Here is a 115,356-nt window from a genome sequence, read left to right on the forward strand (position 1 = left end):
AAACCGGTGGTTATTATTTTACTTGGTTTGGTTATGATTTTAGACATTTAAAAACCGACTAAATTGGTTTGGTTATGGTTTTAACCAATAACCGACCTAAACCGAACCATGAACACCCCTAACAAGAATGTTCTTCTCTCCTTTCCATTTCCCTCTCTTTTCTCATATTTTTCTTTATCAATTAAGTTGTACTCCCTCCGTTCACTTTTACTTGTCTACTTTTAACTTTTCACGCTGTTTAAGAAATAATAAATAAAGTGTATATTTTACCATGATGCCCATATTAATTGGTATATAATGGTATTGGTTTTGAAAGATGATTTGGAATGAGTAGTTAATGTTAAGGGTAAAATAGAAAAAAATAATTTGTCTTATCTTGATATGTGAAAAATGATAAGTAAAAATGAAAATCTATTTTAGGAATAGTGGACAAGTAAAAGTGAACAGAGGGAGTATTTGTTCCGGCCAGTAATGCTTGTATTAGGATAGACTTTTTACATCACACACCTCTTGCCCTCTTAGGGTGCGGTCCTTCTTCGGATCTTGCTAACGTGAGATGTTTTGTGCATCGGATTGTCCTTTAGATTTGTCATTTTAGTAATTAAAGACAAATTTAATTATGCTTTTTCTATTTTGCCCTTATTAGTAATTGTTCTTGAGGACTACAAATAACTCAATTATGAAGAGGTAACACATAAATAGAGTAAATATTAAATAATATATCTTTAAGACATAAATAAGGTTAAAATTGTCAAAACTCCCTCCTAATTGATGTTTTCTTAAAGGCTGTGCGGAATCAGGATTTTCACTAAAGGGGTTCGGAATATGAAGAAGTAAATACACAAAGAAACCAAAGAAATTCAATATCTACTATATATACATACGTAAAAGACAAATTTAACTTTGAATATATAATGTAATTTTTTGTCGATCAAAGATGGAACCCGTTGCTTTCACCTAGCTCCGCCCCTGCGTGAGAGGCCTATAAAAGAAAAACACGACATATAATTTGAGACGGAGGAGGTGTATTTGACATGACGATAGTTATTTTATCAAAAGATAATTTGGAATAGAAAGTAGCACAGGCATCAGCGCACAGGAGTACTTGTGTACAAGACTACAAGGCAAAATTATTGTAATAGGTCGATATCTGAACAAAACAGGGCCTGTTTCCTGAATACAAAACAATGCTAAACACTGTAATATTTAGAGACAAGACCACATGCTAAACTTGACGCGTTTTCTCTTTTAGCTATATTCATTTTACAAAAATCTAAAGTCCAGGTTTTACTTGCATTTTGCACTGTCTTTCGTTTTTCCACCTTATGTTCAGATCTGGTCTATTGAGCATTAATTGAGATCTGACTCACCACTACTCTTTTTTCTAATTATTTTGGCGATGGCATGGCATTTCTTTAATCTACTCTACCTTTTTATCCATATGGCAATGTTCATGGCATTTCTTTAATTTATTCTCCTCTGATACTTTAAAATACGTACAAAGCTGTTACCCAAAAAGGTCTACATTAAAAGGTTACATTAACTTGCTTCCTTTAGACTTTGAATAGCATGCTACACAGTAAAGAATATATATGGTCAAGACAGCAGTCATTCCATGTAGAATAGTAGTCTTTTCATGGGAAAAGTCATGCAAACTGTTTAATGTATCAATTCAATTTGTCAACACGTAGTTTTCATAGACTACAGAAACAAACCACAGTGTTACACTTGGGAGAAATTACTTTGTCAAAGAGGAGTCAATTCTGCTCCCTTATCTATAACCATACCCCACCCAAGTAGGTGTTTGGACATGAATTTGAAATTATAATTTGAAAACATTTGGGTAGAGGTTAATTTGAATTTGAGAGTTTGTTTGGACATAGGTTTTCTTAAGTTATATTTTTTTTTTCCGTAAATATGAGAACCCCATAATTTGTGAAAATTATTAAAACTTGCTCAACTCTTATACAATCTTACTAAAGCAAATCATAGTTCATAAACAAGGTATCGGAAAATATTCTAAGGCCACATTAATAAATCGCATATCTCCATGTTTTTATTATAAATAAATACTTACGATTACATTCTATTACAAATTAACTTTCAAATACACATAATTTTACAAAGATTCGCTAGTCTAATAAATCAACAATAGTAGTAACTAAATATTCTTTAATATAATCATCGCACATGGTACACACAATCTTCCACGTTCAAAGATAGATCTGTTTTCTCAAAATTTAAAATTATGTATCTCTTTTGTAAATATAAACTTATGAGCCAAGTTTTAAAATTAAAAAAAAAAATGAAAATCACAAACTTGAAATTGAAATTCTACCTTTCAGGTGAATTTGTGAATTGAAATCATAATTCAAATTGAAGTTAAAATTTTGTTCAATTGTCATAAGCAACCACAAATTTCAAATCAAAAATTCAAATTTGAAGTTCAAATTATATGACCAATCGGGCCCTAAGAAAGCTTTTGTCTAGTGGCAACCAGGGTTTTAAAATGTTCTAGGTCATGAGCCTAACTTCCCATTTTAGCTTCTTCATTTTTTATTTTTTTTTTCAAATTCACTGGTCTTCAATCCTATCTCTAGGGGTGGATCTACAATATAATTTATGGGTTCCGCAGAATCCAATAGCTTTGAACTCAATTATAATTAATCTATCCGGAACCTAATAAGTTGTTATGTCCTAGAATCCAGAACGCATAAACTTAAAATCCAAATTCGCCTCTACCCATGTGCGCCCTGATTCCCTTCTCCAGCCCCAATGGCAGAAGACGCGTTTCTGATCATTCAGTAAAGCCATGCTTTAATTAGAAATGTGTGAATGAAGCAGATCTTATTGACTATTGACCAAATGTGTGAACTCAAATTAGTACATACGGCTACTACATCTTCGTACATTTGAAAACAACATAACAACATGATAACAGGTCAGCGACTCTTGTCTCTTTGCTTACAAATGACCAACAGCATTAATAGAAAATTGTTACACGTACTGCAAAATAAGTAGGCTGGAATAATCACTTTCCACAAACAGTAGTGCAGTTATCTTCATACAGAAAAACAAGAGACCTTGGACATTGAGTAAAAAAAAATGATAAATAGGAACCTATACTTCTAACTGAATGACTCCACACGTAGAACATTCCACCAGCAACATTATCTAAAATTACCCGATGAGCACGTTTTGTATAGTTGAAATGTCGTCAATGGTGGCCATTTGTGGCTAAGAATTATCTATACTATTTTTGTCATGGCTTCTTTACTTTCTGCAATTCTTGTCTAACTTTTTTGTCATGTTTTCTCTTGAGCTAAAGGTCTTTCGAAAACAACCTCCCTACCTCACAAGATAGGGGTAAGGTCCGCATACACTCTTACCCCCCCCCCCACCCCAAGACCCCACTTGTGGAATTACACTGAGTATGTTGTTGTAGACTAAATGTACACTTGAGTAAATTTACAAGCTATGAAATCTAGCCATGTATGAACCGTAGAGGAGTCGAGTAGTGTAATTCAATAGTTGTGGAGCCATCGCTCTCGTTCATAGCTTTATGGTGAAGCACTCTAAAGAAAAGGTTTGGCTTGAATTACGGAGCTGCACAGGGTTGGTACGTTAGCCAAAAATGCATAGTTATCCCATGATTCAATAATGTTCCCCAAAAGTGGTCCCATTACATTCTAAATCGTGTCGCAAAAGCACAATAAACTCAGCCAACTCATAATTTGTTTCTTTGGCCAAATCACATTTTTGTTTCTTACACGTAGAAACAAGGATAGTTCAAAAATCAACCTACAAAGATGAACCAAAAAGATCTGAATCGTATTCTGTGAAGCAACATTTACCACCACCTCTTTCAAAAGAAAGGTGTTTCTCATGATTCTGATTCTTTGGGAGTAGTAGCCAGTCGAAGTCGACGTTGATGTACATCCCAGTTGTATACGCGAGCAGTTGTGACCTGAGCCGTAGCAGCTAAAAGAATCAGCACAATCTAACTAATAGCAATAAGTAGCACACCAATGTTTCTTTAGTAGAAATAATTAACAGCAATTAGCTAAGAAATTTTCTCCAGGTTCCATCATTAGGTACATTCAACAAATATATTGTAACAAATTAGTGGCGTATTCCCTAGCAAAGGCAACATCAGTAAGAAGTAACTAAAAAGAACTTGTACTCCCTCAGTTTCATTTATGTCTTAGTTTCACTAGATACGAAGTTTAAGAAGTAAAGAAGACTTTTGAATCTTGTGATCTTAAACTAAATTTGTATATTGTACCAAAATACCCATTGAATCTTCTAGTCCTAAACATGCCATGTAGGATGTTGGAATTGAAAAATTACTAAATATAGAAAGTGACGTTCTTTTTTAAATAGACTAAAAAGGAAAGTAAGACAGAAAAATTGAAACAGAGGAATTAAGATTTTACGGACAACAGATTACGAGCCAGCAGGCTTCAGTACAAGCTAAGTTCTTAGTCCTATATGAGAGTTAAGCAGAACCAACCTGAGTAATTGTCACTTGATCCCTCAGAAATTGTAAATCAGCCACAAGAACCTCTAAACTTGCTTTTGCATTTTCCAAGTTTGTTTGAAGAAGGGCAGTAGCCTGTACATTGAACAAAATGTGAAGACCATACTTCAAATATCCAAGAATGCATGCTTCAGAAATCTTCCAATAGTACATACCTCTTCACATGAATACTGCAGCATGACATTTGCCCCTAGCCATAAGCACACAGATTCAGCATCTTCAATCTTAGCCCGGGAATAAATACCTTCTGACACTTCAAAATCAGCAATTAATGCCTGCAAAAAACGAGTCAAACCAGGAACAAGTTTACATGGCAGGTTAATATCAAAAGATACAACACATTAAAGGAAACAAAAACTGGGGCTGACCAGTGGCTGGAAGTTATCAGCGAAGTAAACCAGGGAGAAATGATTGAAACCTTGTCTGACTTCTGTTTAGGCCATTAACCATTTAAAAGTCACCAATTCAACTCTTAAAGTAACGAAGCGTAAGCAATTGGGCGTCCAATTTTTACCCATCAATTTTAACTTTAACCAACAATAGAACTGCTTTGAGTAAAGTAATCTATGGAATAAAATACATCTTCAGAAAGGTTATGGGGTGACGAAAAGATATTAATCAAGGTTACATGTGAGAGAAAAAGATTCATCCTCCAATTCTCCATTCCCATTCTCTTTTTACCTCTTCCCCTTTTGTTGTCATCAACTTAGATAGCCAAGCACAACTTTAAGGGAAGAAACAATTAGTAGTGATCTGGCGTAAATCACAACTTTAGTATTAAAATTAAAGGGGATTGGAGAACATTTTGCGTGTAGGCATGAAACAGAAACTTGGTCTTGAATTCTACAATGACAAGTGTAGAAGCAGAATGGGGAGTTGTAGGGGAATCAAAAGAAAACTTAGCAGGTTAAATTCTAGAAAGGACCCGCATGGATGGGACCTTCAACACTTCCTACTGTTTCAAAAAATAGCTCCATCCAGCAGTCTGATTGGTATTTCGATGCAAACATGTCAACTGCAACGAACTGGTGAGTGGATCAAAGAGTGGGAGAGAAATGGCGGAAGAATGGACCAAAAACATTCTTCAGAGACGTAAGTTTCTTTCTGTTTTTTTTTTTCTCTCTCTTTTTGATACGGCGGTTTCCAGTATCCGCACATCGACTATCTACCGGGTACTTGAGAAAAATAACTCTTCAAACAGAAAGGCAAGGCAAATGGTAGAACAGAGGAAATGCAGTAATTGAAGGAGCAATAGAATGATGGCACTGTGGTAGTTGGAGTGAACAAACAAGAGAAGGAGAGTTGAAACAAAAGTGCAGAGGAGTTGGTACAGTGTTAGTGCAGTGACTTTCCAAGAAAACAGTAGTGAGAGGCTTTTCATTCTTTCACCTTTTCCTTCTACTATTGATTTCCTGGTGATTTCTTGCCGCATCACTGGGAATGTAAAGCCACTATAGATTGGAAATTGAATTTTGGACCTTTATAACAAGTCTCTAGGTATCTCTAGCTGTCTGCTACGCATGTCCAGCAAGACATTTCAAATCGAGAAAGTCTTCATGCGAAGGAATTCATGCACTGAAGCAGAACATTCATGCTATTGCAATTTGCTAATGAAAAAATAATCTCACAAAAAAATTTAGCACATTGATGAAGAAGAATTTATGCTATTGCAATTGCTAACTGAAAAATAAAGGGGACTGGTATTGGCCCTCAATTATTGCATGCTTAATTTTTGTATTGACTTACACTGTACTTTTAAAGCAATTATCAAACTTTCTACGATTCTTATTATACATTCACACTTCTTTTTGCAATTTATGATATATTGATTAATTTATTAAATATTAAAGCTAAAACTTCACACCTCACTATGGTTCGATACTTACGCCCCACCAAGTACAAGTAAAACGCCTCTTCTTGTACCCTCGCCTTTTAACAATCCGAACAGTAGGTAGCTCCTTCAAAATCCTGGACCTTTCAGCCGTGTTCAAATATTATTATCTTATTTCTAATCCATGGGGGGCAAGGAGGCCCAAGTTAAGCTAATGAAGGATAAAGGATTATAGGGGTCCAAACAATTGTTAGCTAACAGCAGTTAGCGCGGTACTTGGCCAATACTGGAGAACTGTTTCCAGCGTTAAATCTCAGTTTAAGAGGGTATTCAACTTTCTGAACTTCTTCACCACTATATATATAAATACGATTTTTGAAATGAAAATTTCATGCTTTCTCACATTCAAATTACAAGTCTAAAAAAATAAAACAGAAAGGTGTACTAAGTACTAACTCAAGAATTAGCTAATATGCAAATGTCTAAGAGTGCATCAAGAAAGTTTTCATCCATAGGAAAAAAAATATAGAACTGGGACAAACCTCACTGCTGTCCTTCTTAGCTTGCAAAGTAGCAACTATATCCAAGCATTTCTCTATGTCAGGAATCTTTGCCTGTGTAGAGTGAATGAGGAGAAGTCAATTGTCCACTTGTGAGCAAGACAATAATATAAAAGCATCAAGCCAACCAAAAGAAATTCTCAGAATGACTTGGACTGATGGTAGAAGAGATGTCAAACATATAAAATTCAACGTATTTGAGCAATACAGCATCCTAACAGCAACTTATAAATGGCGGAAACGAAATCTGGCAAAAATGTATGAGGCAGTCTATAATATATTTAGCAGGCTTGATAAAGAAGACACTGCCAGAGTTTACATTATCTTATGCATAAGACGTATTGGTTCCTTTACACCATTATAGTTGGAAACTGTTCCAATATGCATGTTTACATTCGGACAAAAAGAAAGAGACAGCACTTTCAGAGGGAATGCAACTTCCAGCTTTCAAATCTGGTTTTTGTTTGGAAGATTAATAATGCTTCTTAAGTGGGCAAAATGATTTTTAAATTTTTGGATTGAATTTCTTCTGTATACACTATGCTAACGAGTCCATATTTCAATAGTAGCTTTGTATTGGACAGGTATTCCCCCTTCTGTGGCAATCTTATGCTATGAATTCAATCTCTACATGTCAACAAACAAATTCCCTTCTGTTATTGAATTCTACAAATGAATCATGAGTTGCATAAAAGAGTCCATACTGACAGCTTTCAAATGTGGAGAAACCTAACCCTATATGTAATAAAAGAAATTGTAAAAAGTCATTAGTCTTCTGTAGGGTAAGGATTCATATAGTCGACCCCAAATAGCTCGGGAATGAGGTACTGTTGCTGTAAAAAGTTATTAGTCTGAAGAGTGGCGAAACTGTTACAACTAAGTCTGGGCATGTGCTTAAGATTTGTATTCGATATATAGCTTCTGCATGGAAAAATATATTCCAAAAGCACATTCTTTGTGTAACTTCTTATTTTGATCTTTCTTTCAATGCCATGAAAGAACTATCTCAGCTTTTAGTCTTTAAGTTAATCTCCAGAATCGGCAGCACTCGATGCAAAGATTAAAGTACAATTCTCTAACTTCTGTCCACCTTCCGGAAGAATCAATTGAAGGCCAGAGTGACACATGAACGTTTCTCCATTTGAATTGCATTATGGCCCTCTCTATTCAAGTATGGGTCAAACCTGAGAACTAATATTAAGAGTTACTTAAATTGAAATGAATGCTATGAAATTAGACAAAAAAAGTTTACCTGAAGATCCCTCTGTTGGGCCAGAAGTTTCATTTCAACCACTCGGTACTGTTGAAGTCTGCAAACGAATTACATATATTCAGAAAACCGAAGGAGACTATAAGTAAAGTAACCACTGACTAAAATTTCTGAAGCAGGAAAAATTAGTCTGTTCTCGCATAAAATGGATTCTGATCTCGTACTTATGATTTATTAGTAACAGAAATACTTCACAGCCTGCATGAGATAGGTATTCATAAAAGTTCTGTTACATGACTTCTACACTTCGACTGTATTATATGCCAAAAATCATAGGGATTGAAACAAAAAAACAGTTTCATTTCCATTTTTTGGGTAAAAAGATGAAATATTCTTTGACTTGTGTTTTGAAAGACAAGTGCAACACAACATGATGCCAAATATGTACTTTTTAATCAACCGAATTCAGAGGTCTTTAGTCAAACTTCTGTCATCTGCTTTTAGTGAACCTTTAGGCAATTAAGGGCATGCACTCCGTGCTACTTTTGTTTTTTTCGACGCTTTATAGATGATACAAGAAACTGTAAGCAAATTCCGAAGCCAAGAAGAAATCAAGTTAAGACTACCAACATTTTGGAAGGGCTTCAAGAGTCTCAGTAGAACGATAAAAGGACATAAAGATTATGGGACTTTAATAATGAGAACATCATAGATGTTGAAGAACCACAACTTCAAGTAATTGGAAACAGAAATACACACACTTCCGTGATTGTAGTTATAATAGTTTTATTTAGTCACAACTGGATTTAAGAATCTGATTGCACAAGATTCTGTTTACACTTTATAAGGTTGTGATGGCCTATTGCCCCTCTCTTGCTCTCTCATCTTTTTCTTCTCTACCTCTTGTCCTCTTTATTCCATTGCACGTAAATGAGACCTCACCATTTCTTATTAGTGAGTTAGTATTTCCAATGCCTTTTCAGTTTTTTTAATCATTATCCTTATTACACAACCACATAGTCAGCTATTCAACACGATTTCACCTGCTCATTCAAGTTTACAAGAACAACAACATACCCAGTGCAATGCTCATTCAAGTTTGATCTCCAAAAATTCACATTGCCCTTGACTTCTCAGCAGGCCTAAGTACAAGGACTTCTTCATAATTTAGTAAAATACTAACAAGGATCAAGGAGCAGAAAGACCTTATAGGTAAAGGTCCTACAAACCATTTGCTATAAATTTAAAAGGAGTTAATATAACATGTAATCTCCCCTTTTATTAAAGGTTCGATCTTTCCCTTTTATTTCATATCCAGATTAAGAAGATAAAATTAAATATCAGAAAGGTTCAACATTTATAGGAAAATAGAACTCCCCAACAAGGATGGATCTAGAGTGTCATGGATTCACATAAACCGAATAGCTTATGACCAGTCCCTATATATGTATTAAAATTCCTCTAAATATCTATAAATATTTGGCTGTGAACCCATTATTTTTTTATATTAACTTGAGTTTATTGTAGGAGCCCATAAACTTCAAATCAGGATCCGCCTTTGCTCTCCAGCACTTACAATATCCCTGAAGACTGAAACTTTACATGGCAATGAACAACCGATTTCTAATAAAACTAAAGACTTGCTCGGTATATGACGGAAAATGTGTTTCAACAATTTATCACCTTGAATTGAATAGAACATTTTCTACCAAAAGGTGGAAAAATATCCCCTTTTTTTCGTCTTCTATATCTCACTTCAATTTAATACCAGAAAATATCACTAAAGCACTATCATTATACTCTATAAAACTCCTTGTACGAGTATTAAATATCAGCTAAGTATTTTATCCACAAATACCAAAAACAGACCTTTTCCTGTCATTAAAGGTTGAATCTTTGCCTTTTATCTCATATACAGATAAAAAGGAAAAAAGTTAAGTATCTAAAAGGTTCAACATTCATAAAATAACAGTACTCCCCAGCATTTACAATATCCTTGAAGACTGAAACTTTACATGCAATAAACAACCAATTTATAATTAATTAAAAGCTTGCTTGGTATATAACTGAAAAATGTGTTTCAATATCTGCTGACCTTGAATTGGGTAAAACATTTCCTAACAAAGGTGGAAAAGTATCCCAATCTATTGTTATATATTTCACTTCAATCTATTCCCTCCGTTTCAATTTGTTTGTATTACTTTACTTTGTAGTCTGTTTAAACAAGAATGCTCCTTTCCTTTTTTGACAACTCTTTACTTACAACTTTCCACATGACATGTTTAAGATCACAACAAGATTAAAGAACATTTCGGTACATTCTTACATGACTTTAATTTAAGACCACAAGATTCAAAAGGCTTTCTTTGCTTTCTCAAACTCCGTGCCGAGTCACAACCACAAACAAATTGAAACATAGGGAATACTCCCTCTATCCCAATTTATGTGTGATGCAAGTGCAGGAGTTAGGGTCTATGTGTTGATTGGATAGTTAAAGTTGTTAGAATTCTGTTAGGGATATTTGACTCTATTCATTCTATAAAGCCAATCTTAAACTAATTAGATTCATTCATTTAGATAATAAGAAGTCTCTTATCTCTCTTTCTCAATATTTCTCTCTGGCTTCTCTTTTGAAACCACAAGCATTACAAAAATCTTCACAACTTCTAGATCTGTTCGTTAATTGCTCCGTGCCATCAATCAAACTATCCTCGGCATTGCGATTAGGACCAGAAGAAAGAACCAAGATAAACCAGTAGAAAAAAAAAACATGGAAGAAAAGCTTTCACAGATTCAAGAGCAGTTACAGAAATTGATGGAGTGCATGACCAGTATGATTGAAAGAAAAACACTTGTTGGAAATCAAGGAAGCCATTGGAGTTATGACTCAAGAAGGAAAAGATAAAGAACAAGTAAGAGCTGAATCATCAACCAGCAGAGTCTGCCCAATGGACAGTCATTTTAAAGGTCAAAACAAAGAATCTCAGAATAGTTCTGCGCATAATGGAAATGATTCTTCAGTAAGGGAGCCTGAAATTCTTGAAGACATGCTTCTTGCCACACTTTTTACAGAAGATGAAGGTGATGTATCTTCTAAATGTGGAAGAAATATAGCCGCTCCTTACGTGTATCAAATAGAGAAATTGGATGTCCAGGAATAGCATACTATCTCATTATGTACCTTTGGCTTCTTGGTACTCTATTCAGGTTGGTTATTTTAATGTGAATTCTTGTAATGCTTTCACGATGGAATATGAGAATATTATTTTGGTTAATGGAAAGGAGAAGCATAATAGAGTTGGTGCAAAGCAATGGGGATTGGATAAGTCCAGCAGCAGTTCTTTCACCTCAAATCTGGTCGAATAAATTTTTGGGGTGAAAATTGTTTAATAGCAGAACTTGTGATGTGTATTCAAGAGCTGCTTGGAAGGAATTTATACATTCCTTCACTTGGAAAGAGGGGTTAAATCTATAAAATAAAAAAGTTCATACTTAAAAGATATTCCGTTGATGCTAAGTCCCTATCGTGATCTACCATGAAGCTTGGGAGGAGATTAGAAAAAGGGTAACAAGGCCGTTTGTATGTTGATCAAATGGACTAAATGTTGAACACACTACTTGGGATTAAAGCTGAAACATATGTTTCCATCATTTAATCTGATGCTAAGTATCGTCATCTGCCTAAAGCTTTTTGGAAATTTAATCTGATGCTAAGTATCGTCATCTACCTGAAGCTGTTTTGAAAAAAAGATTGGTGAACAGAGGCAACAAAACTATATGTCATGTGTTACATCAAGATTAGGCTACAGATTGGTTAACATAGGTTTCCATCCTGAGGTCATCTTGTACGAAGGATTGAGCAAGTGCAGGAGTTAGGGTCTATGTGTTGATCCGATAGTTAAAGTTGTTAGAATTCTTTAGATATTTGACTTCATTCTATAAAGCCATCTACTTTTTCCTTCTGAAACAATTCTCTTATCTCTCTTTTTGCTCAATATTTCTCTCTCTAGTAAATCTCTCGAAGAAAGCATTACGTCTTCAAGTTTCACAACGTAATCTGGAAAACATCAATGTGCTAATTTGACAACAATTTAACTTTAAACTTTAACTTTTACGCCGTAATTTATAACCACACAAATATCTTTAGTTTTTTAAACCACAAGATTCAAAAGTTCTTTTTTTTTAAACCCATTTGTTTATCACATAAATTAGGTAAAATTTAGACATTGTTTTCAACCTTTACTACTGAAAAAACAACACTAGACACTATCATTATACAACTCCTTTTTCGAGTATTAATACTCCCTCCGTCCCATAATAAATTAAAAAAAAAATTATACCATAATAAGTTTTGACATAAATTATATTTTTTTCCAAATTAAGATCATTTTTGTATTCAAGATTTATTTTATTATTGTTGAATTATAAATTCAAAAAGAAACATAGTAAAAAGAAAACATTTATTTTTATTATATAAGGGTAATTTAGTAAACTTTATATTGCATCATTTAATTAGTTATTAATTGATATTTTTTATCAGTAGTACCTTTCTTGGAGAAAAGAAAGACCAGAGTTGACATCAAGACCAGATTGGTTAAGATATGACTGAACATCTTGTACGAATGAAGCTGCTGGTATTCCTCTTCTCTCTGTTACTTCACTTGAACACTCTGCCGCCATCTCCGTTCAAGCTATTTTTTCTCTGAAACAATTTCTCACTTCTTTTTGCTTCACTAGTAAAGAAGAAAGAAGCGGAATTGGAAAAAGGGCTAATTGACAGGACGCCGTCGTATGTGTTTTTTGAACAAATTGGTTCTTATTGACCTCATTTGTTTTTATCGATATTATATAACAATATTGATTTCATTTTAAATTATTTACCCATTTATATATATGATAGCATAACTATAATATATATTTTATATTATTAATAAATATACTCCATGTATTTTATATTAAATATCATGTATTTGTGTGAGTAAAAATTATTTAGTGGTAATGTATTTGAAGTTTATTAATATTTTTAAAAGATTGTCAAAAGGAAACTTTTTTCTCTTTGAGATAAAATAATACCAAATACTTTAAATTTTAATTCGTTTTTAAAGAAAATACTTATTATTTTTTATCAAATTTTGATTTGGATAATTCTAATTCTAATTATTAAATTAATTTTACATATTTAATATTAAAATTTGATATATTTAACCGAAGAAATAACATTTTTTTTATTTTTGGTAAATATTCCCTTAGCTCATTTTACTTTTCATGTTGTCTTTTGCATGATTTTTTACAAAATCAATATAAATATATATATATATATATATATATATATATATATATATATATATATATATATTTATATGTAATAACAAATTACAACAGTATTTAATATCTATATTAGATGTATTTAAAAAAAAATGATGATTTGGCTAATTAATTTGAAAAAAATAATACAAATATATAGAAAAACTTACAAAAATACACCATCATTATTGACACAACAAAATTACACGATATGTTTTGATTTTTTATCATGAACATTTTTTTTTTTTTTACATTATTACAAATACGCGCGCACACACATATATATTTAATATATATCAAAATACTTTTTAAAAATTTCTCTCTCCCTTCTCTTTAGATAAATATATAATATAACCATATATACTTTCAATTGTAATTCGATTAATTTAAAGGTGTAAAATACTTATTATTTTTTATCAATTTTGATTTGGATAATTCTAATTCAAATTGTTAAATTAATTTTACATGTTTAAAACGAAACAAAGTAAAAATTTGATAAATACGATTAATATAACAATAAGTTTGTGCTCAAATCCAAAAATTATATTATGTCATGAAACAAAGGAGATGGGAAAATATTAATATGAAAGACTTTTTTAAAAGGAAACTATTTTCCTCTCTTTCGGACTTTGACCGCATACTTTCAGTTGAATCGATTAATAAAGGTGTAAAATACTTATTATTATTTTTCATTTTGACTTGGATGATTTGATTCAAATGATTAAATTAATTTTACCCAAAATGGAAAAATCGAAATATTCTCCATTTAGCTTATTTTACTTGTCATGTTGTATTTTGCAATTTTTTAAGGAGGGTCAATTAGAATTATAATTTGACTAATTTACGTTATTCATTATTTGATCTCCATTTGATATTATTTTTTCTTTTTTACGACATTCTTCCACATTTATTAAAAATGGTAAGAATTTATGAAAATATAAATAGAGAGAATGGTAATGTATATTAAGTGATTAATATTGTTACCATTAAAAGGAAAGAAAATTATGGGATTAGGGGGATGCTAATTTTTAGGTGTATTTGTGAAATGGTAATTGAAACTTACCGTGTAGCTATAATAGTTAAATTAGAAAAGTATTTAGTTTTTTTATTATTAGTAATTAAAATAAATGGTTTTTTTTTACATTATTGCCACTAATTATGTATTAGAAGTAGCTATTAGGTGTAAAAATTCCTTGTTTTTATTGATATTATATAATATAATATAAAGACAATTAATGTGTATTTAGGTTAAAACGTTTGAATCTGAATACATATTTTTATATGTGTTAAGATCTGAATATTACTAGTAATTAAGATTGTTTATTTTCTTAATATTTTAATATACAAAACTTGTTTTTATTTAAGTATATAAATATAAAACTTAGAATTAAAATACATTACTAATTGATCTAATACTATATCAATAAAGTATTTTTAAGTAATGGCTTGAGTTAGTTGTTGTAGGTGTCGACTTATGGTGATGTTAGCTTATGGTGGTAATTGTCGTAATAGCTAGTGATAATAGTAGCTAAAAGAAGAGGTACTTTCTCTCTACTTTCCTCGCAGAAATACAAAAGTAAAAGGAAAACTGAGTATTTACGAGACCGCACACATAATATTTCACCAATTATTGACTTGTATATTTATATTGTGGAAAATACTTGCTACAACTTCTTTTAGTCAGTTTAACTTGGTTGATATGAGGAATGAATTGATTCATATAATCGGTTCTTACATGGAGAAAGAAAGAGAATTGTGACAAATTAATAGTTATCGTAAGACTAATCAATTTACAATGAGCATATACAAAATACATTGGAACGCGTTTACTTAGGCACGCATTATATCGATTGTGAACTGGGGTGGTATTAAACAAAGTTACATAGATAGTAAGGATTATATAGTCGACTTTAAGTTACTTGGAAGTGAGACGTGATTACTAATTGTATCTTATTTTAAGTCGTTTATAGATGAAATGATTCTAAATGATTATTCTTCAAAGTTATGTTTTAACATTCATTTGGTACCACTAAGGTCTTTAATCTAGTGAGATCAGTGACAGTCTACACATACTAGGTGTCATCTAATATTTTCCAGGACAAGCCATGAGTAGCATAAGTTGTAACATTTCAGCGGTAAGTTCAAATAATTCCAGCAATGCTGTTTCTGCGGGGAGTAACTATACCTTGCTAGAGTTATAGTATCAAGTAAATTAACACCTACAATGAACAAGTAATTAAATTAACTATTCATAACAAATAATTTGATAGTACAATAATTTGAAATTAACTAGTAGATGAAGCGCCAGAAAGCAAGTCAGCTAAAGCACTCATGGCTCTAATTTGCATCTCCAAAGCCGCTATATAATCAGTGGCTTCTTCAAGAACTACAGGCAACGGCTGTTTTTGGCAACCGGGAACAATTCGGCTTAAAACCCGAGCCTTTTTCTGAAAAGCCGGTAAACTCTTCGTCCTCAGCTTCAACATTATACCAGCTCTCGGCTTCTTAGTAAGCCGGCTAGGTTTGGACCGAGCCACACTCTGCCTCTTGGATTGCTTTTTCATGAACTTGAGCTTGAGCCGGTTAGTCAGTATAGCGCGGCTCCACCTGGACCGTCCTTTAGCAGTTACGGCTAGGACTCTGTCCGCGACTTCGTGGACAGCTCGGCCCCCTTTGGGAGTTGGTGCGCTAGTTTGCACGTGGCGTAGCGCTTTGAATAGCTTGGATGAATAAACTTCTTGTTGAGCTTGGGATTTCCACTCATTGGTAGAATCGCGACTGTTATTATTATTGTTGTTGTTGTTGCTGCTACAGTTGTTGTGGTTGATAATAGTGTTTTGATTTTGATCTTTTGAGCTTAAACTTCTTTTCTTCTTTTTCCTCCCTGCTATAATTGATCTGTCAGAGGATGTCACTGGATTCTTCATCAGCATTGAAGCCATACCCTGTCACTACTAAAAAATAAAATTAGCTAGGGATAAATTTTGTAGTTAACAGCAAAAGTCATCGCTTGTCCTAGTTAGCGATGGTTTAGAGATAAATTATTAAAAGATTGTAAGATACGAGCTATTGCCTATTTAGCGACAGATTAATGATAAAATTCTTGGCTATTTCCAATTTTTCCTTAATAGTGTGTAACACTGTGTAGATTGAGTCACATGAACAGACTGGTAATAGAAGGTACTCAACCAAGCAGATTTCAAGAACAGATTTTTACAATGAAATGAGAATGGAACAATAAATTGAACTAGATTAGGTGATTAGCTAGTTAATAACATACATAAATTAGGATTGATTTAGAAAATGCTATGATTAAACAAATGATCAGTTGTAAAAATGCATTCGTACCTGATAACAGAGGAGTAATTATGTGACACTTTTTTTCACAACTTTTGTGATTGATTGATCAATTGGAAAACAAAAAAGAGAGGAAACTTATGGTTCTTAATTTGGCAATGGCCTCCTTCTATCTTCTGTATTATTTGTTTGTGTATATATAACTGTTGGGTTTTTGGATTTCTTATGCTTTTTGTGGGTGGTGGACAATTGTGCTCCATAATTTCTGTAAAAGCAAGCTGTCCCTCCATGATCTAGGACGTATCTTCTTACATCTAATCATGAATGCCTATTTTTTTTTTTTTTAAAAAAAAAAGAATCAAGTTAAATATATATATTTATAACTGATAATGCATATATACATTATATATATATATATATTATTAGCATAATTTAATCGTAATTAATAAATTAAGTACTCCTATTTCAATGTGTTTGTCTTATGTTCCATTTTAGTCTACTTAAAAAAAAAAAATTTTTCTAATTTGGCAACTCTTTCAACACACATGACATGTTTAACAACACAAGATTAAAGAGCATATTGGTACATTATATATATTTAGTTAAAGACTACAAAATTCATGAATCAAACTCAGACAGATAAATTAAACGGAGGAGTATCAAATTTGATTGAACTCATAACTTACCTTCTACATCCCCTCGCTTGTCAACTTTAGCACATTGCCAAATAATTATGGGCTTGCATAAAAGTCCAGAAACCAATTAATTAAGTCAAAGTAAATGATGAATTGAAGGAACAAAAAGAGTGGTGACAAAAATAATATGTTGAATGGCGGCATGATTAGTACCATGGTGTAAAATAAAATAAATACATAAAACATTTGCTGTAATCATGAACATAATCCACAATCTCAACCAAATCATTGGTACCCATGTGCATTTCCGTAATTTTGTCAACTTCACAAAATGGAAAGAGGAAAAAAAAAAAAAAAAACATTGCCAGGAAGTATGTATGTATGTGCCAGAAAAGTTACCCCTCCCATGAGACACTATTAAAGGACTTGTAATAGTGCATGAATCTGCCATAAGCTTACGGCTGTCTATTTTCTTGAGCTCCCCATATCAATATAATTTTCTTTGGATCTAGTGTGATTCGTTTATCATATTGCCTCTTAGGCTGATTTATGGGTCGTTTATGTAATAGAGTATATAAAAAGAATTTGAAATATATACTTATAATAAAATCACATTTAGATTATGAATCTATATCTTGAATTCGTCTCTTAATGTATGTCGTTGTTAAGGCGAATTTACAATGTAAGTTATGAATTCGACTGAACTTTGTAGCTTGATGTAAATCTTCTCAGACTTTCTTAGTCCCAATAGACATGATGCATTTTGACTTGACAGAGAATTTAAGAAATAAAGAAAAAAATTGAAATTTATAGCCTAAACCCAACCATTGTTATTTGTGTGATAATAAATAATTTCATTAAGGATAAGATGGAAAGTTTAAAGTTCAATTGTTTCTAAATATATAAATGTAACACTCTTTTTTGGGACAGTCTAAAAAGATAAGTGTATCGCATAAATTGGGCCGTAGAGAATATATGTTAAGAAATATAATCCATTAAATATGTTCAAATATTTAGTGTCGTGGAAACAATCACTAATGCTAGCATTAGGTTAGGCTGTCTAAATCATATCCCTGGGGTGATGCGAGATGTTTTGTGCATCAGGCTGCAATTAAATATAATATAATTCAAATATTATATTTAAAACTCAATTATTAATACTTAAGATCGTTGTTCTAATTTTTTTTTAAAATATACAAAGTTCAAATCCCGAATCCAATTCTATCTTCGATCCCTTCCCTTTCCCCAAAAGTTGCAGCTTGTGGGAGTATAGTAGGGGTGGGCGTTCGGTATTTTCAAAGTTTGGGTTCGGTAATTCGGTAATCGGTAATTGAAAGTAGATACCAAATACCGAACTTTCAAACTTCGGTTCGGTAATTCGGTAATTCGGTAATCGGTAAATCAAACTTCGGTTCGGTACGGTATTCGGTAATACCATATTAAGTCGAGTTCACTGTATTACATCAATGGTTAGATAACAAGCACATATATATGCTATAAGAAAAATGACACAACAAATCCCTTCAAGAATTGGTGAACTTCAGTCAAGGAAAAAACTAAGAAATGATCAATGATCAAAAATCCAAAATCAATGAAGCCCATGAAATCACATTAACTAAACGTTACAAAGAAAAAGAGCAAAGAAGTGAATAATACCCTTTAGGATATGTGTACTTAAATTGCATTAAACCAATTCGGTAGACACTCCACAATGTCTTTTCCAGAATTTCTGCTCGGCTCCATTCATACCATATACAGCAGAACTATATTCATTATACTAATATACTCACAAATATTGGACAAGCCAAGGGAACTAAAATCATTTAAAAGCAACTGAAATAAAAATATCTACTTAAGGAATACAAAAACGGTGACAAGTTACGTACCTTGAAAATTGATTGCTTGATTTTAGAGGAATATATATTTCAACAATAAAGCTAGATGATAAGGGAGAGAGGCGGTGGGGTGGCCGGTGGGTGGTCACTGGTGTTGGTGTGACTTGTGAGAGAGGTGGGTGTGAGAGATTTGTTTAATTATTTTGTATACTGAGGCGGTGGTGTTTCGTTCTTGAAAAATTGGGTCAAATTTCCACAATATGGTCTAAACTGATGAGTATTGTTACTAACTTACAATTGACGCATGGGCAGATGGGCCGGACTATTAATTTAATGGCCCTCTATTTAATAACTATTTTGGTATTCGGTAAATACCGAATTACCGAACCGAATACCGATTTTTTTTTAATTTTTTTACCGAAAACCGAAATACCGAAATCTCCGGTTCGGTTCAGTAATTCAGTTTTCGGTGTTTTATGCCCAGCCCTTGAGTATAGTATTAGAAGTAATTCTAGCAACCTGTAGCTTGTGGACAAATAAAAAAAATGCGATCAATTATGGCCCAACAACGATCGACCACATATGTACAAGGCAATAATGTATGAACAAAATGGATATGTAATCTTGTAGATTTGACATTTGAACAGTGCGCACAGCTAGCAGAAACCAAGGCTACTTCTTCCTTATAATGTACATAATAGTACTTCAATTTTACCAGACAGCTTGAACCAATATTATGAATTCGCATCTAACTTTTTCGATTATATCTGTTACTTCGTAAGAGTCACTTTAAACTAAATATTTTTATGCCTAAACAATCTCCAAATTATGTCAACCACCTTAACTATGAAATGATATAAATGATCCTTTTAAGCTTAGGTATCTCCAACTCCCCTAAGTCGCTCCTTCAAATGTCAAATTGAAGAATACGAAAATGTTTTAGGTCAATGGATGAACCATTGTGAGTTAATCTTTTTCATGCGGTTCCTAGTATGCACTTTGTAGAATCAAGAAATTATGTTAGGGTTAAATTTTAATCTTGTAGAATTTCCTTGAATATATCCCACTATTGATGTTGGTAATTAAAGTATATTCTATTTGTGCTCTGATATCAGGGAATTGCAAATAATTTGAAAGAAAATTGAGTAATAGAGAAGACCTAGAGAAATTGAAATAGATCAGAGAGAGGGAGGAGCGTTGAAAATACCAAGATCCACGGATCTCATGAGTGCACCGAAAGTTGAATATACATTGGATATCACCCCAATCACCCCACCTATCCTCCTGAGAAAGAGTTCGGTTTCAAACTACGGTTTGAACAGTGAGTATGCCATATCCTGCATTAGATGATCCACATTTCAGGGTCAGGCGCTGATGAGCAAATTGAACTATCCATGTAGCTGAGAGCCTCATACCCAGTCATAACAACACAGTTATCTTGACCGTACTCTACCACTAAGTTAATAGCCCGTCGTGCGAGCCTCCCACTGTGGCCCCTTATGCCAAAAGTTAGAGAAAATTCGCCAATCCAAAATACTCCTCAACGTGGGCTTGTGTGGACTCGTCTTGACCAGACTCTATGATGGGCCAATTGGGCCATAATTAAATTTCCAACAGGCCTAAGATGATATAATCTTGAACTCTTTTCAAAAGCTGAAAAATTGTCTGGTCCGGCCCATAATATACCCAAATATTTTACTTAATTTTGCACGGATTGTCCTTCAAATGCACCGGTCATTAATTTTGTCCCTCATATACGTCTTTAATTTTTTTTTTTTTTTACCGTTGTTGTTTATTTAGTCGTCCTATTATCTTGTGCTATTAATGCTTATTATTAATGCCTACTATTACTAATCTTTTTCTATCTCCTTGGTAGAAGTGCTATCGGAAACTTGACCTCCCTACCTATCAAAGGTAGGGGTAAGGTCTTGTCTCTATCCTCCCTAGACCCCACCTTGGATTATCTTGGGTGTTGTTGTTGTTGTTGTTCCGTTTGTTGTTTATTTAGTGAAAATATCTGATACGCTTTTGCTCGACATACGTTCGATAATATTTTTATCTTCGGAAACTGAACTTTTGCCTCACTATGCACAAGTTATATAGGAATTAAGTTATGCGGCATGCGTTTTATAGTATTTTTCAGATTATGTTTGAAAGTTTTGCCTTTTCCGACATAACTTGTGGGAATGTTATGATATACATACCGAAGCTAAATGTAAATTATGCCGAGTAAAATCTAAACTTATGCCTTTTTTCATATTATGTTAACTGTTGAAAGTTTTGCCTTGTCCAGCATAATTTGTGTGGATGTTACGATACATATGCGGAGCGAAATCTAAATTATGCCGCTTCAAAATATGAAGGGAAAAATTAAAGATCATTTGTGAGAATGACCTGCCAGACTTATGCCGCGTCAAAATACTGAAGGGAAAAAATTAAAGATCATTTGTGTGAATGACCCGCCAGACTTTATGATGGGCCAACTGGGCCATAATTAAATTTCCAACAGGCCAAGATGATATGATCCAAATTCTTATCAAAAGCTGGAAAATTGTCTGGTCCAGCCCATAATACAACCAATAAAAATCAACGATGTTTCAAGGCCAGTAAGCTTGGCCCAATCTATCAAAACCCTAATCACGCCTCTGTAGTATATATGTACCACTCTAAAGCTTACAACTCTACATCACTTCTTCCTTCATTGCTCTTTATTTTTGCATTCTTTGCTACAAATTTATGTGTTCATATTCTTAATTCCAATTTTCAATTGAATTATACTGTTTTGCCTTTGAATTGAAACCCTTGAAATAATTTTAAGGATATGGGTTTTTTTCAACTTTGCATTTTTAATGCAAAAAGAGGCATAAATTTACTGCATGGAAGTTGAGTCGCTTCACCCGTATTATGTTACTAGGTGCAGTGAATTTATATCCTGCTAAATTAATTCAATTATCTTCCAATTTATTTCTTTCTTTTTCATTTGTTTTTAAATTATTGAAATTGTATTAGTGGGGTTTTTTCCTATGATGGCATGAAATCTTTGAGACCTGAATTTCTCTATTTTGATGACAACTACAAGCAATTTTTCTGAGGATTTTCCCCACTTAAAAAAAAAATGTAAATTATTCTCTTTTTTATAATCTGATTTTGTTTGTTTATTATTTATTAAAAAATGGTTTTAATATTAATGATATTGAGATGATGATCGCACTGGGCTCTGAGCAGTTTGTTAAAACTGTTTAAATTGATGCATAATTGCAGCCTAGAAAGCTATGTCTGATCACTCTTTTTTAATTGAAGCAAAATTAATTTTGGGTAGTTATTTCACTAATGTTTGGTCAAATATGTGTTTATTTGAAAACTGCTTCTCGGTTTTTTTATTTTTTTATTTTGCAACTCGAGTTTTTTTATTGGTGACAATAATTGCAAATTGAATTGTTACTGCCAGTTGTTTACTCAATTTGCAAGTGATTTTGGTGTACAAAATAGTGGAAACATATGGTATCGTTTTTAATAACTAAAATGTTCCGAAATAATTAATTATTAAAATGGGTTAATTGGATTTTAGGAACATGCTATATGTAGAAAACTTAATTAGTACAATTTGAAATTTTGAATATGATAATTATACAACTTTAGTTAAGAGACATTGTTATGGCTGATATATATATCGTGTCTGAGATGTATATCTTAAGTTAATGAGCGCTATTTGATGATTAATAGGTCTTGAATATCAGATTTTGTACTAGATTATGTTAACAATGAAGCACTAAAGGTCATACATAATAGTTCAATTTTGTCACTCCTGATTACCTTCTTATGAATCAAACTATTCTTGTAAAACTTTAAGTTAAAAATGATGAAGACAATATAAACCTTAGCATGGTTGTAATAGGGCCATTTGGCTAATCGAACGTAATGATAAAATCTCATTATTTTGGCATTATCTCATTTATACTCCTATTTTGACCAAACCCAAACAGCATAGCTCCAAAGACTTTGTCCTACTCCGAGTATACTATATAAAAGCTTCATCCATTAGCATCAATGTGCCACTTAATGAAATATCGTGCCTTGGCTTCAATGCTCCTGAAATTAATTTCATTCTCTGCAAGAAAAATATCTATCGGAAATAATACTGGATCAAAGTCATTAGTAAAAGTTTGTCAGGATGTCAGACAACCTTTTGGAGTTTTAAGAATCTTTGAAATCATGATTTGAAATTGTTTTGTTTGGACATGCAATTTGGAATTGTTAAGTTGCATAAAAACCTCACAAGTTTTGAAAATCATCAAGACTTTCTCAATTCTTATACAATTTTACAAAATGAATAAATTATAGTTCATAATAAAATTAATCCGCTACTAGAAGATCTTTCTAAAAAATAAAACATCAATTAATCAAATTTTAAATCAATAAAAAGGAAAATTGAACATGAATGGTAGTGTAACTACTCTTTAATGTAATCCTTCACATGATATGAACAATCTCTTCACGTTGAGCATGCATTTTCAACCTCTTCATGTCGGTAAACATGGTTGGTAAAAATATTTACCAACTTATGTTTTTTTTTTTTTTTTTTTTTTACAAAATATAAACTCATGCGTCAAGTTTTACATTAACAAAAATTTGAAATCATGATATGAAGTTGAAGTTGAAATTTTGTGCACATTGCATAAACAAATGTTGATTTGAATTCAAAATATGAAATCATGATTTTATATCGCATGGCCAAACACCGCTTAATCTTTTAAGAAAACGATAGGCTTCTGTGTCTTTGGTTGTTTTGTTTTCCTTCAAACGATGTACTCAAACAAGAACTATACCTAAAAGTTTCGAGTTACTACTTCTTGTTGGTGAAATGGTGCAACATGTTTAAGTATGATTAAGAATTGCTCAGGTTTAGACTCTCTTTTGTTGCTCGCTTTTCCTAAAAATGTTGCTCCCTGGATCACCCATTTCCAACCCATGCTCTTATGTTTGTGTGTGTCTGTACCTATTTTCAATATTTCCAAGACAACCTTTTCAAAATTTTCAAGGCACACGCCACCAAAGCTTTACTTCGTATTCAACTAGGCCAGAGCTTTGCATCTTTCTCACAAGTAAAAAAGAAACTATAGAAACATATACAGTATCAAATATGTCATCTCCTGCTTCAGAACTAGTTTTTATATTATACAGAAGAGTGGTGAAGCCACTGCAGTTCATATTGACTGGCCAAATTATATTGATGAGAAAATTGAAAAGATTAACTCCCTCTTGATGGAAGGGAAAAGCTCTGGTATTAGCATTCAAGATTATCAGCATATCCATGTTAGTATGTTACATGAAACAACAAATTTCTCTCATGAAAAAGGAAGACATATACTCCACCAGACCATCATCATACAATGTTATTCCACAAAGCACACTATAGTACATTGAAGTGACTACTTTTAAAACAATACTCTGATACATTGTTAGAATGATACTAATCACAATAACCTGGGATCATTAAGCCCAGAAGCATCTTGGTGCTAATGCTAATCACAATAGCTTGAGATCATTAAATCCTAGAAGCATCTTGGCGCTACCCATATTGCAGATCTGCAGTTAATTTGTAAGTGAACCCAATTCTGATGTTAAAATTTAGTCATGGTAAAGTAAATGATTAAAAAACCACCAATATTTTCAGCAAACATATATCACAAATCAGTGTGGAATAGCTCATTTAACAGCAGAAGGATGATTTGATACCCATTAGCCGTATAGCAGGACTTGACATTGCTCCAAGTTCCATGCTAAGTATCCGAGGCATACCCATAATTGTATGTTTTGCACTTTGAGAGACAATGGGATTGAATTTAACATTTGGTAACCTATCCAACATTCATTGAATCTCTTTGGGACAATGGTAGTTCAAGAATAATCAGGAAAAAACATCTTTCTGATTGTCTGATATACTGGACTTCACCATTCATAAGCTTTAAGATTTTTCGGCACATGCTCAGCCCTAGACCTGCTTGAGTTACCCAGTGACTGTTGTGGAACATATCTTGGATCAATTCAGGAGGAAGACCTTCGCCAGGGCAAACAATCCTTTTCCCAGGAAAATAGAGAAAAAAATCAAACAGGTAACTGAGACGGTATATGACACCAAACAAACAGCATTAAACTGCTGAAAACTTAAAACCTAAAAGTTAATATCGGATTATATTGACGCCTTCATCAAGAGACCAAGTTGACAACTAGAAAAGTAACTCAAATATACTAGCAAAATACCTCATATGCAGCATATGGTACACATCTAAACCGAATACTTGGCAGTTATTATAAACAAAGTAGTGCATCCAATCACCGTAAAAAAGGGGAAGTTACACATTTGACCTCTCGGCCAAAAATATCTACATCCGCTAACCAATATACATGTATATATACATCTGCCTGCTATTTTTTGGGGGGCGGCTATTTATGTCAATTTCCCAAAATTAATCAGATTAAACTTCAAATCAAAAGCCTAAGTTCCGGCTCCTCCTATTTCAAGCTTGAAATAGTAGTGTCCACAAACTCCACAAAGTCATTTTGGTGAGCAGTTGAAGTTACACACTTTAATAGAAGCTTATAGTTATGCAATTGCATTTTTAAAGGGGGTGGGAACATTTTGAGGTAGGAAATCATACGTTTTCTTCATCAAACACAAACTTAAAAGCTGAAAGACAAAGATGAGACCTGGTAGTTGGGAAGTTAAAAGAGCTAACAAATCAATGGAAGTGGTGTAAAGTTTTTTTATCAATCTCAAGTTAACTTGTTTATGTTTATATTTTATCTTATCCCATAATCTTGAATTAACATGTGTAGATTTTACCTTATCCATAGCTGGAACTTATTGTAGTTTGCTTCTCGAGTCAAGTGGGTTAGCTTAAAACTAAGGATGAATACTCTGGTGTTTGTCCTTTGATATCAAAAAGGTGTAGGACCTAGAATTCTGATAAAAAAAAGTGACGAGCTTTTATGTAATTTTGAGAAGGATTAAAAATATGCTATGTGCATGCGATTTGTAGATAGAAGTAGGCATGGTTAGCGATTTTGAAGTTAAGAAAAATGTTAGGAGTCCAATATGCTGATCAAATGACATAAGTCAGAGAGCAGGCAGGTGGGCTAAATGCGACAACCCGAGAAAAGTGGTGCCAGTAAACCAGTGAGTAATTGCTAACGAAGTCCATATTAAAAAATTATGGTCAATCTGTAATCATGTATAACATATGAACCAGTAATTTCAGACAAGCTTATTGAGATGTTATGAAATTATTCAGTTCTACACGAATAAACGTAAAGAGAAAAAATTTGAACAGCCAAGCAATGACAGTTATAGCTGATGAAGTGCAAATGATGGAGTAGATAAGATCTTCCATTCAAAGATCTTTTAAGGAAACAAGGCTTCACAAGCTGATATAGCTCATTCACTGCAAAAGTAAAGAAGAGAAAGTTGAAGAATATACCTGAACTCAATGTGTACAATAGTTACTCCATCAGAAATTTGCTTCATACTTGGTCGAAGATGGACTTCTACCCACCCTTCTGGGGATGGTGCATAGCTTGCCATAGTATGCAAAAAATCAGCAAAGACCTGTTGAATTCTGACTTGATCGCCATAAACTCTCAGTGTCTTGATTTCCTCTGGAATATCCCGGATAAGCTGTACTCCTCTTTCCCTTAACAATAACATCACTTGGCTAACAACAGCATCTATCACACTCGCAAGTAAAAATTCTCCTTTCTCAAGCTCCAGTGAACTGTTAGAAATTTAAAGGTTAATCACCTTCTGAAGAGGAGCAAGGAACATTACAAATTGAAGTCATCTACCTATTTACATGGAGACATTGCATTGCAACCACCCCCCCCCCGCGCGCGCCAAACCCCAAAGAAAAAGTGCTGTATCTCCTGGAAACTAGCTTGCAAGTTCAAAAAATAAAGTCTATGTATCTACATCTGATATTCACATGGAAATATACTGTCATACGGGAACAATACCCTCATTCAACTAATCCAGATTTATTGACTTCAATAATTACCTTAAATTTGATTGTCCTGTCACTACTGTTGCGAAGTCGATTCTTGTCCACAGACAGTAACTAGCTTAGCACCACTACAAGCTACAATTCAGCTATGAATACACTTGAGACATATCTCATAAATTTTGCTTATAAGTTCCAAAATTCCAGTCACATATAAGACCAAACTAGTATCTCTTTACTTTCATCTTGAGCATGAAAACAACTAAAGAGCAGTAGCGGTATATTGCAACTTTCTATTACAGGTAAGTTTCCATAATTTTCTGACCATAGCTCATAAAACACTAACACATTTCTAAATGGACTTTGAAAGTTGTACTAGAGTATACTGTGTCATAGTGAACAGATTCATTTAACTGAGAATATGATAGAATAAATAATTGATATGAACTTACCCATCCTCAATGTTGTCCAGATCAACATGCCTTATGATCTTAGACATCTGCCTCTCACAAGCATCACTTGTTTCCAGAAACTGCTTCTGGTTTTCTGTCAAATCTGTGGCCTCCAATAATGAATTTGTAAAGCGTATACCATTCAGAGGATTCTTTATTTCCTGACAAATGTAAGACAACTCTTTCATCCCAAAAATACTCGTCTTTTCTTGTTGTCTCCGCATTAGAGCTTGCTGCAATTCAGGACTTGCATTCTGCAAAAAACAAAAGGCCCCAATAATTTTTCCATCCATATTGACTCTCTTGTTTGCAGTCAAAAGAGCTTGAACGAAATTTCCATTTCGGTCGAAGAAGGAAAAAGGAAACTTGTCTGTCTCCTGGCCTCCAATTGCCTTATGCAACATGATCATGAATTTCGTCATGGTGTCTGGGCCCTTGAGCCGACAGAAACTGCCAAAAATTTCACCAACTAACATTTTTCCAATGACTTCTTCTCTGTTCCAACCACTAAGTTTTTCCATTGCAGTGTTCCACTCGAAGCAATAAGTGTTCTCATCTGATACAAAAATGGGCGGGATCAGAGGATTAGGGCTGTGCACTATGGCCTTGTAATCACCTTGTATGCGAACAAATTTGTCCATCACAACTTTTTGGGCTGTAATATCCTGCCCAACGAAGCAGACACCAACAATGTTATTTGTGTAGTCTTTGCTAGAGCAAGCATTGACCACCACAAAAACAGCCTTCTTCAGTTGCTCAGCTCCAAATGTCCTTAACTTTATTTCTATGTTCTTATCTTCTTCACCTGTGATTGGTTTAGCAACAATATTAGGTTTTTCTCCTCTTTCATTATCTGTAGGATGGCTGGACACGAAGAGGGTGGATACCAATCAGTTTCAATTAACAATGTGCAAGAAACTCAAGCTACATACACATTAAAGAGAGAATGGTGCCACCCCACTGTCGGGATTAGCCTGAATCTGATTAAATGCAGCTTCATTTTATAACCCAGAGTGGATATATAGCCACAATGATTACGCCCATGTGCTCTGAAATTGCCTAGAGTTAATCAACATTGAAAACTCAAGATTGAAACTGACCTCCAAAAAACAAAAATTATGTCATGATTAAATCAGAAAGCTTTGACGCAGGTTGTTACATGCTTTATCATCGATAAAAGATCTTTATTACTTCTCATGTTTCCATTTTATGTGGTTTTTGACATGGTACGGTTTCTGCGCTAGCTTAGCACAATCTAATCAACAATTCATATGCTAACTTCTAAGTGCATGGTGCCAATCCAAAACTACTAAAATAATAGCAGTAATTATTGGATTATTTTGCAAAGAGTATGGGAGGCAATGTAATGGATTATTTTGAGAAAAAGGAAAGGAGCTGACAGTTGGTAAAAGATTAGAAATTTCTGTTGGACCAGGGTAAACGCAAATTTATGGATATTATGAAGTAGTCAACTCTTTTCAGCAACAGTATATAAATCAATATGAACTTACAACCTGTAGTTACACAGGGAATGTGGACAATAGACATTTAATTAAAAGTACCATTAAAAGTGCCTATGTCAAAACATGAACATAAAAAGAACACACCTTGCTTGCTATAGAGCTTCTTATCCCTGAAAATATCTATCCAATAGAAAGCAAATAGTAATATAAACCAAACATGCAACCTCCATTATTTTGTTGCATGATTCAAGGAGGAAACATAAATTTGATATTTAAAAAAAAAAAAAAAAAAAAAGGGCAGCCTGGTGCACAAAGCATCCCGTGTTAGCCGTCCCCGGGGAAGGGCCGCACTCCAAGGGGTGTGATGTAGACAGCCTACCCTAATGCAAGCATTGGTGGCTGCTTCCACGGCTCAAACCCGTGACCTATAGGTCACACTGAGACAACTTTACCGTTACTCCAAGGCTCCCCTTCAGATTTTAAATTTGTTATTGAAATTAAAAAAAACAAAGAAGAGCAGATAAGGGAATAACCGATCAATATAGCCTAAGCAAACTCCATAGGCCCCTTCAGATTTTAAATTTGTTATTAAAATTAAAAAAACAAAGAAGAGCAGATAAGGGAATAACCGCTCAATATAGCCTAAGGAAACTCCATAGGTAATGAAATGCACTTATTGGAATGAAGGAAATGTACAGCAGATTGGTATAACCTCTTAAAGCTTTGAAGAGAAGGTTCTCAGCAGTTCTCTGTGACTCTTCGTGGAGAAGATCGTGAACCAATGACTTCCCCATTGCTTCCTCAACTGACAACTCTGTCAACTCTGCAACTTTAGCATTCCATCCATTTATGCGACCTTCAACATCAACAGCAAATATGGGTGCTGTAGCAGTCTCTACCAATCTAACCATTTCTCTGGCAACAGACCTCAGTTCATCCATCCCTTGCAACCCCTCTTCCCGAAGCTGAGCATGCACAATAGCTTTAGAATTACTTGCCTGATCAGCATCCTTGAATGAATCACGCAGAATAAGCTGCAAAGAGTGAATTGCATCCATCTCTGCATTCTCCCATGGCAAACTCCGGCTCTTAACAACTTCCAAAAATGCCTTAAACGAAGAACGTGGATGCATTTTCTGCCAATCATCTTTATCTTCTGGATGATGCTTTGCACCACCCCATTTTATCTCACTCGCAGTGTGTGAACGGAACCAAAACAGGAAATCTTTCGAAGTTACATAGGCAACAGCCATCCCACAGACGGCAGCACCAAGAGAAGCTGCCTCAGGATACCCTGCATCAGCCAAACTGTCAGTACTTAAACCTGTTGAGTCCAAATGATAAGTCAATAGCCACTCCACAATGCCCTTTATCTGGTTTTCAGAAGGTGTAACACCCATAGGATAGTACCTCCCCTGGTAGAACAAAGCGGCCCCATCACATTTCACAAGGTCAACGATGCTGGGGCTCTGAGTAACAATCCCTGTAGGTGAATCTCGGAGAAGCATATCACACAACAATGTCTGTGTCTTCAACACATGCTTTTCAGCCAACTGCGATGCCAATTGTAATTCCATGTTTAGTTGGAGCCCAAAGGCCTGCATGAGGAATTCACAGGCATAACGAAGGGGGAAAGGAATACACCGAGCAGAAGTGTGGTGTCCAACTACCAAGCCCCATAATCTCATTGTACTTCTCCCTCCAGCAACTTCATCATCATTACCATTTATAATAACAGCCAGTGTTAACGACGCAACATTTCCCATATTAACCATATACTGAGGGTGGCAACCATGAGGAGCCCTAAGTGTTGAACCAACTAAACATAAAGGCTGCTTAAGCGATTCATCCTGAATAACCTTCACAGGCGTGGCAGTACAGTCAACAATCATTCTAACCCTATTCTGTTTAAACAAGAATCTTGATGCTTGTGGAATATCAGTAGCCGGATAATGCAAACCAATATAAGGCTCTAAATCAGATCTTTTACTCTCCGCGACAACTTCCCCATGCTCATCATCATGAAACTTATACACCATAACTCGATCATACCCCGTAAGCTCCCTCACACTCTTAACAACGGTATCACACAAAAGCTCAATATCTCCACCAGGTAACGATTGCAAAAGCGAAATAGCCCTCACGGCTAGTTTCTGCGATTGCACAGCTCCAGCAATAGACAATGCAGGGTCCTCTGTTCTAGCAGGTTCTAAATCAATCACAATACCAACATCAATCCTATGCAAAATCGCGTAAAAGGGCTTCCCTGAATTCCTCGAATGTATCCAAATCGGATTCAACAACGTAATCTCACGTGCCCCGAATGCTCCTTCAAGCAAAACACTACTTGAAGGACTAAAAAGACTCCTAACATCAGTTCCAATTGTTAAAAATCCAGGCTTATCAAGACTTGGAACTGATTGCGGCATTTTATCAAGCAACTCGCGTGCATTTTCGCTATAAGCAATAACGCGAAAATTCGTTTCATTTACAGCTATTGTACAACCAAATGGTTGAATATGACCACCTCTTTGAATTTTAGTTAAATAAGCAGTAATTTGATGCTCAGGCACAATATCTGTAGTGTTTCTAACAGATTGCGAATAATCAAAGGATTTTCCTGATTCACCTGATTGTTCAAAAGCAGCATGTAGTCTAGCATCAGTAGTATATTGTGCTACTGCTTTGCTTATTGATGCATTATTAGTATTACTTGTACCTGAAAATTGTGCTTGATTTTTTTGCTCATGGTGACTACGAGCATTTTTTGTTCCTCTACTTCCAGAAGCCATTTTTTTGAGTTATTGATCATAAGGGCATGGTAGGTAGAATTGCTTGTTTAGGAGGAAACAAGTTTTTCTTTTACTATTATAGGAAAGAAATAGAGAGAGAAGAAAGATGAGTACAAATAGAATAAGTACAAATAGGATATTATAATAGATGTTTAGATTAACAATTTGAATTTGGTGTTATCAGGAAAATAGATGGTTCAATTTTCTAATGGCAGCTAAGAATATGGAATGGAGAAGTGTGTGACTATGAGTTTTGGCGGAATTGCGGATTTTGGATTTGAAGTTTGTGGATAAAAATAATAATTTCAAATTAATACGCCAAATCATTCTATAACAAACGTTGTTTGTCCGGATGTTTTTTAGCTGCTATAACAGGATGTTATAGAGAACATATACTATAACATAATATGAAAGTTGGTTTCAATGAAAACTCGGTAGTTAGTGAAATGTTGTTGTAAAAGATGACTGTTATAAATTTATCTGACTAATTTATAGATATTTAGTAAGTTTTTTAATATGTATAGAAGGTCTAGGCAAAAGCCACTTACAATCTTTTTTAGTTTTATAACCTTTTTATAAAAGATTTTTATTTTTTCACACATAAGAGATCTTAAAAAAAAATACATAAGAGACCTTACAAAGTCATTTTTTTCTATTTAAACTGTAACAGGGCAATAAATCTCATTTTATCCACTTAACAATGTAGAACTTTTTTATGCTATTAAGTTAAAGTGACCTACAATTAACATGTATTAATATTTGTAATATACCTAATTTGGTAACCTAAAAATAAAATTAGTAATCTGTTATAACATGCAGGGGCGGCTCAACAAAGTTGGTGGCCTAAAGCCAAACCTGGATGAGAGGCCTCTAATATAATTTTCTTAAATAATGAAATCTTTTCTTTTCTTTTTTTAAACTTTTTGAAATGCAAAGTTAGCAATGATATTTTGATAATCAAATTTTTCTGATAATTTTTTATCGAATTAGCTTGAAAACTTCTTTCCGCCAATGTTATTGTTATAGAAATTGTCAACATTATTCTATAAACAATATCGACATTTGTAAATATTTCTCGTCTTTTAATCTCATTGAGTGTGTCAATTGAAATATTATCTTCTACTTGTACTATTTTCCTTAACATTTTTACTTCAAAAATTTTGTCTAAATCATCAAATATTTGAGCGGCTAATATGTTTAAAGGTTCTTTTGAGGCTAAGATGATCTTTTTTTAATTCGAATTGTTCAAATATATTTCTGATCACCTAGTGATCACAAATTGTTACCACTAAACAAAAAATTAAAAATATTTCATATGTTTTAAATTGTTTAATTTTTTATAAAAAAAATTCTTTCTTTTTATTAAAAAATTATAATTTTCACTTTAAAATACTTTTTTTTATAAAAAAAATAGCTCATAAACTTTCAAAATGGGCCCCAAAAAAAGTGGGGCCTAAAGCAAGCGCTTTGGCTGCCTTACCCAAGAGCCGGGCCTGATAACATGTGAAAGTATATCAAGTAGAGTAATTTCTTTTTACCCTTTGAGTATATAAAGTTAAAAGTGCCACACTTTTATGGATTGGTTAGTGGCATTTGATACACTAGGAGAGGGCATATTTGGTGACTATTGAACTGAAGAATGGCAAGTGGTATATGCAAACAAAAAGTAATTAATGCTTGTTTGATTAAAACATCTTATTCACACTTTGATGTTTATATTAAATTAACAAACTCAAGCTTTTTATATACATATATATTAATTTTCGGCTGCTAATGTTAAATTGTTGGATCTGATTTAAACATCGAATGCGAATAAGTATTATCTATCATAAAGACTTTTCTTTACCTTATCTATCAACTATCATGAACAAATCAATTTGTTAAGACAAAATATTGAACAAAACTCAGAGAAAAGAAACCTGACACATCATGATCTTGTGGTATCATCTCTCACTTTTTCAAAAACTCAGACAAAATAATTTTTCAAACCCCATTTTTTTAAAAAACAAATGTAGTAACTTTATATATATATATATATATATAAAAAAAACAATATATAAAACATGTGGAAAAAAAAAACTTTTTTTTTTGATCTATTACAAACAAATCCATAATTTTCTTCTAGATTTAAAAAAATACAGTTTTCTGGTTTTTTTTTAAACACGCTTTTTCCATAAAAAAATTTAATTTTTTGATTTTTATAAAAATCCATTAAGACAAAATATTGAACAAAACTCAGATGAATAAGGATTTTTTATATCCTGACACATCATGATCTTTGTGGTAAAAGTCATCTCTCACTAATTTATGTATGATTTTAGGTTCAACTCACATTTTGATCCTTTTCTCTCATTCACGAACCTCTTCTATTTTCCTTTACTTTCTTTTTCCTTTTCTTTATGCATAAATTGGATACTTAATTATTATGTTTGGTTTCATGAGCTGGAAATATTTGTGGATGTGGTGAAATGAGTGTCTATTACAATAAAAGCAAATCATTTCATTGGCTGCATTTGCATAGACTTGGCCAGGTGCAAAAATATGAAGACCCCACTCCCCATTCCCCCCTTTTGAAATAAAACATTGTTGTCCCAATATAATTTTTGTTTTAAATTGTAGTGCATACGTCAGCTTGTTGATGTCTTAATTAATTTTCCAAAATATCAGTTCTTTTATCAGCAAAAATATAAAGTAATTCTATCAATCAAAGCTTGAACAGATAGGAAAAATATCTTTTATTTAATGGGTTTACTTTTCAGCGGATTGTCTTAATATTTTTAATTAGTCCTGGTTAAATCATTGTTCTAAAGTAGTCAAATTACCGCGAATTTTTTTAGTTTAATTTATTATATACAAATGACACATTTTGGTGAGAATTTAATATTCAATATGAGACATTTTGCTCGACAATAATATAGTGGATTGCATTAGTGAGGTTTAAACCATTAACTTTAAAGTGTTTACAAATTAAAGTAAAGAAAGTCCAAATACAAAGTGGAGTTATCCTTTTCTGTTTGTCCAAATACAAAGTGGAGTTATCCTTTTCTGTTTGTCCTTTTTAAGAAAGGATAATGAATTGGAGTATTTTCCTTTAATAAGATCTACAATAATTGAATTGTATTCAAAGCACTGTTCTCGCGGCATAACATTTATATTTCGTTGGAGTTTAGGAAAACCCTAAAGACAAGTCAAAATTTTAAATTTATGTGTTTTAGATTTTATGACAGAATAACCTATTGAATTTGAGATAAATTATTTAATAAGTGAACTTTTTAATATAAATACAAAGTTTATGTCAAATTACTGAATTACGCCAAAAACGTAAATTGTAATGTTGACCCGCGCCTGTTGCTTCTTAGGAGAAACAAAAGAATAACAAAGAATGAAAATGACATGTAAATTGGTGGGGGACAAGTAGTGTCCTATCCCTTTCGGATCACATTTTCTTCACGTGAAGTTCGTACATTATTGAATTTATCTCAATGAATTTTGCTTGAGTCATTTGTCTTTTAGCTGCCCAAGTCTGAGCATCACAAGTGTTTTGAGTGTTGGACTAATCTTATTTGCGAAGCAAGGGGCGTAAGCAGGGACAAGGGTGTCCAAAGTGTATGAAAAAAGAGCAGTTCGGTCTGCAGCTTGTCCGCTGACGAGTTGGAAGAGGGATTGCGTGCGCGTGACATCTCTTTTAATAATGTAAACGTTAGTATTGCGTCATTCTCGAGCACGGCCGCATAGGTGTACTGAGCCCTAACTTTGTCATTAACTGCAAAGCTAAAGCCCAAAAAAGAGATGTGGCAACAACGATATGGCCCACCTGGGCTGGGGCCGAGAGAAGGAGGCTTGCAAGAGCTTCACTCTATTCATGAAGAAGGAAGCATTTGAGGAGGCTAGGAGAGAAGATCTCGAAGATGCTAACGTTTGGAAGGTGGAAAGATTTGGAGAAGACATCTCAAAGCGGCTAAAAGTGCAAGAGGGACATTTTTGCAAACTGTGGGCATTTGATGCAAATCTCGACCAAGAATGCAATTCAAGGTCAAGAGTACAATTGGAGGCCACATTTGCAAGTTTTAGTCATCTAGATGGTTGAAGACCCATGTTGGGGCTAATTTTGCAAAGAGCCATTTTTGGGCCTTTGTTGTAAAGCCCTTGACTATAAATAGGAGACTTGTCTCATTTTCATTTCTTTAGCTTAAAACTTGATGAAATTGAGCGTATTAGATTGTTAAGTATTTTTTAGCTAATATAGATTGTTTGGATTAATTAACTAAGTGTGATTTCTTAGTTGTGCCTTGAATTACTTTCCATAGAATTTGCCTAGGATTGCCCATTTGTGGATTCGAGTTGAGTCATTCTTGAAATTCAAATTATTAGGTTTTAGAATTTGCATTCCAATTGAAAGGGGTTGGGTTTCATATCTGACCTTGTTCAAATAGAATCCATCTGAACCAAAATCAGATATCTATCCGTCTACCCTTCTTCCATCTCTATTCTTCATCCACCCTTTCTTTTGTTTTTATTTTTATTTTTATTTTTCTTGTTCTTCAAGTTTTCTAGAGTTTCTTAGGTTGAATCTTATCATTTGGTATCAGAGCAAGGTAGAGAGATCATTCTATTGATTCTTCAATCCTTGATATAGAAAAGTTTTTTTTAAAAAAATGACAATACAAAAAAAATAAATTGAAAATCAGGGTTTTGTTGTTTCGTTGTTGGATTTGAGGTTAATTGAGTTTGTTACTATCAACAACCTCTAAATCCGAAGTTGCAAGTGATTTGGTGAAGTTTGAAGTGAATCACCATTGAGCTTTGAAGCTTTGAAGAACTCAAGAAATTGAAAAGTGGGTCTTGTGATTCGGTTGAAATTGAAGGCTAAAATCTAGTGGGCTTTGTTCTCCGTATCAAAGGGCTGAGATCCCGAAATTTGAGCGAATTCGGAATTGAATTGAAGGTAGATGAAATTTTGAATTGTTCTTGTGTTCTTGAGGTTGTTCATATTTTCAAAAGAAAAAGGTGACCTAAGAAAGGTGTTTGATCTTCAAATTTTTAGTCAAAGGGTCAAAAGGTGTTAAACAGGTCCAAAAAGGGAAAATACTAAGTTTGGAAGGGTCCCACGGCATCAAATAAATCAGAATAATCAGCACAAAGTTCGAGAAAATGTCTCAGGGGTGCGTGCGTTGCACGTGAGTCGCGTGAGCAACGCGCACGGCCAGTCACGTGTCAAACCCGCGACGCGCCCTCAACACGCGTGTAGCACAACTTCAGAGGCCAAATTTTGCGTGTTGGCCACATGCATGCTTAAAAAAAAAAAAAATCAATTTTTTCTAAGTATCCTAAACGGTTTGAATCTTTCCTAATCTCCTTTCTTTGATTCTTAAAACTAATTAACAACTAGTAATCGCTATTATTAGTTGTTAACTAGTTCTTGAGGCCGAATTCATTTCGTGCTAATTCTTCTTAAGTTTTTCCATTTATTTCGTTGAAAACTTCTTTGGCTCTCGTCCATTTGTTTTTGAGTCGTTCTTCTTTCATCTCCACAAGAATCCATTCTTCCACAAAGTATAAGCAACCGGGTGAATTTGGTTGGTTACGTGATTTAACAACAACTCCGAAAGAGCACGGAGTGTGGTAAGGTTGGGAGTTCATTACGAATGACGTGAGACTTTTATTACTAATATTGTTTGCTAGTTTTGCAGGTCATCATGTCTAACCAAGAAGATAGAACGCAAGAGGTAGGAGATATGTGATCCATAGTAAGTTCATTGGCTATGATCATGAATCAAATATCGGGCTTGACATCGAGGATGGACGGTGTGGATGGGAAGTTGAATGGCATGGATAGGAAGTTGAATGGTATGGATGCGCGGATATTGAGTATTGAGAAAACTCACGCGGATGGTTCGAGTAGAATGGGCACTTTCCGTTCTAGGAATGAAGGTGATGGGGATAAAACACAAGATACCACACCAATCATTATCCCAGGACTAGCACACACCTTGTGCAATCCTAACACCATAACCACCTCCACCTAAAGAGCTCCACCACCCCAAACAACCAACCTTCCACCCAAAAACTCCACATTCTAAAACACCAATCGACAAACCTATCCCCAAGTTTACCAAAGCAACCCGAATGAAGTAGTCCCTCAAGTAATCTTACAACAAGCACCCTAAGCTCAAACACAAAATCCTTTTCTTAACCAAAATCAATACCAACGCCAATACCAATACCCAATGAATGAAGAAAAGTATGATGATTATCCACAAGATAGGTGGTAGGATGATAATCGGCAAGGAGGAAGACATGGAGGGATGAATAACGGGGGAAGGGGAGGAAGAGGAGGCTTTGAGAGATTTTTTCGGTCATGAACCCAGATTCCAAGGTCATGTAGATTTTAAGGAAGGGCCCAAGGTTATGAGCGGGAAGATGGCAAGATAATGAGCGGAATTTGAACACCATCAAGGTGAACCTTCCTACTGTCACACCCGAACTTTTCATAGGGCATGATGGAGCAACTTAATTCTTATTTAGTATTTCTCTAGAGTTTTAACCCGGCGCTCTTGATGTTCATAACCGTAATGGGCCCTTAAATCATAAAATGAATACATAAAGAAAGTTTTTCGAAGAACAACATACTTTTCATCTTTCTCAAACCGAGTAAAATCGTAATTATAAGTTAAATCTATCATACAATGCATAATGACACAACGGCACGGTAAGCTTACAAAGGCGAGCATATCATACTCGACTGCATGCCTCGGGGTCTCTAACATAACGAATCTTACGACGGATACTCGACTCGGCAACACTCGGGGAGAAGTAGACTCGCCAATCATTGGATTATCTTCCTTGCGTCCTCTACTCATCGACGGTACTGCGTGGCATGAAACGCGGCCGAAGAAGGGGGTCGGTGCGAATATGTGCGAACATGTAAAACATGAAATCTGATATGGTCATGGCCGAGATAAAAGTACGAGCGAGGACAACAATCGAGAATATATCCGACACACTTACTCTTAAACTCAAACCGGGCATAGCGATATCATATCCAACTTTGTCATGGGGCTTCGACACAATCGGACAGTCGTGCACGTATGTATACATATAGCGTGTCCCGGCCCTCTGTGCGCGGACTCGGTCGCGTGTCGTATAATAAATCATATATATACATGTAAATATTCCGGCCCTCGTGGGGACTCGGGGTGAATACGCGTGTCCCGACCTACAGTGAGGGACTCGGTGGTGTGTGCGACCCTACAGTGGGGACTCGGTGGATAAGCGTGTCCGTCTCTGATGAGGACTCGTTGGAGGGAGAGATCTGTCTCCGTCGTGTATACATCGTACTCGGCCATCTGCGGCGGGGCCCCGGCGCCGTCATCACATTATCATACATATAGCGTGTCCGGCCCTACGAACGGGGACTCGGTGAATAGTATAGTAGAGTTTGTGCACGAAAGCATGTCCTGGCTCGGGACTTAATTGAAAGATATAACGACCGCGCAGAAGCGAGGAATAGTAAGTAACCAATACGCATAAATCGTCACTTCGGACTCGATAGATAAGTAGACAAACCAATAGCTGGAAGTGTCGGACGATAGTCATATCAAACCGTTCTAAACATCATTAAGTGCACTAAAAGAAATTTGAGGGATCGTAGACACGTATCAAACCAATCCGAGCTCGCCATGAGGTGGGGCACTATACGTTATAGAATCATTTGAGCATATCAAAGCAATCGGTTCGCCTATGAAAGTTACGGATATTTTTTTGACATAGAATCTTTTAAGAACAAAAATTCTTTTTGCAACATTTGGAATTCAATCATACATGAACTTAAGGACCATAGTCCGACCATATGAAGAATGTCAACATCGAAAGCAAATAAGAATCGTAAACATGCTCGGACCGCAAGAATGGAGTTGCAAGGCTCGTATCATAGCCTACTTACAACTAAGACATGCCAAAAGAAAGAAAGGTTAGGTTTTACACTACCTCGTCCGCTTCCTAAGCTTTTCCGAACTTAAATCTTGGCCCTATAAAAATCTCTATGTCATTGTTCAATGGCATGGCATCAGTGATCAATTCTAACACATGCTTTTATCCACAGAAAATTTGAAGCTTCTCTGTCGTTCAACAATTGAAATTCCAACTTCGGCTAATCTGCAACAATATAGAAAATCACCTTCAAACACGTTCTATTAATAACTCCTTTCTACATAATTCGACGACATTCGATTACATTCGATTCAACTACGTACTTTCAAGCTAACATCAGCGCTCACAAGTTCAAGTACTAATCGAGATCATTCGATCAAGATTCAAGAACATTTCAAACAATCCGCACAATGATCAAAACAACCCAACCAACCTACAAAGCCACCCGAAACCTTCCAACCATAAGGAACCATAATAGCCTTGTTCCTATAACCGAATTCTAGCTACGCGACAAACCACACTTTAACAATATTATTCTCATAAATTCAAGAAACTATATTAAAAATCACATTATCTTCCAAATCAACCACAGATTATAGCTTTAACTTGGATCATTAAACCTTCATTTTACATCATAGAATCCACAATAAACAACGACTGAAATGCTACGTAAATTAGTTGTCTCCCTTACCAAAGCCGGCCCATATTAGGCCACAACATCAACACCATAAGTTCGCAGATTTCATGTTCTACACACTACAACATGCGCAAATCATCCATAACACATGCAAAAGAGGGTTCAGAACCTTACCTTTTCCATTGCCTTCGGCTACTACGGCTAGGGTGTGTTTCGCAAGTGGGCCATTTGCTTGCTTCAACAACTACTCCCACGTTAAAGAGGACCTTCCAATTGGTGAAGAGCTAGAGAATTTATTTTTCTTGATCAATTCTTGATGCACCATATTCGGCCAAGCCATGGCCGAATGGTCTCTCTCTCTTTCTCATGGTTCTTGAATTTTCTAAGTGTGGAAAGATGAATAATATGATTAATGAATCACCTTTCATATACTTATATTTAAGCATCCATGTGGCCCTTTCCAGAACGCTCACATATTATTTTCACGTCCACGTGGCCATTTTCGTGAGTACACGACTTTCCATAATTCGGCTTTTAACCCCCAATTTTCCTTAATATTTCCGTCGATAAAATTATAGCGACTTATGCCTTAAAACAAAATCGAAAAATAGCCGTCATAACTTGTCATGATTGCTTCCGGATTATCCCAATGCATAAAATACGGGATATAACATTTTTCCCCCCTACGAATGTTAAATTAGTCTCATAAGGTCTTGTAAGAATCTCAAGGGGGTTAAACTCATTATCTTAACATGCGATCTCGTCTCGACCATATTTCTTCCTTCGTCCCTCTCTTGACTTCCCAAATCATCTCCTCTTGTTATCGACTCAGCCGTAATCCCGTCAACGAAGTCACCGTCCTTGGTATGACGTTCTTGCTTTACGAACAATGTAATAAGGTCCATATAGCTCGGGTTAGACTTCTACTCCTTGTCGAATCTCATTGTACACCTTCGGGGTGATGTCTTCAAACATACCCACTGCCAATGCGGAATTTTAAGTGTCGACGCCGATTGTCATCATATGATTTCCATCGTCTACGAGTACAACTAACAGTAGTCCCCTGTAACTATCGTCGGTGATATCAACACGAAAGAATTTGACACATAAATTCACTCTCTTCCAGTAGCTTGACTAGTTCGATCATCTTGCTTAAATCATCTTATAATCCCCCGCTGAACTCCAACTTGTAACATTCTAGAGCACGTTATCTCGTGTCATTCGCTTTATCACTAACAATCTCTTCTATCGTCCCTTTGCTCAGTCTTGCTCTCGGCTTTCCGATCACGCGTTGCAATTTTTACGCGAATATACGAAGGTGCTCAAATTGGTTCGAAAAATACCTTCAGCGATGTCCACTAATTCTTATGTTTAATTCGTCTTCGCCTCTCATCTTACAACCCATTGTCTAGGGATAGGCCTTTGGTTCAGCCCGCCGTGTCCTATTGTGTCTCGGTACTAGTTCTCTCGGTAATTCGACTTAAACCGTCTTACGTCTTTCTCTGCGTTCTACGTTGTGTGCTTTATTTTGTCACACTCCTTTCCCTTCCTTTTCCCACTTCCTACTATAGGAGGTTCTCTATCATTAGCGAACAACTCTATTGCCTACATCTTAGCCTCTAGTCCAGCATAGCGGTGTTATCTTTTACAATGTCTCCATAAGGTACTCGTTATCATCCTCTTGTCGTATTCTCTCCCTCTTTAAGCATTCACTTTCCAATGTCATATCATTTAAGATCTCCACAATTAATTCTCAGCACTACCTCAATTACCATCCTAACTTCTACCCTTTTTGTTGGCTTTTAGATCTTGCTAACTTGTCTTAGCAAGAAACCTTATCTGTAGCCCAGGCATTCGTATCAAATATTTTGTAGTGTTGTTTGTCTCCATCTTACACTTACACCTCTCGCACCCGCTTCCCCCCCTTTAAAGGTGCTAACTTTATACTATTACCTGGTTTTACTTTACCATAATAATCGCATTTTCCCGATCTCAAGGGTGGCGGCACTTTTTATTCCAACATTGATCCCGCTTGCCTTTAAATACACTCGCTTCTTTCTTTTAAATATCATTGTATTAGTACTTTCCAAAGCAACTTTGTGGTAACGACATCTGGACTTGCCTTGTGACATTGTCTTTATATTTTTTTTTTTTTTTTTCGCTTGAACTTCGTTATCACCTTGCCGATCAACGCCTTTCATATACCGCCACGTTGGTTGCCGGAATACGCGTATCACGATGTAGCCATGTGGAATATCATAGACATACGTACACATATATTTACCACCATCTCACTTTACAAAATATTTCCAAACACTATTCCAAGTCACCCCTAATTCTAAAATTTATGTGCGCACCTTCTTTCTCTTTACGGTCTAGTCATGCCTCGGCTTACGCGACCTCTTGGAGTTTCCGCCCACTCTGTATTCTAATTTCCTTGTTCCTCCAACTTCCCATTTTGGATCTCCTATGTACGACCTTTTAGGATTCTTAGTACACTTTCCGGGGTCACCCATCCCAAAATTATCTCACTCCGGACGCTTAACTTTGGAACTACGATAAAAGACGATGCTTTATTGCTAATATAATCGCGTCCACCTCACCGCATGACCTTCATCACATAATCTGGAGTAAGTTGAAGTCTTAACAGATTCCGAAACGTTCTCATAACACATCTCCCTCCGAATTAGAGAGGGTCTCTTACTCTTCGACTTCACAATTACTATTTTCGCCCTTTTCCAATCCTCGATATTCGCTTTTCATCTATGGATATGATTACTTTTCCGTCCTAAACTCCCGTATTCCCAATGGTGACGAACACATCTCGATCGCCGCTACTTATAAATACTTGGTTATCGGCCTTTGGATTTCTGTTCTCATTTTACCTCGCTTCTAATCCTTTCTATAACCGAGTCTTTCATAAATTCCGTCACTTATGGTACTCGTATCCTTGGCTGCGCGTATGTCACGATCTCTCACTGTCGTCATCTCGCTTTCTTCTCATTTCCTTCTTCCAATTACCCTTTCTTTTCTTACACTCGCCATCATTTCCGTTATTATGTAACCCTTATTCCAAACTTTTCCTACAGAACTTGATAAGCATTCCTTATTCGTTCTATAGCTCGCTTTTTCGTTTCACACTTGCCTTTATATTCTAGCTACATAGATCACATCATAGCTTTGGCCACCTTCTCACTCGGCTTTTCTTATTTTCATAACAATCCCCATTATAGGCACATTATATCTTACTCGTAACCAATCCTGTAATGTGACACTTCTTAACCCTTTTCCCTTTCTGATCAACTTTACCCTTATTATCTCATATACTGTCTTATCAATACATTCATATCCGTCACAATTCTTTTCCTCTGTACTCTTGTCTTAATCATATTATTACTTCTTTCAACTATAAAATCATCATAGTTCATCCCTGCTTATCCATTCAATCAGTACTTTAAATAACACTCCATCAAGATTTACCAGCCCTTTTCTAAGTCATCTCTTAGGATTACAAGCCCTCTCCAAATTCTTTTTACCGTGTCGATATCGACCTTCTAATTATTATTATGCTCAATTCAGCCATTAATTCAACAGTTAACTTATTCCTCAAGGTCAGCCGTACTCGCAACTTAGTCAAATCCTATCATTACTATTAGCACGACCATTCAATCCATATCACAAACCTATATCCCATTCTCTCTTTATTTCTAGGAAAATTTCGGCAGAGTTTCCTCTATATTTCTTACTATCTCAAACCTGCACGCAGGAAATACCAACAATGCCTCACAGGGCCAACATACATATACATATCATATCATATCATATCACAGCCACACAGGGCTCCCAATATCAATCAACAGTACGAAAATGATGAACATACCTCGTATGCCATTTTCAATCGCACTGTTACACTTTCTTGTTCACTTTCCCTTTTAATCTTCAACTTGTATTTCAGTGTACTTCAATATCTTACCCGACATATATCTTTCATACCTCTCGCTTACTGCGTGTGTAACTTCCAATATCATCAATCACTTCTTTCTATCGATGTCATTCTTCTGCACGAATCAAAGTCGGGGTAAGGAATCTCATTTCCTATGACTTGGCTCTATGGCACGATCTAAGATGTGAAAGAAGAGTAACCACCCTAGATGCCCCGTAGCCTCTGTTTACAAATGTGGCGCGCTCACGCGCATAAACGGGACTCTCTTGGACACGACTTTGCGGACAACCCCTAGGACGAACCGCTACGATACAATTTGTCACACCCTAACTTTTCATAGGGCATGATGGGCACCCGACCCTTATTTAGGGCCGAGCGAACCCGCTGACTCTCGTGATGTTCATAACCGTAATGGGCCCTTAAATCATAAAATGAATACATAAAGAAAGTTTTTCGAAGAACAACATACTTTTCATCTTTCTCAAACCAGGTAAAATAGAATATAAGAAATCTATCATACAATGCATAATGACACAACGGCTTCTGTAGCCGTTTACAAAGTTGACATATCATACACTCGGCTACGTCCGCAAAGTCTCTAACATAACCCAAGATACTACAACCCGTGATACTCGACTCGGCGGCCTCCCGAGGAAATGGAGCTCGCCCGGTCCGGCTAGATTATCTTCTCGCTAACGTCCTCTACTCATGCAGCCCAGGTACACGCGTGGCATGAAACGCAGCCCCCGAAGAAAGGGGGTTAGTACGGAATATGCGGAGCATGTAAAGCATGAAATACGATACGAGTCATAACCGAGATAAAAGTACGGCGAGGACAACAATCGAATATCCAGAACCTTTACTCTTAAACTCAAACCGGGCATAGCAATATCATATCCAACCCGTCATGGGGCTTAGTGACACAATCGACAATCATTACGCACATACGTGTATACATATAGCGTGTCCCGGCCCTCTAATGAGGGACTCGGTAAGCAGTATCATATGACCATCATATATATGCATATAGCGTGTCCCGGCCCTCTAATGAGGGACTCGGTGAATAGCGTGTCCCGGCCCTCTAGTGAAGGACTCGGTGGATAGCGTGTCCCGTCCCTCTAGTGAGGGACTCGGTGGATAGCATGTCCCGGCCCTCTAGTGAGGGACTCGGTGGAGGAGATCCTGTCTCCATCATGTATACATCATACTCGGCCCATCCTGTGGGCTGGCGCCATCATCACATTATCATACATATAGCGTGTCCCGGCCCTCTAGTGAGGGACTCGGTGAATAGTATAGTAGAGCTGTGCACGAAAGCATGTCCTGGCCCGGGACTCAGTGAAAGATGTAACGACCACGCACGAGCAGAGTAGTAAGTAACCACATACACATAAATCATCATTTCAGACTCAACAGATAAGTAGACAAATCAACGTTCGAGTATCAGACGATAGTCATATCAAACCCGTTCTAAACATCATTAGGGCCGCACTAAAAGAAATTTGAGGGATCGTAGACACGTATCAAGCCAATCCGAGCTCGCCCATGAAAGTTACGGGCACTATACGTTATAGAATCATTTGCGAGCATATCAAAGCAATCCGGTTCCGCCTATGAAAGTTACGGACATTTTTTTGACATAGAATCTTTTAAGAACAAAAATTCTTTTTGCAACATTTGGAATTCAATCATACATAAGACTTAAGGACCATAATTCGACCATATGAAGAATGTCAACATCAAGAAGCAAATAAGAATCGTAAACATGCTCGGACCGCAAGAATGGAGTTACCCCGAGGCTCGTATCATAGCCTACTTACAACTAAGACATGCCAAAAGAAAGAAAGGCTAGGCTTTACATACCTCGTCCGCTTCCTAAGCTTTTCCGAACTTAAGTCTCGGCTTCTCAAAATCTACAATAACATCATTTGATACCAAACATTAGCCATAAGCACTTAGTAGTCCAATTCCAAACTAGCACTTTATCCACAGAAATTTGGGCAGCATTTCCCCTGTAAATTCAACAACCCCGAGAATTCAACTCGGCCAAATCTTCAGCCAAATCTTCAACAACAATACCAATAATCACCTTCAAACGCATTCTAACATTAATAACTCCTTTCTACATAATTCGACGACATTCAATTGCATTCAATTCAAGCTAACATCAACGCTCACAAGTTCAAGTACTAATCCGAGATCATTCGATCAAGATTCAAGAACATTTCAAACAATCCGCACAATGATCAAAACAACCCAACCAACCTACAAAGCCACCCGAAACCTTCCAACTTCCATAGGAACCACAACAACACATTTCTCTCTTCAGAATTCACAAACTACACCAACAAACCACACTTTAACAACATTATTCTCATAAATTCAAGAAACTATATTAAAATCATATTATCTTCCAAATCAGCCCACACGATTATAACTTCAACTTGGATCATTAAACCTTCATTTTATATCATAGAATCCACAACAAACAACAACCAAAATGCTACATAAAATTAGTTCATCATACCTACACCAAAACAGCCCATATTCGGCCACAACATCAACACCATAACTTCATGAATTTCATCCATTTCTACACACTACAACATGCACAAATCATCCATAACACATGTAAAAGAGGGTTGAACCTTACCTTTTCCATTTGCCTTCACTACTCGGCTAGGGTGTGTTTCGCAAGAATGGAAGCTTTGCTTGCTTCAACAACTACTCCACGTTAAAGAGGACCTTCCAATTGGTAGAGAAGCTAGAAGAAATTTATTTTTCTTGATCAATTCTTGAGGCACCATATTCGGCCAAGCCATGGCCGAATGGTCTCTCTCTCTCTTTCTCCATGCTTCTTGAATTTTCTAAGTATGGAAAGATGAATAATATGATTAATGAATCACCTTTCATATACTTATATTAAGCATCCATGTGGCCCTTGTCCCACATCACATACACGGCCACATGTGGCCATTTTCATGAAATTACCAACTTTCCATAATTCAACTTTTAACCCCAATTTTTTTTTTAATATTTCCATCCAATAAAATTATAAGCGACTTATGCCTTAAAACAAAATCGAAAAATAGCCTTGTCCTTAACTTGTCATGGTTAGCTCGGATTATCCCAATGCACAATATACGGGATATAACACCTACCTTCCAATGAGGCAATAAGCTGGAAGAGTTTCTTGAATGGAAATTGCAAAGTGAGCGCATCTTCCTCACAAACAATGTGTCCGAGGCCTTAAAGACAAAGTATGCCCTCACTCAATTTGAGGGATACGCTTCTACTTGGTGGGAATTCAAGAAGTTACAAAGAGCTCAACAACGCATCTATGATCTTCCAACTTGGAACGACTTGATTGAGCTCATGGAGACAAGGTGGCTTCCATCCACATACCACCAAAATGCACTCAAAAAGTTATACATGTTGAAGCAAGGATTGAAAAGCGTGGAAGCGTACTTTGATGAGTTTGAGGATTTGCGGATGGAGTTTAAGATAGAAGAGCATGAGGAGTACGCTATTATAAGATTTGTAGCCAACTTGAATCGGGACATTTCTAAACCGATGAGGCTCAAGACTTATAATAGTCTTGAAGAGGCATTCCATGATGCATCTAAGGTTGAAGCGGATCTAAAAGAAGAGAGGTCTTACAAGGACAAAAGCAAATCATTTTCAATTTGCAAGGAAAAGTGGAAGACTTCCACTTGGGATAAGCCCAAGAGCAACACTCAAACACCTCAAGCCAAATTCGATTACAAAGCCAAAGGTGACGACAAGGCTAAATGAGGTAACAATTCTAACACCAACTATAATAGATCTTCTACCATCCAATGCTTTAAGTGCCAAGGAAGAGGGCATATTGCAAGTGAGTGTCCCAACAGGAGGACTATCACTATAGTGAGGGATGGGTATCGAACCGATGATGAAAATGAGGGCGGGGTTGGTCATGATGAGGAAGGAGAAAGTAGTGAGTGTGAGGGTGATTCCGAGGGAGAAGTTGAGATTAGATATGAGGAGGCCTTGAATCATGCTATTGTTGCTAGGAGAGCCTTGAGAGCGCTTGCTAGGGAAGAGAGTGACCAAAGGGAGAACTTGTTTCATGCAAGATGTAAAATTGTGGATAAGGTGTGTTCGTTAATCATTGATGGTGGGAGTTGCACGAATGCCGTTAGCCATTTTTTGGTTGAAAGTATGAAGTTCCCCACCCACAAGCACACTACCCCTATGAACTCCAATGGTTCAATGAATGTGGTGAGATGAGGGTCAACAAGCAAGCTATTATCAAATTTAGCATTGGCAAGTACCAAGATGAGATTTTGTGTGATGTGGTGCCAATGCAAGCTTGTCATCTATTGCTTGGAAGGCCTTGGCAATTTGATGTTGATGCCCAACATAGTGGGAGAACTAACAAATACTCATTTGTGGTCAAGGGAAAGAAGTACATTCTTAATCCACTAACCCCTTACCAAGTGAGTGAGGATTATAGAGTGATGAGGGAGCTTCGGGAGAAGTATCAAAAAGAAGAAAAGGAGAAGAGTGAGAGGGAGACCCTGTTGGTCATAGGTGGAGAGGGAACATCTCAAGATGGTTCCAAGAAATGTTCATTGGCCAAACCAAATAATTACTTAAAAGGGGTTGATGAGAGACGCTTCTTGGTGTGTCTTGTCAATAAACATCTTCTCCTAAATGCTAACCAAGATACTAGCACTTTACCTAGTAGTATATCTTCTCTTTTGCAGGAATATGAAGCATTATTCCCGGAAGAAATGCCCGATGGCTTACCTCCCTTGAGAGGTATTGAGCATCAAATTGATTTTGTACCGGGTTCTCAAATCCAGAACAAGCCGGCATATAGGAGCAATCCAGAGGAAACAAAGGAATTGCAAAGACAAGTTGAAGAGCTACTCAAGAAAGGTCTAGTCAATGAGAGCCTTAGTCCTTGTGCCGTACCAGTGATTCTTGTTCCAAAAAAAGATGGCACTTGGAGGATGTGCATTGATTGTAGAGCCGTCAACAAAATCACGATAAAGTATCGACATCCTATCCCTAGACTTGATGACATGTTGGATGAGATTTGTGGCTCAAGTGTATTTTCTAAAATTGATCTTAGGAGTGGCTATCACCAAATTCGTATGAATCCGGGTGATGAATGGAAAACGGCCTTCAAGACCAAATTTGATCTCTATGAGTGGCTTGTTATGCCATTCGGCCTAACCAATGCACCTAGCACTTTCATGCGCTTAATGAACTATGTCTTAAAACCCCTTATCAATAAATTTGTTGTTGTCTATTTTGATGACATTCTTGTGTATAGCAAATCTATGGAAGAACATGTGAGCCACTTGAGGCAAGTGTTTGATGTCTTGTTGATTGAAAAGTTGTTTGCTAATATCAAGAAGTGTGCTTTTGGGGTTGATAAAGTGGTGTTCTTGGGTTTTGTGGTGAGTGTTAATGGTGTTGAGGTTGATGAAGAGAAGGTGGAGTCCATTAGAACTTGGCCAACTCCCAAAAATGCATCCGATGTAAGGAGTTTCCATGGGTTGGCAAGTTTCTATAGAAGATTTGTGAAGGGCTTTAGTACAATTGCCTCCCTAATGACCGAATTGATCAAAAAAGATGTTCCTTTTGTGTGGGGAGATGAGCAAGAAAAGGCATTTTAAGAATTGAAGTCTATGTTGAGTTCGACACCTTTATTGTAATTGCCGAATTTTGAAAAGACGTTTGAGGTAGAGTGTGATGTTTTCGGAGTTGGCATAGGTGGTGTCTTGATACAAGAAGGCAAACCCTTGGCTTATTTTAGTGAGAAGCTTAAGGGGGCGTCATTGAACTACTCAACATATGACAAAGAGTTGTATGCACTTGTGAGGGTCTTGACCCATTGGCAACACTACTTGTGGCACAAAGAGTTTGTGATTCGTTCGGATCATGAGTCTTTGAAGCATTTGAAAGGCCAATCCAAACTCAATAAAAGACATGCCAAGTGGGTAGAATTGATTGAAGCTTTCCCTTACGTGATCCATTACAAAAAGGGTAGAGAAAATGTGGTGGCGGATGCTTTGTCTAGAAGGTATGTCTTGCTCAATACAATGACTTCTAGAATGATGGGTTTTGAAAGCATTAAGGGATTCTATTCTTAAGATCCCGACTTTAAGGCAATTTTGGAGGAGTTGACCCAAGGGAGGAGGGTTGATAGGTTCTAACTTGTAGATGGGTTCCTATTCAAGGATGGGAGAGTTTGTGTTCCAATGAGGTCATGGAGAGAATTGTTGGTCAAGGAAGCACATAGTGGTGGAATGATGGGCCATTTTGGAGTGGCCAAGACACTTGACATCTTGAATGAACAATTCTATTGGCCCAAGATGCGGCATGATGTGGAAAAGCTATGTGGTCAATGTTTGGAATGCAAGCAAGCCAAGTCCAAGACTCGGCCAGGTATGTATACTCCCCTTCCTACCCCTATTGGTCCTTGGATAGACATTTCTATAGATTTTGTGTTGGGTCTTCCAAGAACCAAAAGGGGTCATGATAGCATTTTTGTTGTGGTAGATAGGTTCTCAAAGATGTCTCATTTTATACCATGCCATAAATGCATCTCATGTAGTATCTTTGTTTGTGAATCATGTGCTTAAATTGCATGGAGTTCCTAGAACTATTGTTAGTGATAGGGATTCTAAATTTCTTAGCCCTTTTTGGAAGAGTCTTTGGAGTACACTTGGTACCAAGCTCATGTTTTCTACTTCTTGCCACCCTCAAACGGATGGGCAAACCGAAGTAGCAAATAGGACTCTTGGAAGTATGCTTAGGTGTATGATTAGGAGGAAGCCTACTTCTTGGGAGGATTGTTTGCCTTTGATTGAATTTGCTTATAATCGTTCTCTACATACTTCTATTGGCATGACTCCATTTGAAGTTTGCTATGGTTTTAATCCTTTGATTCCCTTAACCTTAACCCCCTTGTCTTAGTGATGTTGTTGTGAGTATAGATGCAAAACAAAGACGTAGAAATGTTGAGAATCCATGCTAAGGTAAAGGAGAACATTGACAAGATCAACACCAAGGTAGCAAAGAGGCAAAACCGTGGGAGGAAAAAGATAGAATTCTAACCCAATGATTGGGTTTGGATCCATTTTCAAAAGGAAAGATTTCTTCAATTAAGGAAAGGCAAGTTGAGTCCAAGAGGAGATAGTCCCATCAAGATCCTTGAGAAGATCAATGACAATGCCTACAAGATCAACTTGCCAAGTGAGTATAATGTTCACAATGTTTTCAATGTAAGTGATCTTTCTTCTTGTGTTGTAGGTGATCCTTTAGATTTGAGGACGAATCTTCTCCAAAAAGGGGAGGATAATATGACCCCACCTGGCTCAAGGCCATTCACTAGGAGCCAAGCGAAGGAGCTTCAAGACCTTCAAGCTCTATTCATGAAGAAGGAAGCATTTGAGGAGCTACGAGAGAAGATCTCAAGAGTCTACAACATTTGGAAGGTGGCTTGGGAAGATTTGGAGAAGACATCTCAAAGTGGCTAAAAGTGCAAGAGGGACATTTTTGCATACTGTGGGCGTTTTATGCAAATCTCGACCAAGAATGCAATTCAAGGTCAAGAGTACAATTGGAGGCCACATTTGCAAGTTTTAGTCATCTAGATGGTTGAAGACCCAAGTTGGGGGTAATTTTACAAAGAGCCACTTTCGGGCTTTTGTTGTAAAGCCCTAGACTATAAATAGGAGACTTGTCTCATTTTCATTTCTTTAGCTTGAAAATTGATGAAATTGAGTGTATTAGATTGTTAAGTAGTTTTTAGCTAATATAGATTGTTTGGATTAATTAACTAAGTGTCATTTTTTAGTTGTGCCTTGAATTACTTTCCATAGAATTTGCCTAGGATTGCCCATTTGTGGATTCAAGTTGAGTCAATTCTTGAAATTCAAATTGCTTAGGTTTTTAGGATTTGCATTCCAATTAAAAGGGGTTGGGTTTCATATACCCAATCTTGTTCATAGAATCCATCCTAGGGGTCTGGTATCTATCCATCTCTATTCTTCGTCCACCCTTTTTTTTTTTTTTTTCATTTTTCTTGTTCTTCAAGTTTTCTAGAGTTTCTTAAGTTGAATCTAATCAAACACGAGGACCTTTGAGGGGGCCATTCATCCTAGTACTATTCCCGCTCAAGCACGCTAACTTCGGAGTTCTGATGAGATTTGTCTCGTTACTGCTTGTATGATCGCATCCGATGTTCAAAATTTATGATATATATAAAAATAAATTTTATTTATTACTAAAAATTCTTATGTACATAATATTTGATAAAGGGCGTATGACTTGCTACTGGGCATAAGAGGTTCATTCGAACCTCCTTTGCTGAGGAATTATATATATATAATTAAAGTTGTTTTTATGTATGTATAGTACATGTTGGAATTTCCTTAACTTTTTTGTGTATTTATTTCTTTATATATTGAATTCGTTTAGTGAAAATTCTTGAATTCCTGAACTTATAATTCAAAGAACTAATCTTAAACTCATAAGTTCAAATTTTGAGTTTGGTAGTCCCTCTATTTTATTTTATGTGCTATACTTTTTTGATTAGTTTGTTCTAAAAAATGACATATTTTTATACTTAAAAATAATTGAATTTTAAACTTCTCATTATATTCTTAATGACATGATTTGCGGTTACACACTAATTTCGGTTTTTTTTTTTTATTACTAATTCCTAAAAAGTTTCTTCCGAGAAAAATTCATGGGGCAGCTTATTTGGACGCGCCAATTAAACCTGTAACTAATTTTTTTTAACTATTTAACTGGTATTGGCAAATTTCAGACAAACCAGTTCCTTCTTAGTTTTTCCTCCTTTTTTATTTGTTTCTCCTTTAGACGTTTACTACCATGTTAAATTACATTGCTAAAATAAAAATATTTACATTTTCTGTATATACTATATATAAGTTAGATTCTTCCCGCTATACTCGATTAAATTTATTTCGAAATTCCATCAGTATGAGTTGAGAGATAGTGCTTTACGTTGTTGCTTCATGTCAATAGTCTGATTGGGATATTGCTTATTTTTGCATAAATTCTTTTTGTCAACTGAACATAGTAACTTGGAACTAGAGAACAAAATATTTTGACGAAACCTAAGCCAAAAGATAAGAAATCATAAACACCAATTATGACTCATCTAGTGTGTGGGTTATTCACTTGGGTAGATATGATTCGTTTCTTATCAAATTCCACTTGATTTGATAAGAAATAAAGAGATTTGCACTAAGAATATTCCCCCAAAAATCCTGAATATATATATTCTAAGTTTGAAACTTTCAAGCTTAACTTCAGACATAGATGTAAGAAGTTTTCTTGCACAAGCAATATGCTAAACTTTAGGATAACTTTCCAACTTTGCACGTAAATTTTTGCAACTTTGATGGCATATGTCAGAAGTTGTTTCTAAAGCGACTAAACTTAACAAATTAATAAAATTTGAATATGCCGTAAAACTGGGGTCCCATAATCGGCTATATATCTATCTTAGCACTTGTCCCCTTCGATCCTTTCTTAAATTCTGAGTCCGTTCAAATTCCATCACATAAATTGAGGCGGAGGAAAGAAACTTATAAGTATGAAGCTTTGAACTCGTAATCTCAAATAACAAAGAAGCTTGGACTCATTTTATATGCCATATTTGTTTCATTATTTGTCTCATTCATATATTCTAATATTATTAATTTAAACTTTTCATTTTATCCTCAATGAGATAATTTACGACCACACAATATCTATGACTTATTTTAAATCACAAATTTCAATTTTTTTCGTTAAACTCCATGCGCAATCAAACGTCACCGCATAAATTGGGAAAGAGAGGATAAATTAGTGTCTGCTGACGACATACCAGCTACTTTCTGGCACTATGCAAGTAATTATTGTACTGTGTCCCCAATAATTCACATCTTAACCAATCAGGACACAAAATGGAAGCCAAACAAGTAACATTTTGAATACACATTTTATTTCATTAGTGAATGGTACAGGGTTCAATACAGGAAGGGACAAAGGCCACTAGGAATGAGCAAACTCTTCTTACACGTGCTTGAAATCTGGGTGTGTTATTTCTTCATAAGCTGGAAACGCAGAAATACTCCTCCGTGTTGTATGACACGTACGGTTCTGGAACGGAGATTCTTTCAATTGAATGACGACTGTAACATATGTCAGCTCATTAAAACTAAGAATTGATCATGAATGATAACTGAGAGTTGACTCTTTGTTGACTCCCCGGTGAACTCGCAAAATGAAATTTTAGGCCAAGTCCCTAGGAGTGCAAATACTCGTCGAACACATGAACGATGCTATCACTGGCAACTTTCTGCCTGTTGCCAGTGAGAGCATCTTCACTTGGTGTATAAAACATCTTCCCATGGATGACGGTATAGAGGCTGCTTCAATCTCTTCTGGTCGAACGTGTGCCTGTGGTTCAAAAATGCGTTAAGACAATCATGAGAACAACCTATAAGTTATCATGCTTGCATATCCATCATTTGAGTCTCCAACAATTATTCTAACAATTACATCTCCGATTTGGCCTATGGACAAATATGCAAGCATACGTTTCATGCTTGTTTGAGTAATAGCAATGAGAGAATAAAGCTAATTCGGAAAGCAACAGGAAATGCATCATCCAACGGCTTTTGAAGCATCATCTGACTTACCCAATGAGACCAATTGAACGGGCTAGCACAAACAGCCCATTAAGGTAGCCCATTTCCACTATTTCATCGATTTCTTGTTTGGTGAACATTCCAGTGCCCTCAAGGAGATCCAAGAAGAGGGACCCAATGGCACCATCAATGTTGAGGATTAGGTTGTTTGCCTTTGAGAGGGTATAGGTTTCAACCTGAACCGCATACTCCATGTACTCGACAGACGGAAAATGTTGTCTTGCATAACGCTGTAGTAGTTCCACTCTCTTATCTCTGTTGTCTCCTCTCTTTATCCTATCACACAAGTAGACATAAATTAGATCGATTCAGAGTCATAAGAATCACGAAGCATGACATGTTACAATTTCATCACATTTTCAAGTACATTATCCAGCTTCTTCAACTTCCACATCAGGGAACAACTCTAGGATATAAAGGGCGTTATATCAAGGGCTTTTCTCATTTTATCGCTAGCCAAAACATACAAAATATACACTGATTATGTATATTATATGTATATACTATGTATATTATATGTATATTAAGTCAACATATACAACTGCTGGCTATTATTTTTTTTGAGCGGTCCAAAAATGTAATTATCCCTTATATTATCAATTAGTTGACTAGATTTATCCATGAAGAATTTACAAGAAATGCTACCTGTGACCTATTCCTGGTACTCGAATTCCCTTTTTCTTCATACCTTCCACGAATTCACATGGTGTGAGACCCTGCAATACAGGCACGCGAGAAGTTTTATAATCCGCGCTCTCATAGAAGCTAGCATGAATTGCACCAGTTCCACCAAACAGCTCAGATAGTGCTTAATCAATTATTTAGTGCTCACCCTGTCATAAGCATCCTTGAAATACCGGGCGGCATCATCAATAGCACCGCCAAACCGGGGACCAATAGTCAGCAATCCTGTTACAGAGCCACACTAATCCTATTTAATTGACACATAAAGGGAATCTTTCATTAATAGCCAGATTAGTGTCTTTTTTTTTTTGTTTTTTGCAAAAGATAGACACAAACGTAGCAGTATTTTTCTTTCAATACGTAGCATATACATTGTATGCGTGTGCTCTTTCAAAACATAGCATGTACACTGTATGCACGCGCATACAATATCAATGCATATACACTGCTACATTGTGATCCCATATACAAAGTATGTGCGCACATACAAGAATTATGCCTACAATTTAGGGATACATGTATCAATGTATATCTGCTATAATATGTAAAATATAGCTATATTTTGTTAAAAGTACCGCTATAAAGTGTAATTATGTAGCATAATCAGTTACATTAGGTACTTTTCCATACATAAACTCACAGCTTAAAGATAGCCAAAAACTGTAGTCGGCAACATACCTGAAACTAAGCATGAAATTAGGTCTTTTCCGGCCCTAGCGGACACAATGGCGTTGTGGGCACCAGAGGCACAAGGACCATGGTCAGCACACATCATGATGCAAATCTGATTAAGTCCAATCAACCACAAGAAAACAGATTAAGGTTCAGAAACAGGATGACAATCAGGCTGGAAATTGATGAGTCTAAAATTAGCAAGTTATTAATCACTAAATGAAAGAGAGATTATGGATTACGTCAATAAAACGTGTGCAGTAACGAGGTAGGCTGCGTTTGAACCACAACAGAGAAATGACATCAGCGACACCATATCCCTCCTCCACAAGTGTTGACATGGGTACACCAGCATAGCGTTGCTCTACACCTGTAAATAGAAATGAAGACAAAATCAACATTAATAGTCAGACCTCTCTATAACAGTCATCCTTTATAACAGCCATGTTTTCTGATGAACCAATCTTTCATGTTATGCTATATTATATGTTCTCTATAACAACATTTCATTATAAAGAACCAAAAATATCAGAAAAAACGATGCTGTTATAGTGAGGTTTGATTGTAACTCATATTAAGACAGCAAAAGAAATGAAACAACAATCTTTAACAGTATGCACAGAATTCAACTCATACCTCTCTCATCAGATATGGTGGAAATAATATGAGTCGGGACCCGAACTTTCCCACTCTTAATTGCTGTGTTAAGATCCTCAGGAATTTGTGGTGGTGTCACTTCCTCTACAGGTGTTATTTTGCCCTCTTCGACCTACAAAATGACCAAATGATTTTATTAAAACTTATAGCAGGGCAGAAAATCCAATAAGTGACCTGAGTGCAATGCCAAGATGTAACGGCCCTGGTCCAACTATTAAGGTATTGGCCGCTTTGGGCCTAGGGCCGCACGGATTTGTCCCTTGGATTTTAACCCAAAAGGTGTCTTAACAGTTGATTCTAAACTCGTTGTTATAAGGTCCCTAATTTTCTTCTTCCATTCCGACGTGAGATTCGCCCAAGTTATAATGTGCACCGCTTTTTCAGAGGGCTTGCCCTCCGTCATGGGCGTCACACGAGACACTCACCAGCTTTTGAAATGTTTCTTCGATAGTTCCTTCAAAAGCTTCATAAGAGGTAGGAACTACGGCTCCAGCATCTTTGAGTGCTTGATTCTTTGCTTGTGCTGACTCCATTTCACCATCATTCTTTGCCCCCTATTTACAGAGTCTCAAGAATCATTAAGACTTCATATTTGACGTACAGTAGTCATAATCAGAGAAATGGATGCGTATTATCAAAGGAAGGAAATGATAGAGGTGAAAAACGGAGAGAATCAAGTGAAATAGCTCACCACGGGGCCAAACTGAACTTCTGACTTGAAGAGTGTAGCACAAGTTTCACTGATCCACGCAACAACGGGCTTGTTGATTTTTCCCTGCTTGAGGGCTTCAACTAAGGAATATTCTTCTCGTCCACCAAGTTCCCCAAGAACAACAATCATTTTAACCTGATTTACAAGAACAATGAGCTCAAAAAATGAACAAATTATTAGCGCAAAATGGTCTGACAGAAGCAGGAGAAATACATTAAGTTGCAAAAAGTAAGCTACCCTTACAAGCTTTGAATTTGTACCAAAATAGAGGAATAAAATGCAAAATTGAATCATAATTGTGGTTAATTACTAGGAAGAAGGCAATAGTCCCCTTAGTGCAATGATGTGGAGCCCTTTTAAGGATATGATTCTATGAACCAATTACCTGAGGGATGTTGTTGAAGCGCAAAACATGATCAGAAAGGGTAGAACCAGGGAATACATCTCCTCCAATTGCAATTCCTGTAATGCACAATTTCATATTCACACTCTATTTTCTTTTAACATGGATGACACAAAAATGATCCATATATGGATTAAGGATTCAGAATGCCCAACCTTCATAAATTCCATCAGTCACGCGGGCGATTGTATTGTATAATTCATTAGACATACCACCCTGTATATTAAGGAAAAGTTATCATTCTTGTTTTATAATGGAAACATTCACTATTCTTGAAACCATAAGAATTACTAGTGTTCAAGCTATTCTGCTTAGAAAATTTCAGAAAGAAGAAAGGAGCATAAGATTTCTGCAAGTTCGACGAAACAAGATTTCTCCTATGTGTTAAAGATGAAAGAGGCGCCACAAAGTACTCACAGATTTTGATACAAAGCCCACAGATCCAGGTCTGTAAAGCTTGCACTGAATAATGTTATCAATTGTTCCAGCAGTATCACCAATCTTGAAAGCTCCGGCTTGAATTACTCCAACAGTAGCTGGACCAATAATCACCTGAAAAGAGCACCACATTTACATCCTAAAAATTGACTACTTCTGAAGGATGAAAAAACATATAGCTTTCCTCATTTTGGCCCATCGGCCGAAATTAGTCACGGGGCGCTAGCCAAAATATACAAAAACCTATACACTGATAGTGTATATTATATGTATATTCATGTATATTTTGTGTATATTTATACTTGATATACAAAACCAATACATTTGTCGGCTATTATTCTTTTAGGCGGTCCAAACATGTGATTATGCCTTACTTAAATATCTATAAGAAAAAATTTAAAATATAAAATGCATGGAAAGAAACAAAATTACCTTATTGTTTGCCTTTGCATAAGCAACCAGCTGCTTAGCGTCTGACTCGGGAACACCCACAGCTATAATAGCGACGACTCTGATGGTTGGTTGTTTAAGAGCAGACATGGAGGAAGAAGCAGCACTGCTTTGAGTTAAGAAATTCATGATCAGAGCATACATTTTGCATTATCAGATTTTCTTTCAAGAGAAAGGAGGGCGTCTCTTAACATTACCAACCTTCTGAAAGATCCAAAGTTTATAAATACATCAGCTGTGGGATGTGCAGCACAGGCAGCTTCAACGCTGTAGAAGGTGTAACAATTGCAAATAAGACTAAAATTTAGCATGATACTACAAAATTTGCTGCTCCCTCCATCCTAATTTATGTGATGGCGTTAGACTGAGCACGGAGTTTAAAAAAGAAAGACAGAGTTTTGGAACTTGTGGTCTAAAATAAGGATAAAATAGACATTTTAAATTACATTGTTATTACTTACTAAATATAGAAAGGTGTCATTCTTTTTTGGACTGACTAAAAATAAAAGAGTGTCACATAAATTGCGACGGAAGGAGTACTACTCAAAACCAGTATGAAGAAGGTTTGTAAGGAAGGCGAAGTTCAATTATATCCACTTGAGCATCTTTAGTTGGTTGCTTATAGAAAATTTTAGAACTAAGACAGTTTATCTGAAGTAGTGCAAATGAGAAATATTCAGCAACTCATTCATCTAATTGGTGCTTACATTGTATGTAATATTTAGCATCACAATTCACAAACCAAAAGTTAGAAGTGATATGGTCTCATTGGATATGCGGAAAATTTATGTGCTTAAACTTCGGCAAGACGTGTCTAAATTTATCAACATATGAACTGTTTCAAAGCAAAATAATACAGTAGAAGACTATTGAAAATAGACCATATTAAGAAGACTATCCAAATTTAAGAACTCAACAATATAACAAATGAGAGAAATCAAAAATTGAGAAAGCAAAAAAAAAAAAGAAAGTTAGACGCACGTTGAATGCACTGGGATTGCGATTTCCTCCTGACCGAAGAAAAGTTTCTGGAATCCCTCAGAACCAGGATTTATGATTCCAGCAACAGAAGGTGTTTCTCTCCCTATAATATTCAAAAGCGATCGACAACTTCAATTACACCATCAAAAATGCAAAAAAGTTTGAATGCACGTCCATTTTTCAGCAATGTGATTGAAGAACGAAAAATGTAACACTCACTACAAGAAAAATCAAAGTCAAGCATCTGTTGGACAGGAAGCTGCTTGTAGTTGTAGAATAAAGCTTGTGTAGTCTTGGAGAAAAGCTGTCCAGTAGCCATTTTGCCAAAGTCAATTTTAGAACCTGTACAAAGTTACAATATCAGCAGAATATGAGATAATTGCAGTCCAATGCCTTTCGGTGATCTAATTTACAAAATAGCCAGCAAATGTATAGGTTATGAATATTAAATATAAATATACGTATCATATACGTCTCATATACATAAATATACATAGTAAGTGTATATATTTTGTATATTTTGGCTAGCGGTCGTAATGTGTATCCAACCCGAGATGGCAAACAAAGATATCTCAGCAGATAATTACAGAGCTAAAAGTCAAATACTTACCGACATATTTATTCTGATTCAGACTCTTCCGAATAATTTTGTTTTTTCCTTTTAAAATTTTTGGAGTTATAAATATTTCTTTTTGAATTCTCACTTGGATGTTAATGGGTATCTTGTTGTGATTAGTAAATGGTATATGAATCATTTTTCTTATTCCAGTATCCCCAATCCCGCCCACCCAAAATCACCATTCTTAACTCAATATCATCAGGAACCAGAGCTGATATATGAAGCAAAAGGATCTCTTAAAGTTTCTCCAAGATTGACCATTCCAAAAGAAACAACATTTAGGGTGTTTTTGGTATGGAGGAAAAAGTAAAATGATCTCTTAAAGTTTTCTCCAAAATTGCCCATTCCAGAAAATGTTTTTGAATTTTCTCATGTTCGGTTGGTCAAAATTTTTGAAAAACATTTTTTCTAGGAAACACGTTCCTTAAAAGTGACGAAAATAACTTTTCTAGTGGAAGTAGAGAAATCAAGTAACTTTCCTAGTGGAAGTAGGGAAATCAAGTTTCACAAGTGACATTCCACATTACTTGTGTCCACCCCATCCTCCAACACACCTCATCATCACCCCTACCCCCGTAGCCCCCACCCCCACCACCCCCACATCCCTACCCCTTACCCTCACATCTCATAATATTTATCTAGATTATATACAAATGTTTTTAGGATAATATTATTATCTTCGGCATCCCTGACTCGGGCATCCTTTCAGGTGCAGTTGACATAGAACTTAGGTAATTTAGAAGTAAAATAAGTAAGAAATCCACTTATTTGGTGTGTTCGGTAAAATGATTTTCGTAGTCGAAGTAGTGAAAACAAGTTCCATAAGTTACAATTTCAAAGCTCATTATCCCCTCCCTGAACCCCGATTCCCCACCCCTCACTACCCCCGACTCCCACCCCACCCCCAGTGAATAGTGTTTTTTCTGAATTACATATAAATGCTCTTGGGATAATATGTTTTTGCTATCATACACCAGAAAGAAGCAAGAATACTAGTACTTATTTTTCAAAAAGAACATTTTCTATAGAAAACATTTTCCTTCGTACCAAACACACCCTTAGTAACGTGCCACGCACACTTGAGCTCCAAAAAAACCATAAGGACTTCATCATACAAGCAAAGGCAAAGCCAGTTCATATCGCAGAGCATCATTGAGGTCACTACTCTCTAGTAAGTCCAGAGTACTCCCTCGTTTCAAAATGTTTTTTCTGGTTTAGATGTGGCACGAAGTTTAAGAACGTAGAAAACACTTTTGCATCTTGTGGTCTTAAATTAAAGATGTGTAGAATATATCAAAATGTTAATCTTGTGGTCTTAAACATGTCATGTCTGAAAAGTGGAATTAAAGAGTTGTCAAAAAGGAAAGAGATTTTTTTTTTTAAACAGACTAAAAAGGAAAGTAAGACAAATATTTTGAAACGAAGGGAGTAATTAATAAGCTCGAAAACACATAGGAGACAAACAATTCAAGGGGTTTTAGCTAATAAACATGAACTTGAATCGAGAATTCAACAGAAAAATGAGAAAATCACACACCAACACCCAAAAAGATCGCGGGAAGTAAAGAATTCGACAAAATTTGAGGCAAGATAAATTCAATGAAGAAGAAAAAAAAAAATGAACTGTGAGAATAAATGACACTGTATTTGGAAATTTTCTGATATCTATTCAATGAACAAAAGCCATGTATATATACAAGTCTGTGTGAATAAAATAAAATCATAAATAAAAGAATCCTATACATTTTGTCTAAATTTCATTGGCTACTATTCTAACGTCTATAACAAATTTTGTTTTGTCTATAACAAACTTTATTCTGGAAGCTTCCTTTGTACAGCTGTGAAATATTGAATGGCCAGATGTTATTTGTCAACTTTGAACGTTGGAGATATGTATAGCATTGTTAGGCTGAATTTGTTCTACAGGAATGTTGGGCTGAATTTGTTTTGATTGTGTTTTGTTCATGCTTGCACCATAGGCCCAAATAGAAGCCCAGTCCAAATCAGCCCAATTTTCTTTTGATAACACCAAAGCTGTCAAACCTGAATTAGATGGCCACTTTCCCTTTTCTTCTTCATCAAACAGACAACCCTTGTTTGCTGTTTTAACTATTGCATCTTTAACTTGTAATCCCTTTGCATCTTTAGCCTTATCTTGTTGATTCAAATTCACAACATCCCCCCTCAAGTTGGAGGGGGACAAAGTAACACTCAACTTGCTCAAAATCGAATTGTGAGATGGTCCTGGTAAAGATTTGGTAAATAAGTCAGCTAATTGGTGTTTGGAAGGAACGAAAGACAAAGAAATAAGGCCGGCTAGGTAACACGGACATAATGACAATCAAGCTCGACATGTTTCGTCCTCTCATGAAACACGGGATTCCGAGCTATATGTAACGCCGCTTGACTGTCGGAGTGAACAGGAATAGGAAGATGTGGTGGAACTGAAAGATCTGTAAGAAGGCGAGTAAGCCAAGTCAATTCAGTTACAAGACGTCGGATTGATCTATATTCAGATTCCGCAGAGGACAGAGAAATTGAAGTTTGTTTCTTTGATTTCCAAGAAATAGGCGATCCCCCTAAAGTGATGAAGAACCCACTTATCGACTTTCGAGAATCGCGACAAGAAGCCCAGTCTGCATCGCAGAAGGCCAGAAGAGAAAAAGAAGGTGAAGAATTCATAAAAATTCCTTGGCCAGGATCATTTCGGAGATAAGAAACTACTCTAAGAGCAGCTGAAAAATGAGAAACACAAGTGGTCGTATATATTGACCGAGGATAAGAACAAAGAAATGATAAATCGGGCCGTGTGTGTGTGAGATAATTGAGTTTACCAATCAGATGTCGGTAGATAGTGGGATCAGAAAGAAAGGGACCAGAACTTGCAGAAAGTTTGGAAGAAGGGTCAAGAGGTGAAGAAGCCAAAGGCAGATGAGAAACATCAAATTCATTGAGCAAATCCAAGGTATACTTTCTTTGACTTATGATAACACCTTGTGGTTCACGAATAATTTCCATACCCAAAAAATAATGTAGAGAGCCAAGATCTTTTATTTTGAACTCTGAATTGAGAAACTGTTTGAGACTGTCTATTTCTGTTTGATGATTTCCTGTGATTAAGATGTCGTCCACATAAACTGCCACAATAGTAGTGTGTCCACCAGATGCTTTATAGAACAGAGAGTAATCATTAAGAGAAGAGACAAAACCTTTGAAGTTTAAAGCCCCAGCAAGCCTTGCATACCACTGCCTCGAGGCTTGTTTTAAACCATAAAGAGACTTTTTCAACCTACAAACCAGATCAGAGGACATAGGATAGTAACCAGGTGGAAATTTCATATAGACCTCTTCCTGCAAATCCCCATGCAAGAAGGCATTACTGACATCAAATTGAGAAATAGGCCAACCTTTCTTAACTGCAACAGTAATGAGACATCTGATTGTGGTCATCTTGACCACTGGAGAAAATGTCTCATTGTAATCAATTCCTTCCCTTTGAATGTCCCCTCTAATGACTAACCTGGCCTTAAGTCTTTCAATAGTTCCATCTGAGTATTGCTTGACTTTGTAAACCCATTTACAAGGCAGAGCTTTCCTTCCTGGTGGTAGTTTGACAATCTCCCATGTTTGATTATCTTGCAAAGCTTGTAATTCATCTGCCATGGCTTGAACCCAACCAGGATGTAGAGATGCTTGGTGAAAAGATGAAGGTTCTTTGATAGTAGATATGGAATGTAAAAATTTTTGGTTGGTTGTAGACAAAGCATTGATAGGTAGAGAAATAGGATTGACACCATCAGAGAAGCAAGAATGAGTTACATTAGATAAAAAAATGTTATTGCAAAAATAATCATCTAGATATGAAGGTGGAACACCTTTATTTTGTCTATTAGATTGTCTAGTGTTGGAAGGATCAGATTGTGGAGGTGGTATAGGATGAGAAGTGGAATTTTGTTCAGAGAATTGAGTTGATGGTGTAGTAACTGTAGGGGTAGATGTGGGAGTATCAGGTTGTGCAGATGGTGCAGGATGAGAAGTTTGGTAAGAAGATTGTGTGGATGATGTAGGAACTGTAGATAAACTAGGAGACTGGTCTCGGGAAGGATGAGGAGTTTGGTCAGACTGATCTTGGGAAATTGGTGAATTTGTCAAGGAAAGATTAGGTAATATAGGTTCATTAGGTGGTGTTGGTGAATATGCAGGTTTAGAAAAGGAGGAAGAATCACTAACAGTAGGTTCAGGATAAGGGAAGAAAGATGCATGATTCATATCAGGAAGAGAAGTAAAAGGAAAAACATGCTCATAGAACTGAACATCTCTGGACACAAATATTTGCTTGGTTTCTAAATCCAACAATTTATATCCTTTTTGAGTACTAGGATATCCTAGAAAAACACATGATCTTGCCCTAGGTTCAAACTTTCCTCTGTTATGTGCCAATGTAGATGCATAAGAAAGACAGCCAAAACATTTCAAAAATTTATAAGATGGTTCTGTTCTGAAGAGGATCTCATAAGGACTTTTTCCTTGAAGAACCTTAGAGGGCATTCTGTTAATCAAATAAGTAGCAGTTAGAATACACTCTCCCCAATACTTGATAGGAACTTTGGATTGAAACAACAGTGCTCTTGCAACTTCAAGAAGATGCCTATGCTTCCTCTCAACTATCCCATTTTGTTGAGGGGTGGCAATGCAAGATGTTTGATGAATAATTCCTTCTGATTTGAGAAAATTTGAAGCAATGATACTTTTCCCTAACTCCATTGCATTGTCAGACCTGATTATCTTTACTTTCATCTTGAATTGTCTTTCCACCATCTTTAAAAAATTTTGAAGGACTGTAAAAGCATTACCCTTAGTACTTAGTAAAAAGGTCCAAGTTGCCCTACTAAAATCATCCACAATTGTGAGAAAATACCTATAATTGTTGTAAGTAGGAACTTTGTAAGGCCCCCAAGTATCTATGTGAATTAAGTCAAACACAGATTTACTAGAAACATGACTGATGGGAAAAGGTAATTTTGACTGTCTAGCTAAAGGACAGATTTCACAAAAACAATCAGAATTGGAAGGAATTGAAATGAAATTGATATTTCTCATTGAAGAAAAAGGCAAATACTTATGTTAAACCCTTTACCTAATATCAACCATGCTTACTCACTTCATTGTGAGTGGTGGTCAGGGACAGAATTTTCAAAGATGAAACTCTAGGTAAACATGGTTGATTTTCAAAGATGAAACCCTTTAACATAAGTATTTACCTAGAGTTTCATCTTGCAAGAGAAGTGAGTAAGCTTGGTTGATATTAGGTAAAGGGTTTAGCATAAGTATATTTCCTCTAGCTTGTGAATAGACATCATTCAGTCCCATAAGAAATTGAATGAGTCTTTCATCTTCAAGAGACTTCGCTTTCTCTTTTCCTTCACACACACAGACAATCGCACTTAATATTTTCATTCAAAGGATTCTAGTTCATCCCATAGCCTTTTCACTTGGTGAAGTATCCTCGCTATGTTTGATGTGCTCGACTAATCCACTCAACCGTTTTTGCAGGTGATAGAGTTTGGCCCCATTGGATTGGCCAAACCTGTGCTCCAAGCTGACCCAAAGCTCTTTTGCGGTCCTTGAGTAAATCACACTGTCTGCAATGTCTTTGGACAGAGAATTGAGCAGCCAAGAAGTTACCATGTCATTGGATCTACTCCATGACTGATAATCTGCAGAATCTGAGGAAGGAGCTGTGAGAGTTCCAGTGATAAATCCTACCTTATTCTTTGCTGATAAGGCTATTAGGACTGTTCTCTTCCATCCCTGATAACCCTTACCATCAAAAGGGTTATTCACCAAGGCCATGCCTGGTGCGTCTGAAGAATGGAGGAAATAGGGGTGATTGGAATCAATGGTGTTTTGAGTTATGGTGACTCTAGCTGCTGTTGTTGCAGCATTGATTTGCTCTTCTGATGTGGTTTCATTGTTGTTAGGCATATTGATGACAATATCAGAAATCTAGCAGCAATTTTTAGTATTGCTCTGATACCATGTGAGAATAAATGACACTGTATTTGGAAATTTTCTGATATCTATTCAATGAACAAAAGCCATGTATATATACAAGTCTGTGTGAATAAAATAAAATCATAAATAAAAGAATCCTATACATTTTGTCTAAATTTCATTGGCTACTATTCTAACGTCTATAACAAATTTTGTTTTGTCTATAACAAACTTTATTCTGGAAGCTTCCTTTGTACAGCTGTGAAATATTGAATGGCCGTATGTTATTTGTCAACTTTGAACGTTGGAGATATGTATAGCATTGTTAGGTCGAATTTGTTCTACAGAATGTTGGGCGAATTTGTTTTGATTGTGTTTTGTTCATGCTTGCACCATAGGCCCAAATAGAAGCCTCCCAAATCAGCCCAATTTTCTTTTGATAACACCAAAGTCATTAAAACCCGAATTAGACGGCCACTTTCCTTTTCTTCTTCATCAAACAGCACAACCCTTGTTTCTGTCGTTTTAACTATTGCATCTTTAACTTGTAATCCCTTTGCATCTTTAGCCTTATCTTGTTGATTCAAATTCACAACATGAACCCACCTCAGTAAAATCAGACAAAGTGTGTGATAAATTTTACTTGATTTCAGAATGGGGAGAAGAGAGTTAGATGTGTATATATTTGTATTCACAATTATTGTAGAGAAAGAAATTGAATAAACAAAGGAATGAGTGGGGCTGCTGCATGGGCATAACAAAGATTGCTAGTAGCTAACTAAGTAGGGGCAGACCCAGGATTTTAAGACGACGGGAGCACCATTATCTTAATATAAACGCCAATAAATTTTTTAGTGATGACTGAGAAATAATATCATGTCGGACCGGTCACTAATAGTGTGACAAAGGGCGAAAATACAAATATATAGGTCAAATATGATTTTTTTTTTTTTTAGTAATAAATAAATTTAACACAATGAAGCAAATAAAAGAGATAACTCACTGGCTAAAGCTGTGCAACATGTGTTAACGACGCAAGTTCGATTCTAGGCGAGCTCATTTAACGCTTATTGTTTTCCTAAAAAATAGGCTCAAAAAAGTAATTAAATGTGACATTCGAGTTCGATCCCGGGTGACATGCAAGGGAAGCAACAGTTGCAACCAACGACCTACAATGACACTTTCATTTGTTAGCGCACAATTAAATATATACTAATTTCTCAAGGTATACACACACACACACACACACATATATATGTGTGTGTATATATATATATATATATATATATATATATATATATATAGTTATTTTTTCCGAAGTTAACGAGTGCACGTGCACTCCGACCCTTCCATGTGGGTCCGCCTCTGTAACTAAGAAAGAAGAAGAACAAATGATTATGAAGGGGACTCAAATTTAAAATTTATGAAAATATCACAACAATATTAAATTACTCGACTGGTAAGCACCCTCCACCTATCACAACAATATTAAATTACTCGACTGGTAAGCACCCTCCACCTCCAACCTCAAGTCGTCAAGGGAGCAAAAGGGATAAATGTCTTACTTTCCTTTTATGTTTGTCCCAAAAAGAGTGTCTTTTTTTATATTTAGTAAGTTTTCCAATTCCGACATCCTACCTTGCAAATTTAAGACCACAAGACTTAAAAGACTCACACATCTTTAATTTAAGACCATAAGATTCAAAAGTCTTCCTTTATTTCTTATACGCCGTGTCCAGTCAAACTAAGACACTTAAATTGGGAAGGAGAGAGTACTATAATTGAGTTATTTAATAATTTTTAATATATTCGTTAGAATTGGACAAAAGCATTTCACCGAATCAGCTAATTATACTACATGTCCATCCCTTGTCACATATTTACTTTGCATTTCAGTCTGATTTTCTTATCTTATTGCTGTTCTGAAGATTTGCTTGGGTCCTCTGATCTTAGTGAAAGAGGTTTTTTTATTAAAAATTATTGTGGAAGCTGATTTTGGACAATAATTTCTTATTCATTCGATCAGAAACGTGATTCATGAGTATGGTTTCATATTATTTAATTTCAACCAGCTTTCGGTACTCTTGTTGGGACTAAGCTAATTCGAATTCACATAAGAAAATCACACGTAAAGGCTTTCTACAAAAGGCAATTTCATTTTTACGATTCGAGACTTTAAGGGGACGTTTGGTATGATGTATATATAAGAAAAATAACCATGGTAGATAATTTGGTACCTTTACCCAATGTTTGGTTGTAATTTAAATTATATATAACTTAATTCACCAAATGGTGTATTATTTTATACTACTAACAACATAGAATAACTAATCCATGCGTATAATTTTTACATGGATAAAATAGCAAAAGGACAAACTATGTTTATATTTTTTTCTAGAAACTAATGAAGGTCAAGTATTCAAGGGTGTAATTGTAAACTCGTTATTTTTTAGTTTAAAAAACTAATCCATGTGTATAATTTTTACATGGATAAAATAGCAAAAGGACCAAACTACGTACCTTTATCTTTTTCCTAGAAACTGATGAAGGTCAAGTATTCAAGGATGTAATTGTAAACTCGTTATTTTTTAGCTTAAAAAAATAAATAAATATTTGAAATGATATCTTGTATATCCAATTTTAGTGCAATGAACCAAATACCCAATAAAAAATAATCTCTATATAACTAATTCCTACATAACTAGTCCCTTACTATAATCCATGTATAACTTGTCTTTAAAAATGGAGGGGATATTATCACCCTACCATAAACTTCGGTAGTGGAGGTTATAAATTGTGCTACACCTTTCATGTCTAATGGAAAATAACCTAAATCAGTTGATCATTCATTGACATGTTTGATCTATTTGCTTTTTTTCGTGTTTAAAGAATTAATTCTGCAAAACAATTTTTTCTATTTAATTTTTGAAAAAACAAAATACAGTAGTTGTTTGTCCTGAGGCCCTCAAGAGTCTGAACTCTTCTAAACCATATAAATATAAAGACGAGAGGGTCATGCCCCAAAAAGTGAGAGAAAAGGATTCATAATTGAAAACAGACAAAAGAGAAAAAGAAAAAATCACATGGGATTTTGTCATTTTGGAACTAAAATTCAAGTGTATTATCCTTTTCTTGATTGTGGAGTTTGTCAATAAGATATGGCCGTCACATCATGCATGGAGTGCCAACACTCATTTTACTATGTTCTCTTAGATTTCCTATTAGGGAAAAAAACACATGAAGACATATTGTTGCTTGCATATAAATTAATATTGGATCCCGATTGTCCTTAACATTAATTTTCCGATTAAAAATGTTCTTCCTTTTAACACAATTATGAGATAGCATATGTGGAACTATAGTATTGATTTTTTTGGTCAACGTCGATTTTAGACTCAATCCACACATAACTCAACTCATCCGAATTTATTTGTTCGGTAATTATTGGTGCTATACCTATAGGAATCCACCATTGTTAAAGGATGAAGAAAGCTGAGTTGAACGTAGATCTGGAATCAATTGGAGCTTGTTTGCACCGATTATGAACCAAAAATCGCAGCTTCAATTGAAGAAGACATTATTGTCTTTTGAATCATTTCAGTTGCAAAATTTTGTTTCTAATATCACTCAACTTATCGTCAAGCAAATTTGACTAAAGGTTGGATGTATGTACTTAGCTAAATATTGTCCAGAATCAAACTATATATAGGCATGTGTGACTATAAATCATCTCATTGATAGTAAAATGAGAAGTTTAAAGTTAAATTATTTTTAAATTAAGAAATACAACATTCTTATTAGAGCATAATCATATATCTACATCTACATCTATTAAAATCACGAATAATTTTCGCTAAATTTTGAATGATAAAAATATCCTCTAAATGTTGATCAACTTTTATGCCCTTAATTATTTTAAGTTAAATCGGGATAAAGTTATAATTTTAAATAGTGTAGAGACCTAGAATTTATCTACTTTGGTTTTGGATAATTTGGGTGATGGGAGGACACTGGAAGACGAGCAGAAGCTTAGAAATAGTTAGGAATCACCGCCAATATGCATTGATATAATTGTTATATTTAAATATCACTCAATACGTGGACACTATATTCACCTACTAGTTTAAAACAAATTTGGTGAGATGAATTTGGACTTTAATTAGTCAAGAGACGTTTAGCCGACGTGATAACGTAATTGCCCTATGAAATTACAATGGGATTATCACTTTTCCTAACTGAAAAGTTTCAATTCTTTTAGAACACAAACAATCAGTACAAATTAATTCTATTTTGGTGAATTGTGAACATAATAGGAGTCAACTGTACTTAAGATTAATAATATTGATGTTCAAAAAAAAAAAAATTAATAATATTTAATTTGGCTTATAGTAGGAGTCTTCTACATAAAAACAAGAAAAATAAAAGAACGGCAATAATTTTTTTCTCTTAGACATGTTTGTTCTTTGTTTTTTAATTTGGAGAACTTTTTCTATTTAGCATGACAAAGATTAATTTGTCAAGATAACTATTTAAATAAATTTAATTACTTCAATATGGTGTGATGCACGTGCAATGTACGTGATATTCCGTGTATAGTTATTATCTCAAAAAGTCACTTTCTGTGTTGAAGAAAATTGGAATCAAGAAGAAAGGTTGAGTGACCATCTGAGAAATTAACCCGAGAAAATATCTTTATGGAAAGTAACGTGACCCATCAAAATTTTATGTTAACTGTAGCAGACTTTTCGTAGAAAGAGGGCAAACTTAAAGTATCAAAAGCAAAAAAAAAAAAATATTTTTACAAGATTGTCATCAGATGTGAGTTCAGTATTGGGAAATAAAACTCTTCAAATCTCTTTTAGTTCCGTAGTATCAAACCCTTAGTCGAGAGAGTGTCGTTAGGTTTGCAAAATTTTTGATAATTTTTTCTAAGAAAAGTATGATTTTTAAAGTAGGCTTTTAATACGGTGTCCAATAGTTTCGAATTCAAACTATTCTGCAACTTTTTTCTCCACCAACGATTATGTTACTTTAACAACATTATTTTTCAACATGTAAAAGGTTGCTATAAGTTTTACCATGTCAATTGTTGTACAATGATTTTCTCTTCATGCATATAATTTTTATTATATAAGTTTATGTTTTTGTACTTTTATATAAATAAATTGATTGAAGATCTACATGCAAGTGTTGAACATAAATTTTGGTTGTCCAAAATATCCTTCAAAGATTGAACAATTTTTATGCCCTTTAAGACCAGATTAATATCTTTTAAATTTTAATCAAAAGGATAAAATTGTAATATTATTTACTATGTCATACTAATTCCAGTTAGGTAATACCACTAATGCTCTTGAAGAATACTCACTAAGATCATCCTCGATCTTCAAAACATTATAAGTTCTCTGAAATTGATTTACAACTAATTTAATTATTCTTTCATATAAATAATTGAGGCTAAATATCTACGTGACTTTTATACCCTTAATAAGACATGGAGTCTAGGTCGGAATGTAAAATCCAAGTTAAAATCATATTTTTTGGTATCTTATAGCAATGAATTTCGTTAGTTGATTCAACCTGAATACGTCAGTTATTTGTAGGATCCTAGTAATAAAAGACTTTGATAACCAAATATTACGCTAGCTACTTTAAGAGTCCAAATTAGAATCTAATAGTATCAATATTGAGAGTCCAAATTAGAATAGTATCAAAATTTAAGACAACTAGCTTAATGAACCATCTTAGAAGGGAGTTTAATTACCAGCCATGCCACATCCCAATCGATATGACTGCGCAAGTTAAAAAGCTAAATAATAGCTGCAGTAGTGTATACCTTTGGAAATGGAAAGAAATTGTTTTATTGAATTAATAAATGTAAATCAGTCATGGCAGGATTGAGCTCCTCTCCATTTCCCTTCTCTTCATTTTTCCTAAGTTCTATCTTAGATTAGAGACACATGGCATTATTAGAATTAATGACTAAGATTTAATTGACTAAAACCATGATTACATAATTAATAACTTATACATAAATATATTAGAATATTTTTCTCTCTCTTCCTATTTACTTTTCCTACCCAATAAAACATCTTTTCTGATTTATCCGATTATTTTTTGCCACTTAATTTTTTTCCCTAATAGACCCATTTTCAATTGGTGATATTTTCTATTTTTTCAATTATGATGCTTACTAATTCACATAATATAGACCCCATTATTCAATTGGTAATTGTATATTTCTGAAAGAATTGTCTATATTCTGGAAAATATCACCATTAAAGAGTTCTCATGATTGAAAGAAAGATGGAATATTAAAATAGGGAGAGAGAGAAAATATTTTAATATATTTATGGATGAGTTATTAATTATATAAACTATGGTTAGGGCCTTGTTTTAATCAATTAAATCTTAGTCATTAATTCTAACCCCATGTCATGTGTCTCTAATCTAAGGTAAAACTTGGGAAAAATAAAGAGAAGGGAAATGGAGAGGAGCTCAATCCGTCATTGCAATATTGTTTCCATCTATATTTCTGAGAAGGAGGCCTTTGTTAATCGTTTGTTTCTGAAGATGTGAAAAGTGAGGCAATAACTCTGCTAACCCTAAACAAGCATCGTGCGGGGATTAAAGTATTTAATCTAAAAAATATAATTTAACTATTTTGCCCTTAGTAATATACTCTTTTGTTTAGTGAATTTTATAAATACCTTTCTTTAATTAGCAGAAGATTTGTTGTTAGAGCATCAAACAATTCAATGACAAACACAAAATCAAAATAAGAAGATAAACGTAATTACATAAACCACAAGGGAGATAAGTTTCGTTACAAAGAAAAAATCTTGGGGAAAGTCTTTGAAATTGATCCACTATCTTTAATATATTTTAGTCAGCTAACTAGCTATTTTCGAGTGTCTTTAGTCAGCTAACTAGCTATTTTCGAGTGTCATGTCATATTTTTTATACAAATATAAGAATTCAGGTGAAAAAGTTGAATGACTATCGGTTAGGGTATTTTTGTGGGATCAATACAAATATGCTTAAATAAAATAGGAGGATGAGAAAAAACAAGAGTAGCAATCATATAATTGATTGACTACTTTTTGCAAGTTGCGATCGGTAGATATAAATTTTTTATGTCGAAAGAAAATAAAATAATTGAAATTGTATAAATGTTTCATTATGAAAACTACCATGAAGCCGGGAAAAAGTTACGGCAACGGGAGGACTTGATTTTTTCTAAAAATATAATGGCAATAAATAAATATATGGTCCCTTAATTCCTAATATTGAAGTATCTTAGTCGTAATATATTTCTCATGTGGCGAAAAAGAAGAAAAATATATATATACCATGAACACCATTTTTAAAGAAATATTAAGTGGATATAATCTTATACTATAGTAACAGTTTTGTTATTAAGTTAATGTATGTAATTACAAATAATATTACCTAACATTTTTTGCAAAGATTGAGGTTGCTAGGGAATGACGTGCGAGACATGTTCGTAGAGACTAGTAATACTAAAGTGGGAACAAAATCAGTCAAAAGTTGATTTACGAATTTACGAGTCCGCGACTTTTGTGGTACAAAAAAAAAAAAAAAAGTTGAACCAAAATAACACTTAAAAAAAAAAAAAAAAAAAAGTAGGTTTCACGCACGAATTCCGTGCGTGAAAGGACCAAACTGTAAAGTTAAAACCTTGGCCCTTTCACGCACAGAATTCGTGCATGAAAGAGGTAACATAAACTGCCCCTACCTTTGTTCTTTGGCCAATTTTTTTAAAAATTCACGTTTTTTTCGTACTTTGACCGAAGATTAGTCATGTTTCAAAACGCCGGAATATCAATATTTTATATAGAACTTAATATTTTTTTTTGTGTACAATAATGTCGGCTCATTACATCAAGTACACCTAAACGTTTGGATCGTCGTTTTAGGGGTTCTAAAGTGCCCCGAAGTAAGTTTTGTTTGTTTGGAAACTTGTTATCTTTAGGTTTAAGTGTCATATTTTATAGGGTTTTGATTAATTTAGGACGTCGCACGAGTTATTATTAATCGACAATAAAGACTAAGATAACTAATTATCATTAAGAAAATAATAACCAAAAATATATATAATATTAACATAAAATGTACACTATATTTACAAATACACAATCTCAGGTCGCACATCTGGGAGCCTTTAGAGTACGGCTAAGCCTAAGGCCAACCCCACCACCCCCACCGCCCTCACCATCATGTCCATCCCCCTTCTTCCTCTTAATCCGTACATGCTCTATGGCATGATCATCCTTGCTTCCCTTCCTTCCCTTCCTTGGACCCGGACCCTGGTTCATAACATGCTTCCTATGGGAGATGACGGTGGGCGGTGGGAGTGGGACAACAACATCAGGAGACTCGTCAATCTCATTAGAAGACCTGTCCACAGGCGCAGAAGAATGAACCTGAAATAACATATAAACAATTTAGTTTCAAAAAAATATATTTTGTGTTTAATTACACACACTTAAATATATTACCTGAAGGAGCGAGCAAAATGCAGGGACCTCTACCCTCGTGCCCATAGAACATCGGCAGTAATCCTTGATACATGTAGGCCAAAGACAACAGCCGCCCCCACTATAACATCCTAACTCGGCGAGATCGTCGATATACCGAAGATACCTCAAGCTCATATGCGAACCAAGTGTTCGGGAACAGATGCTCCCCGAATACATGAGTAGGTATAGATGCGCACGTCCGGTCAACACGCACCGTGGCGTGTCCTCTCCAACCTGGATGCTCCATGTCTACGAGGCGCAAGCGAGCATGAAGGGCCGACATCAAAACCCGACTCGGCCCCGAAAAATAATCGAGCTCAAACCGAGCCTATTCAACTCATCCCAAAGAAGGCGGAAGCTTCGAGGCTCCTCAATATACAATGGGCGTCCATCAACCTGTAGCTCATAAATGACCTCTACATCCTGGAGGGTAATGGTAGCCTCACCGGTGCAGAGATGAAATATCTGCGTTTCCGGTCGCCATCTCTCAATCAAGGCCGTCACTAGCGACCTATCGTGATGTACCCGACCAACATCGATGCACCGGTAGATACCGCCCCGACGTAGTATATCCAGGACGCGAGGATGTGGGGGGCGAGCAGCTAAGATCTCCCATGCTGAGTCCCCCAACCGGGTACGGACCTGAGCCTCAGCCTCTAGCTCGGATGTCAATATATGCTGCGACCTATGCTTCCGCTAAAGATATAGTACCTCTCGGTCGAAGGACCACGGATCAAGAGGGTGGTGATCCGTCTGTTTTACGCATTTTAAATCAATCATTAACAAGTAATATTAGTTATGCAATCTTTTATCGAAAATTATATTAAGGGTTTTCAATCCTAAACTACGGGTTTTCAATCCTAAACTACGGGTGATCAATCCTAAACTAAGGGTTTTCAATCCTAAACTAAGGGTTTTCAATCCTAAAATAAGAGTTTTCAATTGTTAACAAGTAATAGTATTAGTTATGTAATCTTTTATCGAAAATTATATTAAGGATTGTGGTGATCCATCTATTTTACGCATTTTAAATCACTCATTAACAAGTAGTATTAGTTATGTAATCTTTTATCGAAAATTATATTAAGGGTTTTCAATCCTAAACTACGGGTTTTCAATCCTAAACTACGGGTTATCAATCCTAAACTAAGGGTTTTCAATCCTAAAATAAGGGTTTTCAATCATAATCTACGGGTCATCAATCCTAAACTACGGGTAATCAATCCTAAACTAAGGGTTTTCAATCCTAAACTAAGGATGTTCAAATTCTAATTAGCAAATAAATAAATTAAAAATTAAAATATAAAGATTAATAATTAATAAGTCAAATAATTAACAATTAGCTAGCAAACAATTAACATATAATTAATATAAACAATTAATTAATCAATTAAAAAATTATTAACATATAATTAATAAATAAACAATTAACTAATCAAACAATTAACAAATTATTAACATATAATTAATAAATAAACAATTAACTAACTAATCAAACAATTAACAACTTATTAACAAATAAACAATTGGCTTAACAAAAACTAAATAAATAATTAGCTAGTCTAACAATTGAAATAGCTAACCTAACAATTAACAAATACTTAAGTCGCTAATCTAACAATTAACAAATACTAAATAAACAATTAATAAATAATTAACAAATTAACAACAAATAAAAAAAATGAAAAAACGGGGCAGTCCAAACAGCCCCCAATAACGCAAAAAAAATTGCATAAAAGTTTTTTTTTTTTTTTTGTGAAATCTGCAACAATTACACAATAATCATGCTTAAGGTAATAATATATTTAACAATGTAATAGAAAATTAATTAAATACCTAGATCAGCTTTTTTCAGCTTTTCAAATGAATTCTACGCTATTTATTCAATCCAACCTAAACTCGTTCTTACACTTCAATAATATCTAATATTAACTTTCTATTGAAAAACAACATAAAACGACGTTTTCTGCCGGGGACCCGCAGACGCCTTTAATGGCGTTTGATTTTTTTTTTTTTTTTTTTGTGGGGGGGACCGCGGGTGGGGAAGGAGTAGGAAATTTATGTTACCTCTTTCAAGATTTAATGCGCGCAAAGGACTCAAAGTTTTAACTTTACATTTGGTCATTCTTTCATCGCGCCAGGATTCGTGGCAAATAAACCTACCTTTTTTTTTTTTTTAGTGTTATTTTGGTTCAATTTTTTTTTTTTTTGTACCACAAAAGTCGCGGACTCATGAATTTACCCATTAAAAGTTGAGTGACGGTTTAGCCCTTACAATCAAACACTATTCCAACAACAGTAATGTACAAAGAGGTAAATATACGGTAAATATACATTTAAATGAACACCTTCAGTGCAAAATTTATTATCCTTGAAAAGTTAAACGGATTTGAATTGAAAGATGCAATTGGCCATTTAATCTGGATCCTATTAAATGGTAACTTTTGGGTACAATAAATATATGACTTGGAAAAAGAAAATTATGACAATTTAAGACTTTTCACCTGCTGTGAACGTATGAAGTGTATTCATAGAATTTGGACATTTAATTGAAATATTATTAATGCTAAATTATGGCTAACGTGAACGTGTATTCAGTAAACTTTTGGTGATTCGACTAATTATCCTTAAGAAAGTTATATCTTATCGAGGCAACGTACATAAAAGGACTTACAAATAAGTAATGTTGCAATCAACACAGAACACAGTGTTTTTTTTGCTCTATTCATTTGGCGTAACACAGTGATATATCATATATATAGGTTTTGTTCCATGCTTTACTGAAGTTTCTCTTTTCTTTCTATACAACAGATGAGGAACAATTCTAAAGAGCATGTGTTGGACAAAGTACCTGCTCAACATCCATGAGGTAAATAGAAGCTACAACCATACCAAGAGAGAAAAGGCTTTTCTTTTTTCTTTTTTTTCTTTTTTTTTGTGTTACTTCCTATAAGTATTCATGAAACTGTATACTCTTGTAAGTTTATGCACATTTTTGTTAGGCAACACTCCACTTTATAGAACTTTTAAGAAGTTGTTTGGATACTTTAATATTTTGGTTATCTCCCTTTTATAAAGCTGGTACTAAGACCTGATGGATGTTCGATTTGTGACGTAATTATCGTGTTATATTTGGTTATACGATTATATTTAGATAATTCAATTAATTTTCTTTTGTCAAATTTACAAATGAAAGAAGTCAAAATTTTGAATCAGACAAAGGATCAATGTACGTGAAACTATGATATAAATAATTTTATATCATTTCAAAAAATCATATTTATACTGATTAACATGGGATACGCGTGCAACGCATGTATCCAGAAGCTAGTACAAAGAAAAGTATAACACACAAATTGAGCATGGGAATATACACTTTAATGAATTATGACTTTAACTATCTCTAGTTCTCTACTAAAGAAGTCTGGTGCTATATTTATAATTACAGATGGTACTAATGTTGGAGAACAAATTTAGAACTTCGGTGCATGGAAATTAAATTCTTCTTCAAAATAATATTTTGTAATGTGTCAATTAATTTCGATCTGAGGTAACAAAATTGTGCAAAATAGTATAAAGCTTTAAAAAGAAATGGAGGAGGTCGTATCATATATGCATGTAAGGAAGTTGCTTTTGCTGTTGTTATATATAATAATAAAAAAAAGAAATACTACCTACTTTTGAACAGAAATAATTTAGAACTTTGAATTAAACTACCCAAATATTCAAATTAATAAATAAAAATTTTACAACAACATCCAAGATAATGTGTTGCAAACACATGGCCAACATCTTATTAACTTGAATTGATCCTTGCTATAATAAATAATAATATTATCATGTGAAGTTAAAATGAATTGTTCTGCATGTCAGTAAAAAGGAAGCATTACCAAAGACACAAACTTCATTGTATTCTGCCTCTTAAGGAAGACAGGTTATTGAGCCTAGCTTGGTATGTGTTGTATGTAAACAATTTGATTACCATCTTTCAGTTTTCTGCCTTGTTTGTGTATAATGTGTAAAATTGAAGTGCAAACTTCATGTCTTGTTACTTGATCAAAAAAGAAAAATCATCTCTTGTTTATTTGCAAATCAATGTTTGTAGAAGAAGGTCAATTGATCCTCGAGAACCAATTGGTTGATCGAGCCTTGAATTTCTTAAGTGATTAAAAACGATGGTGTCAAAGCGTCCGCCTTAAGTGATTAAAAACGATGTTAATCCGCCCTTGTTTTTGCAAAAAATAATGTTCCAAGAATTAGGTATTGTCCGAGTCTGATTCTTCCCCAAAATACCATGTTAAGTTTCCACTTGACTTAAAATTCTCAAGAATAAGGTTGAGGCCTATATAAGCTTTAAAGGCATGTATGACTTTGCCTTACTCCTAAAAATATTTGATAATAGGTCACTGCCTAGTACGTTGGAAGGGTTTCTGGATATTTCAATGGCAACATCTATAATATATAAGGTATATAGCGAAACGTCACGGTTTGCATGGGGGATTGAACCCAATCACCGAAACTCTCGAAGTTAGTAGATCCGGCGGCATCTCTCACCATGCCGGGTTGGATAGCCTACTAACATTGGTGGTGTTCCATAAGTTGCTTCGTGAGAAAGCCATTACCAATGAACAGCTGAGGCTTTATCAAGATAAACTATGTGGATATAATGAGAGAAATACAGTGTAAGGGTTCATAGGATGTAAGATGTACTTCGTGAGAGCCAAGAATTAGTGCTCAATGTGTAAATTTCAACCTCATATTTCCTCCTAGATGTAGCAATATTATACAAGGCTTGATCAACCATATGGTCATCATTCACTGGGTGATAACAGACCCTAAATGAACGAAATGATGTTTGTGAAAAATAGATCGCCACTTTAAGTGTGTAATTAGAAGTTTACTTCGAATATCTCTCTAGATCATCTTAAAAGATTTTCTACTTGTCGGGTTAGGACTTATTGGTAAATGTTTATATTAATAGCTAAATATATATAGGGACACATTCCCTTAGAATGTGAGATTGTGGAATAATTACATACATATGTGAGCATTCATGAATATGTATTTTTTTTTTAAAGTTATTTTGGTTATTCATTGAAAAAAAGGTAACCAACATTATATTATATTAAATTCTGTTTATATTGGACTATGAGGTAAATTTTCCTAATTATAAAGGGGAAGTTCCAAATTTTGCCCGATGTTACACTATTGGCCAATCATATTTTATTGTTAGTAAATTGTCTCGTATTTTGCTTTGTGATTAACGGACTTCCAACATCCAAATGAATGTACTCCCATGTCTTCAAAATATAATTGCATGTCCGTTGAAGAATAAGTCGATGAATCGTCGGCAATGGCTTGGTTAAAGTAACTTTTTCGACGGTAAGGTTTTAAATTACCCTTTACTTTTGATTATAACTTAAGATCATCCTCGGGTTGAAGCTTCTTTAGGTGCCAATGGCAAAAACAAGACTATTTCCAACTTACGGGGTTAATATTAGATCAAAGGTTAAAAAATTGTAAACTTACTTATTTCTGAATAATACAAGAACCAATTTAACACAATATATTTGATGCCTTGAGGGTCAAAAGTTGCTTCAAAACCTTGATCATAAAAATAAAGTCACCTAACTAAAAGACTAACAAATGCTCCCCAATAGTACAGATTAATGTAAAAGTGGCCTCATAAGTTACAATTCACCAATTATTAGTCGCATTTGAAAAGTAGAGTTTTAGCCAGTACTACAAGACAATGTAAATATGTAATGGTGCAAAATGAGGAATTTATCGGTGGTTGAAGGCAAGAATGGTATATTCACATTACACTTATTATACATCGTATAAATTGTGTATAGAAATACATGGAGAAACTAATAAGTCTAAGCAAGAGAAGTTCCATTTTTCTTAGCCTTATTTGTTTAAATTATTCCTCAAAATTATTTATAATGTGTGATGATGCTTATTGCTTATTCAAATGCTTATATTCATTGAACAGTATTCAAATCAATCTCTAACATCCTTCCAGGAAAATTAAACAGGATAAATATTCATAGGTAAATGTTACATTGTTACTAGCTTTATAGTTTCTGCTACTCATAAAACTCCCAATTCTTTGCAACATGGTTTTTGTCTGTCAATTTTGATATATCAGAGAAATCGTTAGGTTATGAATCTTGGAGTGGCTTCATCTTGATTTAATTAACTAGTGCTATCTGTTCGCAGTAAGGCAAGATAACTGATCTCAACTTGTTTGGAACTAAGGCATTATCCGTTCACATTGTTTTCAGATTTTGTTGGATCGGCAATCTATCTCCTCAATGTTAATAATTGCAAAACTCAAACGACGATAAATCATATGACAAAGAAAAACATACGAAAAGAGACATAATATTCTTATATGGCTTGATTAATTGATCTACATATGAAAAACTAATATAAAATCATAGAACCTTTTGAAATTGCCCGATTATTCAAAAATTCCCCCTAAACAAAACTCTCTAAATCAATCTCTACATCCTTCCATTGTGTTATATTAAACAGAAAAAAAGATCTTCATTTATAGAAGTCTAAATATATTTGATTTCTGTGACTTTTCCTCCAAGTATAGATATAGTAGAGTCTTTTTCTACAAAGAAAACCTTTCTACCAAAAAATATTTTTTAAGTAAAACACAATTATGATGTAGAATCCAAATAAGGTAGAATATTCATTACAAACCCTAACAAATATACTTTTCCAGTACTTGTAAATATGAACTTTCGGCAAAATAAACTTTATCTTCCTTCTTTACATAATCGTCATATATCACTGCTGCTTACTATGAATAAAAGTAGAAATGAGTTAAATATTGGAGCCCTATACGTCAAAAGTAAGCACAGGTTAATAATATTGGAGCCCTGTGTTAAAAGTGAGCAGGGTTGAAAGTGGACCCCATGTGTTAAAAAGTAAACATGAGTTGAAAATTGAAGTCCAAGCGTCAAAAGTAAGCAATGGTTGAAAGTTGGAGGCCATGCTTTTAAAATTAATTTTTGTTTTTAAAGATGGAGCAATGAGGATTGTTGAAAATATAGTTGAGATTTTATTTCCACGTGTAGTAATTCAGACTATTTTTTACTAAAAATCTTCATTATCGTCAAATTGGCTGCAACTTGATCTGAGTCCGTCTTGAACCTATCTTCAACCTCGGCTGAATCATTGGCTCTGATAACCAGGGGCGGATTTAAGTGGAGGTGAGGGTCTTCGGGAGGTAAGGGTGTTCACCCGAACACCCTCGGTAAACAATTACAATGTATATATAGGATAGATTTTCTATGTTTATGTACATATATTAACTTTTGAACACCCTGAGCATATGCAAAAAGTTAGCTCAAGTAGTCCAGGGTGTTCAAAATTGTCTCTAGCATCCTAGGTTCGATTCCCATCAACAACATTATTTTTTATATTTACCTTTTGTTGTTTTTTTCGAACCCCCTGCGTGAAAATCCTGGATCCGCCACTGCTGATTAAACTTGTTGGGATTGAACTAATTAGGGCATCATGCAATAGCTAATAATTGCAAAACTCAAATGACGATAAATCAGACGATAGAGAAGAACATACTAAAAGAGATATGATATTTTACTATGGTTTGATCAATTGATCTACGTATGAAAAACTAATATAACATCATAAACCTTTTGAGAGAAAAATCTCTCATAAACAAAACTCTCTAAACGACTACATCGTGTACGCAATTGTGTTGATTTTTAGCAAAGAAATGTAGGAAATAATAGAGAAAAATATACTACAGTGCAATCAAAGATAATTATTTTATCCAGCTATGTTTAGCTCTGCATTTATAGGGAAACAAAATAGTAAAAAGATAATCATAAACTAGCCTAAAACATCTCTGCAGAGTATATCTTTAACTAACTAAACTATCCTAGAATATCTTTACAGAATATATTTCTAACTAACTAATTATTAACAGTAAAACAAATTTATTCAAAAGCAGTAAAACAAAGTTACTGCAGTCCAAAAGCAAAAATTCTAACACTCCTCCTTGATTTTGGAACTACAAATTCTAGACTTGGTTGGAATTGACTTCGTAAACAAATCTGTCCATTCATCTTTGGTCTTGCAGTTAACTTGATCCATATCTCCAAGTTGCAGCTCTTGATTATCAACAAATTCTCGTGTTCATCTTAAGTAGGATTAAATGAGAAGTTTTTACCTCTCATTTAACTCGTAAAATCTCTCACGCTTAGTGGCATCAAAGATTCGACAGTACTTGTCTTCGAATATCAATTTAAATCATTTTTTCACTAGCTGGCCAACACTTAACAGACTTTGATCAATATCAGGCACGTAAAGAACACTTGAAATTATTTTTGTACCTGCACCTGTTTTGATTGCAACAATCCCTTTTCCTTTTGTAGGAATATAGTCACCATTCCCGATTCTGACTTTCTTGTTTCTCATAGACATAAACTCTTTAAGAAGATTTTTGTCATATGTCATGTGGTTCGTACAACCACAGTCAATCTTCAAAAAATTAGATTTTTTTGGTTGAAAAATATATTGCCACAAACAAGTGGTGTTCTTCTTCTTATTCTTCATTGGCGACTTGGGCATCTACTTCATTTTTGGAGATTTGTTTTTCCAAATCACTACTTCATGACCAAGTTGGTTGCGAGATCTTGCCTTGTGCATCGGCCTCTTCCAACATTTAAATGGAGGATGACTTTTTGCCTGGTCTTGCGGACAAGGTGGGTAATTTTTATTTGAATTATTACCTTTTTTTTTTAGTTTTGTGGTTGGCTATCAAGGCTCCTTCAGCCATAAGCCTCATTTGCGCTTGTGGCTGCAATGTATTGAGTAATTCTGCCAAGGTAATCTTGAACTTTTGTGTTTTCCAAGGTATTTATGGATACTTCATATCTTTGGGGCACCGTAACAAAAAAAAAAAAAAAAAAAAATCAACAATTCTTGAATCTTTACATTTAGTTCCAAGCAACCTTACCTTGTTAACAATGCCAAGAAGCGGTGGAATCTTTTTGTTTGACGGTCTCAGATTCCTTCATCTTTTGCAATTCGAATTCCCTTATTAAATTTAACACCTTCATGCCTCGTATTCTTTCATCACCTGTGTATTCTTCCTTCAGATAATCACAAATTTCTTTTACTGTTTTGAGAGCCATAACTCTGGTGAAAATTGTTGCAGACACACTAGCAAACAAAGTTGCTTTCGCCTTTGATTTTCTGATTTTCTTTTCCTTTTGTCTTTTGATCTGGGCTACCGTGGGATTATTTGACAGCGGAAGAACATCATAATCCTCTTCCATGACCTCCCAAAGATCTAAAGCCTCAAGATAAGTCTTCATTCTTACTGCTCAGAGATGGTAATTCTCACCATAAAAAACAGGAGGAGTTATTTGAGAAAAGCTATTTTGTGAATCGATCTCACTCATAGGTCCCTCAAGAAATGGCTCTAGATATCAATTGTTGGTTTTTAACAAAGATACGTAGGAAATAACAGAGAAAAATATAGTGCAATGCAGTCAAAGAGAATTATTTTATTAGCTATATTTAGCTCTGCATTTATAGAGAAAAAATAGTAAAAAGATAATCATAAACTAGCCTAGAATATCTCTCCAGAGTATATATTTAACTAACTAACCTAGCCTAGAATATCTCTACAGAATATATTTCTAACTAACTAATTACTAACAGTAAAACAAAGTATATTTAAAAGCAGTAAAACAAAGTTTATTCAAAAGCAGTCCAAAAGCAAATATTCTAACATATTGTGTTGTTTATGAGAAGAAAAGATCTTATATAAAAGTCTAAAACTTTTTCTCCAAGAAAATGGTAGATATATCAGAGTTTTTTTTTATAAAGAAAACATTTTCTACCGAGAAATCATTTTTGAAGTAAAACACTTACTTGCAAGTTGAAACATCCTTACCTGTAAATTGGGAAAGAAAAACTAGGTTGATACATTTTGGATGAAGAATTTGGAGTTATGATATCCTCTATGTTTTGCAGCTTTTGTTTTTTTACTTGTTCTTCCATGGTTACGGAATCTGTCTGAGACCTTGCTCTATTTTTCTAATTTTTTTTTTTTTTGAATTTTTTCCTTTAGGTGCACTTGTAAAAGCTTAATTCTACCAAGTACTACTTGAAATTGTAATTGTTTTAGAACTCCCTTTATTTCTCTCAATTGAAAGCAGGAAGGAGTAAAATGACAAAGCCTAAAGGATAACTAGTGTGAATCTGACATTAGCATTTGGGAGAGGGTGGGGAAGAGAGATGATAAACTTAACCTGGGTTAAAGCATTTAGTTAACTAAAAAATCATGTCCCTTAAATTGTACGGGGGACACGTGTAAACAATTGAAGACCCCAACGGAGGAAACGGACAGATCGGGTACTAGAGGGGAGCTGGTTCCATGATATAGCCTTCCTTAGATGGACAAAAGTTAGAAATTTTTTTTAGCCTTTTTGTTGTTGTTAGTATATGACAAGTAAAATTTAAATCACTATTTGAAGGTTGTTATTCAAGAACAAGGAGATTGAAATATGGACGGCCTATTGTTCCATACCCACATAAGGAATAATTACAGTCCAAGGGGGTTGGCATATAAATGAGCAATTTGCTTCTGCTGTCTTTTTAATAAGTCCTTAAATCAGGCCATAATTCCAAAAAGTTATAGAGGGAAATATGGATTCTTTCCACAATGAGGCCACAAAGAAAACAAATGATCATCCTACTTTAGCATCATTAGAACTTCTGAAGAGATTCAAGACTAAAACGAAGTGTTTAACTGGCGAAAAGCAGAATCAGAAACATTCAGCTAGTCCATGGAGCAGTAACAGCTCCAGACTTCCTTCAACAGATGAAATTATGAATATAGCTAGAGCAAGATTACATCAGTTTACTTCAATAAATTCATCTGTTTACTCAATCATTCTTGATCCCTCGATTTTGCATTCCGGTTTGTCTCCTGAGGTTGCAGAAGATGTAGAGCTGTCTTTACTACTTCAAGCTTCAGCTGAAATGTTTGTCCAAAAACAATATGATCGCGCGAGAAAGTTCCTTAGCTTGTGCGATCACTCTGCTTCCGTCATTGGTAATCCTGTTCAACGAGTCGTGTACTATTTCGCTGAAGCTCTTCGAAATAGGATTGATAAGGAAACAGGAGTAACTCCAGAAAGAGGGAATAGAAATAGAAAGAAAGCAGTAGATGTGGAAAGGCCTTTTATGCTTATGAAATTCGCATTTCTTGCATGTCGACAAGAAACTCCTCTCTCACACATTCTCCAATTTGCAGGAATACAGGTGATGAAGGAAAATAATTTATTCATAAACTCAATAGTTCTCCATTACATGCAAATAGCTAGCAAGTAGCAAAGTCCCTGTTTATATTAGTATGAAATCTACTTTGACTAGAAATTGGAAAACATATTCCTATATAACTTTGACTACAAATTCTATTTAGACAGGAGTTAAATAATGAGAAATTGATATAAATAATTTCCAACCAAACTAATAGCCAGCAGATGTTTGTTTTTTGCACAATAATATATGATATACATAATATACATTTTTGATACAAAATAGTGTATATTTTTTGTATATTTAGCTAGCTAATGTCATAATTTTTGGCCAACCGGCCAAATGTGTAACTTGCCCTAAAATAAATACGAAATTCTAAACAATTCTGGTTTTTTACAACTTTGAATTATTCTTCCAACAGGCCGTCTTGGACAACATTGTGTCAGTAAGACGGGTTCATATCATTGATTTTGGACGCGAGACTGGTTTGCCTATGCCAATCATCATGCATGCTCTTGCCAATAGAAATGATTGTCCGATTGAGCGTCTCAAGATAACTTCTGTAGGAACATCAAGACAAAGGATTGAGGAGAACGGCAAGAGGCTATCATCATTTGCTGAGACATTGAATATCCCCTTCCTATTCAACATGGTGGTTTTAGAACTAAAGGATCTGAAGAAAGAAAATTTCGATTTAGAAGAAGGTGAAGTGGTAGCCGTTTACTCGGAATTTCGTTTGTGCACTATGCTAGCATAGCCTAATTACTTAGAAAGTTTAGTAAGGGTTATTAAAAGCCTCAAGCCATGTGTAATGGCGGTTTGTGAAACTAAGGCAAGTAATACTACGATTTTCGTTGATCATTTCAATGCAGTACTATCGTACTTTAGTGCTCTTTTTGATTGTCATGGGACGTGTATGAAGCCAGAAGATCAAAATAGAGGGATCGCTGAGGGTGTTTACTTTCGCGAAATAATACAAAATGTGATCGTTAGTGAAGGAGAAGAGAGGTTTCATCGACATTCAAAGATTGGTTTTTGGAGAAACTATTTTGCTAGATATGGAATTATGGAAACAGAAGTTAGCGACTCATCGCTGTACCAAGCTAGGTTGTTGATTCAGAGGTCTGCGTGCTGAAGTTATTGCTCCCTGGATTTTACCGGGAAATCCCTGATCTTGAAGTCGAAAGGAACCCCTGTGAGGTCCCTTTCGGCCTGGAAATTTCCAGATGACTAATAGTATGTTTGAACAAGCTTATGGAGAATCAGAAGTACTTATTTTAGAGAGTTGAGGTGTTTGGTCAAAGCTAAAATATTCGCTTTTGAGTAGTAGTAGTAGTAGTAGTTGCTTTTCAGAAGCTGAAAAAAGCAGTTTCCCTATAAGCACTTTTGGAACTTTGGCCAAGAAAAATTACTGCTCTAATATTAGCAAAAGTGCTTTTCAAATTGATTAGTCAAACACAAACGGCTACTTTCCAAACGTACTTTTTCGAAAAGCACTTTTCAAAATAAGCAGATGTTGGAAGTTTAACCAAACGTGGCTATAAGACAATGCAGCATACTAGCAGAGAATTTGAATTTTTATGGTTTTTGATCCGATAGCTAGGAGATTCTATAGGCAGTATATACGGGCCATGTAAAACCATATAAGAGCTATGTTCGCCAGCCAAATTATTGGATGAGCTATATTATTCCTTTTAATGTATGTCTAGTGAAGTAAAATCTGATTGAAAACACGAGTACTTAAATTTTGTTACATTTTTCAGGTTAGCGTGTTTCCTTGAGTCGAGGGTCTATCGAAAACAGCCTCTCTACCTCTCAAAGGTAGGGGTAAGGTCTGCATACACTTTACCCTCTCCAGACCCTACTTGTGGGATTACACTGGGTATGTTGTTGTATTTCAGGTTAGCGTGTAACATGGATAAGAAAACAGGTTTGTTATTGAAGTTTGAATGATCATTCTTAGTTGCACAATTATGTCACCATGTTCTTTTGAATCAAGACCTGTGCAAGACAGTCAGTATAATACCAACTTTTAGGAAGACACAAGCAAACAGATGAATAAAGACCGATATAAAAGACACTAAAAGTGGTATAATGCTGAAAAATAGTACAACTAATGTTCTTTAGAGGCTATTACAGATAAATATTTCATGTTAACAGTTCAAGTTAATTTGCCTTCCTTCATACAGTAATTAGGAATCTCAATGATTGGGAAGTGAAGTGAGTGGCTGCTTTATTAACTGTTCTGGAACCATTTCATAGCCTCAACAACAGTAATGATATTATAGTTTGGAAGCCACACAACAATGGGATGTTCACTGTAAACTCTTGTTACAAAACCTTCACTCAGGCTAATGCACATCATTGTCACTGCCGGGGGCGGAGCTAGGGTATGCAATCAGTGACGGAGCTAGAAATTCAAACGAGGGAATTCATAAAAACTTATGTCAAAGGGGATTCAATAACTTATATATATGCGCAAAAAACCATTCTTATGTATTTACATAGTATATTTTCAACAAAGGAGGTTCAATTGAACTCCCTTGCACCCCTCTGCCTCTGAGGGATGTTCATCGGAGAATTCTACTGTATATCTAAGGTCAAAATTATTTTTGTGTATATATAGTAGATATTGAATCCCTATGACTTCTTCAATATACTTCTTTATATTTTGAAACCCTTGGTGAAAAATCTAGCTCCACACTCACTGGCCTCAGTTTAAAATCTGGAAAACAAAGCACCATTCAAAGTATTGTGTTTGTGTTGACTCCTAAGCTTTTTCAATCTTATATGCAATCTATTTTCTTTCATTTGAATATTCTCTTCATCCCTTAATAAATTAAGTATTGTTAATTGTATATATCGTTTGTTTTGTTGCTACGCGGCACCATTTTGTCTCTTGTTGTGAACTTGGTATTAAATTTAATCTTCACATAGATTATCTTAGGACTCCTTTTTTAAAAAAATTATATTAGAATCCTAATACTAAATTACATAGGACGGCAAAGCTACATTTGGACTTATTATATATTTCTTATTACTTAAAACTTTACAGTAAGCAGAAAGCTGTTTCTTCGGTCGTGACTTAGTGAATTCCTTAAATTATTTTCGCATACAAATAAGTTTATAACATGTAGTTCTATTGTAAAAATTGACCTCAATGAAACACTTTGAACAGAAAATATCGATGACGTTGGTATCAAGGCTATTGTTTTTTCAAGTGATTACGTACTTGAATACGTTTATTTTGGTTTCTTTAAGGTTCATATCATAGTCAATATCAAAGTGTTTGGATATAGAAGACAATACCATCAAAATCTCCAAAACATTCTCATATAAAATTATAAACATGGATTTCACTTGTTAGCATATGTCGGGAAGACAGCCAGGGTTGCCTTTCAATACTTTTATGATCTTGAGTAAAATGTTCCATTTTGATCAACCTGACTTTGATTTTGTTAGTCTTGATGACTGGGATTTTGATGTTATCCCTCTACAACATCAATCCAATGTGGAAGAAACATCGAAATCACATGAGATTACTGAACCAAAGAAGAAAATTGGATCTCAATTGCCTTCAGCACTCAAGATCCTGACTGATTATGACACAACAAAGACAGAAAAGAAAAACATCATTAATATGCAAACAAATAATGAATGCAAGTTATCTACCGATGAAATCCTTCGTTTGGGTGCTGAGAAGTTCATTCAATCGTTTACTACAGCAGGTGATCAAGAAGCATATCCGTTTAGCCATCCGTTTGCTAGCTCATTTCTTGGCCTTTTGGTGGAAGACACCAGAAGTGTGGCACTCGTCGAAAATCTTCTTGCTTCTGCTGAGAAAGTAGAGCAGAAGCAGTTTGATCGCGCGAGAGGGCTTCTTAATGAGTGTGACAAGTCTTGTTCCAACACTGGAAATCCAATTCAGAGATTGGTATACTATTTTTCTCAAGCACTTCATGAGAGAATTAACTGTGAAACCGGAAGAGATTCATCGAAAGGAATTGGAATGAAGCGATTAGAACATATCGAGCATTCACTGATGAGCTTAGACCCCTTTATGATTGCAGCACATCAAAGAGTACCTCTGTCTCAGGTGACTCAATTTGCTGCTGTTCAAGCCATCGTAGATCATGTAGCAAAATCGGACAAGGTTCATATAATCGATCTCGAGATTGGAAGTGGGATGCAATGGACAATCTTGATGCAAGCTCTTGCAACACATCAATGGGAATCTGAATCATCACTTAAGCATATCAAGATAACTGCTTTATGCACCAAATTAAGGCATAAAATCGATGAAACATGTGAGCGATTAACGAGCTTTGCGGAATCCTTGAACTTGTCCTTCTCCTTCAATATTGTGATGGTCGAAGATATCATGGAACTAAAGCAAGAAGATTTTGAGCTAGATGATGAAGAATCAATTGCTATCTTCGCGCGATACATCCTCATGAGAATGTTAGCCCGACAAGACAAGCTAGATTCTTTGATGAGAGTGATTAAAGGTATTAATCCTCGAGTAATGATCGTTATAGAGGTTGAAGCAAACCATAATTCACCAGTATTCGTGGACCGGTTTGTGGAAGCTCTTTTTTTCTACGGTGCATTTTTTGACTCGTTGGAGGATTGCATGAAGGACGATGAACGAAGCAGGACAGCTACAGAATCAGAATACTTGAACCAAGGGATTAGGACCATTTTGGCAAATGAGGGTGAGGAAAGGACCATCAGACACGTAAAAATAGACGTATGGAGGGTGTTTTTCACGCGACATGGGATGGAGGAAGTGGAGCTGAGCATGTCATCGTTGTATCAGGCAAACCTGGTGCAAAAGAATTTTTCTTGTGGGAGTTCTTGCACATTGGAAATGAACAACAATTGTCTACCATTGGATGGAAAGGAACCCCTCTCAATTCAGTTTCTGCTTGGAAATTCTCTTGACATGTAATAACTTGTTTTATGAATGTCATAACCTTTATATTCTGTAAAAGAATCCAAGCATTCAACCCAAAATCTATAAGCTATTAGTGCAGTATTCTCAACATGCACGTGCGTGTAACCCGCTTATATGGTTGACAGGTGAAGTTGATATTTTATTTTTTTTTCCTTTTTTCTCTTTGTTGCCATTTTTTCCTTCGAGACTAGAGAAAGAGGAAGCTCAATAGGAGTGGGTCTGGAGCAGAGAGAGACATGTTAGACTCAACAAGCTTATGAGTGGACGCAGAGCATTGTTAGTGGCACGATGTACTGAACTGTATGTGTGTGCATAGAGAAGATCAACAGGCTCACAAAAGTTTGATTCTTTAAAAGAACCTGAGCATCCAACCGAAAAACTTATTAAGTAGGCGTTTGCCCATGCGTTTTCAAACCATGATTTGAAATCATGACCCCAAACCAACGTTTGGACATGCGTTTTCACTCATGGTTTCAAACTCCAAATCATTCAAAAAGGCATGATTTGGGGTTTGAAACCATGGTTTCAACTTTTTTAAATATAAAATTTAACCCATAAGTTTATATTTTATAAAAAAAGACTCATAAGTTGGTAGATATTTTTAACAATTACCCCTATCAATCATTTACCAATCTCATTAACTTCCACTAACCTTTATTTATGTCTGTCAACCTTTAATTTATGTGGGAGGATTATATTAAAGAGTAGTTACATTACTATTAATGTTAAATTTTCGTTTTTATTGAACTAAAGTTTGATTAATTGATGTTGTATTTTTTAGAAAGGCCTTCTAGTAGTGTACTAATTTTGTTATGAACTATGACTTGCTCATTTGGTAAGATTGTATAAGAATTGATAATGTTTTGATAGTTTTCACAATTTGTAGGGTTTTTATGTCTGTAAGAGAAAATACAACTTAAAATATTCAAATTGCATGTCCAAACATAGTTTCAAACCATCTCCAAACGGGCCTAAGAATTAAGGGGGTTTGGACAAAAATCCTGATTAAATCAACATCACAAACAAAACTTCAAAACCATGTTGATTTAAATCGTGAAATCAATCATGACACGATTCTAAAAAATCATATTTCATGAAATCCCAAATCATCCAAAAAGGCATGATTTGAGGTTTCAAAATCTATATGACAACATATAGCAGGGCACTAGACCTGCCACATGGCACCTCTCATTAATGAGGAAATGTATTTATCTTTTTTATCAATTTTTTGGGGTTTGACTCTATTTTTAACACAATAAAATCAATTATTATATGGAAAAAAAGAGTTATTGTTTAGTTACAAGTCAATCGCACCGTCTCCCAATATTCTCTACACCTGCTGCAAACAAAAATCTTCACCGCTTCAGTTACAATGGCGCTTAAAATCAGAGAATACATCAACAATTAACAAAGGAAACAAATTCAACTTCAATTCCAGTTGCATTCAAGGAAGAGAAGAAATCACCATGGGAGAAAGGTGTGAGAAAGATCTGAAGGTACGTACAAAGCTTCATCGTTGGTTGATCTGAGCCTTCATGTATCTCTGTATTGAATTATTTTTTGATATTTTCCAAGCAGGCCTTAATCCTTATATTGGTTTTCCCGATCCTTCTGTGAAAGTCGTCGGAGCAACAATTTATTCAACTATGGGATTCCACTGTAACTTTTTCCTTCTGTTCATTTTTCTTTCTTTCTACTTGGCTTTCACATTGTTTGTCCTAACAGTGGAATTTATGACTGGTGTTAAGAAACAATAGCAAAAAAAGAAGAAAACTGAGAATAACATCTGCAATTTGAACTTCACAAAATCAGAAGTACGTATTTTAGAGTTTTGAGGTGTTTGGTCAAGCTAAAATACTCGCTTTTGAGTAGTAGTAGTAGTAGTTGCTTTTCAGAAGCTGAAAAAAGCAGTGGTTCCCTATAAGCACATTTGGAACTTTGGCTAAGAAAAATTACTGCTCTAATATTAGCAAAAGTGCTTCTCAAATTGATTAGCCAAACACAAACTGCTACTTTTCAAATGTACTTTTTCGAAAAGCACTTTTCAAAACAAGCAAATTTTGAAAGTTTAACCAAACGGGACTATAAGACAGTGCAGCATACTAGCAGAGAATTTGAAATTTTATGGTTTTTGATCCGTTTAGCTAGGCAAGCCTATAGGCAGTATATACGGGCCAGGTAAAACCATATAATAGTTGTTCGCCAGCCAAATAATTGTATGTCTAGTGAAGTAAAATCTGATTGGAAACACGAGTACTTAAATTTTGTTACATTTTTCAGGTTAGCGTGTTTCCTTGAGTCGAGGGTCTATCGAAAAGTCAGCCTCTCTACCTCTCAAAGGTAGGGGTAAGGTTTGCGTGCACTTTACCCTCTCCTGACCCTACTTGTGGGATTACACTGGGTATGTTGTTGTATTTCACGTTAGCGGGTAACATGGATAAGAAAACAGTTTGTTATTGAAGTTTGAATGATCATTCTTATTTGCTCAATTATGTCACCATGTTCTTTTCAATTGGCATAATGGAAGTCAAGACCTGTTCAAGACAGTCAGTATAATACCAACTTTTAGGAAGACAAGCAGACAGATGTTCATCTGAGGATTAGTAGAATCCTCGCTCAAGCTAATGCACATCATTGTCACTGCCAGGGGCGGAGTCAGGGTACTGCAAGCAGTGAGCCAGAAATTCAAACAAGGGAATTCAGAAAAATTTATGCTGAGGGGATTCAACAACTTATATATATGCTAAAAAAAATTGTTTTTATTACGTATTTACATAGTATGATTTTTCGACAAGGGGATTCAATTGAACCCCCTTAGCTTGCACCCCTCTGCCTCCACCCCTAATTGCAATGATGTTCATCTGAGGATTCTAATGTATATACAAGGTCAAAATTATTTTTTATGTACATATAGTAGATGTTGAATCGCTTTGCTTCTTCCAATAGATACTTTTTTTATATTTTGAATCCCCTTAGTGAAAATCCTGAAGCTGCACTCTGTAGAGAAGTATAGCAGAAGAAAAGTAAATTGGGGAAACCTTCTGCTAGCCCAAGATCGTTAACTAAGATCGGAAGATTCAACTAAAGAAGAGGAAGCTTTGGAAAGGAGAACTTTGTAATGGAAGAAGACTCTCTTAAATTGGCTTGAATGACTTACGATTGGGTTTTTATGGGTTGATTACAAATGACTAAGGCCACCCCTATTTATACTTGTGTAGGGATGGTTCTAGAAATTCTTCTAGATACATCCATTAGAAAAATATAGTTATTTTTATCTCCTACCACTACTCTAGAATATCTTGATATTATTCTAGATACAAAAGGATCTAGATAATTCTATCCTCAACTACCAATATCTAAGTGTGTAGAATTTCTTGACATTTCCTAAATACAATATATATCAAAGATATTACATTATAGCTTTCTAGAAACTCTTCTAAATATCTATGATATTTATTCTTCCAAAACATTAACTTTAATTTTTCACACACTCGCCTTGGTTTCAAATCTGGCAAAAAATAGCGCCATTCAACGTGGTGTGTTTGTGTCGACTCCTAAGCTTTTCCAATCTTATATGCAGTCTATACTATTAACTTTCGTACGGGATGTAACTCCTATGCCACACAATGGCTGTAGACCTTCGAAAAAAAGACGTGTGTAGAACTGAACATTGAAGAAATCTCAAGAGAAATAAAAAATTCGATGATCTAATCAAATAATAGTACTATGGTTCGAGAGAAAGTAACAGTATCTAATCGGACTCTACAGTGGAAGTGTGTTGAATCAAGAACACCAAGCTTTTGAGAAACTTTGATTTTCTGGTAGCCCAGATATATTTCTTGCTGGAAGTACCCCTGATCCCATTGATAACGAGTGGGCCCAAATAATTCAATCGGCGTAGTTGCCGAAACATACCACATAGTTTTGGCAACAACAAAAGCTGCAAAAAAGACAGCAGCTATTATTTTCTTTCATTTGAACATTTTGTCTTTCATCTTATTCTTTTTCCTTTCTCTTTTTCCATTTTCCCCCTGAAATAGACAAATTAAGTATTTTTAGCTGTATATATCGTTTGTTTTGTTGCTACGTGGCACCATAAGTGACTCTTGTTGTGAACTTGGTATTAAATATAATCTTCACATAGATTATCTTGGGACTCCTATTTAATAATTTTATACTAGAATCCTAATACTAAACTACATAGGACGGCAAAGCTACATTTGGACTTATTATATTTCTTATTTCTTACTTAAAACGTTACAGTAAAGCAGAAAGTTGCTTCTTCAGTCGTGAGTTAGTGAATTCCTTAAATTATTTTTGCATAGAAATAAATTTATAACATGTAGTTCTATTGTAAAAATTGACTTCATTGAAACACTTTGAACAGAAAATATCGAAGACGTTGGTATCAAGGCTATTGTTTTTTCAAGTGATTACATACTTGAATACGTTTATTTTGGTTTCTTTAAGGTTCATATCATAGTCAATATCAAAGTGTTGGATATAGAAGACAATACCATCAAAATCTCCAAAACATTCTCATATAAAATTATAAACATGGATTTCACTAGTTAGCATATGTTGGGAAGACACCCAGGGTTGCCTTTCAATACTTTGAGTAAAATGTTCCATTTTGATCAACCTGACTTAGATTTTGTTAGTCTTGATGCCTGGGATTTTGATGTTATCCCTGTACAACATCAATCCAATGTGGAAGAAACATCGAAATCACATGAGATTACTGAACCAAAGAACAAAATTGGATCTCAATTGCCTTCAGCACTCAAGATCCTGAATGATTATGACACAACAAAGTTCAGAAGATCAAAGACAGAAAAGAAAAATATCATTAATATGCAAACAAATAATGAATGCAAGTTATCTACCGATGAAATCCTTCGTTTGGGTGCTGAAAAGTTCATTCAATCGTTTACTATAGCAGGTGATCAAGAAGCATATCCGTTTAGCCATCCGTTTGCTAGCTCGTTTCTTGGCCTTTTGGTGGAAGACACCAGAAGTGTGGCACTCGTAGAAAATCTTCTTGCTTCTGCTGAGAAAGTAGAGCAGAAGCAGTTTGATCGCGCGAGAAGGCTTCTTAATGAGTGTGACAAGTCTTGTTCCAACACTGGAAATCCAATTCAGAGATTGGTATACTATTTTTCTCAAGCACTTCATGAGAGAATTAACTGTGAAACCGGAAGAGATTCATCGAAAGGAATTGGAATGAAGCGATTAGAACATATCGAGCATTCACTGATGAGCTTAGACCCCTTTATGATTGCAGCACATCAAAGAGTACCTCTGTCTCAGGTGACTCAATTTGCTGCTGTTCAAGCTATCATAGATCATGTAGCAAAATCAGACAAGGTTCATATAATCGATCTCGAGATTGGAAGTGGGCTGCAATGGGCAATCTTGATGCAAGCTCTTGCAACACATCAATGTGAATCTGAATCATCACTTAAGCATATCAAGATAACTGCTTTATGCACCAAATTCAGGCATAAAATCGATGAAACATGTGAGCGATTAACGAGCTTTGCAGAATGCTTGAACTTGTCCTTCTCCTTCAATATTGTGATGGTCGAAGATATCATGGAACTAAAGCAAGAAGATTTTGAGCTAGATGATGAAGAATCAATTGCAATCTTCGCGCGATACATCCTCATGAGAATGTTAGCTCGACAAGACAAGCTAGATTCTTTGATGAGAGTGATTAAAGGTATTAATCCTCGAGTAATGATCATTATAGAGATTGAAGCAAACCATAATTCACCAGTATTTGTGGACCGGTTTGTGGAAGCTCTTTTTTTCTACGGTGCATTTTTTGACTCGTTGGAGGATTGCATGAAGGACGATGAACGAAGTAGGACAGCTACAGAATCAGAACACTTGAACCAAGGGATTAGGAGCATTGTGGCAAGTGAGGGTGAGGAAAGGACCATCAGACACGTAAAAATAGACGTATGGAGGGTGTTTTTCACGCGATATGGGATGGAGGAAGTGGAGCTGAGCATGTCATCGTTGTATCAGGCAAACCTGGTGCAAAAGAATTTTGCTTGTGGGAGTTCTTGCACATTGGAAATGAACAACAATTGTCTACTCATTGGATGGAAAGGAACCCCTCTCAATTCAGTTTCTGCTTGGAAATTCTCTTGACATGTAATGACTTGTTTTATGAATGTTATCACCTTTATATTCTGTAAAAGAATCCAAGCATTCAACCCAAAATCTAAAAGCTATTAGTGCGTGTAACCAGGTTATATGGTTGACAGGTGAAGTTGATTTATTTTATTTTATTTTCCTTTTTTTTCTTTGTTGCCATTTTTTCCTTCGAGACTAGAGAAAGAGGAAGCTCAATAGGAGTGGGTCTGGAGCAGAGAGAGACATGTTAAGACTCAACAAGCTTATGAGTGGACGCAGAGCATTGTTAGTGGCACGATGTACTGAACTGTATGTGTGTGCATAGAGAAGATCAACTGGCTCACAAAAGTTGAGCATCCAACCGAAAAACTAATTAAGATTATGGATGGAGTAGCCTAGGACTATATAAGTTCCTATAAAATCCTTGCACAATCGATCTGGGAAAAGTGTAGCATACTCAAGCCGATTGTTCATCAAAAAGGAGTAAAGAAAAGTTGGTATCTTTCTAGTGAAGCTACCAATAATATTTGGCAATTCCACAGAAAATTGTAATTGATGCCAAACAATCTTTGTAGGTTTATTTTCTTCTATTCAAACTGCAATTGGAACCATATGGATCATTTGTTTCACGTCTAAGTTGATGAAAGAAAACAAGAAAGTTGATGATATCCAAGTGGTTCGTTAGTTATATGACCTGTTAGAAATGTTCTTTTAATTTAATTATATACCAGTTCATTTCAAACTATTATTTATACTAAGACGTAGGCGATTGGTAACATAAAATGTAAGATCATCATTGCAAGGTCATTTTTTTCCATTCAAATTGTCACTGGTTGCAGTTCGCAAATAAATTTATTATCAAGGCATATAATTAAGTCGTAACCATTTAAGTTTACCCCATAATGTGTTGGTTCAGTTTTCAATCACAGACAAGAGTCTTTTGGCAGGGACATATCTGGATATACAACTAATAATGCAAAATAATCAAATGAATTAACAGGCTAAGTTCTTCAAGATATAGAAACAACACAGTTGAGTCATGTTTTAAAGCCAGAAACATTAGTACTACTCACAGTATGGCTATTGATGACAGAAACTTTGCGCAAGTTTCAGAATTTCGCCTAAATAATTAACATGTGTTCCAATCCAACACAGGAAAGGATTCATTACATTGTACACGCACAACATGATGAACAGTTGCAGTATTTTCCTTTTGTTCAGGATTAGTTTTTGGAAGACATCAAGAACTAACAATGCACCCACCATAACTCAAATGTGATCTCAATCCCTCCACCGGTGCCCACAGTTCGGGTTGCAGCAAACAAAGAAGAGTGTCATACCTTCTTCTCCCCTTGCAGTTGCCTGCACACATATAAACTCTTTCAGATAACTGTGTAACAATATCCACCAAACAGATACTGCATAACCAGCAAGCAAATACGGGTCATTGCATAGATAAGTGCCTTCAGCTGATTTATCCAAAAAAGGAAGATAGGGGCCTTGATCATCGGTCATAATTTGTCTTCCAAATAAATAAGCAAATGGAAGCTCCTGACAGACCACAATCTAATGAGGTATGAGAGGAAATAATACAACAGAAAGGATGATGTTATCTAGAGAAGCTAGAAGGTACTCAGAATGTTCACTTCTATATCATTCAGGTAGCAGAACTGCAAACTCCAAAAAAGGAAGTTCCGATACCCTAATTCCCAACCCAATGAGGTTCAAGATTTCTTCCGAAACTTTTTTGAAGGAAGGATTTACTGGACCAGAAAGCTTGTAGTTGGGGAACAATATAAATTTTCTAGTAGGTGAGGACAATGAAATTCTCGAAGCACAAATACAGATAGACCAAGCTCCTCCGGTTACAGGTTAACTTATCTGTGGCAACAAGTTACTTTTCCACCACAATCAGTTCGTTTTCTTTAAAATATACAAGTGGAAATCTCAACAAAACACAGCAGGGTATAGTCACAATTAATTGCCAATGCCAGGCAAACTCCACAATTATTTACTTTCACCATAGATCGATTAAAGATCCCCATATGAAGCTTTAATTCCCCAGCCACTGAAACCAAAAACTCTAGCATATTTGTAAATCATGAAAGCAGTAATATGCAAGAAGTTGTGGCTTAAATACAAAAGAAAGCACAGACAAATGACAATGACCTGGAAGAAAACTGCTTCTCCATGACCACATTGAGCACATCGAACAGATTTTGTACGAGGCAAAGTTGGGTCTGCTGCTACATCCTGCAATACTTGTGTGCGTTCTGCAGCAGAATGATGTATCTCATTTCTGTACACACAATTGTTTTCAGCAGGCTCCTGAAAAGTATGATAATAAATATTTAGATGGGACTCAAAGTTGACATCATATAGTGATAAAAATAAATATAACGCGAAGAGCATACTCATGAGTGTCAAAAAGTTAGGGTACTGCTTCTAGCCCTTAGCAATTTAACTTCTATAGTAGAATCAGCAGCACAAGTAAAGAGAGGCAAATAAGACAGACAAAGTAAAAGGATTTTTAGACAAGTCACCCGAATTCCATTTTGAATTAGAAATTTATTTGTCAAAACATAGGTGATTTAAAAAATTTAATGTGTAGAAGCACTCGCTCTTGGACAAAGGATTCCAGTTCGAACAAACAAAATTTCAGTACAGTAAAGAAAGCAAAGGAGCAAAAGTTCTATTGGATAACCTCCAATCAAATGATTAATTATTAATAATTAGATAGAGAAGTCTACTTGGACAAAAGATAGCTGGACAGCAAGGTAATCTTATACTTAATTAGCTTAAAGAATGAAGGGAACTCAACAGGCGAAATTAGGAAATGGAATATAATCACTAAATTTTTCCTTTATTAGTAAACACGATTCAAGGCAGCTTGAAAGATCTAGTAAAGATAAATAGACTGCTATATGGAGCAATCATTATGCAGCATTAGGTGAGAACGAGTATTCATCAGGAAAGAAACGGCCTTTGCTGACAAAAGCTTGGTAAATTAAGAAGCACAAAGGAAAAGAAAACATGATGCATATATTGCGTATATCCACATAGGTGCCCCCATTGAAGGAACAAGATATACGGGCTAGTAATGGAAGGACAGTTGCAAGCTATTTAAATCCAATCTGGACACATATGGACCTGATACACTTAGTTGACAACATTGACCATAAGAGTCAAGCTCCTCATATAGGGCCCATGTGGATTAGCTTAAAAAAAGCAGATAAGTTGGCCAGCCAAACACTCAAAAAAGCTGAAAACAGCTTATGAGCTGTTTTCAGCAACTTATAAACTAAGCCAAACGGGCTCATAGTATTTCTTCTTTTTTCCCATAAAGAGTCCATGCAACATAAGTATTTCTTTTCTTTTTTCTTTTTTATTTTATTTTTTATAAAGAGAGTTTGTGTAACCTAAGTATTAGGTTCATCAGCTCAAAATATACGACTCACATAGTAGATAAATGTGTTTGGGCTAGCTTGCGCACACCTCGACTATTCTACCGATTATCTGCTACCTTCCACCAAAGATAGGTACCGGATAACTCTGCCCACCAAGGCTTAGGCAGGTGGGATGAAATCACTGGTGTTTTTGTCTCTATTGAGATTTGAACCTTGGTCTATAAGGTTTGCACCCACTTCACTACGCACTAGGGCACACCCGTAACTTAGAGGTGAAGAAAATATCTTATTCAATACCCATCTAACAAGCGATCAGATGAAAAAGATCAAGAAAATAAAAGAAGAAATGTAAGAGCGTGTAGAAAACTAAAGATTGGCCTTGGCGATCAGATGATAGTTATGAGTTGATTCCTTTTTTCACTTTGCTCTTTATGTCACTTGAGCTCGGATTTCGAACGAATACAGTAGACACGTATTTGCTAAGCCAACACAGACTTACGCAAATGAGGCTCAAGGCCCAAAAGGCTTGGTTACAAAGACGACTTCAACAAAATAGCTTAACCATAAAATTCAGGAAATCCAAGTGCGAAGAGGGAAAAGTTTCAGATGTTTGGATTAATATATGCATGGATAAGACCAATGACTTTAAAGCAATAAATTTATTTCACATTTTGACACATGACGTTCGTTAACGAGTAAAACAAATCTGCAGGAGCATACTTTAATTTCTGGTTAAATGCACTAGGACATGTACATTGCAACTAAAAGTTTATACATCCAACAATTTGGAAACTCTACGAAACATATAAATAAAACAAAAAAAAAGATCTTGGCCTAGTAGTCTAAGTATGAGAATAACAACTTTGAGATCCCAAACACGAATCCCATCTATAACACACACTTGCTGGACAAATACTACCTTGGCAACTTGTGCTTGTGTGTTGGACAGGCTGCTCGATGAATTAGAGCACGCAATCTGTCCCAAACACCACAAATATAACAATAAAATAGAAAGAAAAAAATCTACCCTATATACTTACTTCAAAAGTTGTTAACTGAAATTGTTACAAAAGATTCAATCTTTCTAAAAAGAAAACTCACTAAGCCTCCTTTCAATTTCTACTAATAAGCCCAAATGCCAAAAAGAAAACTCACTAAACCCTAAACCCTACTTGTACCACTATACAATTTACAAATATACAAAATTCCCTCAGAAAAAGCTAAGGTATTTCTTTTTCTTTTTTTTTTTTTTTGATAAAGAAAAAGCTAAGGTATTTCTTTCTCATTACGTAATTTGGGAAATGCAAGTACCCCATATAATGCTGGAGGTACCACAAGCTACCATAATCCACCGCGTTTAAAAAAAAAAGCAGCTATATATTTATTTTTTCAAATTATTTAATCAGTACTCCAAGTGAATTCCAAGTTCATTGTCTCCTCCCCCCCCCCCCCCACGCAACGCCCCCAACCCCCACCCCTTGACCATCCCACCCCGCCATCCTGAACCCCACTACCCACCCCATCCCACCCCGTGTTTGGCTAGATTACATATAAATGCTCTTCGGATAAAAAATTTTGCTTACTTACAAAACACTAGAAAATAAATAAGAAATAGACTTGTTTTCCAAGAAAACATTTTCGTTCGTACCAAACACAACCTAAGCTTCCTTGCAATTTCTACTAATAAGTCCAAATGCCAAAAGAAAACTCACCACATTTAGGATTTCCTTCACTAAACCCTAAACCCTATTTTGTAGCACTATCAAATAAACAATCTTCACTCACAAAAAAACTAAGCCATTTTTTCTCATTGCCTAAGTGGGAAATCCAAGGTACCCCATATCATGCAGGAGGTACCACAAGCTACCAAAAAAATAAAAAAAATAAAAACTAAAGAAGAATAAAGGGTAAAACCTGATGGTCACAATTTCTGCAAGCATAAAGGAGGATCTTTTGCTCCTTATCTTCTTTGGGATACAAAATGTTGTTACTGCAAAACAAATTCAAGAATATAAAAAAATGGTCACCATTTTTTTTTTTTAAGTTAACAATAATTAATGTAATGAAGAAATTAAGTGGAAAATAAACAAACCATTCTCGGCAAAATTTCATAGTACTCATTTTTCCAAGTTTTTTTTTTTCTTTTGAATTTTGTAGTTTTTTAGAGAGAAAAATGAGCGATTTGTTCTAAGTTCTTGATTTTGGGTTCTTGAAAGCTTATGGGTTTTTAATGGAGGTTTAAGGAATATATTTTTTACTTCCTTTTAATTATAGAGGAACCCATGAACTGTGGGAAATTATACTAAGGCCCCAATTTTTGACTTTTCAAGAATTTCTTCTTTAAATCTATAAAACTGTCTATATATTTTTTTCTTTATGCGAAATTCACCGCATTTGTCTTTCATTAATAGTTTGGTTCAATAATATCTGTACCGTTACTTAATTAGCAAAAAATGTGTTTATGTCAAACAAAACTTAATAGGAGACTAATAAGTCCATATTTGGACCTAAATGCTTACTTTAAGAGCATATTTGGTCCAATAATTATGCAACAATTTGCAAAGTTGCATTTATGAAGCAATTTGGTTGAATTGTAGCGAATTTTTTCACCAATTTAAGACATCACGTAGGCGCATTATGACCCATTTTAAAGTAATTTAACTTGTCATTATGCATAAATTAAATTAGAAGTTCTAGATAAAGACACGACAATCATAATTTCATACAATAAGAATGATTGCAATTAAGGCAGGCATAAAGCATGATCTTATGCTCATTATCTTCCTTTGGATATAAAATGTTGTTACTGCAAGCAGATTCATGAGAAAAAATGGTGTTAATAATAATTAATTTTAAGAAGAAATCAAGTGGAAAATAAATAAACCATTCTCGGAAAATTTCATTGTACTCATTTTTGCAAGGTTTTCTTTTGAATTTTATAGGTTTAACAGAAAGAATGGAGCAATTTGTCCAAAGTTCTTGCTTTGGGTTCTTGGAGGGTTATGTAGATTTTAATGGAGGTTTAAGGCATTTATTTGCGCGGATTGCCCTTCAAAGGCACTAGCCTTTAATTTTTGCCCCTCAAATTGCTGATCTTTAATTTTTGTCCTTCGCCTAATACCTCGAGGTTTGGGATTCGAACTTCAACTCAATCAAAAAAAATTCGCAAAGCAGAGTTTTGTAGCAAAAGTAAGTCTATTCAGGCAAAAATTAGGCCTTAAGGCAGAGTTTTGTAAAATTCCAGCTGAGTAAAAAAAAAAAAATTGTCTTAATGCAAACCTCTACCTTAAGGTATAGTTTTGTCTTATGCGTGAAGGCAAAACTCTACCTCAAGTAGAGTTTGTAGTCAAACTCTGCCTGATGTTTGCAGTCAAACTCTGCCTTAAGATAAAGTTTGAAACTCTGCATAATAAGGTTCTAGTTTGTAGTCAAACTCTGCCTTGCATATCTCAAACTTTTATTTTTTTTTATTTTTGAGAGCGAGGGTTCAAACTCGGAACCCAGGAATTTTATGCGAAGAGCAAAAATTAAAGACCGGGAATTTGAGGGGCAAAAATTAAAGACCACCCCCGAATAAGGACAATCGTGCAAATTGCCCGGTTTAAGGATATGTATTTACTTCCTTTAATTATAGAGGAACCCACGAACTATGGGAAAGGATACTAAGGCCCCAAATATTTTATTTTATGAGAATCTTCTTCTTGTTGTAAAATAATACGACACGGAATTTAAGAAAAAAAGGAAGACTTTTGAAATTTGTTGTCTAACATAAGTTTTTGACATTTGTGTGGTTGTAAATCATCTCGTAAAGTTAAACTGTTTTTAAATACAGAAATATGACATTCTTTTTTAGATTAATTAAAAAGGAAAGTGTGCAATATAAATTGAGACAGATGGAGTAATAGAAAAAAGAAGAAGAGATAGAAAGAATTGTAGATATTCGTATTCTCAATAATATATGAGTAATCGATTGGGGTCTGGATACCCTCTCTCATGACACCCATTAATTTTTTTATCTTGTTAACAAAAGTTTATCAAATTTGGATTCCTTTTTATTCCTTCTCCTTTCTCCACCTTCTTCTCCTCTTTTTCCTCCATTTTTTCACATTGCTTACTTGTTATTGTAATTGTGCGGGTACTGTTTCATTGAGTTCACATTATATATCATTAATGATTTGTATTTTGGCTTGGATGGAAAAACTGAAGAACAACATTGTTGAATTTTTTTAACTTGGAAAAAACTTGTTAAAGAGGACAAAATGGGTGTATATCAGATATCGTTAGGGTTGATATTTGAAGGATATATATCAAATTTGGAGTTGGTTTACATTAATTTTGAAGCAAAAACGTGTTGGCAAAATTTTTACACCGCGTGTTATGACGACCCGTCAGAATTTTGTAACCAATTCTGATAGGGATTTCAGCTACAAACACTAAAAAAGATCCTGGCTATCCTAATTGGCCCAAAAATTAACAATCACCATAACTGTTATTAAGGCAACTCTTGTGGATGAAGAGATCCAGCGGTTCATCGAGATTTAAGGCAAGTCTTACACAATATCAATTAAGAATTAATCCTGGCGACCCGTCAAGATTTTGCCCCAAATTATGGTGAAACGATTTTTTTTGCACATTTTTTAACGAGGTTAAAATTTAAAAGTATCACTAAAAGATCCTATTTGTGCAAACTACTCATTAAAATGTGACTAAATTATTAATTTTGAGACTGTGACAATCTTTTGTCATGAATTGTCACGGGTGGCCTTTGAAAAAGCCAGTGTTAATTTTTATCCCAATTAAGAAAAGTTATGCAAATAGATAAATTTGTCATGAATTTTCCCTTCTCTTCCTCCTTCTCCTCCTCATCCTCCTTCTCCTTCATATGTGTAGTAAAAAATCAAAGACTTGTAGCGTATTTGTGATTATTGTTGATGGTTTTAATTAATAAGACGTGAAAAATATCATTATTAGGTTTTATTTATATTGTTAATGGAAGAATACAAAGTGTGTCTATTTATTTTTGAAGGTTTGAGTTGAATATAACAATTGAAAACGAGTAACATTAGAAGGGCGGATATCAAACTTGGAGTTGATTTAGAACAATTTGAATCAATTTAAAGCAAAATATTGTTGTGTAATTCTTATATAATAAGTTATGGTGATGTTAGAATTTTGACCACAAATTCGGACAAATGGTCATTGTTTTGACCACAAATGTTGAAAAGATCATTATGATTCGTGAGAATTTTCTAATCACCACAATTGTTGTTAATGCAAGTCTTGTAACTAAAATACTGGCAATCTTATTCACCCATATTCAAATTTGGCACACCGCGTTATAAAGTATTTGGTAATAGAGATTTATTTCCTGACTTTGGATTGTGTGACTCTTGTATTCCAGTAATACAAATGTATAACTTTGGTAGTAATTGAAGTGGATGTAAATGTGGTCCATTGTATAATGTCAAAGGAGATACCACAGGGGTAGGGGTGTTCACGAAAAATCAAACCAAATGGAAAATCGAATCAAGCCGAAGAAAAAATCAACACTTTTTGGTTTGATTTGATTTTGTTTATTTTATAAACCGACAAAATTTGATTTGATTTTGATTTTAAGCAACAAATAACCGAAACGAACCGACAATATAAATATCCATCTAAAAATTATATATTATATGCATGTATGTATACTTTTATAAAAAAAAGTTTGAAATTTTATGATATCAATCTTTTGCATTCTTGATTCATAATCTATGTTTTTGCCTTTATAGTAATTCAATTTTTGTATTTACTTTCTAGTTTGATTTGTTAGTTTTATTTTGATAATTCTAAGAATCTATTTCTTGTTCAAAATAACGTTTTTTGAGTCCTCTAATTATTCATCAAGATGTCTTGGTATATCACAATTAGATCTTTAATTTATTGCACAAAAATAAATTCATCGTAAGAACTTTTTCTTTATGTTCTTTGAAAATGGCTAAATTCTTAGATGATGCATACAAATTTTTGGAGAATGTACAAAAATAACTTGATTAGGTTTGTATTTCCTTCTTTTCTCAAATAGGAGTAATTGATTTGGTAGTGTTATGTTAGAAAATAGTTAATTTAATATGTGTTTGGACGTATATTGTCATATATTAAAATAAAAACTGACAAAAAATCGAAAAACTAAAAAACCCGACAAAACAGACAAAAACCGAAGCAATGAAAAATCGACTTAATTGATTTGATTCTAATATTTGAAAAATTGACTAATTTGATTTGGTCATCTTTTAGAGGATAATCGACTCAAACCAAACCATGAATATCCCTACGTAGGAGTGATGATATCAACATTCATTGATATAATATTGCTATTCATGTTACATTGTTGAAAGCATTTTGGGATGAAAATTGAACATATTGCAAGTCCTAGTTCTCAGGTTAATGGTTCCATAAAGAGGGTTAGCTGGAAGGAAACGGGAAAAGGTATACTTACATAAAAAAGATGAAGCTTAGAGAAGGTGTTGTTTTTCATGGCTAAATTTTTATGTTGATTGAAGTAATCTTTATGAATTACTTCAATATTGGTATTATAATATTGATTATGCTTTTATTGTAGCACGATCGAGAATTTTTCTATAATTTGCAGTATTAAGATGATGTCAATTTTAATAATTAAGTAAAATAAAAAATAAAAAGATTTAAAAAATAAATTAGCCCTATCCAGCCTGCCAAAATCGGATAATTTTCTTAATGGGTTGGGGATGAACCAGACACTCATTTTTTTTTTTTTTTACCTCAACCACCCTAACGATGAGTTTGACCCAGTTAGAATCGATAAGGGCTCACGTTTAGGAGGTCGAGTTGACCTAGCTCGACCTCGTTGTCAAGCTTAACGCAAAATGGTGATCTTACTGTAAATGTATTGCTGCTATGTGATAGCTAGGCTACTTGAATTCTATAGCAAAACATTTAATAGTGTGACCAAATAACCAAACTTGAAATCCACTTGATCACAATTTTCAGCTTCTTCCGGCTTAAGAATTTTGAAAACTTCTTCAAACGAAGACATTACAAATTCAACTTCTTCAACAAAAAGAATAACAACATTAAAGAAAATTTTGAAAACTTAAACTTCAAAAGCATGAAGACATTACAAATGCATGTCTTGTTTGGTGGTTTTATGTTGTGATGTAACTTTCATCATCACGAGGTTCATGAGATCCAGGTATTTTCGCGGGAAGTACTAGTATTTTCAAATAAGCAAAAAACTTTGAATAACAACATTAAAGAAAATCTATGTGTATAAAACCCAAAAAAATGTATAAGAATAATTGTCATTAAACTAGAAAAAGTCAAAAGAATTGGTCTTTTGGCCATGCGTACTCTCCCAACGTATTACTCCTTATGGCAACACTCATAGAACTTTAATGCTAGTAGTCCTCCAATTCTATACATATTGTTAGTATTCCTCACTTTATCCCGACACATGACATTGAAGACGATTCTACCTCAAGGATTTCATGTTAGCTCAATGTCTTGTTTGGTGGTTTTATGTTAAAAACGAGTGAATGAGGTACAAGACATGTAGTTCCACAGCATTCTCATCCAACTTCCAAGGTTTACTCTCGAAGCTACTTACAAGCTCAACCATTCGTACTTTTTCAGAATCGGGAAAATAAATATTCATCAACCTATTTGTCTCTAGAATCCATAGACATTGTCATCGTCATTCAAACACTTCAATCCTGTCATGATTGCAAATTTTTCAAGCCCAAGTCGCAATATATTACTATTAATTTTGACACACAATTCATTGGACTCCTTCGGAACAACCTCCTTCAGCAACAATGCATGGATGAGTTGATTTTGAATCGAGTTTACTTCTTTAATTGCCTCAGATTTAAATTGCATATGCTGAATATACCTATGGATTATATTGCGATTTGAAATCATGTGTATTAGATCATTTCGTTGAATCAAATCCATTAGTTGTTGAAAAAAAATCCAAATAAATTTCTTAACGGATAGAGGAATGAACTGGACAGCCTTTTCCTACCCCAACCTGACCCCCTAAGAATGAGACCGGCTCAACCGAAATCGGTAGGAGTTTACTTTTACGGCGTGGGTTGACCCAACCAGGCCCTTAATGCAGAATGATAATCTTTACTATAAACGTATCGTTGTAATTTGCTTAAATATTGAGTGCATGCAAAATAGTTGGCATATTGAATTCTCAAGCATAACGTTTAATAGTGACCAAATAACTAAACATGAAAAAGTTCAACATTAGAAATTTCCAAACATAATTATTTAGTACAAATAAGTTATACCACACGTTAATTCTTTATTTTATGTTTTATTTATTTAACTATATCAAACTAAAAAAATATTTTAAATAATATATCTAGGTGACGATAAGAAGTTAATAGAATAATTGTAACCCAAAAATAACTTTCATTAAAGTGAAATACAATTACATTCAGCAAGCAAAAGTTGCCCCCAACAGCCGCAAAAAACTTAAACTAGACATAGAATAATTTTTTTGGGCTATGCCTCGAACAAAATGTTAAACTCATTCAAGAATGCCACGTTGATCCTTCCATGTTACACATTCATTTCTCCATCACAAAAATCTTGACCGAAACAACAATATTCAGAGTTAGAATCTTCACTTAATTTTATATAGAACTAAATCATAAAAATTATCAAAAACAAAATACAAAAGTGATTAAATCCATAGCAAAATATGACAGTCTCGCATTTTTGTCGTTTTCATCAAATCTTGTAGGAGGCTCTAAGTCCACAATAGCCTGAGTTCAACGAAAAATTACATTTCGCCTCATCAACATGAAATTCAACTCCAACCGCATGATCAATTTTAAAAATTGTCTTCATTAATATACGCGCTCAATTATGGCACTGGTTGCATCTTACTGCATTATGGTTCCGCATTTTCAGTTGGTGTTGCATCTCTAACTTTCACAATCGACGTGGTCCTGTCAACCTTTTTAACTTTCTCTAGAGGTATCAATGGAGGTATTGTCCCAGTCACTATTAACCTATTTTGCACAAAGTTCATCTTGACTGAATCAGTTCCTTCCGTATTGGCAATCGCTTCTATAATAGACTTTTTGCAAGTTGTGCGGCTGAAAGTTATTGTCAGATGAATAAATTTTGACATAGCTGCTAACAAATCCACTAAGAACACCTACTGTCATTGAGTTAGATTTAAATTGTGTATGCTGAATACCTATGTATTATCTTGTGATTTGAAACCATATGTATTAGATTGTTTCATTGAATTAAATCCTTTAGTTGTTGAAAAAAATCCAAATAAATTTCTTAACGGATAGATGAATGAACTGGGCAACTTTTTTCTACCCCAATCTGACCCCCTAATGAGACTGGCCCAACCGAAATCAGTACGAGTTTACTTTTAAGGGGTCGGGTGGACCCAACCCGGTCCCATTGTTAGGCTTAGCGCAAAATGATAATCTTTACCGTAAACGTATCATTGTAATTTGCTTAAATATTGAGCGCATGCAAAATAGTTGTCACATTTATTTAACATTCTACCAAATAACCAAACATGAAATTCTATTATATAAAATATATCAACACATAACTTTATTTTATATTTATTTAACATTAATTATAATATATCTAACAAATACATTAAATAATACATCTAGGTGACTATAAGAACTTAATAGAACAATTGTATCCCAAAAATAACTTTCATTAAAGTGAAATACAATTACATCCGGCAAACAAAAGTAGCCCCCAACAGTTACAAAAAATTTAAACTAGGCGTAGCATAATTTATTTATTTTTGGCTATGCCTCAAACAAAATGTTAAAGTCATTCTAGAATGCCACATTGATCCTTCCATGTTACACATTTATTTCTTTATCGCAAAAATCTTGACCAAAACAACAATATTCAGAGTTAAAATATTCACTTCATTAATATATAGAACTAAAACATAAAAATTACCAATAAATTTAAGAAAATAAAAACATGACATAGTACAACACCCCGGTAAGAATGAACAACATGCTAAAGTGATTAAATCCCATAGCAAAATATGACAGCCTCTCGCGTTTTGTCGTTTTTCATCAAATCCCGTAGGAGGCTCTGAGTCCACAATAGCCTGAGTTCGATGAAAAAATACATTTCGCCTCATCGACACACCCCTCACTCACATACGCAACCTCAACATCAACATGAAGCCCAACTCCAACTGCATGATCAATATTAACAATTGCCTTCATTAATTCAACTAATTCAACTTCTCTAAGTGCCCCTGCTTCATAAACCAAATTCTCATGAGTTGTCAATAGAGCATCGTTCGTCCTATTTAGGGTAACAAATCTTTCCTTTATTATTTTTAGTGAATGACAAAAGTTGATAAAAAAGAGGACATTCTGAAGATTTTTCATGCTAAACCGCATGTTAAATTTTTCAAGTTGAAAAAGAAAGGCTCCAAGGATTAGAAAAGAGTTTGAATTGTTGTACAAGGAATTTGGAAACTCCTCGGCTCTTTTCTCCAAAGCTATAAACTTTTTCAAGAGCTCTATAGCCTTAATGTTCAAATTACGTAGCCTGATAGCAATTATTTGGTGAACAAATGGGTTAGCTGAAATAATAAACAAATGAATTAAATAACAATCAAAATGAGAGGAAAAAAAAGTAAGGTAAAGAGAGTTAAGCAAAACACACTTATTTGGTGAACAAATGACCCCCGTTTTTTTTGTGTATTATTGAGGGTATTATTGGTGACAATAATACAAATGAATTAAATAACACATCAAAATAGTCCGGGGGGTCATAAAAAAAAAAAGTAAGGTAGTGTGTTTTGAAGAGAGTTAATATACCTGGTCCATCACCGAGGATGAAATTAGGATGAGGATTGTTTGTTCACCAAATTGAGGCAACAAAAGTATTGTTTCAGGAGTATGAAAGGTGAGAGTGTTAGTTTTCACTTTGTATAGCATTTTCAGTATTCATGTTAGAGTCACCACTTTCAATGTCTGTGTAGAATTATCACTTTCAGTGTCTATATATTGAAAGGAAAGAAATGCCTTCTGTTTTAGAGATGCTTTTGAGATCGGAGAAGAAAGATGAATAACCAAAATATGAATGACCCTTAATATATATGGATTGCATTTTGAACCGTAAAAGATTCATAATTAACGTTGCATCTTCTTTATTCAAAAAATTCAATTTTTTTTAGCCCTAAACCATGATTTGTTGCACCGTTCCTGGTAATTTAGCAATGAGCATGTCATTTATTTCGCTTACGAAATCATTTTTTGTTGTCAGAATGACACGAGAATTTTTGGAAGATAATACTGAGAAAAATGTGTGCATATTTGGATATTTTATTGTAAACAATTCATCTAAAGATTCTCTTCCAGTTATAAAGGGAATAGTGACAGAATCTAGAATTTCAATCTTATTTGAGGAATTGACTTTTTCCTATCCATTTCCAATTCTCATTAAATAACCACAGAATGGAGGATTTGCTTTTGCTCTCATATTTTCGGATAAGGGCAATCTTTCAAGTTCTTCTCAAATGTCAGAATATAATAAACTTTCATTAATGAAATCTTTATTTTTTACTATTTCGAGCAACATGAAGTGTTTGCCTTAAATCACCTCCAAAAACCACTAATTTTTCACCAAAACGTATATTTGTATCCATGAGGTCTTTCAAGAGTAAATCAAAAGCATCAATCAATATTTTTTTCCATTGATACTTCATCCCATACGATCAATTTTGCATCTCGCATTAAGCATGCTAATGCGCTTTGTTTGTACTATTGCAACTGACAGTATCATCAACATTTATTGGAATTTTAAAGCATGAATGTGCAATTCGTCCACTAAGAAGAACGGAAGTAACTACACCAGAAGTATATGTTGCCAATGCTATATATCCTTTAGACTGTATAGTTGCAAGTAAAGCACGATATAAGAATGTTTTTCCTGTTCCTCCTGTACCATCAATAAAAAATGCTCCCGCTCTATGTGAGAATATTCTCTCAATAATTATATTATAAGCTTTAAGTTGATTTCAATTTAGCTTCTTCTACAGTGACATGTTTTTTTCACTAAAATGATTAATGCTTTCTCAAAATGAACTTCCTTTGCTCTTTTGCTGTTTTGGAAGGCTTCATTGTTTCTTGAACAAGTTCATATGCATTTACGTTAGCTCTCATAGAATACAATATGTCATGAATATGATTCAAAACTTGAAATCGAAATTCGCATCTTCCAATATTAGGTAGTAGGTTGTAATCTTTAGAGATGGCTTGTTCAAATTGCTCCCACAATTCTCTTAGGTTCACTGGATTGCAATATACTCCACTTATAATGTAGCAAATAAACGTCTTAAACTATGCAGCATTTGATAACTTGTTGCTTCTAACACGCATTCAATCAAATTGTTATCACAATGTAGAAGATCTCATTTTTCAACAAATTCTCTGAAGGTACTACATGGTTCCATTAAAAATTCGTAAATCTTTGTATGATTTTGATCCTCTAACATTCATTAACAACAATCTTAGATAATAGCATTCACCTTTTGTTTGATGACGATAGAACGCCTTTTTTTCCGGCGTGATCACATTCTGTCCTTCGCAGACCATACAAAATATTCAGGAAATTCCCAATATAACAAACTAAGTTCTTCAACATCTTTAATTCTATTCATGCGGAAAAAATCAGTCAGCATGATTTGTTTAATCAACGGATTATTTACACTGCATATATATCAGCATTGTTTCTAAACAAAACTTATTGTTGTCCTTCAAGATGAATTTGAAGGGCACATACACTTAATGACCTTTCACTAGCAGACTCATATTCTTTTATTTCATCTATTTCTACATTTCTCTCATTAACATGTACAAAAAATGTAATTTTATCGTGTCTTTTATAAATATATTTGTAGAGATACTTAACAACTTTAATGTCAAAGCACACTTCAACATTCATATGATTAAAATTTTCAAGCAAGGGTTGTATGGGACAACCCACGAATTGTCCAAGTAGTGCTCTTATTTTTACTGTTAATCCTGTTTTTCGTCTTCTATAAGTTGGATACGAATCATCTCCTTGTATGATTGACGCAGATCGTTAGGCCTACCAATAAAAGAATTTGAAAAAAAATCTTCTCTTCCCGATATTTGAAGCATCTCTCTCACCCAATCTCAAAATATCAATGAGTCCTTGTAGTACATCCGTTCTGAATAAATCCTGATTAAATGAATAAAAATCCAACCTTTGTGTTTTAAGTTTTATATATTCGTCAACCGTATATTGCTGAAATATTCTTCCAGTGTGTAAGATTTCATCTTCCTCATCATCTATCATTTGCAGTTTGTAACAATAATATTCGAGAACATACATTGTATCCCGTTTTCGGTTTCCCTTGTTTAGAATATCATCCTCCTTTTCAAGATATCCGTCAAGAGAGCAAACACTTGGTATGTATGGTATATTTTCATTTTTACGAGGCCCTTAGCGAAATGTTGTTCGTCTTTTTTACCCTTTAAAATAGATTCACAATAGGCGAAATAGTCATTTAATTATTTCCCTAATATTTAGGACTTCAAAATCAACTAAATTTTCTCTATTAATATTTTTCTAAACTGTGATATACATATTTATAAAAGAAGTAGCAGCAAAATCAAAGTAGGAGACTAACGGGCATACTCTTTTTAGGTTTAGGAGTCTTTATCTCTGTGGTAGAATTATAGCCCATTAATTATTATTTTTAAAAATAATTTTACTATTTTGTTGAATTAGTGCTCTTTTGGTGTGAATATTTCAAAGGGTATTCATGGCCTACTTTACAACAAATAACTTAAAAAAATTTGAAGTCTAAAAAATCCCGATGTAAATATTGTGTATATGTACTTTTGAATTTACTAATAAAAGCTCAGATTTAAATAGTATAAAAATATTGAAATTTCCTATACATCGTAATGCAAAAAATATATTAAATCTTTTTTTAACGCTATTATTATTAGCTCCAACATTTTAAAATTTATTGTAATATTACTTAGTAACCAAGAACGCAAACAAAAAATTGCATTTTTCAGAAAAAGGAAATATTTTGTTTGGAACTTTCAATATTTGAAGAGAACACTCAAGGAAAAATTTAATAGTAATTAAGAGAAAAAGATGCTATAAAAAGATAAGTTTGGTCAAAGACCGAAAATTTGAATATGGAAAT

At 34.8% G+C, this 115,356-nt stretch overlaps 8 protein-coding genes and 2 non-coding genes across 16 annotated transcripts; 5 read left to right on the plus strand and 5 right to left on the minus strand.

Moving 5' to 3' along the window:
• Positions 1-3,624: 3,624 nt before the first annotated feature.
• LOC132068303 (prefoldin subunit 3-like) lies at positions 3,625-12,926 on the minus strand. Its single transcript, XM_059461860.1, has 6 exons — positions 12,688-12,926; positions 8,184-8,241; positions 6,914-6,985; positions 4,696-4,815; positions 4,514-4,615; positions 3,625-3,967 (listed from the first exon to the last, which is right to left on the minus strand). Exons 1-6 carry the CDS (start codon positions 12,819-12,821, stop codon positions 3,884-3,886), a joined length of 570 nt encoding a protein of 189 aa, XP_059317843.1. The 5' UTR covers positions 12,822-12,926; the 3' UTR covers positions 3,625-3,883.
• Positions 12,927-15,670: 2,744 nt separating this feature from the next.
• Positions 15,671-16,976, minus strand: LOC132066894 (transcription factor bHLH148-like). Of its 3 annotated transcripts, none has more exons than XM_059460090.1 (2): positions 16,794-16,976; positions 15,671-16,390 (listed from the first exon to the last, which is right to left on the minus strand). In XM_059460090.1, exon 2 carries the CDS (start codon positions 16,385-16,387, stop codon positions 15,731-15,733), a length of 657 nt encoding a protein of 218 aa, XP_059316073.1. In that variant the 5' UTR covers positions 16,388-16,390; positions 16,794-16,976; the 3' UTR covers positions 15,671-15,730. The 3 variants fall into 3 exon arrangements, with proteins under 3 accessions (XP_059316073.1, XP_059316072.1, XP_059316071.1); XM_059460089.1 differs by having other exon boundaries at positions 15,671-16,396; XM_059460088.1 differs by having other exon boundaries at positions 15,671-16,399; positions 16,794-16,973.
• A 5,255-nt stretch (positions 16,977-22,231) lies between these two features.
• LOC132069080 (small nucleolar RNA R66) lies at positions 22,232-22,307 on the plus strand. Its single transcript, XR_009417648.1, has one exon. It is a non-coding gene; the product is annotated as a small nucleolar RNA R66 (small nucleolar RNA).
• Positions 22,308-22,406: 99 nt separating this feature from the next.
• LOC132069103 (small nucleolar RNA snoR118) lies at positions 22,407-22,495 on the plus strand. Its single transcript, XR_009417670.1, has one exon. It is a non-coding gene; the product is annotated as a small nucleolar RNA snoR118 (small nucleolar RNA).
• A 1,982-nt stretch (positions 22,496-24,477) lies between these two features.
• LOC132068304 (phytochrome B-like) lies at positions 24,478-32,059 on the minus strand. 3 transcript variants are annotated; one of them, XR_009417366.1, is made up of 5 exons: positions 29,834-32,052; positions 27,659-28,463; positions 26,691-26,984; positions 24,949-25,290; positions 24,478-24,798 (listed from the first exon to the last, which is right to left on the minus strand). XR_009417366.1 is itself a non-coding variant. In XM_059461862.1 (4 exons), exons 1-4 carry the CDS (start codon positions 31,911-31,913, stop codon positions 24,765-24,767), a joined length of 3,213 nt encoding a protein of 1,070 aa, XP_059317845.1. In that variant the 5' UTR covers positions 31,914-32,059; the 3' UTR covers positions 24,478-24,764. The 3 variants fall into 3 exon arrangements, 2 of the variants coding, with proteins under 2 accessions (XP_059317845.1, XP_059317844.1); XM_059461862.1 differs by lacking the exon at positions 24,949-25,290 and having other exon boundaries at positions 29,834-32,059; XM_059461861.1 differs by having other exon boundaries at positions 24,478-25,290.
• A 22,350-nt stretch (positions 32,060-54,409) lies between these two features.
• Positions 54,410-67,511, minus strand: LOC132068305 (ATP-citrate synthase beta chain protein 1-like). 3 transcript variants are annotated; one of them, XM_059461864.1, is made up of 17 exons: positions 67,363-67,511; positions 60,363-60,485; positions 60,144-60,246; positions 59,364-59,429; positions 59,145-59,268; positions 58,692-58,826; positions 58,430-58,490; positions 58,257-58,333; positions 57,851-58,006; positions 57,585-57,713; positions 57,139-57,271; positions 56,745-56,872; positions 56,509-56,614; positions 55,979-56,055; positions 55,792-55,862; positions 55,138-55,422; positions 54,410-54,895 (listed from the first exon to the last, which is right to left on the minus strand). In XM_059461864.1, exons 2-17 carry the CDS (start codon positions 60,460-60,462, stop codon positions 54,820-54,822), a joined length of 1,827 nt encoding a protein of 608 aa, XP_059317847.1. In that variant the 5' UTR covers positions 60,463-60,485; positions 67,363-67,511; the 3' UTR covers positions 54,410-54,819. The 3 variants fall into 3 exon arrangements, with proteins under 3 accessions (XP_059317847.1, XP_059317846.1, XP_059317848.1); XM_059461863.1 differs by lacking the exon at positions 67,363-67,511 and adding an exon at positions 61,810-61,931; XM_059461865.1 differs by lacking the exons at positions 57,585-57,713; positions 67,363-67,511 and adding an exon at positions 61,810-61,931.
• Positions 67,512-86,000: 18,489 nt separating this feature from the next.
• Positions 86,001-87,372, plus strand: LOC132066313 (GRAS family protein RAM1-like). Its single transcript, XM_059459644.1, has 2 exons — positions 86,001-86,618; positions 87,037-87,372. Exons 1-2 carry the CDS (start codon positions 86,001-86,003, stop codon positions 87,370-87,372), a joined length of 954 nt encoding a protein of 317 aa, XP_059315627.1.
• A 54-nt stretch (positions 87,373-87,426) lies between these two features.
• On the plus strand, positions 87,427-91,566 carry LOC132066314 (DELLA protein RGL1-like). The gene is made up of 4 exons (XM_059459645.1): positions 87,427-87,737; positions 88,517-88,545; positions 89,794-89,876; positions 89,983-91,566. Exons 1-4 carry the CDS (start codon positions 87,427-87,429, stop codon positions 91,564-91,566), a joined length of 2,007 nt encoding a protein of 668 aa, XP_059315628.1.
• Positions 91,567-96,195: 4,629 nt separating this feature from the next.
• On the plus strand, positions 96,196-97,809 carry LOC132066315 (DELLA protein RGL2-like). Its single transcript, XM_059459646.1, has one exon. It carries the CDS (start codon positions 96,196-96,198, stop codon positions 97,729-97,731), a length of 1,536 nt encoding a protein of 511 aa, XP_059315629.1. The 3' UTR covers positions 97,732-97,809.
• An 878-nt stretch (positions 97,810-98,687) lies between these two features.
• Positions 98,688-103,373, minus strand: LOC132068307 (DNA-directed RNA polymerases II, IV and V subunit 9B). The gene is made up of 4 exons (XM_059461866.1): positions 103,216-103,373; positions 103,038-103,113; positions 99,886-100,044; positions 98,688-99,078 (listed from the first exon to the last, which is right to left on the minus strand). The coding sequence occupies exons 1-4, from the start codon at positions 103,242-103,244 to the stop codon at positions 98,998-99,000; spliced, it is 345 nt and encodes a 114-aa protein (XP_059317849.1). The 5' UTR covers positions 103,245-103,373; the 3' UTR covers positions 98,688-98,997.
• Between the last annotated feature and the right edge of the window lie 11,983 nt (positions 103,374-115,356).

This window comes from Lycium ferocissimum, chromosome 8, assembly GCF_029784015.1.
Source record: "Lycium ferocissimum isolate CSIRO_LF1 chromosome 8, AGI_CSIRO_Lferr_CH_V1, whole genome shotgun sequence".
NCBI classification, from domain to species: Eukaryota; Viridiplantae; Streptophyta; class Magnoliopsida; order Solanales; family Solanaceae; genus Lycium; species Lycium ferocissimum.

Excerpts from the sequence above, each read along its gene's own strand:
- LOC132068304 (XM_059461861.1), bottom strand. The coding sequence starts at position 31,913 with ATGGCTTCTGGAAGTAGAGGAACAAAAAATGCTCGTAGTCACCATGAG. Across the intron at positions 28,464-29,833 it reads TCTCTTCAAAGCTTTAAGAG|GTGAAGAAGATAAGAACATA; the intron begins GTTATACCAATC and ends AACCAATCACAG. Across the intron at positions 25,291-26,690 it reads ATTGTACACATTGAGTTCAG|GATTGTTTGCCCTGGCGAAG; the intron begins GTATATTCTTCA and ends TCCTGGGAAAAG.
- LOC132068303 (XM_059461860.1), bottom strand. The coding sequence starts at position 12,821 with ATGGCGGCAGAGTGTTCAAGTGAAGTAACAGAGAGAAGAGGAATACCA. Across the intron at positions 6,986-8,183 it reads CCCAACAGAGGGATCTTCAG|GCAAAGATTCCTGACATAGA; the intron begins GTAAACTTTTTT and ends CACTCTACACAG. Across the intron at positions 4,816-6,913 it reads CTAAGAAGGACAGCAGTGAG|GCATTAATTGCTGATTTTGA; the intron begins GTTTGTCCCAGT and ends CGTTTTTTGCAG.
- LOC132066313 (XM_059459644.1), top strand. The coding sequence starts at position 86,001 with ATGGATTCTTTCCACAATGAGGCCACAAAGAAAACAAATGATCATCCT. Across the intron at positions 86,619-87,036 it reads TCCAATTTGCAGGAATACAG|GCCGTCTTGGACAACATTGT; the intron begins GTGATGAAGGAA and ends TTCTTCCAACAG.
- LOC132068305 (XM_059461863.1), bottom strand. The coding sequence starts at position 61,915 with ATGATGCTCTGCGATATGAACTGGCTTTGCCTTTGCTTGTATGATGAA. Across the intron at positions 59,269-59,363 it reads AACTTTGGATCTTTCAGAAG|TGCTGCTTCTTCCTCCATGT; the intron begins GTTGGTAATGTT and ends AACTCAAAGCAG. Across the intron at positions 57,272-57,584 it reads AAGAAACATTTCAAAAGCTG|GTCGAAGAGGGCAAAATAAC; the intron begins GTGAGTGTCTCG and ends GTCATTTTGTAG.
- LOC132068307 (XM_059461866.1), bottom strand. The coding sequence starts at position 103,244 with ATGAGTACTATGAAATTTTGCCGAGAATG. Across the intron at positions 100,045-103,037 it reads GCAGAAATTGTGACCATCAG|GAGCCTGCTGAAAACAATTG; the intron begins GTTTTACCCTTT and ends CATACTTTTCAG. Across the intron at positions 99,079-99,885 it reads GAGAAGCAGTTTTCTTCCAG|GCAACTGCAAGGGGAGAAGA; the intron begins GTCATTGTCATT and ends ATATGTGTGCAG.
- LOC132066315 (XM_059459646.1), top strand. The coding sequence starts at position 96,196 with ATGTTCCATTTTGATCAACCTGACTTAGATTTTGTTAGTCTTGATGCC.
- LOC132066894 (XM_059460090.1), bottom strand. The coding sequence starts at position 16,387 with ATGGCTTCAATGCTGATGAAGAATCCAGTGACATCCTCTGACAGATCA.
- LOC132066314 (XM_059459645.1), top strand. The coding sequence starts at position 87,427 with ATGGCGGTTTGTGAAACTAAGGCAAGTAATACTACGATTTTCGTTGAT. Across the intron at positions 87,738-88,516 it reads GCTAGGTTGTTGATTCAGAG|GTTAGCGTGTAACATGGATA; the intron begins GTCTGCGTGCTG and ends GTTGTATTTCAG. Across the intron at positions 88,546-89,793 it reads TAACATGGATAAGAAAACAG|AAAATATCGATGACGTTGGT; the intron begins GTTTGTTATTGA and ends CACTTTGAACAG.